Here is a 142,361-nt window from a genome sequence, read left to right as displayed (position 1 = left end):
ATGCTATTAATTCAGCCACCCTATGTAAACATAGCAATCAGCCCAAATGCAAAAAATTTCTAACCAAACCTTTAACCAGCTTATATTACAGGATTACCAACCCCTCTCCAAAGACGATGATCCTTATTGAACCTGGAAAATGCCATCGCCACTGCAGACCAAGGGCTCATCTGAGGACCACCCCCCATCAATACAAAAATGAACTTCATCGCCCCTAATCAGCAGGAAGCAGTTACTGAAGACTTACTTTCACCCCTTGCCAAATCCTCTACCACTTATAAAACAGAGAAGGGAGGAATGTAAGAATATAGTAATTTATCCTCCATTTGCCCCATGGTCCCAAGCACATAAGCCGGTGAGAATTATGCCTGGGCTTGCCGGGCTTCCCCCCTCTTATCTCTATAAACATCCCGACCCTCCCCCAAGGCAACAGGCCGAGCGGTTCCACAATAAAAGGCACCACGCTGCTGCCCTCTCTCTCTCTCTGTCTGTCCCCCTGCTCTCCCCCCCCTCTCTCTGCTCTCTCTGTCCCGCTGCTCTGTGTCCCCCCGCTCTCTGTCTCTCTGTCCCTCTCTCTGTCTCTCTCTTTGTCTCTGTCTCTGTCCCCCTGCTCTCTCTCCCTCTCTCTCAGCTCTCTGCTCTCTGTCCCGCTGCTCGCTCGCTCTCCCCACCCCCGTCTGGGGCAGCCACTCTCTCCTGCAGATAATAAAGTCTCTTGCGTGGGCCTGTGTCTGCTGAGTCGTTCTGGGTAAGAAGGGTCGCGGCGAGATACCCTTTCAGAAGCAACCTAAGTGTCCATTGATTATGAATGGTTAAAAAAGATGGTATATATACAATGGAATACTACTCAACCATAAAAATTTTGCCACATGCAACAACATGGATGAACCCACATTGTATTAAGTGAAGTAAGACAGAGAAAGACAAACACCATATGATTTCATTTATAACTGGAATTTAAAAAACAAAGTCAAAAAAACCCAGACTCACAGAACAGAGTGGTGCTTGCCAGAGTGGAAGCAGGAGTGGGGCAAAATGACTGAAAGGAACCAAGATGTACAAACTTCTGGTTATAAAGTAAGTCAGAGGATGCAAAGTACAGCACCGGGAATAAATTCAATATTGTATAAACTTTGTATAGTGACAGATGGTAACTAGACTTGCTATGGTGATCAGTTCACAGTACATATAAATGTTGACTATGTTGTACATGTGAAACTGGTAGAATATTGCATGTCAATTTTATGTCAATAAAAAAGATCAATAAACTGTGCAAATGAACTGAAAAAATAAGTAAAAAGTATACTCATCCATATTTTCTCTTAGTCACTTTAGGATTTTAACTTTTACATTTAAATATCATCATCAAAACATGAACCTAATCTACTTCACCTATACTCATGGTCCTGTCCTTGCTCCTAGAATTATCCCTTTGGCTTACTCCATTCCAGACATAGTCTCTGTTGCTCCAAGAACATACCAGCCATATTCCCACCTCAGGGCCTCTGCACTTAATATTCCCTTTGCCTGGAATACTTCTTCAGTATACCCAACATGCTCTTTCATCTCCTTTGATCTCCACTCAAATATCAGCTTATGTAGTGGCCTTCTCTTATCACTCTGTAGAAAACAACCTCCTCCCCAGCCCCTACCCTGATTTAGTTTCCTCTGTAGCACTTATCACTCCCAGTAGTATGTTAAGCTCTGTGAACACAGGGACTTTTACTTATTGTTATACCCAGCAAGATAAGTGTCTGACACTCAAGTATCTGAATGAATGAACCTGAAACATCATTTCTACCAAAAATAAAATTCCTACTAAGCACACTGAACAGAAAAAACAGATTTACCTCCTCAGACTCCCAACTGTTAATGGAATAGCCACAAAAGTAAAGAAAAGGGAAGGGGGGCGGGGTAAGCATGCCTCTTTAAACAAAACGGTGTCAGCTGAAGCTATCAATACCCATTATATCAGAAGTGACGCGTCTTATCTTTACGCTGTGTCCTAACCTTACACCTGAACCCCAACATTCAAATCAACTGCGTTAACAACCCATTTCACCTGAGCGAGACCAAGAAGCCCCTTCCAACTGACGGGAATCTTCTGGTGTCAACATGCAGGGAATTAAACCAAAACATGAAAATAAACGGGTCTGGCATGTCTTTAAAAAAAGTTTATGCGGAATCTACGTGAAGTATTTTTTTGAAACAGTTTCTGTAAAGATACTCAAGAATCTGGTTCACACGTTGCCTCTGGGGAAGAAAACTGGGCAGCTGTAGGGAGTGAGCAAAAGGATGAGAACTCTTACAGACTATGCACCTTTTGAATAGGAACCATGTCAACATCTTAGCTCCTAGGAAAGTAAACTAAAGAGAGTAGAAAATGGTGCGGTTTTACCCGGATGTCAAGCGGGGAGGGGCGGGCGCCGCGGCCGAAGACGCCAAAATGGATGCCCACCGGGCCAGGGGCAGGCCCCCCAGCTGACCCGCCCGCGCGCGCGCGCGCCTCACCCCCGCTGTCTGCAGCCTCCGGGTCTTGCTCAGCCTTCCGCTTCAGTTTCTGGGAGGAGGGGCTCACCGGGGCGTCTCCCAACAGATACTTGTGCTCCTGGCCCCGCAGGTGCTTGAGGTAGCGGTCCTTCAGGGACTGCCACGAGTGCTGCGTGAGCGAGCTCTTCTCCATCGCCTTCCACAAGGCGTTGCCCGTGACGGAGTTGGACGAGCGGGCATTGTCCTTCACGTAGGTCAGGATGGCCAGATCGTCTGCGTAGCTGAAGGCGATTCGCCCCCGGTCCGGCTGCGGGGTGGGCTGCCCGGCGGCGGCGCCCTCAGTCCGGGAGCCGGGCTTCGTCACTGCGGCCGAGCCCAGCCGATATGCCTCCAGCTCGAGCCTCTCGTTGCGCTCCACGCAGTCTAGGACGTACCGCGTGGAGATGAAGTCGCCCGAAGCCTCGGCCGCCGCCTCCCCCGGCTGGGCCAGCAGCACGGCCCCGGGCTCCTGCACCCGGCACAGGGTGCCGCCGCCGTGCAGGATGAGCGTCGAGAGCCGGCGCTTAGCCGGGCTAGGACGCACGTAGAAGGACATAGAACTGCCATCCTCCCTCACGAACAGAGTCGAGGAATGGGTGGGCCCGTTGGGGTCTTTGCCCAAATCCATCGCCTCCGCCATTGCGGACACCAGGCACAAAAAGAGATGCCCCCTAACGAGGGCCTGGCGCACAGACCACTGCGGCCCAGCTACAGCTCCAGACGCCCGGGCTGCGAAGTCCCCCTCTGCGCCTGCGCGGCAGCAGCGCGCGAAAACTGCCCGCCCCCTCCTCCCGGAAGAGGCGGGGCTTCCGGCTGGGACCTGGAAACTGAGGTTCGACCCTGGTCCATTTTGGGTCGAGCCTTCAGGAAAGATGGCAGCAGTGCAGGAGGCTGAGGTGAAAGTGGACGGCAGCGAGCCGAAACTTAGCAAAAAGTAAGTGTTGCTGCTGGTCATTAATGTTTTGCGGTCGGACAGACCGGCTAGGAATGGCCTGGAGGCTCCGGCCGGGCCGGCTGAACCTGGGGCCCTCCTGCCGGTTCTCGTGGGTACAGACAAGCCGGGAAGTGGCTGCTGGCCCCGAAACTACGCCCCCCAGGATGCCGCGTGCCCGGCGCTGGCGGGGTTCCCCCTGTCGTACTCCTGGAGTAAGAGAATGCAGAGAACTGGGAGGTAACAGAAAAGCGAAACTTACTCCCCCTTCTGGGAAATGGCTTTATTTTATTAGCTGCGCCCCGATAAGGAGGTAGGAGAAATGTTAAATACCCCAGCTTTTCAAAAAAAACCTTAGAGCCGTGGCCATTCTAAGCCTTATTTATTAATGCGGTCATTTGTAAAACTTCGTGCGCCTCTCCATACGGGTTAGGCAAAGATCTGTGAGTAACTGAGCCGAGGACCAGTGTTCAGCGTAGGGACCATCGGTACACCAAGCTGCCCTTTGGAGCGCTGCTAAGTATATCTTTGTTAACCACTCCAAATTCTTGGAGTGTGAAGGTAACTATAAGTAAATCAAGATTAACTAGCGTTTTAACTGCCTATGTCTTATATTCTCAAATATATATTTTCCCTCTCAACCGGGGTTCTTCAGTTGAAGCGCTGAACACAGGCAGTGATTTGAGTGACTGTTCTTCAATACTCCCAAAGATGGTACGTAACTAGTATCATTCCGGAAGCATAGGAGAGAACTTAATTCATTGCAAATACGGCTGCCCTAGTGCATGAGGGCTCAGTTCTGTTGCTGAACCCTCATGAAATTTTTCTAGGCACTCAAACTGGTGAATTGGTGTTCCCTTTTTGTCCCTTTATGCTTCAAATAGACTAGAAAAATGAGGCAGGAAATAGCTAAATTTATGGTTTGATAGCACCCTAATATGTTGTCCTTCTGGGCATATCTGATGGATCTTGATAGATGTATAGAAACTGGTCTTAGACTACTGCCTTTGAAAAATTGGACTTTGATCTGTTACATCAGTAATCGAATTTTAGAATCATAAATCACAGATGCCTCCTAAGCAAGTTATCCAGAGTATGATTTAAAGACAAACTGAGGAAACCAACTAATTCCTTTCTGTCTTTTCTTAAATTAATTACCCATAATCTAAAAGCTACCACTTTTTTAAAGCAACTTTTATGTATCAGGCACTTTGCTAGAACTATACATTCTGTCTAATCTCAATAATCTTGCAAGGGAAGTGTTAGTGCCTATTTTTTTCACATTAGTAAACTGAGGCTCTAGGTAATTACATGCATTGCTTAAAGTGTGCAGACCTAAAAGGTGTAGTCTGTAACTAATCCAAAGCTCTGGAGCGGAGATCTAAAATCCAGTCTGTAACTCCACAGCCCATGCTCTTTATACTGACTGCACCATTTCGCATTGTCTGCAAGAATCTGCTGTTAATTTGTATTCCACTAGTGGCTATGAGCTAAAATAATTTTTTTATGATTAACATGTCCTTCTATTTCTTAATTGTTCTTTGAACTTCCTTTGTCTGAATCTTTAGCGGGCATTTCATGCCAGTTATTTTCTCCAAGTTTAAAAACAGTTGGGCTGCCTGCTAACTGATCATTACCAAATGAAAGGCGAAGTTTATTTAAAATGCAATGAAGAACATAATCCCTGTAATTTTGTTGCCTTCCAGTGTTAGTGTTAATGTATAGATGTAATGTAGTCTAAGACCTAGAGCTCCAAACAAGAACTTTGACTCAGGTGCTTTTGTGTGGCCTGCTTTTAGCTTCAGTTAGTTTGCAGTTAATAGTAACATTTTATATGCTTCCCGTTGCTGTCTCTGTGGCCAGGTATTTCATCTCCTAGAGAGAAACTACATGTCAGGGACTTCAGAAACACTTGCCCCAGGTCCTGTCTTCCATTTTCTAGAATGTTGTGATCATTTCTACCTGTAAACTATTGATTGACTTACTTTTAACTTTTGATCCCAGATAAGCACTTCTTTACCACAGCCAGAACAGAACATTGTCAGAGTTCCAGCACAGTGAATGTTAATAGGGCTGCTGTCAGTTAACAGGGTCTTAAATGGGACACTGAAGGTTGTGTAACCCCCCAACCCATAAGAGTAGGCATGCTGGTTGGGTGTATGTATACTGTCTGTCCCATCTGACACCACATCTCTGTTTCCTGTTAGGTGGTGGTAATCATTAGTTCCAGGGTGTTCTGCCATGTTGATGCAAGCTGCTGTAAGGCTTGTTAGGGGGTCCCTTCGCCAAACCTCCTGGGCACAATGGGGGCAGAGGGAACTGCGACTGTATCAACTTGCTCCTTTCACAGCGCTTCACAAGGACAAGCCACTTTCTGATAAAAGAAGGTTGGTGCCCATTACCTTCTTTGTTGCTCTGGGAGCAAAAATCTTCCCTTTACTCAGGTCCTTATCCTTTATGCCTCTGGCTAAATCTTCGGACTTGTTGCTAAGGAAACAAAGAGCCCTGCTACCAAAACCATAGTCCTTTTTCATTTTCTGTTTAATAAATTGAAATTCTCTCTAGATTCTTGAGATGATGTTTGGGTCTTATTGTAGAACAGTGCTGAGAACAAAGCCTTTGTATGAATAAAAAATTTCTATTGCAGTTTATTTTCTCTTTCCTATCTTTCTGCACTTTGTTTGCTCTTGAGATTAGTTTCCTCTTTAGTCTCAGTTCTATTCGTAGGGCCTTTTTGGATTATCTTTAGGATTGATTTGATTTAAAGAGCAAGACCAAGTTGAATGGACAACAGGTTTATTATGTTAATGCTACAAAGGCTTAGATGCCCACTGACTGAATTACAGCAGATAGCCTAGCACAATATTCTTGGCAAGGTTGTCTTCACAACTGTTACAGATTATTTCGATACAGAGACACCTACTTTGAAGCCCTCAGTTTTCTTACCTAAAACATGATCCTTAAAAATCCCCAATTAAATTTTCTAAATGATTTATTCTAAACTTATATTGAAAATTAAGAGTGTGCTCTAAAGCCAGACAATATCTAAGCAGACTTGGGATCATTTGCCATGGATTATTATGGAATACTTGATTAAAATTGGTGCTTTAAAAGAATGATCGATCCTATTTGAATAAGAGGATATCTCTCGTACACAAATCTATTTTCTGAGTTCAAGCAAGATTTCAGAGCAGAGTGTTTGAACAGTGAAGGATTTGACCAGAAATTTATCCAAATCTGCAAGATTTCTGTCCTAGGTGCAGAGTAGAGAGTTAAGAAGAGCTCACATTTGCATGCCGGCTAAATGCTAGTGACAGGGTCATCTCTTCACACACATTATCTCAAACCTCACAACAACATTTGGGGAGGAGAAAATGGAAATCTGTTATTGCCATTTTACAGATGGGGAGAAGTAAAGTCACTTGAACAAGATCATATAATTGATTGGTAGATACGTGTGTCAGGAGTCCCAAGCAGTCCGACTCCAAACATGGTATAGTATCCCCTACGCTACACTGCTTTGTATACTTTTCAGCCCAGTTTGTCAAATCAAGTTCCAGTGGACAGAGTGAGACCAGTGCTGAGGGAGAGATTGTCAGTGGTGTGTCTCCTTGAATTCTGAAGAGCCACCTCTCTGCCACTCTTTCCCCACCCCAGACTAACCCACTTCTTGGGGTAGAGAGGATGGCAGAGAGAGCTGGAGACATGCACACGGTCTGGTACTCTAGGAACTTCATATTCTACAAAGGATACTGAATAACTAAGATTCAGCCCCTGGCCTCAAGGAGTTCCCTAGCCTACCTACCTTGAGAAAAGCCTATCTTGCTGATTTTCTGGAAAACCTTTTTTCCTATTCCAAATACAAAACTGATGAGGATTTTCTTTGTCCTGGTGTATCTTGATTTTAGTTGGGACCTCAGACTGGAAAACAGACTGAGAAAGATCTTCTACAACTTTATTCAAAGTTTTTTTCTTTCTCTTTCACCTATAGTTTAGTGACTAAGAGACTAGAAGTGGGGGGTGTAGAACTGGGCGAGAGCATTTCCCCAGGCTATTCACATTTTTGATAATTGGCTACGGGGTAGAATACTAGAGGACTCCAAGCAACTCTCCCAGTGAACATTTTCATCTTCCCAACAGTGAGCTGAAGAGACGCCTGAAAGCTGAGAAGAAAGTAGCAGAGAAGGAAGCCAAGCAGAAGGAGCTCAGCGAGAGACAACTAAGCCAGGCCACTGCTGCTGACACCAGCCACACCACTGACAATGGTGTGGGTGCTGAGGAGGAGAGCCTGGACCCAAACGTGAGTCCTCTGGACCACCGCTCTGGCTGGGCACAGGAATCTGCTGATGGCGCTTATGGCACATTCCTTGGGGCCAGGGACTCAGATAAATAGGAACTGGAAGGAGCACCGGGCCTTGGGTCACATGGATGAGGGTGGGCCCACTATTCCTCTGGTTAAAGACACAGGCCCTGAGCATTTTTCTAATCAACTCCCAATAGGCATTTGGGAGAACCTAGTACTTGCGTGTGACTGGTTCATCTCCCTTGGAACTAACTGGGCCTCATAGCAGCCCCAGACCAAATATCTCCCTAAAGATGGGCTAGGGTTTACTTTAGACCAGTGATGAGCAAACTATGTCTGTAAGCCAGATCCACCCTCCACCCCAACTACCTTATCCCTCCTCCCTGGTTTTGAAAATAAAATTGTATTGGAACGCAGCCATGCCTTTTTGTTCACATGTGTCTAAGGCTGCTTTCACACTACAATAGCAGAGTTGACTGGTTGCATCAGAAAAAGTTTGCTGACCCCTGCTGTTAAATATTCCTTTCTTATATCGTCCAGGCCCTGTAGACCTGTCTTGTGGGAAAGTCTGATGTGAACCCAGGGTTGGAAAGAAGATAAGAGATTCGCTGTGCAGATGCACCCACAGAAGTGGTAACCAAAGCCACCTGAGCTCACTAAGCTTTTACTGTTTTAGGCAGACTCCAGTTTTTCTTTTTGTTGAGTCTTGCATTTTGGAATTCTGGCCTTTGTTGCCAACTGTGGGTCTGGCCACCTGCATATTTTAAGTGCAAATCTCACTCCATAATCAAATCCTGTGATTTCAAGGGCATGGAGGGCTCAGTTAAAGAAACCTCAATGTATTGGGGCCACTCCAAAGCAGAATACATTACTCTGCTAGCCTGACCAGGTTCAACTTGTCAAAGACTTTTTTCTTCTCTGTTCTGTTCGTTCGTTTAATAGCAATACTACAAGATCCGCAGTCAAGCAGTTCACCAACTAAAGGTTAATGGGGAGGACCCATACCCACACAAGTTCCCTGTAGACATCTCACTTACTCACTTCATCCAAGAATACAGTCACCTGCAGCCTGGGGACCACTTGACTGACATCTCCTTAAAGGTGGCAGGTAGGAACTAACTCCCTGGCAGTTTGTGGAGCTCCCAATATAGGCAGGCCTCTTCAGTGACACAAAGGAAGATCTGGGTGGTCTTGCTCTCAAATAGCATGTATCTGAAGCTATTGCTTTACCAGGAAAATATATCCACTCAAAGGAAGTAGAGCAGCCCTGAGCTATGAGGTCACACCTCAGATGAGGTGATGCTACAGAGGAGGGAGATGTCTGTGGGGAACTCCCGGCCTGGCGCTGCTCCAGGTTCACAGTCTTGCATGGGGACTTCCTTTACCAGGCTTCTAAGAATCCCAGTATGTGGCTTCAGAATGGTTTGCACTAAAATTGTATTTCTACATTTACTTAGGAGTTAATAGTATCTTGTGTGGGATCTTTTCCTTTAAGATAAGTAAGTCCTATCTTTTTTTGCTCTCCAAAAAATAAAAGTAAAACTATTAATCGTAGAAAATTCAGAACATTCAACAAAGCAAAAAAGTTTCATTACCCATAATCCCACCACCCTGCAAATGCCTAAGCATCCAAAAGTTAAAGTTCAATCATTTTACTAAAACATGTCTTGATGTTAGTCATTCTGGGTCAGTATTCTCAGTTACACAGTATGCCCTTTATGTATATTTTTCAAATCTTTTAGGAAATTTTTCTTGAATATAATTTTTTGTGATCTGTCTCTTGCTTTTTTTCCTTTGGGACTCCTTTTATCCACATGCTTGAACTTGCTTTTCAATATTTGTTGCTTTTGTTAAATTTTATACTTTAATATTGAAAGTTCATCTTCCTTCCCGCTTTCTCTTAAGGTATTATTTGTCCTGTTTATTTACTTTTATTTCCTTCTACTTTAGTCTTCATTTTGGAAATGATTTTTTACTTCTAAATTTTCATGTGTCACCTCTTGTCTTCATTTTTCTAATTCTGATTTGTATTCTTTCATATTTTGTGTCATTTTCTTACTGCCTTTCAGCTCATTGTGAAACAGAAATTTTTCCTGTTTTTTCCTGAGTCTGTCTTGAGTGCTTTCATTGTGGGGATGTTACTCTTATTCTCTCTGTTTTTAAGAAATAATTTTGTATGGCGTTCAGCTGCAGTACTTTTATGTTGCTTATTTTTGTGTGAAGTTAGTTTTCCTGAATGTTAGAAGGAGGCTTGGTTCTGACAGCTTTTCCAACTTCACCAAGCTCCCTCTTCTGTTGTTTTATGAAGTGTACCGAAGTACAGCAGCTTGCTTTCTGAGATTCCTGGCTCTCTGCCCCTTCCTCACTTCTGTTGGACCTTTTCTTTCCTTTGTCTCTGTTTTCCTGGTCTTGTTCAGTTCTCTGGGGGGCTTGTCCTAGAAGGGAGGGGAGCCCCGACGGTGAAAGAGTATTCCTGGGGGCTACACTAAAGGACATCATTCCTTTAAACCTTCGGAGTGCAGCCCACTGTACTCATTCATATGGCAGTGGACAGATCCCCTCCCAGTTTCAGCTGCCATCCTCTAGTTAGCCTGCCGCATTGCCAGGAAATGCCTGTGCCTATAGAGCACATTCCAATTCTCAGACCCTTCAGACACTCCATTGCTCCTCACAGCTTTTTCCTGTAAGGAGATCGTAGGGCTCTCGATGGTCTGCCCCATGGCTTGTATTTGGGGATTCTTGGGACTATCTTCCCACGTAATTTTGTTGTAAATTTTGGCCTCGGCTTTTTGGCCTTGCCTATCTAAGTTGTGCTTTCTCTTTATAAGTGAAGAGTCAGGGAGACCCAAAACCTATGCTCCCACCAACACTACCATCTTCCAGGAATCTAATGACCATCGTTAAAACCAGATCTTCCTGCACATCCTTAACTGGGTTCAGTGGGGGTTGGGGTCATGAAGAAAAAGGTAGGCAGGGCTTAGGCCTCAGTCTAAAGTCTAGGCTTTCTGGTTCTAGCTGGATGTAAAATATACAGAGGGAGCTTTTGGGGTACTAATAATCATGAAATAGCTCCTGGTTCTGTCAGTCAATATTTCTACTGTTCTTTTCTAGGTAGGATTCATGCCAAAAGAGCTTCTGGGGGAAAGCTCATCTTCTATGACCTTCGAGGAGAGGGGATCAAGTTGCAAGTGATGGCCAATTCCAGGTATATAGAAATATCCAATTACAGGCCTTTGCTAGGTTGGCCCAGAGCAGCATGTTTGGGGAGAAAGGCCTATGTAGTCTTTTCCCATTGGTGTTTTAAAGTCAGAAGTGGGATATGGTCAGGTAAGGCTGAAAAAAGAATTAAAAGGCTGTTTGGTCACCTGGAGAATGGCTGCTGTCAGGTGTATAGCAGTTGAAATTACAATACTTTTTTAACAGTTGGCCTTGAATCTGAGATTCTTCTTGGGCTCACATTAACTAGGCACTAACAATTTAATGAGGATTCCAGAGTAAACCAGTGTCAATTTTAATGTAGGATATTGTATACCAAATTACATTTTCCTTTCACTCAGGAATTATAAATCAGAAGAAGAATTTATTCATATCAATAACAAACTGCGACGGGGAGACATAATTGGAGTTGAGGGGAACCCTGGGAAAACCAAGAAGGGTGAGCTGAGTATCATTCCTTACAAGATCACACTGCTGTCTCCTTGCTTGCACATGTTACCTCACCTTCACTTTGGCCTCAAAGATAAGGTGAGCTCTCACGGCCTCTGAATTGTGGCTTATCATACCATTGGATCAGATGTATCAGTAATTTCTATCTGTTGTTTTGGTTTAGGAAACACGATATCGTCAGAGATACTTGGACTTGATCCTGAATGACTTTGTAAGGCAGAAATTTATCATCCGCTCAAAAATCATCACATACATAAGAAGTTTCTTGGATGAGTTGGGATTCCTGGAGGTGATGGAGAGTTCCTTACCTAACATGACGAGCTTGTTTTTTACTATTCCTTCCCTTTCCTTTTCCAAGACATATCCTATGTCAGTATCCTTCATGCTTAATGAAAAGTCTCGTTTCTTGCCAGTGCCTTTGTTCCACTTGTTTATTTGGTGCCCTGATTAGGAAGGCAGGACCTGACTTCCAAGATAACGGACAAAGTGTAGGGCCATCAACACACTGATCATGGATGACATCATTAGCATGTAATCAGCTCATTTTGCTTTTTTGTAGCATAAAAAAAAGTATGAGACAAGTGAGTGCATATTACTGTAAAACAAATTCAAATAAAAAGCAAAACTGAAAGTCCCCTTTCATTTCTCCCACCTAACTTCCTTCCATAAACTTAATGGTATGTTTCCTTCATACCATTTATTATGTATACATACATATATACCTATACATGTTGCAGATGGGGTACACTTGTAAATATTTTGGATGGGTTTTATTTTTTGCTTTAAATATAAATGAGGTCACAGTGTATGTATTATGATGGACTTGCTTGCTTTTTTTTCCCCACTTTTTTTCAGTTAGAGCCCTTTCTGTTTCAGTGTCTGTGTGTGTTTGTGTGTGCATATTCATTTTTAATGCTGCCTAATTTATTTTCCCTATTAATAATTTAGGTTTGTGATTTTCTTTTGTATGCTTTATGAACATCTTTGTGCTTATGTGCAATTGTTTCTCTAGGGTGGATTTCTAGAAGTAGAATAAGTCAAAGGACATGAGCAGTTAACATTTTTAATAAATACTGCAAATTGATATTTGTTTGGTATTAACAGAAATTGAGACATTACCCTAGAAAGTCAAGCTATCTCTACTTTTTTGTCAAGCATTGCACATTATTATTGAACTTAACTTTTACTTGGGGATAACAGGCTTAAGATATATCATATGCAAAGCATGAGCTATCCCCGAGGTCTCTGGTTTAAGGGCCTCTGTCTGAGGACTAAATATTTCTCCCTTTCTTTTAGATTGAAACTCCCATGATGAACATCATCCCAGGCGGAGCTGTGGCCAAGCCTTTCATCACCTACCACAATGAGCTGGACATGAATTTATATATGAGAATAGCTCCGGAACTATACCATAAGGTAATCAGTAAGAAGATGCCCTGTTTCCTTAGAGAAGCAGAAAGCTGGAGAACCATTGGCTAGGTAGGTAGGTACAGGCAGAAATATGAGCAACAGCGAGGATAGCACAGCCAGGAGAGTGTTCTGATTTGTCAGACTTGTGAGTATCACACCTCTAGAGTTTCTCTATAAAATCAGTACAGCAGTGTATGGCAGAGGGCAAAGGGATTGTCATTCCTTGGTATGCAGATCCTACTAACCTATTTTGATTTCCATAACACTTAAGTTTATAGTCCTCCTTGGATTAGATCTGATTTTAGACTTTGTAGAAGAAAGACCTTCACCTCTGTCTGGAAGTTGGAAATATCTTCAAATAACCAGAATAAATATTGAAGACTGTCTCACTCAGGATTCTCAGCTGCAGACAACAGAACCTGTTACGACTAATTTAAGCAAAAGCAAAGTGTATTCAAATAATGTAAATAAGGAAGCTCAGTTTCCAAGAGGATCAGATAATAAGCTTGGAGACCACACAACTAGGAATTGTTCTGAGTCACATCACTGGGCTGTTGCTATGGAGAACCAGTATCTTTTCCACCTTGGACAGTTACCACAGCTCATAACTCCAGCACAGGGCACAGGTCATTTACATTAGGACCCCTGCAGTTACTACCTCTAAAGACTAGGTATCTCTGACTCCCTTCACCAGGAAGAATTCTGTGCAATATTTACATCTTCTTTCAATAGCTTCCATGTTGAAGTCCCACAGGTGTGTGTGAGTGGTGGGGCGCTTGGGTCATGTGCCTGCATCCCAATCCCAAGAGAAGCTTCTTTCTTGGGGGGCTCACACTCACAAGCTGGAGGACACCCCAAAGTATTCCCAGGTCCTGGGCAACCAAGGTGAGTGGACTGTCCACTACAAAGAGCTAAAAAGAAGATATTGAGCCTTTGTTAGAGAAATTGGGCCTGAGCTGTGAAAACCAAGTTACAGCTTTTATAGGCAGAAACTTTCCACAGCCATGGAGACAAGACTGGCCACTGTGACCAGGCCATATTGTTACTAGATGCTGGTGGTTGGTGGCATTGACCGGGTATATGAAATTGGACGTCAGTTCCGGAATGAAGGGATTGATTTGACTCACAATCCTGAGTTCACCACCTGTGAGTTCTACATGGCCTATGCAGACTATCACGATCTCATGGAAATCACAGAGAAGATGATTTCAGGTGACCCCTCCCTTTGTTTTTCACACATGTCTGAAGGGCTGGTGTACTGCTTCTAGGAGGTCTTCCTGTTGGCTGCTTTAAATGATAGATTTCTTTCCCAGGAATGGTGAAGCACATTACAGGCAGTTACAAGGTCACCTACCATCCAGATGGCCCAGAAGGCCAAGCCTACGAGGTTGATTTCACCCCACCATTCCGGAAAATCAGCATGGTAGAGGAGCTTGAGAAAGCCCTGGGGGTGAAGCTGCCAGAATCTAACCTCTTTGAAACTGAAGGTAAAGTGATGCATTTCTCCAGCATATGGCCCTCCTTCCTGTTCAGCGCTGACTTAGATTAGGTCAGGGCTAGAATCTCCCACACTATTCTCTTTACATACTTTTTTACTGGGATAATGGGATGTCTTCTGCACTAACGTGTACATTCATGTTACAGAAACTCGCAAAATTCTTGATGATATCTGTGTGACAAAAGCTGTTGAATGCCCTCCACCTCGAACCACAGCCAGACTGCTTGATAAGGTAAAAGACCATATGCTTTTAGTACCAGCCCTCATCCAGGGGTAACCAGCCCGCTGCTCCCGCTGAAGGTGTACTCCTCTGTGGAGAACTAACTTGTACAGAAGCTTCACAGGAAAGCCCTAAAGAGAGAAATAAGAGAATTAACAAGTTTTGAACTCCTGCTGTACTAAGCTCTGTGCCAAATCATTGTGTGTGTTAACTCATTTAATTCTTACCAGCCATTGGAAAGCTTAGGATAAACCCCTGTAGCGTCAGGTGTGGGTTGGAGATGCGTCCTCTTCCACCAAGACTGTGTCAATCAAACTGCCGTTCGGAAGAGCTCTCTAGCTGTGCTCTGCTTTCTCCTCAAGCTTGTCGGGGAATTCCTGGAAGTGACATGCATCAATCCTACATTCATCTGTGACCACCCACAGATCATGAGCCCTCTGGCCAAATGGTAAGATAAAGCATGGTGTTTCCATTACCTATTGCTATATAACAGTCTCAAAACTTAGTGACATGAAACAGTTTACCAATTCCCAAGATTTTGTGGGTTCAGTGAGTAGTCTTTTAAGTTCTACATAGTGCCGGCTAGGATAACTCAAGTGGCTTTTTCCAAGTGGGAACTCTGCTAGGGCACTTTGCTCCTCGTCCACATGGGATCTCCTCCTCCATAGCCCCTTCATGTGGCCTCTCTCTGGCAGCACAGCCTGGCTTCCTTACATAGTGGCTCAGTTCCAAGTAGAAGCATTCCAAAAGAATCAGCCCCACTGTGCAAACACATATTTAACCTCTGTTAATGTTCCATTGGCCAAAGCAAGTCATATGGGCAGCCCAGAGTTACTGTGACAGAAGGGCATGAATACAGGAGGTATGGTTCAGTGTAACAGTCTACCGCAAAGGTTTCTTGTGGAGGTAACTAAAGCCTCTGTCTCTCTAACCGTCCTCACTGTTGCACCAAACAGTTTGGTGCTGAGAATGTGAACAGGCTTCAGGTCACAATCAATAACACTTCTAAGTTGACTAGAATGTAGGACTCCTGTGTTTGTACCAGATGTTATTAGCAAACTTGTATGTTCAGCCTCCCCTTCGGTCTCCTCTTCCAGGCACCGCTCTAAAGAGGGTCTGACTGAGCGCTTTGAGCTATTTGTCATGAAGAAGGAAATATGCAATGCCTACACCGAGCTGAACGACCCCATGCGACAGCGGCAGCTTTTTGAAGAACAGGCCAAGGTAAGGAAGGAAGAGCAGCAAAGTCCTCTATTTATTCAGTGTCCCCACTCATCAGGAAATACCAGCCTTAGCCCTGGTCTGTGTCATTGGCTACATCTCTTGGTCATTTCAACAGAAATGAAAGAGAAAGACACAGACTTTACTGGAGGAAGTCACATTCCAAGATAAAGATCTTGACTAGTTTTGGCCCTAGAATTTCTCTATAAGAGAATGATTCCTTGTGAGGGGAATGTGACACTTGTCCTAAAAATACATTTGCCTCACAAAAACATAACTCTTCTTAGATGGCATTTTTATTGAGGTGGACAGGTAAAGATGAAAGAAGGCAAAGCCCCCACAGGTCGCCAGCACTGGCACTGCCACTGTTGGGTAGTTTGAGGAAATGGGAAAAAGATTGCTGGGAATCAGAGTCTCTGAAAGTCAGCCTTACTGTCCTCACAGAGCCCAGCAATGAAGGCATTTTCATTTCACAGAGGAATTTGCACATGTTCTGAGGTGGAGTTCATCAGTTCTGACCTCCAGGTCTTTCAGAGAAATGCTCCATCCTGAAATTACTGGGAAACAATTCCCTACAAGTGCTGGGGTCCAGAGCATCCCTCGAATAGTAAGCCCTCTGAACGTTTGAACTTGCTCATGCAGACACTGAGACGGTGCAACCTGAACAGTGTTAGTGTTTTGCTTCTCTCCTAGGCCAAGGCTGCTGGCGATGATGAGGCCATGTTCATAGATGAGAACTTCTGCACCGCCCTAGAATATGGGCTGCCCCCCACAGCTGGCTGGGGCATGGGCATCGACCGCGTCACCATGTTTCTCACAGACTCCAATAACATCAAGGTGCACTGTGGCCCACGGTGGGGAGTGCCTATGCAAGGTGGGGCAGGCAAAGGGGTTAAACGCTGCTCCACAGGACAAGGATCAGAGTGTCTGGCCTTACGTGGTTTGGGTTTCTTCTCCCTGAGGCAGAAAGAATACTAACTGTTTACATTTCTTGAGGATCCAAGGACATACTAAGCCCTCTCTGTGTATTATCACATTTAAGTTAAGTCAGCCCTGTGAGGTGTAGAAACTTATCCCATTTTTATAGATGAGGAAATCATATTTTAAGAGAACCTCTGTGTTTCTTCATTCTTTTTCAACATCATGCCCCAGGCAGTGCTGTCATTTATTTCCATCCTCAGTAATTGAGAGGGACTGAGGTGAAGTAAAAGAACACAGATCTTTGGATTTTAGTGGTATCAGTAACCAGAGGCAAAAGGACTGGGTGGACAGCTGTGAAAAACTAGATTGCTTCTTCACTTCAAAGTGCGTTTTCTTTCCAATAGGAAGTCCTGCTGTTTCCTGCCATGAAACCTGAAGACAAGAAGGAGAGTGTAGCAACGACTGATGCATTGGAAAGCACAGCAGCTGGCACTTCCAGCTAGAAAGGAATAATTAATTGCAAGTTGTGTAACTCAGGTATCTTTGCATTTCTGCAAAAGATCAAGGACTGCAAGGGAATTCTTGGGTATTGCTATCCATTTGACTACCACAGTTCAGCTCAGCCACCAGAGGAGAAGAAGAATTAAGAATTCCTTTTTATTCCTTACTACAAAATAAACCATTTGTCTCTACTCTTGTCTCAGTACTCTCTTTACCTTTGGGGTATCAACTTTCTCTCAGACAGCCGGCCTAATGAATGTTTATAATTACACTACTTCATTCAACAAACATATGAATGTGTGCTCTGTGGCAGGCATTCTTCTAAAGGATTGGGGGACACAGCAGCAAACAGAAGGCAAGTCCCTGCTTTCATGGAACTTAATTTCTTTCTTGAGGGGCAACTACACAAAAAGAAGTAAATACATATTATTTCTGGTAGTAGTACATACTAAAAAGAATGGAGTAGGGAGCAAAGGTGCTGCTTTAGAAAGAGGTGGCTGAGGACAGTGCTGTTAATATGTAATCTGGGAAGGCCTCTCAACTGACATTTGGGTAGAGATCTGGAGACAAGGAAATCTGATCATACTTGAGCAGTAAAGGGTCTGGTCTGGCTGGGAAGAACTAAGCAAAGGTCAACAAGGGGGCAGATCACACAGGCCCCACCGAGCCATGTAGGGGAGTAAGACGGGAAGCCATTGGAGGGTTTTGAGACGTGCTTTTAAAGGTGTTTTAGGTGGAGGGCAAGAGTGAAAGGGAGACCAGTTCAGCTGTTGCAGCAGGCTGGAGAAAGGTGATGGCTGAGACATGGGTGGTTTGAAGTAGTGGAGATAGTTACAAGGCACTGGGCTTTGTGTTCTCCAAGGTTGACAATTAAACAATCAGATGTGGGATGTGAGAAAAAGAGGATGATTTCAAGATCTGGGGCCTGAACAACCAAAAAGTAGTTTAGTTTACTGAAATGCAAAACCAGGACGTACAGGTTTGAGAGGGAAGGTTGAGCATTTGGTTTGGATGCAGTAAATTTGACATGCCTGTTACACATTGGGTGGGAACAGTAAGGTTGCTGAACAGTGAGTCTTCTCACCAGCTCAATTCAAATGGACTACAAACGTGACAAGAGTCTGGCTGAAGGCCTGCTCTTAAAATGGAGCCCCAGCTCCCTGACAGGGAGGCAACTGGAGAAACCTTTTTCCTGATGACTCACACAGCAAAGGACTTATCTTCCAACCTCAGCAGAACCTCTGCAAACATCCCAGTTTGTGAGTTGGCAGTCTGCACTCCCACAAGCAGGTTCCTATTTCTCTAGCAGCTCAAATGATCCAAGCCTGCAGAATTACTCAACTGGGAGCTACATCAGGGAGCATTGAGCATCTTCAACCCTGGCTGGCGTTTAAGCATAAGCTCCAGGAGCACTTGGCAACAGTGGTAGATGAGCAGGTGGTATTTCAGAAGAAACACTTCCTATGGCACATCTTCAGCAAGGTGGTGGTAACTAAAATGAGAACAATCACCTCTAGATCATTCTGGTCACATACCTCAAGGTGTACTGTCAAGGTAAAGGACTGGACTTCAGGCAAAACTGTCCATGGACCACTGGAAAATACAAGTAATGAGGTCACAAATGACCTTTAAAGAGCTGGTTAGTAGTAGGCTGGGGGCAGAAGCCAGTTTCCTGGCCTCAAGGAGGCTAGGGATGGAGATGAACTGAAGCAGCACTAGACAACTTGTTTGTGGAGCCTGACAGGATAAGTGACAAACAGGATGAAAGCTAGAAGAAACAGAAGGATTATTAAGTCCTCATTACCTCAGAGTTGAAGGCTCACAATTCACCAACAGCTGGTACTGGAGTGAGCAGAAAGGCATGGTCCCAAGCTTCATCAGGCTTCTAGACTTGTAAGGAAAAGAGACACTTAATCATTCAGAAAAAACTATAAATGCTTTGAAGGAAAGGACCATGGAGTATTGAGAGACTCTTAACAGACCTAGTTAAAGAAGGTTTCCCTGAAGACCTTAGATCTGAGATCTGAAGGAAGATAGAGCATTAGCTAGTCAAAGAAGAGGAAGGGCTTTCCCTGGTATGGCAACAAGCACAAAGGCCCTGAGACAACAAAGGGCGTGGAGAGGGTCAATAACACTAGATAGAATACAGCTACCCAAAGAAATATGCCACCAGATGAAACAGGATGTGAGCTCTACTATGGGATTTTGTCTGCATTTTAACAATGCTGGGTAGCCACTGAAGTATTTAAGCAGGGGATATACATCACATTTGCATTTTGAAAACATCAGTCCAACCGCTCTGTGAAAAAGAAGTGGAGTTGGGCAAGAAAGGATGGAAGTCCAGAGGTTAGCAGAGCAATCCAAGAGGGAGATGATAGTGGCTTGGACTAGGATATTCCCCTGGAAATGGACAGAAGTGGATGGATTCGAAAGATAGGAAGTAAGACTAACAAGACTAATGGATTATGTTGCGGAGGTTAAGGGAAAGGAAATGACAAGATAGTGACTCACTTTTCAGTTTATGCAACTAGATTGATGGTGGTGCCAATCCCTGAGATAACCCTGGAAGACGATTTCCCCCACCATGATCAGAGCTTTAAAGACAGAAGAGGGAGTCAGTTGCAGGTCAAAGGTTTTGGAGAGAGAGGAAGAGCAGGGTCCTTAGCCTTGGACGAAATCTGTGAACCTTTCCCTCTGAACTAGAGAGAAGGATGGATTAAGTACTTTGCACTTCTTTCTCCTCTAACTTTTTAGGGGTAACGAGAGAAAAAAATGAAACCTCTCATCTTTAGGAATTGAGGTATACAATTGCTGGATTGTACAAGCTCCTGAACCCTATTCCTGGCAATCTGAAGATTTTAGATCCACAGCCACCAGCCAAATGTGGCTACTGAGCATTTGAAATGTGACTGGTCCAAATTGAGATGTACTTACTGTACGTGTAAAGTACACACCAGATTTCTTAAGCTTAGAATGAAAAACAAAACGTAAAATACCTCAATATTTCTTTTAAAATACTGACCACCCGTTGAAATATACTTTGGATATACTGGGTTAAATAAAATATGGGATTAAAATTAATTTCACCATTTTTTTTGACTCTCAGAAAGGTAGCTACTAAAACATTTTAAATTACCTATCTGGCTCGAATGATATTTCTACTGCACCGCTCTGTTTTAGGAATTCAAACTAGCGTTCCAACGTACGACGTCATATTACATCTCACCGGGGCCAGCTTCATTCAGCCCACTTCACGGGTACCTATGCATCGCGCCGCAGGCCGCTGGGCGATAAATACTTGCACCCTACCCCTGGGCTCCGCTCCCGAAGGACTACAAGGGCCAGCGTGCACCGCGCGCCCCTGGGGGCGGGGCTGAAAGCGCAGCTTCCGTGTGACGTTACGTCCTCTGCGCCGCGCGGTTCTGCCGGCTCTCTGCGATGGTGAGCGCTGTAGAGGTGGGAGCGTTGCGTCCGTGAGGAGGTGGGGTCGCAGGTCCGAGCGTGCGCAAGTGAAGGGGGGCCCTGGTGAGCTTCCCGAGCCCAGCTTTCCCGAGCCCACTTTGTGTGGGAAGAGAATGTGAGCACCGTGCCGCTCCGACGCGGGTCTCGTGGGAAAATGCCGTTCCTGCCGTGCAAGTGCCCGTGTCCACTGCGTGGGGAGCGTGTGGCCCGGCAGCAGCTTCCCGCGTAACCGAGGAGGCCGGCGCGCACGCTGTACCAGCTTCACGGGCCTAGAGGCTCTTGCAGCCGGGGCTTTAGAGACGGCCGAGCAGGGGGCCTGCCGCCGCGGGTATGGAGGAAGGAGCCTAGGGGAAGTAGGCTTTCCTTCCGACCCCGGCAGCCAACCGCCTTATCTGTTCTTTGAAAAGGATGTAGATTTTGAAGCTCTTTGCAGCTATTAGAACGTGCGGTCTTGTGGGCAAAGTAATGCCTGTTTAACTGAGCTGTTGTTCCATATGAAGAAGTTATTCAACATCTAGGAGACAGTGGATTTGAATTTTAGTAGGCCAATATAGCAAAAACAGTTAATTCAACTACTGTGGACACTCACCAGACTCAACCACGATGAGGTGATCATACGGTCTGGGCTGCTTCATCTTAGGGAGTCAACGTTTCTTCACGTTCTGTCTTCTTTGGCTATTATGGTTTGTAATGTGCGCCTCTGGCTTAATTACAGGTTGGTGCCAGAGTATTTGCCTTCATAAAATATACCTCCTTGTGATGCCCCCTAGGAATAGGAATGGAAGAGAGAGCCATACTGAGGATTCTAGGCTCTCCCATGCTTTTCCTTTGCTCCAAGAGATACAAAACTTAGGCTAGTTCTCTGACTTAGAAGTTACAATTTACATCAGTGCCTGCCAGGTTCTTCTTTTAAATCTTAGTTGGATTTCCCATGACCATTTATTGCAATAACAGGCCTATACATCGCAACTCTTAAAAGATAAACAGAGCATCTTAAATTTTTAAGATTTTATTTGGTCAAAAATCCATGCTAACTGGGCAACACCGAATCAGAAGTGGTTAGAAGCACTTGGCAGGTTGGAGCTAGGGGAAAGAGAGAGAGAGTGCAAAGGCAAGAAGGGAAATTATTTGATTGGCTATAGCTTAAAGCCTAGTTGGCTATTTGTGATTAGTTATCAGTAGTGCTATGATTTGGTAAACTTCAGGCATTTACAGGCTTAGATCTTGGTTTCCTTAGGCCACCGCAGCCTTAGAGCCACCTCAGTGTAATGGCCTCCTTGTTTAATTAATTTAACACAATGCAAAGTGGGGGGTGGAGGTGGACTCACTGTAGAAATACCCGTTTTCAGAAGCAACATGCATTAGTGCTCAGTAAAGCCTTTTTTTTTTAACATTACCTATGTCCATCATATGATCTCATTTCCTGCTAAGAAGCTTTTCATACATTTGAGTGTAAATGAAGTCATTGAATGAGCATCTGTAGAGCCAAGAGTGGGAGAGTTTCTAGCAAATATTTGTGATGTGTGCCTCTGGCTTAATTTCAGGTTGGTGCCAGAGTATTTGCCTTCATAAAACATACTACCTTGTGATGCCCCCTAGAAATGGGAGGGAGAGCCAAATGGAGGAGTCTAGGCTCTTTCAGGTCTGATCTGCTTAATGGCTTTTTATTCATGGCTTACATGCGATACCCCCTCCCCTAAGGAGCTTCAGGCAGATGATTTAGGAAAATCAAATACACTTTTTTGTGTTTCTAATCACATTGGTATTAATTATGCTCAACACTGTAGCAATTGCTGTTTATAAATGTTTAATCCTTATAGTAACCCCATGAATTAGCTACTATCATTAGCCCTATTTTAACAGATGAAGAAACAGACACACACAGGTTAAGTAATCTACCCAATATCGCAGTTAACTTGTAGCTAAACCAGAATCAGAACCCAGAAAGGTAACCCCAAATCCCACACTCCAGCACAACCCCTATGAGGAAGAGAGCACTAGACACTTGACTGGTGAGAAATTTCTGGACTCCATTACTTCTCCCTTCTGTGTCATAAAACATTATAGAAGAAATTAAAGAGATGCTTTCCTGATGGGGGAACTGGGGAAGATTTACTAGACAGGTAAAGAACCAATCTGCTGTGGGGGAAAGAAAAATAATAATAAAATGACTGAAAAAGAAGATGGAAAAGAACATCTACCCAGAAAGCTAACCTTGTACGTGAGAGCCTGCTCAAAGTTAGCAGAGGTCTGCAGCCCTTCGCATGCTATTTCCAAATGAAAATGAGTAGTGAAGATAACTTCTCTCTTGTGCTTTCATTTTGAGTACTAAGTTCAGATTCATTAGAAACATGTCAGATACCCAACATTAGAAAAAAACACAGCTTAAAGAAATAGGATGTCTTTTGGAGTTGGTAGGATTTTCCCCTAAAAATGAAAAGGGACAGGGAAGTAGTAGAAAATTACTGGAGTTTCATATAGAGAAACCTCAGTAGAAAGTAGTTGGTTACATCTGAAAGCCTATTGAAGCACTGGTGCAAGGTAGTAGCATTTCACGTTGGGTGTAAGGTTCTCTCTGTACTTCTGATAGTTGCGGTTTTTTATCAGGGCCTCTGCACCAGCTCAGACCATGTGGACTGCGAATGAGATTGCAAGGCTGTGTTATGAGCACTATGGGATCAGGCTGCCCAAGCAGGGAAAGCCTGAGCCCAACCGCGAGTGGACTTTATTAGCAGCCGTGGTGAAGATCCAACGCACAGCTGACCGGGTCTGTGACTGCCCTGACAAACCACTGCAAGGTGAGACCTTTTCTCCTTGGAGCGCCTCCTCTCCCTACCGGAGATGATAGAATCTTACATGGCTATGCAGGGACAGTGGTTTCCTGGAGTAAACGGCGATGTTAGGCGTGTCCCCCTGCTCTCCGCCAGGTGGCGCAGTACTGCCGGTGGTGGGAGGTGGCCAGGCCGGAACCGCGGTGCTAGGTCAGCGGTGGGAATGCTCTGGAGGAATGTGCTGACTTAGTGTTCTTTTCCCCTCAGTAACGAGAGAAGTTGTCTCAATGGGAACAGGAACAAAATGCATAGGCCAGTCCAAAATGAGGAAGAACGGTAAGCCCTGGTGTCTAAACAACACCTGTCTAGGGAACTTTGAAAGCTGGTATGTATGTTGGCTTTTGCTCTTCTCTTTTTGAATTCTCAGATTCCCACTGACTGTCACTCCAGTTGGAAGGACGGAACTCATTTAAAAAATGAAAATAAACCGGAAGCAAAGGCCACCAAGAACATGTTTTTTGTTGTTGCTATCAGTGGATTTACATTTTTTTTTAATTGAAGTATAGTTGATATACAATATTATATTGGTTTGAAGTATACAACATAGTGATCCAACAGTTACATACATTATTAAATCCTCACCCCAGCTAATGTAGTTACTGTCATCACAGATGTTCCAGAACCATTGACTATATTCTCTATGCTGTACAACAAAAAACATGTTTTTGAGTGGATTGGAAGTTGGCCAGTACTTTCGTGCTCAAACCAACAGTTCCTGGGGCCTGGCTATTCCACAGTTTCTCTGAAGCCCCAGAAAGCACCTTTAAATTAAATTGAGATTTTGTCACCAAAAAGTATATGGCAGTCCCATAGCCATCTGGCTTTCTTGCCTTCTGCTTCCAGTTAAGCAGTCTTGGTTGAGTTTGCTTCCCCCACTCCCCAGGCCTTGCCTCCTGCATATGAGCAAGCTGTTCTAGGACCACTGTGGGCTGAATTCGACGGAACTGAGCACGAGTATGACACCAGGGCACAAAAGATCTGGACCCCTGTCCCCCTGATAAGGATTTCCCTGTAAATCAGTAGTTCTCAGCTAGGGGAGATTTTACCCCCCAGAGGACATTTGGCAATGTCTGGAGACTTCTAGGGTTGTCACAACTGGTGGGGAGGGAGGGAGCAGGGGCGTATGCTACTGGCTTCTAGTGAGTAGAGGCCAGGAACCCTGGAAAGCTGCTAAACATGCTAAAATGCACAGGACAGACTCCCCCAACAAAGAATTTTCCAACCAAAATGTCAGTAGTGCCGAGTTGAGGAAACCCTGCTGTAAATGCATTGCCATTAATGATGGTGATTCTTTCTGGCAAAGCCCTCCAAGAGCTACATTGCCATCCTGAAGGTTGGGGGAAACTGCTGGGCTTTTCTTCTGGGAGTCAGAGTCTCTCTAGGTTCACGTGTCTTCATTAGTGTCCTGTCTTTGCCACAGGAGACATCCTCAATGACAGCCATGCTGAGGTCATAGCCAGAAGGAGTTTTCAAAGGTAAAGCCACATCCCCAGAGGATCTGACTTAGCCTGGGGTGGGGACCCCAGAGTTTGCCTTTCTAATAGTCTCCCAAGTAGCACTGGTTATTCAGCCTGTGAACTACACTTTGAATAACACTGGTCTAGACAGTTGTTCTCATGCTTGAGTATATATCAGAATCCCCCAGAGGGTTTGTTAGGACTATCAGATTGGTAGGCCCGCTCCCAGTGATTCTGATTCTGCAGGTCCAGAGTAACCTGAGATGTTGCATTTCTAACAAATTCCAGACGATGCTGTACTGGTTCAGGGACCACACTTAGAGAATCTGTGGTGTAGAGCATTCTCATAACAGCAAATCACCTCCATCCCATTGGTCTGCAGGAATTTTTCTTCTTAGTAATCCCCCAACCAGTCTTTCCCTTTCCCGCAGAGATTGGTGGTTCATTCTGGTAAATCCTGCACCCCATTAGGTACCTTCTCCATCAGCTCCACTTGGCGGCCGCCCTGGAGGAGGATAGTATCTTTGTCCCAGGGACTCAGAGAGGACTGTGGAAACTCAGACCAGACCTCTTGTTTGTGTTTTACTCCAGCCATACTCCCTGTAAGTATATTCAAGCCTTTGGATTATTTTTGTATTGTCTGCTTCCTTATGTTTGTCTTACCCATAGATCTGTTTCTCAGGAAAGCACTCCTGCCTGAAATGTAGCTACAAGTGAAGTCAGCGCCTTTTTGTGGACAGACCAGTGTGCCTAATCACTTCCCTAGCAAGGGAAGGCGAGTGAGAAAGGAGCCGCACTAGAACTATTTTTCAGTTCTCAGTTCCCAGTCAGGATTGGGAAGTTTAAAGCTGAAACCCCACAAGGTCTAAAATCAATAATAGGGCTTAGAAGTCCAAATCCCTGAGTTCTATAGTAATTTATCCTGAAACTCGTTTTATTCATTCATTAAGCAAATATTTTCTCCTACTTGTCAGGCACAGTATGCCATACTGAGTATATAACAGTGTGTAAGACTAGCTCCTTGCTTACCCTCGTAGAGTCTTCTAGGGAATGTAGACAGTCATACTTAGTTAAGTTTTGGTGTTATAAGAGATAGTCAGATGCTGTGGTTGGTTAGGCAGGAAGACCAGACCTAGTCTAGGGGTGATTTCTGTCCTGTTTGTTTTTCTGGCTTAAAAGTTGAGAATATTTCTGTGATGACTGCCCTTGTACTGTTCACCATGTAAGAACTTATTCACTATGTAAGAATTTGTTCACCATGTAAGAACTTGTTCGTTATGCTTCAGAAGATTGGAGACTGACGAGAATTAGGCTTGGGGTGGATTAATGATTGTGCATTGAGCATTGAGTCTCCTATACAGAATTCTATTGTTGTTAACAACCATTTGATCAATAAATATGAGAGATGCCCTCTCAAAAAAAAAAATTGAGAATAATTTCTTCCCTTTGTAGACAACAACTTAGGGATGGCTGTAAGTTTTTCTAACCCTAAAATCTTTGAAATAAGGATATAAGATTGTTCTGAGTATCAAACTTTAAAACTAACACTTGTAATTAGAGCAGAGTTAGATAATCACTCTAAAGAGACAGAATAACTGTGAAGACTTGATCATAACTCAGTAATATAATGTAGCATAAGAAAGAGTGAGTCTATTGGAAAAGAGTTGGTTAAGAGTCAAAGGCCAGAAAAATGACATACAGAGGCAGGCAAGGCTTATCTGTGCTCTGTTCTTAACACCGGTACCTTTGTCCAAGCACCAAAGGATGTTTTCTAACTCTGCTTCTCATATGAGTCACCCAGGACGCTTGTTAAAAGACAGCTTTAAATTTGGTGGGTCTGGAGTGGAGCCTGAGGTACTGCATCTCTAACCAGCTCCCTGTATGGCAGTGACGATGGCCTGCGGGCCACACTTGAAGTAGCTGGAGCCTGGTGGATTCCAGTGGCAGGTGTGGCCTTATTGTGGAGACACACATCAGCAGCCAGCCTGACCACCAGTCAGACCCAAATCAGTGGTCCGAGGCTGGCGGTACTCTGGGAGAGTGTACTGGCCTATGGCCAGATGAGAAAAATCAGGACTGTGTAATGAGTTTTTTAAAAAAAGCTAATTTCTTGCCATGTAAAAGTAATGATATTGTTGTCTTTTTTTAATTAAAATGGTAATTAGTATTGTTAAAGCTCTTGATGGAATAAAAAGTGGTGAACCCTCTGTTAATTATAAAATCTTCTGGAAATTTTACTAATCTGTGAAATCAAAATTTGTAACCACTGATATTAACTCCCCTAGTTCATTGGTAGTCTTTTAAAATGCGATGTCCACCCATGGTTTGTCTGCAGGAAGAAAGAACGCTACCTACAGAATGTGACTATTGGCTCCCTGGGCAATTCTTCCTCATTGCTAATTGATCATTCAGTACCTGGGTGAGCTCAGACTCTTACTTGTGAGTTTTATCAGCATAAGTCAGCCTCTCAAGTTCAGCCTTCTTGTCAAGATTAAATCTCCAAGCCTTCAGAGTGGGAGGCAGGTCCCCGTGAGTTCTGGAAAGTCACTGTCACCTTGTGCAGTGTCTGGAAATCAGCCAGCCAACCTTTTTGGCAACATTCCCCTTCTATATCTCTTGCCTTTCCCACTCGTAGGTTATAAAGGATACAGATGTATTATTTACGCACTTTAGAAAAGCAACACTCGCTATCTTAGTGTTTGGAGAAGTAGCTCCCTTCTTAAGGGGAAGCTGTGCTTTTTACTGACCTCTAGTTTTCTTTGATTTTCTGTAAGCCCAGAGTGGGTCAGAAATGTCTAAACCACCAAAGGGAAATACCAGTTGTGGGGTTTACTGCAGAGTCTTTACTGTGAGGATATGCACAGAAATGTCCAATATGGGGTAATTGTGAGCATTGTTTGCCAAACTTAAGCATGAAATCAACCATCCACTTTTGTTCTCCAAGGCATCTTAATGGGATGACATTCCACAAAATGTACTTGGGAAACTGTGTTCATTGTAAACCACTGGTTTCTCAGCTCAGGATGATTTTGCTTCCCAGGGGACATTTGGCAACTGGACATATTATTGATGGTGTCTTGCCTGAGGGTTTCAGCCCCGGGCAAGTTCACTGTGGATTCAGTGAGACTGAGAAATGACAATGGAATGTTCTTGGGGTAAAAGGATTTATACCCGGCTTTATTCTCCTAGTGGTAGGTTGAGCACTAGAATCACATCTGTATCCAGCAGGTCCATAATCCACCTCCATCTCTGCATCTGCCCAGAGTACTGGGCGGAGATCTTTATATAGTGTCTCAGTCAATAATTACTTATTGCGTATGGGTGTGGAAGCAGTAGCCTAGCAGGCCAGTTACATCATCAAGTAGTTTAGGGGCAGGTGGGGATCCTGGCCACAGGAACTTCCATTTTCCCCACAGATGGTCAGAATTGGAGGTGCTGTTGGCATCTGGTAGGTAGAGACCAGGGAGACTGCTCAACACCCTGCAATATACAGGACAGCCCCCATGACAAAGAATTATCTGTCCCCAAAGTGTCAGCAACACGGAGGTTGAGAAAGCCTGGTCTAAACTAGTGTTTTCAAAACTTCCTGTGATAAGATTTACCCAGGATCTTTGTTAATATAATCAGTTTTCCTGACCTGCCAACCCTCACCCCCTCATCACCCCTGAGATTCTAACTCACTGGGTCTAGAATAGGGTCTTCAATAAGAGCCCCAGAGGATTCCCATTAGGGAAATTTGGGCAAATGTTCTTAATTCATCTCAGATCAGTGGAAAAACAGAATTATGCTTTGTTTAAGGCAGTGGTTCTCGAACTGGGGCTTGCGTCAGAATCACCTGGAGAGCTTGTTAACATGGTCTGCTGGGTGCCACCGCCAGTGTTTCTGATTTGTCAGGTCTACTGTGGGTCCCAGGACTTTGCATTTCTAACATGTTCCCAAGGGAGGCTGATGCGACTGGTGTGGGGGCCTGACTCTGAGAACTTAAGGGGTTCCTTCTCCCGCAGGTGGGGATGCTTCCATCATCCCAATGCTTGAGTTTGAAGATCAGCCTTGCTGTCCTGTCAGTAGAGACTGGGCCAGTGACCCATCAGAAGCCAGTGGTAACCTGGAAGCTCCTGAAAACAAAAGGAAATATGAAGACCTGGACAGTACTGTGACCAAAAAGATGAGGTTTGAGCCCGGGGCTCCTGATGGTATGGCTCACCATCAGAGCTTTGGCAGTCAGAGAAGCAGCCCAGTCCCACCACATGTCAGCAGTTCCAATCTCACTGCAGAGGAATTGGCTGCTGTCACCAGAAAGGCCCCCAATGGTGCCAAAGTGGTGGACGTCTACAGAACTGGAGCCAAGTGTGTGCCTGGAGAAGTCGGAGACTCCGGGAGGCCTGGGGCTGCATATCACCAGGTGGGGCTGCTCCGAGTGAAGCCAGGCCGGGGAGACAGGACTCGCTCCATGTCCTGCAGTGATAAGTTGGCGCGGTGGAATGTCCTCGGATGCCAAGGGGCACTGTTGATGCACTTCCTGGAAGAGCCCATCTACCTGTCAGCTGTGGTCATTGGGCAGTGCCCGTACAGCCAGGAGGCCATGCAGAGGGCGCTGACAGGGAGGTGAGCGGGCAGGGAGGGAGGGCTCCACGGCACAGCCTGCTGAGAAGCAGTCTGAGGGATGCCCAGCAAGCCTTAAAAATAGCCATACATTTTGATCCAGTACTTCCATTGCCAGGAATTTGCTCTAAGGAAATAGTTTAAAAAGTGCTCAAAATTCAACTTTGTGTGTGGTCATTTTACAAAAAGAAAAAGAAACCATTCTTTAATGGCCACCAATAAGAAGTGACTTTTCTTAAAACTAATATTGATGCATTTTTAACATAGAAAGATGCTCATAATTTTTAAAGAGCAATTTAGAAGATAGTGTGAGTTCATTTTGGTCTTAAAGTATATATGCACCCAAAAAATGTTGGAGAATATACACCAGGATATTAATACGGTTGGTTACCTTTGAGTGCTGGTATTATGGGCATCTTTTTCTTCTTTGTGATTTCTCTGTTTTCTCATGTTTCCATAGTGTACATATGTTGCTGTCACAATTTTTTAAAACCCTGTTAATTCCTTAAAATAAAAGACAGGATGACCATTCAAGGAAGGTTTCCCTAAGGAAGGACAGCCAAATGCAGTTAATTCTGTAGTAACTGAAGGCAGGATGAAGCCATGGCCAGGGGAAGCCTGTGACCCTGTGTCAAATGTCCCACCCTGAGGCCAGCTCCAGGAAGCAGCCTCAGGATCTGACCACTTATTCCACTCCTGTGTACATACCCAAGAAAAATGAAAACATACATCCACACAAAAACTTGTATATGAATGTTCATAGCAGCATTAGTCACAGTAGCCAAAAAGTCAAACAACCCAAATGTCCATCAGCTGGTGGATGCAAAAACAAAGGGCAATAGATCCAAACAATGGAATATTACTCAGCCACAAAAAGAAGTGAAGCATGAACCTTGAAAACCTTATGCAAAGTGAGAAAAGCCACACAGTGTATGATTTCATGTAGTGAAATACCTAGAATAGGCAAATCCATAGACATAGAAAGTAGATTTGTGGGTGCCAGTGGCTGAAGAAGGGGATAGGGAATGACTGGTAATAGGGGCAGGGTTTCTTATCAGGGTGATGAAAACTTACAGACTTGGATTGTGGTGAGAGTTGCATAATTCTGTGAATATATGTAAAAAGGCATTGAATTAATATACTTCAAATGGGTAGATTTTATAGTATATAAACTACATCCCAAGATGTTAAAAAAAAAATACCCTAAGGCACTGTGCCCAAGATGTTTTCTGTGTTCTATGTGCTTTCCCTACTCTGAGATTTTAAGCTGTTGTCTGCTCAGTTCTAGACCAGTGTCTTGTTGGCATCTAGCTTGGCATCATGTGTGAAAGACATGAGAGAAAAAAATGAAACTTTTATCCTTAAGGGATGATTTTGTTTTCTGGTGTGTTTGAAGGATTCCCCAGGAAGCAGATGCCAACAAGTTAATATTTCTGCTTAAGGTTTTCAGATCTTTGAAAGCCAGTACCAGGAATGGAGTTGGTGTTTCTAAAATCACCAAGGGGTGGTGACTCAATTCATAGTTACCATTCCAGAGTGATGGGAAAGGATCTTTGTCCAGCCATAAGGTTCATATGATCTAGATTCTGTTCTGTCACACCCTCCTGTGCCCCCTGCCCATAAATAAATAAACAAATAAATAAACCCACACATCTAAGGCCTTTGCCTCACACCAAGACTTGTATGGTGATATGGTCCATAAGCCTAGGTACTCTTCTTGAGGAGCACATCTAAACTGAATGCATTTTTCCTCACATTTAGGTGTCAGGACGTCTCACCTTTACCCAAAGGCTTTGGAGTTCAAGAAGTGAAAATACTGCAGTCAGATTTACTATTTGAACAGAGCCGCTGCGCATTGCAGGCAAAAAGGGCTGACAGCCCAGGCCGACTTGTTCCTTGTGGGGCAGGTAAGGGATCCAGGTTCCACTTGCCCTGGGGTAACTTGTCCTCAGACCATGGAGTAGCCTGGGAGGGGCTGCATCCTCCCAGCCTGGGGAGGCAGTTTGCCACCTGAGTCAATAGTGTGGACTTGGGGGACACCAACACTGGGTCAAGTTCATCCTCTGTATGACCCTGGGCAACTGACTAATCCTCTCTTAGCCTCAGTTTCTTCATCTTCAGACAAGAATATCATTTATTTATCAGTTGTAAAGAGGATTAAATTAGTAAATAATTCCATTTCATACATTTACTGTGTCCAGCATATAATAAATGCTCAACTATTGTTACCTACTTTAATGCTGCTGCTGATGAATCATGAGCTACTTTATACTGTTGTTCTCTGGAGGCCAAGCCTCAGAGTGGCAGACATTGTCTTGGACGCCACATCCAGCTCTCACGGGTCTGCAGAGGCAGGCAAATCGTTTTATTAAAACACCTTTGACATTTATAGAAAACTGAACAGTCTTATCTCTTCACAGCCATCAGCTGGAGCGCAGTTCCTGAGCAGCCATTGGACGTCACTGCCAACGGCTTTCCACAGGGAACAACGAAGAAAGGAATCGGACACCTTCAGGCCAGGTACACGTACTGGGGCAGAAAGCGGTGGTGTCCGTGCACTCGCACTTTACCACTCTCTAACTCCAGAACGTTTTCATCACCCCATAAACAAACCCCACTCCCATTAGCAGTCTCCCCATCCCCTTCTTCAGCCCCTGGCATCCACAAATCTACTTTCTGTCTCTGGATTTGCCTATTCTGGACATTTCACTACATGAAATCATACAATATGTGACTTCTTTCACTTAGCATGACGATTTCAAGGTTCCTCTGTGTTTTAGCATGTATCAGTACTTCACCTCTGTATACCTACATTTATATACCAGCTTTTGTTTATCCATTCTTCCATTGATGGACATTTGGGTTATTTCATTTTTGGCTGTTGTAAATACTGCTGCTGTGAGCATTTATATACAAGCTTTTGAGCAGACATATGTTTTCCTATCTCTCATATACCCAAGAGTGAAATTGCTGGGTCATATGATAAACTTTTATTTTTTGAGGAACTGCCACACTGTTTTCCATATCAGCAGCACCATTTTAAACTCCCACCAGCAATGTATGTGAGTTTCAATTATCCTACATCCTTTATAATACTTGTTGTCTGTCTTTTTTATTGTAGCCATTCTAATGGGTGTGAAGTGCTATCTCATTGTGCTTTTGATGTGCATTTCCTTAATAACTGTTAGAACATGTACTTATTTGCTGTTTATACTTCTTACATCTATTCTGAATCCTTTGTCCACTTTTTAAAAATTGTTTTACTTACCTTTTTATTATTGAGTTACAAGATATTTTTATTCTGGGTACTTTATCAGATACATATTTGCAGATATTTTCTCCAATTCTGTGTGCTGTCCCTTCACTTTTTGAATGTGTCCTTTAAAACACAGAAGTTTTAAATTTTGATGAAGTCTATTTTATCTGGATTTTAAAACCACCAAAGGTGCTTTTAGTATCATCATATGTAAGAAACCATTGCCTAATCCAAAGTCACAAAAAATTTATTTTCTTCTCATAGTTTTAGCTCTTATGTTTAGGACTTGGACCCATTTTGAGTTAATTTTTCTATAAGGTGTGAGGTAGAGGTCCAACTTCATTGGACCCATGTGGATACCCAGTTCTCCTAACACCATTTTTTTTAAAGACTCTTCTTTCCACTGGAAGATTTTGGAAAGAACACTTTCTTGGCCTTTACCTCCAAGTATTCTGGTTTAGTAGGTCAAAGTTGGAACCTGGTTTGGCAGGTCAGAAATCATTTATGAAGCTCCACAGTGATTGGATTGGCAAAAAGGGCACTGTGGAAACAGGACTTTGTATCTGCAAACTGGCTTTTACTGAAATGCAGAGCAAGTGATCTGCTGGACATGAGACTCCGATCTTATCCTTCTGCGTTTGGAGGTGCATGCACCTGCCTTACTGGTTCTTCTCTTGCCAACTGCTCAGCCAGTCTCACCCTCCCTGCTCCCCCTCCCAGGGAGCCGCAGGTGGTCTGTAGCAGCCTCGGGGTGGAGGGGCTGTGGAAGAGTGCCCTCCCGCCAGAGGCATTTCCATCCCAGGTAGACGGAGCTGCCGCTGAGGGACCATGTAGGCCTCCCGTCCTTTACGGGTAGTCTCTCTTCACTCTAAGCTGCCTTTCCATTTTATGCCCTTATATAAAGCTGTCTCGTAATTAAAGTTCATAGGTATTTCTTTTCTTTGTGTCGTTTGTTTTTCACAGCCACTCACCAGGGTTCAGACAGCCTAGACAGCCCTAGACCACAAACCCAGCCTGTCTCCTGATGGCCTAGGTTGTTGAACTGAGTAATATTTACAAAACTGTTGAGGGGGTGGAGATCTTTGGACCAGTTTTTCCCCTGGGCCTCCTGGCTTTGGGACACTGTTTGTGTTTGTTATGGGACCGGATCTTAGCACAGGCCAGGATGTGTGATCAAAGCAGGTCGCGAAGCACAGAGACCACATTTCCTGCTGAGCTCTGTTTGTGCTGTCAGTGACAGGCTGACAGCAACTCTTACACTGGCCCCACCCACCTGATGTGGCTTCGGTTCACTGCTGCGCTTTGGTCTAAATGCTCTTCTTCACTGTGCATCTACAGCCCTCTTTTACCTCACAAGCTCAGCTACCACTGCCTTCTGGCTCACACTTACCATCTTTTCCAGTCCCTGCAGCACTGTTGTCCAGCTTGCCATTGACTGGGAGTGCCTCGTGTTCTCACCCTCGCTCAGTCTCCAGATAACCGGGCGACTGGGAACAAGTCCAGTTGCTCTCTGAGCCTAAGTGTGTTTATATCTGTAAAACTAGGATATTGGAGATATTGGAGTAAGTGATCTGAGGTCTCTGACGTGCTGTGGATATCACTCCTTTTAGAAGGCAGACTCTATACAGGGATAGAGTGTGTGGTGGGAAAAGTAGAAGCTTTGCAGTTCAAGAGATGGATATTTAATTCCTGGCTCCTTTCCTCCCCAGTTGGTGAACTTGGGCAAATTACTTTATCTCTCTGAGCCTCCTTTCCCCAATGATAAATCAAGGGTAACTAAGAGTGTCTGTCACACAGGACTGTCGTAAGAAGTAAGTGAGAGAAAGTGCCTCTATCATGGTACAGAACTGGCAGTGGACATCTGTTAAGGTTGATTCCCCCCGCAGTCGCCAAATGAAGCTGCTTCATATTATATGTGAAAGAGTCAGAGGTACTTTTATTCAAAAGACTAGTTGCTGCTGGGGAGAAAGCAGGTTTTCTCACTGCTCATACCTGAGTGCTGGCATCCTGGGACCACCTTTTTAGAACTATGGGGAATGTGAACTCAGACTGATGGCAGAGACATTTAATGTACTTGGTGCAGCACTAGAAGGAAGTATTTTATTTAAATCTTTATATTTTCTATAGAAAATGTGATAATAACAGGAACCAGATAAAGGATCCTTATTTCCAAGAAGCTTAATTTTCCTCTTTGCCCTAAAGTGGCAAATTCTTTTTAAATTCTCCTTGCCCTAAAGAGACAAGTTCTCTTTCCCATCCCAGGGGAAATACCAAAGCATTCTGGAGAGATCTCATTACATGGCTCATTGGTTTATAAAATAAAAGGGTGAGGGGTCTTTAAAAAAAATCTATGTGTCTTAGCATGTTAAAGATAGGGTTAGTTTGAAAATAACAATGCGAATGTGTAATCTTTAAACAATTATCTATGTGGAGCTTCCTAGCTCTTTGAAGCACCAAGCAGCAGTTAACCAACTCCCCAGGAAGAATCCAGTATTAAGAATGTAATCCTCACCGCTAAAAGGAAGCAGGGCTCCCTGGAGAGCAGCAGAGGGCAGCACCAGGGAGACTGCTGTGCTCCGCAGGGGCGGCGCTGTTTAGTGGTGGGTCTCTGACAGAGGAATCACTAGTATGATCACCTTTCCGCTGTTGAGAAGATCTTGAAAAAGATCTTACCCCTCTGGAGGGAGCTCTTCTCCAGCTGAGGAGAGGTTTCCAGCATTCCCAGCCTGTCTTTATAGATATAATAATGCCTTAACACTACTTATGAGGTGACTTAGACCAAAAACATTCTTAGAGAAAGTGCCAGTTGGTCCTCCAGAGGGAAGAATATTGAAAACATTGACAGATCTGATCTCAAGAAGCTGCGAAGCTCTCTAGCACTGATGGCTGCTGTCAGTGACACTGGAGGCCTTGACATTTCACCACAATACTGGTGGTAAATAGAGTCCAGTCGGGCTCGTTCCAGTTAGTTTGAGTGGTGTGTTTCTTTAATGAGCTTTTCTTCAGGCTACAGACCATTGCACGGTTGATTTGCTAAGGCTTCTTTGTCTTGTGAATGAAACACCTTGACATACTTCATTAACGCTCTGTAATAATATAGCCAAATGTTCTCTTAGTTGTACATTGGTGGCCACTGGGTTATAACAAAAGTCTTATGGACTCAATATTTCAAAGGGAAATATGATAATCTGGGGCAGTATATTAGTTTATTTTCTGCCTTTGCTGATTCACAGAGCTGTGGGCAGTAGAAATGTTAACTCTGTAAAACTCTCTAGACTTCCTGTACAATAAGCATATGGTCCCGTCACCAAAATTGGCTGCAAAGTCCCAAATCTGGAGATGAACTCTTTGATTCTAGTTCATGGTGAACATGACACCTAGCATTCTCATCTACCTGAAAACCTACATACAGTAAAAAAATGACATATTTCAGTATTAGGTCTTCCAAACTAGGAATATGGTATATGGTATATCTCCCTCTCTCTAATGTTGATGCCAGGTTGGCAGTTGTGTCCCAAATTTATAACAAGCAATTTTAAGTTTTCACTTATTTGGGTCTTCTTACATATATTTTAATAAAGTTTTATTATTTTCTTCATATAAATCTTTAACATCTTTTATTAAATTTATTCCTTGAATGTTGTTCTTTAACAAATTTGTCTTTCCCTCTTCTAAGACTTAAAACAACAATTAACGTCTATAATTTCACATAGTCTCTGTGGGTCAGGAATTTGGTTGGAGTTTAGCCAGGTCATTCTGACTCAGGGACTCCTGAGGATGCAGTTCATTATGTCAGACATTCATCTGAAGGCTTGACTGGGGCTGGAGGATCTGACTCCGAAGTAGCATGCTCACAGCTGACCGGTCGGTGATGGCTGTTGGCAGGAGGCCTCAGTTCCTCACAGCTTGGATCTCTCCCCAAGTCGACGAGTATTCATCATCACAATACAGTGGCTGCCTTCCCCAAACAAGTGATCCCAGAAAGCAAGGCAGAAGTCAGTTGTCTTTACGAGCTGGTTCCAAAAGTCATGCAGCATCTGTGATCTCCTGATGATTACATGGGTCTGCCCTATGCAGCATGGCAGGGGATTACACAGGAGCATGAATTCCAGAAGGCAAGAATCACCATCTTGGAGGTCGGCTACCATAGATGCTATTTAAGTAATTTCCTTTTATTTCACTTTCTGGTCATTGCTGTTGCAATCAATTTTTTGTTTCTCTGTGTTGCAATTAATGCTTATATCCAGCAATCCTCTAATTCTTGTTATTCTACTAATTTACCTGGGAATTCTTTTGCATTTTTTTAATGTAGACAGTCTTTGAAAATAATATTTTCTCTCCAATCCCTCATTGCTTTTGCTTTTTCTTGACTTACTGTCAATATCAGTTAGAACTGACAATATCACAATCAGCTGCAAATAATGACTTTTGGTTTTTGCTTTTCACTCCTGATTCCTTTTATTTCTTGTCTTATTGGCCAGAACCTTCCGTCTAACATTGGATAAAAGCAGTGGTGGCAAAACACTTGTCTTAGCCCTGATTTTAAGGATATATATTTGCTATCCTTTTGAATTTAAGTACTATCTTTCCTAGTCCTAGTTTGCTAAAAGTTTTTAAATCATTTAGTAGATGTTGAATTCTAACAAATGCTTATCTGCATACTTTTTCCTCGTAATTATATCACTTTCCTCCTTTAATCTGTTAATGAGTTCCTTTAGTTTTTGGCTTTGGACTTTTTGTTCTTTAGTTCTTTGGCTTTGGGTGTTTGTTAGTTTAATGTTAAAGCAGCCTTATATTCCTGAGTGCCAGCAGCCACTCTAGCACATTGAAGTTCCAGGGAGAGTGGCATGTGAGGGCTCAGGGTCCCCTTTTAAGCAGTGATTTCTGCAGGTTGTAGGTCCCAGCCTAGGTAAGGGCGCTTTGGGCACACTGTACAATCTCCACCTCATATACACCAGTAACGACCACAGTGTCTGAGCTGATGGTACAATTGGTGAAGACGCAGTGTGTAAAGATGGGACTGCACATTGCTGGCACACACAACAGTTTCCAACCTCTGGTCAGCTCATGAGCTGCATATATGAAGGAAAGGAAGGAGGCGCATGCAATCTAGATCACAGTGTATGGATGGGCAAAACCAAGAAGGCCCAGGTGGGCTGGTAAGAAACTCACTTCTTTCACTACTCCAGACTCTGGCCTCCATGTTGGTGTTAGAAGCAAAGGACTGACCTCCAAAGCATCCCATTGTCCATAGGGACTGTGTTCACGCTCAGGAAAGACCTGAGAAAGCCCTAAGCCCTCACTTCTGGCTAACTTTGAGGCTCTGCAGAAGCAGGAAGTGAAGACTGAGGCAGGGTTGCAAACTTCCTGGTTAAGTGTTGAAGGCATGCCCTAACACACAAACAAAACCCTGCTGCAAAGGTCTGGTTTGGTTCTAGGCTTTGAAGGAAATCTCTATCCATAGTCTGGAGATTCTGCCTCTTTAACACTCAAGTCTCTGCAACAAAGCTTTCATGTCCCGTAAGTGATATTCCCACAGGGGCCATCTCTCCTGAAAGGAGGTAGCCAAACATTGCTGATAGGTGTCCTGGGTGGAGGTGGGGGTTAGTAATTCCACCTCTGACTTTACCCCATAAAGCCTGTCACCTTGATGATTTCACTGATGATATTAAAGATGAGGTTCCTTTTTGCACTTAACCCTAATCAGACACTGAAATCTAGTTTTTTCTTCTTGACAAGTACAGGTGAAAATGGGGGATATGGCACATTCAAAACTAAAAAGATACCATATCTTTTTATACCAAGATACACAAAGATACCAAGCCTGGTATCTTTGATAGGAGCCTGGTACATAGTAAACAGTTAATAAATTCTCTTTGTCTTCTTTTTCCAAACAGATCTCGAATCAGCAAAGTGGAACTCTTTAGATCATTCCAGAAGCTGCTAAGCAGTATTTCAGAAGACAAATGGCCAGACACACTCAGGTGACACCATTGACCCATGTCATTTCATATTTAGGAAGACCTGTGAGTTAATTCTGGCTTAGGAATGGTAGGAAACTTTGGCAGGAGTGGTGGTTCCCTAGGCCAGTGGGCCTTCATTACTGACTCCACACTTTGTATTCCCATGGCCCTGATCACAGATACGTCTGTGAGGTGTGGAGGGAGGTAGTTTGGTGGTAGAGCCACGAGAGACTAAGGGCAGAATTGGGTCTTGGCCCATTCTCGGCCCTCCCTCATTCCACCTCTACATGGAGAGTGTGGGAAATATGGGTGCTTGAAGAGCAATATATTTTGTTTCTCTCTGCTCTTTTTCCTTTGTTCACATGGGTGGTTGTGAACTGCAGCTCTACAATCTAAATCACTCTCCAAACAGGAACATAGAAAACTAAAAAACTACTTCAGAGGTAGGTGTGAGTGCAGTTCAGACACTGGCTACCCAGAATTAGGCAAACTTCACAGATTGAGAGCACAGAGTTCCTACAAACTGCCCCACTTCAGACACTAGCCGCAGTCAGAGACCTGCAAGCTTCTCACAGTTCTGACCAGCTGACTACAAACTTGGGGATTCCCACGAGCCCCTCAGGTTAGATAATTCAATAGAACAACTCAGAGAATTCAAGAAAGCACTATGCTCACAATAACCTTTTATCGTAAAGGATACAAATCAGGAAGCAGCTAAAAGAAGGGACCCAGAGCGAAGTCTGTGAGGATCCCAAACACAGTGCCATTGCCATTCCTGTACGTCACTGTGGTCACCAACCGGGAAGCCCACCGGGGCTTCCCCATCGGAGCTTTACTGGGGCTTCATTACCTAAGTGCGAGGGAATCGTTGATCACGTGGTGTGATTGAACTCAGTCTCTGTGCCCCCCAGGAGGTCAGACTGACATCAGGTAGCTCAAAGCCCCAACCCTCTAATCTTGGAGTTAGTCTTGCTGTCAAGACCAGCCCCATCCTGAAACTATCCAGGGCCCCCCTCATTAGGCATCTCATTAAGCATAAACTCGGGTGTGACCTGAGTGGTGCACTATGAATAACAAAGCCATTCCTATCACTTGGAAAGTTGTAAGTTTAGAGCTCCCCTCCCAGGAACTGGCAACAAAGACCAGCCACATCCTTTCACTTGCAACAGTGGGGAAGCTAAGGAGTAGGAGAAGCCTCCCAGCCGAGGGAGCTAGCCCCCCTGCACACCGCAGGCATGTCGATGCCCTCCAGGCATCTGTGCTCCCTTTGCTTGCTTCTTGTCTGGAAAAATGAATCAAACTGACAGATGGATTTCCATATATTCTCTGTGTCTATAAAATAAGTCTGGCCTTAGGTCAGGAGAGATTGTATTCAAAAGGATTATTGTGATAAGGGAAGGGAGCTGTTGCAATAGAGGAGGAGGACTAATGTGAAGCGAGAATGCTCCAGTCCTAAAATCTGTAAGCCTCTCAAACGGCAGGTAGAAAGGAATTTTCCTTTATAGGGAGCGGTGTACAAGGCTGGAAAGAACCAGGAACAGGTGCGCAGGTGGTATGATGGGGACAAGTGAGAAGGAATGCCTTTCCTTGTGGCCAGTGGACTCTCAGGAGGCTGTCCAGAAGGGATCATTACACACTGATGCTGGCTCAGGCTTAGGGGGGGGTCAGAGTTCAGGGACCTGGGGGAAGGAGAGAAGCATAACTAATTTTGGTGAAGGTAGCAGGGATTCGGTGGAGATTGTGTGGATACAGGCAGCTCAAGTCATCATTATGAGACAATGGGAGTTTGGAGGGTCCGTCTGGCCTTGTCATAGGTAAACCAGAGGGTCATCCATGAGTCTTATCTAAGTCTTATAGGGAAGAGACCTCTTTGCAGTAAGCTATTTCCCAGAACACAAGGGTGGGCGGGAGATTTCTTAACCATACTGTTTTCTAGGAATATGGAGCTCAGATAAAGCTTAGCCTTGTCTTGTGTGTGGATCTCACACATTAACCCATAAAAAGCTATAGAAATTGATCAACAACTGAAACCAGTGTTTGCTACAACAAGCAGCTTTGCTCTGTGCTCAAGTGAGCTAAGAAACAATGTGTGTCTCCTCAGATCTTGGCCAAAAATGAAAGAGTAGAAGCAGGACAAAACTGAATCAATAAGACATGATTATCAGTCTCCTCGATTATAAGATGGCAAGGACAGGGCTAAAGGTCAGGGCAGAGACGCAAAGATAGCTCAGAGGAGCCAGACCCAAGTTTGATCAAAGGAAAGAATCTTCATCAGAAAAAAATCTTTTAACTGGGAATAAGTATTAAAATATTGCTCAGCATGTCAGCCATTCTTCAGCAGTCCAAGACCATGGAGGGATTCAGAAAGGGGTGTTGGCTGGCACTACACAGGAGGATATGCATAATGGAAAGTGGTTTGGGAATATGCACCCAAGAAATTTCTAATGGCTAGATCCTCAGGTGGAAGTTATAGATGCTGAGAAAACTGTAAACCAAACAGTAGACAGTTACTCTTGTTTTATCTGATTCCACCAGGACCAGACAAAAGTAGCATTCTGTTTATCCTTACCTGCTGTTATCCATGTTGCTGTCTAGTGAATATCCTACAAGGAGACCAAGTTGCTCTAAGAAAGCAGAGCAGATTCCTCCCATTCCTAAGTCTCCTGGTATAAATCTGTTCAGTTGATCGCTCAGGTATCTTGTTGGCCATAGGGTTGAGCTGTCCGGTGAAAACCCATGTGCCTGATGGTGTGTGTATGTTAGGCTGCAGAAGCTGGAGACATACCAGGAGTACAAGGAGGCTGCATCTGCTTACCAGGAGGCCTGGAACATACTCCGGAAGCAGGCCTTTGGATCCTGGATCAGAAATCCACCAGAATATCACCAGTTTAAATGAGAAGGGAAGACTTGTGAAGAGCTTACTGTAGCGGAGTTTCCCAGCCATTCATACTGGACTGCTGCTTCCTTTGTGCTGGACAAAGCTTAGCTTTCCTTCCAGCTGAGTCAGGAAAAAAGTTCGCCATCTACCAGAGAGACACATCTCTTCTGTGTAATATGAACGGAATTCTGGAACATGGGACATCTGTACTTAAAGAAGCTCTATGCTAAAATGGCATCTTGCTGATGACCTTGCTATCTGTCCTAACTTGTGTTTTATTGCTATTCTAAAACATGGAATAAGAATTTGGAATATGATGCCTTAAAAGCACTCTGTAGTAGCTCCATCTTGTGTGGGCCTATGATGATTCAGCTAGTATTTATTGGGCTGAGATGGTGTTTGAATCCACAGGTTTCAGAGCTTCACCTGGCAGCATGGACATACCATTTTATATGCCCAGGCTTTCTTCCTGTGGAGAGCTCCCCTTTCCTGCCCTATCCATGGGACTTGGATAAAGCAAACCTTACTCCATGGAATGTGAACCAGCCCTGCAGCTATTGGCAGAGGCAGCAGGAAAGATCGTCTCTCCCTGTGTATCAGGAGCTGACTCTTGGGACTGCCAGGGGCTGCCTTTGTCACCACAGAGACAGCCCGCTTGAGAATGAAGGCAGGAAGGAAGGAAACCGCCAAGGGAATCGGACCTCTAGCAACCTTGCTTGGATTTCTGAAGCCTCTGGCCCACCCTGGACTTCAATATGTGAGATAAGTTCGTATTGGTGTTTCAAGCACGCCTGTTTGAGTAGGTTTTCTATGACTTTCAACTGAAAGAGTTCTGTCCAAAAGTCGCTACATCCTAACAGCAACAGACCTAACAACCAACCTGTTTTAACAGACATCTAATATTTAACTGCCAACCTCTTCACACCTCAAATTATGGACTGAAAGTGGAAATTCTCCATGCTGGGATTACTCAAGGTCCTTTTGGCTCTTGAGAATTTTTGTATAACTTTAAATATATTTTAATAGCAGTTTTATTGAGATATGGGTCACATAACCATAAAATATACCCACTTAAAATGTACGATTTAGTGGTTTTTTAGTATGTCAACAGAGTTGTGCAACCATCACAGATCAATTTTAGAATATTTTTTGTTCTAAATGGGGGGAACACTATTCAACCCAGTATGGTACCATTAGCCCCCACTTGCAGTTCCCCTCAACCCTCCTGGTTCTAGGGCAACCAAAAATCTACTTTCTGCCTCTATGGATTTGCCTATTCTGAACAATTCATATAAATGGAATAGGTGGTGTTCCTGGCTTCTTTCTGTGACTGGCTTCTTTCACTTAGCATGTTTTTAAGATTCTTGATGTCATAGCATGAATTAGTACTTTATTCCTTTTATGGAATAAAAACAAATCAATTTATGGATGTATTATGTCTTGTTTAATCATCAGTTGATGGACATTTAGGTTGATTTTTTGGCTACTGCAGATAGTGCTACTCTGAACATGTGTGTACAAGTTTGTGTGTGAACATGCGTTCTTAAATTGTTTTTGTTTACAGAAGTAATACATGTTTGTCCTAAAAAATTATTCTTGAATTTTTTTCCATCAGAAATCCTTTTAGATAGCAGGAAAGCAAGGAAGGCAAAAACACCACTACCCAAAGGCCAGGCTCTCCCGTATGTTGCTTTGACCAGAGGGAGTCTTTTGTGTGACCCCAAATCCCATGTTTGTGCAGGAGCTTTTATCTACAGAAGACTATAGATCTCTGTCTCATGATATTCTATTTTAAAGGATACAGATTCATATGAGACTGTAAGGGGGTAATGTCTTTTTATTCCTAAATTTTATGGCAAATTTATCAAATTTGCACCAAAAAAAAAAAAAAGAAAAATCCTAAATTTAGATTTCAGAACAGACTGGGAAAACCTGGAAGGCCAGAGATGAGAGGCAGCCTCACCTTAAGCTTCTGCCTGTTCCCTTAAGAGCTAAACATGGTGCTTAGACATTCTACCTAAATCTCTTAAATTCTTATAATTTCACCTATGCCTCAAAGTCACATCTCTGAAATATTGGCAGGTTCTCAAATTTCATACATTTAATTAGATCACGTGTTTTACTACATTTTCTTCACCCATATTTGGCTAGTAACTCCTAATTTTTAAACACATTTTCTTTTATTTTTTAACTTGTTGCAGAAATTTTCAAATAGACACAAAAATAAAATAGCACAGTGGACGCCCATGAACCCAGACTTAACGACCATCAGCTTTATGCTGTTATCCAATCTATTCCCCCTCCCTCCAATTTCTTTTCCCTTGGAGCATATTCTAAAGCAAGTCCTAACCAGCATATGTCACCAAACAACATTAATAACTCCTTAATGTCTATTATGCAGTCTGTGTTTGGGTTTCCCCTGTTGTCTCAACAATGTCTTTGACTACTGATTTGTTCCGTTAGGATCCAAAGTCTACACAATGCATTTGATTGGTTTGGCTTCGTCTCTCTTTTGTCTCACTGAATCTGTAACAGCCCACCTGCCTTTTTTATGTGTTTAACAAATGGGTCATTTGGCCGGTAGAATACCCCAATTCTGGATTTTGCCGCTTATTCCCTCCCACTGTTGATAACAGGTTCCTCTATCCCCCCCCCATTTCCTACAACTTTTCAGCCACATGAAGAGGCTTGATTAGATTTAGGTTCAATTCCTTTGACTCAAATACTTCTTGGGTGACTACATATACTTCTGTTGCATAATATCAAGAGGAACATAACATCTGGTTCTCCTACTTTGAGTGACTGAGTGATGGGTTCATTGGTATCAGCCCAATCTAACCCATTATGATTTTCACCATTACCCTTTCACCTGGTGATAAAAAGCTGGCTCAGACCATCCTCAGGTTTGATGATTCACTGGACAGACTCAGAACTCAGAAAATCTGTTATTTTCATAGTTATAGTTTATTACAGTGAAAAGATGCAGTCAGCAAAGGAAAAGCCCATGGGCAAAGTCCAGGAGAAAACAGGTGCAAGCTACTAGTTGTCCTTTCTGTTTTAACCATGTGCCTCTAATGCTTTGACATCTGGGGCCTTGCTGACTTGGAGAGACTGCTCCCCACCCAGCGCTCGCCAGCTCCTGGAGTGAGTAAAAGGCTCTTCAGTCAGTGCACCTTTTATACATACACCAACCAGACCTGTACTCCCACCACTCTCTCGATGGGGCTCTCACACCCTGGGCCACTATCCGCCTGCCCGAATCACCCCAGGGCCAAGAACCAGAAAATTAGGGATGGCCCCACGTGCCTCAGAGCCCACTGAAATTAGTTAAACTAGCCAATCCCATGCCTGTCTACCCTGCCCCGCACCTTCACCCCACTTCATAGTAATGGCTCTTGCCCACGTGGCATCCTTGCTTCCTCTGCCTCCTGACCAACCCTGGCTTCTCCATGTGGCTCCTTGGGGCATGGCACCCTCCCTCCTACATTTTAAAACACTCTCCCAGTGGAGTCGGACACCCAGTACTTAATTCCCCCAGCATGATGTGTGACAATACTTGCAAAGCATTGCCAGTCAGGGAAACTCACCTGAGCCTTGGCTGTTGCTAACATCCTACAGGACAACCCCTCATAACAAAGAAGGTCAGGTCCAAAATGTCAATAGTGCTGAGGTTGAGAAACCTTGTCTAGGGATCATGAGTGTTTTAAAGTCACTTGAAAATAGTTCCTCTCTTGTTATGGATTCAAATCTATACACAGTTAATTTTGTTTCATTTTACTTTTAATCTTTAGGGGGACTTTTGAAGAAGTTATGTAAAATATTTATATGGTTACAAAGTTAAAATTACTTTGAAAAAAAAAAGGTACATTCAGAGAGGTCTTCCTCTTCCCCTCCTGTTTTCCCCATTCCCAGTGGGAACCATTTTTATCAGTTGTTGGTGGATGCTTCCTTCTTTCCTTCTGAAATACTCTGTAAATAGCCAATATACAATATTTTGTTTTTGCCTATGGAGCTTTTGCATAGATTCTTAAAACTGGAAATTGCTGAGTCAAAGGGTAAATGAACATAGTTTTTCTTTATTGAAATACATTTTCAACATTCTGTTTTTAAATACAATGAGTGCAGAAAAACAAAATATAAGAGAACATTGTAGCATTCTGTTTCTATAAAAAATAAGGGTGAAAGGTATATATCTACTTTTTTTGTAAATGCTAAACTAGATACACAAGAAACCAGTAACACAGGGCTTACAGGGAGGGAGAGGGATGCCTAGGGCCCAGGAGTAGGAGAGTGGCTTTTCACTGAATAGCCTTTATAATTTTTATTTTTAAAATTTTGAACCATATTGGAGATTGGATTAAAGATGGCAGTGTGATATGTGAGACAGGGGCTTCCTCCTTAAACTGCATATAATACAAAAATATAATTAATACAACTAATCCTGAAAGAGCAACAGGAAAGAGGGCTGCGCCACACTGCATACACCTGGAGAACAGAATAAATCTCATGAAACGGCACCAACACCACTCCCCTGTGACCCCCGACATTGCTCCAGGGGCTGAGCAGCTCCAAAGAGTAGAGCTTCTGGGCACTAGAGGGCACCACATACAAATATGAAACATCAAAGGAACCTGGTTCAAAGCAAAATTATAAATACACCAGAGAAAAATTAAAATGAGATCCACCTCATGAATCTTCCAGAAAGAGATTTCAAAATAAAAATCATTAATATGCTCATGGAGGTACAGAAAAATATTCAAGAACACAGGAATGAATTCTTGTCAGAGATCCCGTCATTACGGAACACAGTATCAGAAATGAAACATACAATGGAACGTTTTAAAAGTAGATCAGATGTGGTGGAGGAGACGATAAATGAAATAGAAATTAGAGAAGGGGAATATAAAGAAGCTGAGGCACAGAGAGAAAAAAGAATCTCTAAGAATGAAGAATATTGAGAGAACTGTGTGACCAATCCAAACGGAAAAATATTCACATTATAGGGATACCAGAATAAGAATAGAGAGAAAAAGGGATAGAAAGTGTCTTTCAGGAGGTAATTGCTGTAAACTTCCCCAATCTGGGAAAGGAAATAGTCTCTCAGGCCATGGAGGTGCACAGATCTCCCAACACAAGGGACCCAAGGAAGACAACACCAAGACATATAATAATTAAGATGGCAAAGATCAAGGACAAGGACAGAGTATTAAAAGAAGCCAGAGATCAGAAGATTGGAGACTGTTGAGAATTAAGCTTGGGGTTGATTAATGATTGTGCATTGAGACCCCTATACAGAATTTTATTGTTGTTAACAACCATTTGATCAATAAAAATGAGAGATGCCCTCTCAAAAAATAAATAAATAAAAATAAAAGAAGCCAGAGATAGAAAAAAGATCATATACAAAGGAAAACCCATCAGGCTATCTTCACACATCTCAGCAGAAACTTTACAGGCCAGAAGGGAGTGGCATGATATACACAATGCAATGAAATACAAGGGCCTCGAACCAAGAATACTCTACCTGGCAAGATTATCATTTAAATTTGAAGGAGGGATTAAACAATTTCCAGATAAGCAAAAGCTGAGAGAATTTGCCTCCCACAAACCATCTCTACAGTGTATTTTGGAGGGACTGCTATAGGTGGAACTGTTCCTAAGGCTAAATAGCTGTCAACAGAGGTAATAAAACCACAGTAAAGAAAGTAGAACAGCTAATTACTAAGCAAATGCAAAATTAAATCAACTAACCCCAAAGTCAATCAAGGGATAGACAAAGACTACAGAATATGGTGCCTAGTACATAAAGAATGGAGGAGGAAGAAAAAGGAGGAGAAAAAAAGAACCTTTAGATTGTGTTTGTAATAGCATACTAAGTGAGTTAAGTTAGGCTCTTAGATAGTAAGGAAGCTAACCTTGAACCTTTGGTAACCACGAATCTAAAGCCTGAAATGGCAATAAGTACATACCTATCAATAATCACCCTAAATGTAAATAGTCTGAAAGCACCAATCAAAAGATATAGAGTCACTGAATGAATAAAAAAAAACAAGACCCATCTATATGCTGCCTACAAGAGTCTCACTTCAAACCCAAAGACATACACAGACTAAAAGTGAAGGGATGGAAAAAGATATTTCATACAAATAATGGAGAGAAAAAAGCAGGTGTTACAGTACTTGTATCAGACAAAATAGACTTCAAAACAAAGAAGGTCACAATAGACAAAGAAGGACATTACATAATGATAAAAGGAGTCAATCCAACAAGAAGATATAACCATTATGAATATCTATTTGTGCCCAACAAAGGAGCACCTACATATGTGAAACAAATACTAACAGAAATAAAAGGGGAAACAGAATGCAATGCATTCATTCTAGGAGACTTCAACACTCCACTCACTCTGAAGGACAGATCAACCAGACAGAAAATAAGTAAGGAGACAGAGACAACACATTAGAACAGATGGACCTAACAGACATCTACAGAACTCTACACCCAAAAGTAACAAGATACACATTCTTCTCAAGTGCACATGGAACATTTTCAAGAATAGATCATATACTAGGCCACAAAAAGAGCCTCGGTAAATTCGGTAAGATTGAAATTGTCCCAACAAGTTTCTCAGACCACAAAGGTATGAAACTAGAAATAAATTAGGCCAAGAAAATTTAAAATCCCACAAAAACATGGAGGCTTCACAACATGCTCTTAAATAACCAATAGATTAATAACCAAATAAAAACAGAGATCAAGCAATATATGGAGACAAATGACAACAATAATGCAACAACGCAAAAATCTGTGGGACTCAGTGAAGGCCACGCTAAGAGGAAAGAATATTGCAATACAGGCCTACCTCAGGAAAGAAGAACAATCCAGTATGAGCAGTCTGAACTCACAATTAATGAAACTAGAAAAAGAAGAACAAATGAGGCCCAAAGTCAGTAGAGGGAGGAACATAATAAAGATTGGAGCAGAAATAAATAAAATTGAGAAGAATAAAACAATAGAAAAGAATCAGTGAAACCAAGAGCTGGTTCTTCAAGAAAATACACAAAATAAATAAACCCCTAGCCAGACTTATCAAGAAAAAAAGAGAGTCTACACACATAAACAGAATCAGAAATGAGAAAGGAAAAATCACTACAGACACCACAGAAATGCAAAGAATTATTAGAGAGTACTATGAAAAATTACATGGTAACAAACTGGATAACCTAGAAGAAATTGACAACTTTCTAGAAAAATACAACCTTCTAAGCCTGACCCAGAAACAAACAGAAAATCTGAACAGACCAATTACCAGCAACGAAATTGAATTCATAATCAAAAAACTACCTAAGAACAAAACTCCTGGACCAGATGGCTTCACTGCTGAATTTTATCAAACATTTAGTGAAGACCAAATACCCATCCTCCTTAAAGTTTTCCAAAAAGTAGAAGAGGGAATAATCCCAAACTCATTCTATGAGGCCAGTATCACTCTAATACCAAAACTAGGCAAAGACACCAGAAAAAAAGAAAATTACAGACCAATATCCCTGATGAACATATATGCAAAAATACTCAACAAAATATTAGCAAACTGAATCCAAAAATACATCAAAAAGATCATCCATCATGATCAAGTAGGATTTATTCCAGGGATGCAAGGATGGTACAACATTTGAAAATCCATCAACATCATCCACCACATCAACAAAAAGGACAAAAACCACATGAATATCTCCATAGATGCTGAAAAAGCATTTGACAAAATTCAACATCCATTCATGATAAAAACTCTCAAGAAAATGGGTATAGAGGGCAAGTACCTCAACATAATAAAGGCTGTATATGACAAACCCATAGCCAACATTATACTTAACAGCAAGAAGCTGAAAGCTTCTCCCCTAAGATCGGGAACAAGATAGGGATGCCCACTCTCCCCGCTTTTATTCAACATAGTTCTGGAGGTCCTTGCCATGGCAACCAGATCGACAAGGAAGAAGTTAAAATGTCCCTGTTTGGAGATGACATGATATTGTACATGAAAAACCCTAATGAATCCACTCCAAAACTACTAGAACTAATATCTGAATTCAGTAAATTTGCAGGATACAAAATCAACACACAGAAATCTGTTGCATTCTTATATACTAATGATGAACTAGCAGAAAGAGAGATCAGGAAAAAACAATTCCATTCACAATTTCATCAAAAAGAATAAAATACCTAGGAATAAACCAAACCAAGGAGGTGAAAGACCTATACTCTGAAAATTAGATGACACTCATGAGAGAAATTAAAGAAGACACCAATAAATGGAAATACATCCCATGCTCATGGATAGGAAGAATTAATATTGTCAAAATGGCCATCCTGCCTAAAGCAATCTACAGAGTTAATGCAATTCCTATCAAAATGCCAACAGCATTCTGCAATGAACTAGAGCAAATCATTCTAAAATTCATATGGAATGACAAAAGATTCCGAATAGCCAAAGCAATCCTGAGAAGGAAGAATAAAGCTGGGGGGATTATGCTCCCCAACTTCAAGCTCTACTACAAAGCCACAGTAATCAAGAGAATTTGGTACCGGCACAAGAACAGAACCATAGACCAATGGAACAGATGAGAGAGCCCAGATATTAACCCAACCATATATGGTCAATTAATGTACAATAAAGGAGCCGTGGATATACAATGGAGAAATGACAGCCTTTTTGGCAGCTGATGTTGGCGAAACTGGACAGTTACGTGTAACAGAATGAAACTGGATTACTGTCTAACTCCATACACAAAGGTAAACTCAAAACGGATCAAAGACCTAAATGTAAGTCATGAAACCATAAAACTCTTAGAAGACAACATAGGCAAAAATCTCCTGAATATAAACATGAGCAACTTTTTCCTGAACACATCTCCTCAAGCAAGAGAAACAAAAGCAAAAATGAACACATGAGACTACATTAAACTAAAAAGTTTCTGTATGGCGAAGGACACTATCAACAGAACAAAAAGGCATCCTACAGTATGGGAGAATGTATCTGTAAACAACATATCCAACAAGGGGTTAACATCAAAAATATATAAATAACTCACATGCCTCAACACCCAAAAAGCAAATAACCCAGTTTAAAAATGGGCAGAGGATATGAAGAGACAGTTCTCCAAAGAAGAAATTCAGATGGCCAATGGACACATGAAAAGATGCTCCACATCACTAATTATCAGGGAAATGCAAATGAAAACCACAATGAGCTATCACCTCACACCAGTAAGGATGGCTAGTATCAAAAAGACTAAGAACAAATAATGCTGGCAAGAATGTGGAGAAAGGGGAGCCCTCCTACACTGCTGGTGGGAATGTAAGCTAGTTCAACCATTGTGGAAAGCAATATGGAGGTTCCTCAAAAAACTAAAAATAGAAATACCATTTGACCCAGGCATCCCACTCCTTGGAATTTACACAAAGAATACAAGTTCTCAGATTCAAAAAGACATATGCACCCCTATGTTTATCGCAGCACTATTTACAATAGCCAAGATATGGAAGCAAGCTAAGTGTCCATAAGTAGATGAATGGATAAAGAAGAAGTGGTACATATACACAATGGAATATTATTCAGCCATAATAAAGAAACAAATCCTACCATTTGCAACAACATGGATGGAGCTGGAGGATATTATGCTCAGTGAAATAAGCCAGGCAGAGAAAGACAAGTGCCAAATGATTTCCCTCATTTGTGGAGTATAACAATGAAGCAAAACTGAAGGAACAAAACAGCAGCAGTCTCACTCCAAGAAGGGACTAGTGTTTCCCAAACGGGAGGGGTGTGGGAGGGCAGGTCGGGAGGGAGAGAGACGGGGATTGAGGGGTATTATGTTTAGTACACATGGTGTGGGGGATCACGGGGAGAACAGTGTAGCACAGAGAAGGCACATAGTGGATCTGTGGCATCTTACTACACTGATGGAGAGTGATGCATTGGGGTATGGGTGGGAACTTGATACTATGGGTAAATGTAGTAACCACATTGTTTTTTCATGTGAAACCTTCATAAGAGTGTATATCAATAATACCTTAATAAAAATTTTTAAAAAATTTTTGAACCGTATTAATGTAAGTACCTAAAATAAATTTTAGAAATTTTCAAGCTGTACAAACACCAGAAAATACTCATAAATGATATGGCATAGGGAAGAGGGACTCCCCCATCATGCTTTAGACAGCTCTGCTAATAATTTCATGGGATTCTCTCTTTATTAACAAAAAGTCTTGTGGAATTTGGCTCTTTTTCAGGGAAGTTTACACTTCCAACATAGCTTCTTTGTTCTGTGTTCACAGGTGGGTTCTAATATTATGATTACGTGTGCATAATTTTTATTCTTTTTCTTTAAATTTTAACAACTTGGCTTGATTTAAATAATTTTGTGTATATATTGCATGTAGTCATTTCTGCCAGAAAACATGGGGTTAAATGCCTTATTTTATGGAGTTTTCCAATGCCAAACATTAGTTCACTGTCTCGGGAGACGAAGCTGCTGTGGCGCAAATGACCCGCCCTGGCTGCCAGCACTCAGGTTGGCAGAGAAGCAGGCCTGTCTGATTTGGTTGGGCCTGTGGCTGGTGGAAAGCTGCCTCCACCTGGACCTTGGCAACATTTTTTGGCTTTAAGACAATGTTCCAAATGAGCCTGAGCCCAGTTTTCCAGTTTCTAAAACTCAGTTCCCTTGCTGGCTAAATAGCTTAGGACAATGCTACGTTTTCAACCCCACTGTCCTTTGATGATGTCTGGGGAAGTCAGATGAGCTGTGAAGAGGAGTCCTAGTGCAGCAGGAAGGTTATCAAAACTAGCAAACTGCGTATGTTGCTGCTTTTCAAGGGCGCAAGCAGTTCTCTCCATGGAAGCAAGGTAGCTCTCCTGGAGGAGTGGTGAGGCACAAGGGGAGGCAAGAAGGCAGATATTTTGGAGAAAGCAACTTTCTTTTCCAGAAAGAAGGGTTCTTCTTATACTGCTCATTGACGAATCATAGGTAGCCTTCACATCTTGTAAGTGTGAATCCCTTTAAACCTAATTATGCCTCACTGAGGCTGAGACTCACTTCCTGGAAGGCTGTTCAGATGGGTCCAAAACAAATCTCAAGTATGACTAGTGATCCAGAAGGGCCGGAGGTGAGGAGTTCTGCAGAGACACTTCAGGGCTGCAGGCCAAGTGCATTTTTATTTCTTAAAATTGGGGGCCCAAAACTAATCAAAGGGGATACACATGAGAACAGTGGTTGTCGTCGTCTGGCAGGAAGATGGGATAGAAGTTGAGTGGGAAAAGGCCCAAGGGGACTTTCTAGGACAATGGACACACAGTTTTGATTGGAGTGTTGATTACATGCATGTAAAAATTTTATTAAGCTCTACACTTAAGATCTGTGCATTTTATTTATATAATTATACCTCAATATTTTAAATGTTTAAAAAAACCCTACTCCTTATTAATTACTTGGTATATTAGAATAAAATCTGGATATTCAAGTAATTATGATCTACTACCAACCCTGCCACTACTTCCTGTGTGGATTTGGGGGAAGTATTTAATCTCTGACTTCTAACCTGTTGCCTGTTGTACAAAATGAAGATTAGGATGCTTAATTTTTTTTAACTGAGGTAGGATTTCTCATAAAAATTCTTAACTGCAAACTTAGATGCAAAGAGAAATTTTCTCTAGGAAACTGAGCTCCCTGGCACTTTGAGATACATATGGCCTTAGTCATTTTGGTAACAAGGGAGGGGTGGAAATCATTCTTGTCTTAGTCTAGTAACCTGGGTTCCAAATTTGGGTATGGAATTTTTGTCCCTCAACCCAATGAACCAGGAGGATCAGGAACTAGCTTTGAGACCTAAGCGTGTTCAGCACTGCTTTGCAATCTCCAAACTCAGGGAAGTGTCTTGATGGGAAAAAGGCAAAGGTGGAAAGTCACGCCAAGTGGGGACCCAGGCTGCCAAATGGTGGTTTCAAGCACATGTTCCCTGAACTCGGGCTTGGCTCCAAAAGGAGAAGAGCTCACAGTGGAAACAGTGATGGCTGTTTGCTCAGGCGGCCAAGAGAATGAAAAGCACATTGAAACCCAGCAGTGTCTCCATGGGGAGGGGTACGGTGGGCCCCTTGGTGGTGAAACCAACCTGACAACAGAGCAGGATAACAGAGCCTGTTCCCAGCATCTTTCTTCAGTTCAACAACAAGACCTTTATATGCAACCTCTCAGGAAATCTCAGAAATTAAACTGCAGACAACCTAAGCTTTGCCCAACAAAAGATGCACACTCAATCTACCTTCACCCCTATTTTCTTCGTTCATTTAGATTCTGTTGAGAGAAGGAAGAGAGCTCTTCTCAGTGTACATTCGCAGCCCACTCCCACCCACCCCCGACATTTTACCAGTTTGGACGGTTTTGACATCTGCTGAGTGCCTTTTCAGCCTGTATTTTCATGCTGTACTTCTTGTTCCTCATTTATCCAGAGCCACTGTGAAAGTCCTTCTCTCCCAGCACGTCAGGAACTGGTAGTGGGAGAAACAAGGCTTCGGGGTGATGGAGGAGCGGCAGTGCACCTCAAGCAGCTCCAAACGGCAGTGTTCACTCACCTGTACTGACGTAGGCAGACTGGGCAACCCAACCTTTTGCCTCTTTTGTGAAAGATGAGGACCGACATGGGTTAGTATTTTTCTTGCATATACTTTAGAAGAATTCTGTTCAAAAGTAAAAGATTGTACAAAAGTTTACAAAAGTAAACTATGGTACAAAGGTTGCAAACCCAGCATTTCCAGGAGTAGGAAACTTAAAGCAGGTGGAATGAACTGAGAAATGTATTCCTTGCCCAATGAGGGGCCATTAGTTTGTTCCAGCTGATTGTTGTCAGATCTTCAGAATTTTTTCAGCAAAAACAAGAAAGTTTCTTACGTACATGTGTAGGGGCCACATACAGACACAGGCCTTCATTCGTAAACTCTGCTCTAGCAGAACAAGGGTGGCTTTGGGCTGTAGACCGGAGTTTGAACTGTGGCTCCAAGTTGTACCGGTGGTGATGATCTTGGGTAGGTAAGTAATACATTGTCAGAGTGTTAGTGTCCTCACTTTTGAAAGGAGAACACCACCACACCCCCCACCTCCGGCACTGAGGTCTGGGGAAGATGACATGACGTGTCACACAGCTATGAGGAGGGCTGCCTACCTCAGGTACAGTGCCTGGCTTACGGGGAACACCAGCCTTGTTCCGCCACTTCAGCTCACAAATGACTCTCTCCAGTTTGCTAACCCCAATCTCCAGGGCTTTTGCTAATATACCTAAGAGGTTGTCTTAGAAGCCTACTGGGCAAATGTTTGTGGAGCCTCTTGCGCATACAGGCATCTGCACATTTGCTAGCATGCGCCTCTCCATTCCACATGTGGAAGCAACAGCTGCCTCCCAGCAGCCAAGGAGGCGAGGAAGAGGAGCTGTTGATGACGGAGGTATTTATAGATTCTCCTACCTAACTCCTGTGGCTTTGCCTCACCCATGTCAACCATCAGGTTTGTTGTTTGCTCACTAAGGAAATAAAGATGAAAAGGGGAACCAACTGCACTTTTTAAAACATACCAACATTCAGTCTAATGAAGAGAGTCTTTTGAGAAGAAAATTTATATTGCCTTCTTCCAAATTCTGCTTGAAGAAGATCCTCCGGCTGCCTTTGGAATTGGTGCCCAGGTGCACAAACCTGCCCCATTCCCTCAATGTGGTCACACTGTATTTCAGTCACTGCTGCAACATTGAGATGCATTAGCACTTGTTAAGTAGGCTCTCAGCTCCAGGTAGACCAGGCATATGCCTTCTGAACACCAGCATTATGCTGGCATTGTGCCATGCCCCTGAGGCACAAGGATAGAGGATAACCCTCGTGTCACTGCTTGACCAGTTGGGAAGATGAGCAAGTTCCTTCGCCATGCGACGGCAGAGTGTGAGGATGGCTATAATAGAGGTCTGATACCCTGGGAGAGGGCACAGGAAGATCTCATAGGCCCAGGAACCTGAGCAGAGAAGTAAAGGAAGAAAGATTAGGGGTTAGCAAGCCAAGAGGAACAGTGGTATGGGGACAGTGAGGAGAGAAAGGTATTGGAGGTAGAGAATCACTATATGCAGAGGTCAGAGACGAGAGCAGCACCACGTGACTGGACCCGAGGAGTGCAGGAGGGGCTGGAGAGGCACTTGGGACATGTCAGCCGAGGGGTTCTTGTACATCCTGTGGAGGAAAACACCGTTATCCTGATGACTCAGCACTTCAGGGATTTTGAAGAAAAGGGTGTTGGGATGGAAGGTGCATTTTTAGAAACATTGCTCTCCTCTGTAGCAAGGAGGATGGATTGGCAGGGGCAGGGATGGTGGCAGGGACCCCACAGTTGGGGATTAACATAATTAGAAGAGAAATGTAAGGCCCACACAATAACAGTTTTAGGAGCCATGGGGCAGTGAGAGGGCTAACAAGAAATACCCAGAGAGGCTGGTGAGGCTGAGGCTGACTGGCTGACTTCAAATAGGGGACAAGGATGGGACAGTAATGAGGATAACTCCCAGGTTACCATGAGTGTGCCAGGATGGCACGTGGTTCCATGTATCAGGAAAAAGGATCCAGGGAGAGGAGCTGGTCTTGGGGGAACGGGGTAGTACAGGAGATGCAGGCAGGGGCCAGTGAGCTCAGTTGCAGAGTTCAGGATTTCTGTGATACCATGGGTAGGGACCTAGAGTGGGCATTTGGAGGGACTGGTTTGGGGTTTAGGAAAACAATAGGCTGGAGATGGGGATTTTGGCCTCTTTTGTTTATTGAAAGGCTTTGAAGACATGGGTTAGGGTAAAATCATCCAGAAAGTATGTATATATAGGAGAAAGAGGACCCCAGACTGACCCCCAGGAACATAAACACTTTGCTGTATTTGCTTTGGGTTTTACTTTCTGAGGAAATAAACCACATCTAGTCATACTGAAAACCTGCACTTCCCTCCCTGATACTGTTCCCTCCTCCGTTAGGTAACCACTGTTCTGAATTGCATGGTTTATGCTTTCATTATGTAAGTTTGTATCTGTAAGCAGTACATACAATTGTTTTGCATACAGAAATGATATCATGCTTACAATATTCTGCATCTTGCTATTTTCATTTATCAGCACTGTTTTCGAGGTTTATTTACATCAACATATGTAGCTCTGGTGCATTCATTTTAACTCCATGGTATTCCTTTACATGAATACACCACGTTCTCTCTTCATTCTCCTGTTGATGGACACTTAGCAACTTCTTGCTCATACAAACAAGACTGCCGTGTTGATTCTTGTACATGTCTCTTGTACATGGTGGGATATTTCTACGATATATATCTAGACAGAGAATGCACTATGGGTTTTCTGCATCTTCAACTTTACTGGATATTGTCAAATTGCTTTTCAATGTGATGGTGCCAGTTTACACAGTAGCAGTTTATGAGAATTCCAGATGCTTCAAATCCTCCCTAACATTTTATATGTTTAAACTTTAATTTGGCGAGTTTGCTTAGTGTGAAATGTCAGTCCATAGTTTACATTTCCTTTCCATTTTCACAGAGCCATCAACCATACAGTGTAAGTTTGTATCTTTTAGTGTAGAGTTTGTGCACTGCACAACTCAAGGGGGCACTGTTCACAGTATAGTCTCTGTGAAAGGCACACTCTAGAATTGATGCAAGTATGGCATACATATACAATGGCCCTGAGTGGAGTTAAGGACGTTTTGTTATCTTTTGCCCCTTGTTCTCTTGGGTTGTCTGTCTTCATTGGAAGAGTTCTTTATTCTGAATATTAATTTCTTAAATTTATGTCTTTTACAAACGTTTTCACCCAATCAGTGGCCTCTATTAATTTTGCTTATAGTACCTTTTTTCTTGTATAGAAGTTTTCATCTTTTTAATTAAAAAGTTTTTATTTTCATGGTTTTAAATTAATCAGTCTTTTCCTTATTGTTTGTATTTTTGTATCTTGTCTAAAAACTCCCTTCCTAATCCAGGCATATTCTATTTTTTTTAGATTTTTTTAAAGTTTTACTCTACTACATTTTTTTTATTATTAAGGTATTATTGATATACACTCTTATGAAGGTTTCACATGAAAAAACAATGTGGTTACTACATTTACCCATATTATCAAGTCCCCACCCATACCCCAGTGCAGCCACTGTCCATCAGTGTAGTAAGATGCCACAGATTCACTATTTGCCTTCTCTGTGCTACACTGTTTTCCCTGTGATCCCCCACACCATGGGTACCAAACATAATACCCCTCAATCCCCTTCTCCCTCCCTCCCCACCCGCCCTCTCCCACAGCCCTCCCCTTTGGTACTGGCTCCTTCTTGGAGTCTGTGAGTCTGCTGCTATTTTGTTCCTTCAGTTTTGCTTCATTGTTATACTCTACAAATGAGGGAAATCATTTGGCATTTGTCTTTCTCCACCTGGCTTATTTCACTGAGCATAATATCCTCCAGCTCCATCCATGTTGTTGCAAATGGTAGGATTTGTTTATTATGGCTGAATAGTATTCCATTGTGTATATATACTACTTCTTCTTTATCCATTCATCTACTGATGGACACTTAGGTTGCTTCCATATCTTGGCTATTGTAAAAAGTGCTGCGATAAACATAGGGGTGCATATGTCTTTTTGAATCTGAGAACTTGTATTCTTTGTGTAAATTCCAAGGAGTGGGATGCCTGGGTCAAATGGTATTTCTATTTTTAGTTTTTTGAGGAACCTCCATATTGCTTTCCACAATGGTTGAACTAGCTTACATTCCCACCAGCAGTGTAGGAGGGTTCCCCTTTCTCCACATTCTTGCCAGCATTATTTGTTCTTAAGTCTTTTTGATGCTGGCCATCCTTACTGGTGTGAGGTGATAGCTCATTGTGGTTTTCATTTGCATTTCCCTGATGATTAGTGATGTGGAGCATCTTTTCATGGGTCTGTTGGCCATCTGGATTTCTTCTTTGGAGACGAATTCATATCCTCTGCCCATTTTTAAATTGGGTTATTTGCTTTTTGGGTGTTGAGGCATCTTTATATATTTTGGGTGTTAATCCCTTGTCAGATATGTCATTTACAAATATATTCTCCCATACTGTAGGATGCCTTTTTGTTCTGTTGATGGTGTCCTTTGCCATACAGAAACTTTTTAGTTTGATATAGTCCCATGAGTTCATTTTTGCTTTTGTTTTTCTTACTCGAGGAGATGTGTTCAGGAAGAGGTTGCTCATGCTTATATTCAGGAGATTTTTGCCTATGTTGTCTTATAAGAGTTTTATGGTTTCATGACTTACATTCAGGTCTTTGATCCATTTTGAGTTTACTTTTGTGTATGGGGTTAGACAATAATACAGTTTCATTCCCTTGCATGTAGCTGTCCAGTTTTGCCAACACCAGCTGTTGAAGAGGCTGTCATTTCCCCACTGTATGTCCATGGCTCCTTTATCATATATTAATTGACCATATATGGTTGGGTTAATATCAGGACTCTGTAGTCTGCTCCATTAGTCTATTGGTCTGTTCTTATGCCAGTACCAAATTGTCTTAATTACTATGGCTTTTTAGTAGTTGCTCTACTACATTTAGATATTCAATTCATCTTGAATTTATTTTATTCATGATGTAATATAGGAATCTATTTTCATACATACAACCACTTACAGAACCATGGATTAACTAGTTCGTCATTTCCCCTTTTATTTTCATGCCATCATTGTTGTACTTTAAACATGAGTCTGTTTCTGGATTTCTGTTGTGTTCCCTAGATTATTTGTCTGTCCATATGCCATATGGCACAGTCTTAATTACTGCTAAGACAAGTTTCTTGAGCTTGTTTTTCTTAACACTTCTTGGTTATTCTTGGCCTTTGCTCTTCTAGATGGATTTTAGCATCAATTGTCAGATTCAAAGAAAAACAAACAAAAAAATGTGATTGGTAATTCTGTGGAATTATATTTAATTAAACTCAGATTAATCTGGGGCAATATGCTTTTCAAGTGTTGAGTATTCTCATCCTTGTATGGTATGTTAGTGTATCTCTCTTCTTATTTAGGTCTTTTATGTCCTTCAATGATGTTTTGCCATTTTTTCCATGAAGGTCTTAGGTATCTTAAATTTAATCCTATATGCTTATAGATTTTGCTCCTGTTAAGAATGAGGCCTTTGGCAGAGGGGCGGAAGATGGCGGCGTGAGTAGAGCAGCGGAAATCTCCTCCCAAAACAACATATATCTATGAAAATATAACAAAGACAACCCTTCCTAGAATAAAGACCAGAGGACACAGGACAATATACAGACCACATCCGCACCTGAGAGAACCCAGCAACTCGCAAAGGGGGTAAGATACAAGCCCCGGCCCCGCGGGAGCCGAGCGCCCCTCCCCCCAGCTCCCGGCGGGAGAAGAGCAGGCAGAGCGGGAGGGAGACGGAGCCCAGGGCTGCCGAGCACCCAGCCCCCGCCATCCGGGCCAGAGTGCAGGGCCCTCGATACTGGGAAAACAGGGCAGCAAGAACAGTGAGCAGGCACTGGAGGCTGGGCGACAGAGGACATAAGAAAAGCGCGCGACCATTTTTTTTTTTTTGCTTTTTTGCTGCTTTGTTTTGGCGAGCGCTTTTTGGAAGTCTTAAAGGGACAGGGACCCCAATACTAGGGAAACAGGGCAGAAAGACCGGTGAGCAGAGGCCTGAGGCTGGCACTGGAGAATAAAGAAAAACGAACGACCACCTTTTTTTTTTAATTAAAAAAATTTTCTTTTTTTCTTTTTCTTGTTTTTTTTGTGGTCGTTGCTTTGTTTTGGCTGGTGCTTTTTGGAAGTCTTAAAGGGGCAGGGCGGGTCACTTAATCCAGAGGTAGGGAATCCGGGATCTCTGGGCACCCTAACCCCTGGGCTGCAGGGAGCAGGGAGGCCCCTTACGGAGATAAATAGCCTCCCAGCAGCTCCTGCTCCAACGCGACTCCACCATTTTGGAGCAGCTGCCTGAGCCAGGCCACGCCCACAGCAATAGCGGAGATTAACTCCATAGCTGCCGGGCAGGAAGCAGAAACCCTGTCTGCGCGCAGTTGCGCAGCACAAGCCACTAGAGGCCGCTGTTCTCCCAGGAGAGGAGGGCCACAAACCAACAAGAAAGGAAGTCCTTCCAGCCGTCACTCGTCCCAGTTCTGCAGACTATTCCTATCACCATGAAAAGGCAAAGCTACAGGCAGACAAAGATTACAGAGACAACACCAGAGAAGGAGACAGACCTAACCAGTCTTCCTGACAAAGAATTCAAAATAAGAATCATAAACATGCTGACAGAGATGCAGAGAAATACGCAAGAAAAATGGGATGAAGTCCGGAAAGAGATCACAGATGCCAGAAAGGAGATCGCAGAAATGAAACAAACTCTGGAAGGGTTTATAAGCAGAATGGATAGAATGCAAGAGGCCATTGATGGAATTGAAATCAGAGAACAGGAACGCATAGAAGCTGACATAGAGAGAGACAAAAGGATCTCCAGGAATGAAACAATATTAAGAGAACTGTGTGACAATCTAAAAGGAACAATATCCGTATTATAGGGGTCCCAGAAGAAGAAGAGAGAGGAAAAGAGATGGAAAGTATCTTAGAAGAAATAATTGCTGAAAACTTCCCCACACTGGGGGAGGAAGTAATCAAACAGACCACAGAAATACACAGAACCCCCAACAGAAAGGATCCAAGAAGGGCAACACCAAGACACATAATAATTAAAATGGCAAAGATCAAGGACAAGGAAAGAGTGTTAAAGGCAGCTAGAGAGAAAAAGGTCACCTATAAAGGGAAACCCATCAGGCTAACGTCAGATTTCTCAACAGAAACCCTACAGGCCAGAAGAGAATGGCATGATATATTTAATACAATGAAACAGAAGGGCCTTGAACCAAGGATACTGTATCCAGCACGACTATCATTCAAATATGACGGTGGGATTAAACAATTCCCAGACAAACAAAAGCTGAGGGAATTTGCTTTCCACAAACCACCTCTACAGAACATCTTACAGGGACTGCTCTAGATGGGAGCACTCCTAGAAGGAGCACAGCACAAAACACCCAACATATGAAGAATCGAGGAGGAGGAACAAGAAGGGAGAGAAGAAAAGAATCTCCAGACAGTGTATATAACAGCTCAATAAGCGAGCTAAGTTAGGCAGTAAGATACTAAAGAGGCTAACCTTGAACCTTTGGTAACCACAAATTTAAAGCCTGCAATGGCAATAAGTACATATCTTTCAATAGTCACCCTAAATGTTAATGGGTTGAATGCACCAATCAAAAGACACAGAGTAACAGAATGGATAAAAAAGCAAGACCCATCTATATGCTGCTTACAAGAAACTCACCTCAAACCCAAAGACATGTACAGACTAAAAGTCAAGGGATGGAAAAACATATTTCAAGCAAACAACAGTGAGAAGAAAGCAGGGGTTGCAGTACTAATATCAGACAAAATAGACTTCAAAACAAAGAAAGTAACAAGAGATAAAGAAGGACACTACATAATGATAAAGGGCTCAGTCAAACAAGAGGATATAACCATTCTAAATATATATGCACCCAACACAGGAGCACCAGCATATGTGAAACAAATACTAACAGAACTAAAGGGGGATATAGACTGCAATGCATTCATTCTAGGAGACTTCAACACACCACTCACCCCAAAGGATAGATCCACTGGGCAGAAAATAAGTAAGGACACGGAAGCACTGAACAACACAGTAGAGCAGATGGACCTAATAGACATCTATAGAACTACATCCAAAAGCAGCGGGATATACATTCTTCTCAAGTGCACATGGAACATTCTCCAGAATAGACCACATACTAGGCCACAAAAAGAGCCTCAGAAAATTCCAAAAGATTGAAATCCTACCAACCAACTTTTCAGACCACAAAGGCATAAAACTAGAAATAAACTGTACAAAGAAAGCAAAGAGGCTCACAAACACATGGAGGCTTAACAACACGCTCCTAAATAATCAATGGATCAATGACCAAATCAAAATGGAGATCCAGCAATATATGGAAACAAATGACAACAACAACACTAAGCCCCAGCTTCTGTGGGACACAGCAAAAGCAGTCTTAAGAGGAAAGTATATAGCAATCCAAGCATATTTAAAAAAGGAAGAGCAATCCCAAATGAATGGTCTAATGTCACAATTATCGAAATTGGAAAAAGAAGAACAGATGAGGCCTAAGGTCAGCAGAAGGAGGGACATAATAAAGATCAGAGAAGAAATAAATAAAATTGAGAAGAATAAAACAATAGCAAAAATCAATGAAACCAAGAGCTGGTTCTTCGAGAAAATAAACAAAATAGATAAGCCTCTAGCCAGACTTATTAAGAAGAAAAGAGAGTCAACACAAATCAACAGTATCAGAAACGAGAAAGGAAAAATCACGACGGACCCCACGGAAATGCAAAGAATTATTGGAGAATACTATGAAAACCTATATGCTAACAAGCTGGGAAACCTAGGAGAAATGGACAACTTCCTAGAAAAATATAACCTTCCAAGATTGACCCAGGAAGAAACAGAAAATCTAAACAGACCAATTACCAGCAACGAAATTGAAGAGGTAATCAAAAAACTACCAAAGAACAAAACCCCCGGGCCAGATGGATTTACCTCGGAATTTTATCAGACATACAGGGAAGACATAATACCCATTCTCTTTAAAGTTTTCCAAAAAATAGAGGAGGAGGGGATACTCCCAAACTCATTCTATGAAGCTAACATCACCCTAATACCAAAACCAGGCAAAGACCCCACCAAAAAAGAAAACTACAGACCAATATCCCTGATTAACGTAGATGCAAAAATACTCAACAAAATATTAGCAAACCGAATTCAAAAATACATCAAAAGGATCATACACCATGACCAAGTGGGATTCATTCCAGGGATGCAAGGATGGTACAACATTCGAAAGTCCATCAACATCATCCACCACATCAACAAAAAGAAAGACAAAAACCACATGATCATCTCCATAGATGCTGAAAAAGCATTTGACAAAGTTCAACATCCATTCATGTTAAAAACTCTCAGCAAAATGGGAATAGAGGGCAAGTACCTCAACATAATAAAGGCCATCTATGGTAAACCCACAGCCAACATTATATTGAACAGCGAGAAGCTGAAAGCATTTCCTCTGAGATCAGGAACTAGACAGGGATGCCCACTCTCCCCACTGTTATTTAACATAGTACTGGAGGTCCTAGCCACGGCAATCAGACAAAATAAAGAAATACAAGGAATCCAGATTGGTAAAGAAGAAGTTAAACTGTCACTATTTGCAGATGACATGATACTGTACATAAAAAACCCTAAAGACTCCACCCCAAAACTACTAGAACTGATATCGGAATACAGCAAAGTTGCAGGATACAAAATCAACACACAGAAATCTGTGGCTTTCCTATATACTAACAATGAACCAACAGAAAGAGAAATCAGGAAAACAACTCCATTCACAATTGCATCAAAAAAAATAAAATACCTAGGAATAAACCTAACCAAAGAAGTGAAAGACTTATACACTGAAAACTACAAGTCACTCTTAAGAGAAATTAAAGGGGACACTAACAGATGGAAACTCATCCCATGCTCGTGGCTAGGAAGAATTAATATCGTCAAAATGGCCATCCTGCCCAAAGCAATATACAGATTTGATGCAATCCCTATGAAACTACCAGCAACATTCTTCAATGAACTGGAACAAATAATTCAAAAATTCATATGGAAACACCAAAGACCCCGAATAGCCAAAGCAATCCTGAGAAAGAAGAATAAAGTAGGGGGGATCTCACTCCCCAACTTCAAGCTCTACTATAAAGCCATAGTAATCAAGACAATTTGGTACTGGCACAAGAGCAGAGCCACAGACCAATGGAACAGACTAGAGAATCCAGACATTAACCCAGACATATATGGTCAATTAATATTTGATAAAGGAGCCATGGACATACAATGGCGAAATGACAGTCTCTTCAACAGGTGGTGCTGGCAAAACTGGACAGCTACATGTAGGAGAATGAAACTGGACCATTGTCTAACCCCATATACAAAAGTAAACTCAAAATGGATCAAAGACTTGAATGTAAGTCATGAAACCATTAAACTCTTGGAAGAAAACATAGGCAAAAACCTCTTAGACATAAACATGAGTGACCTCTTCTTGAACATATCTCCCCGGGCAAGGAAAACAACAGCAAAAATGAGTAAGTGGGACTATATTAAGCTGAAAAGCTTCTGTACAGCAAAAGACACCATCAATAGAACAAGAAGGATCCCTACAGTATGGGAGAATATATTTGAAAATGACACATCCGATAAAGGCTTGACGTCCAGAATATATAAGGAGCTCTCATGCCTCAACAAACAAAAAACAAATAACCCAATTAAAAAATGGGCAGAGGAACTGAAGAGACAGTTCTCCAAAAAAGAAATACAGATGGCCAACAGACACATGAAAAGATGCTCCACATCGCTAATTATCAGAGAAATGCAAATTAAAACTACAATGAGGTATCACCTCACACCAGTAAGGATGGCTGCCATCCAAAAGACAAACAACAACAAATGTTGGCGAGGCTGTGGAGAAAGGGGAACCCTCCTACACTGCTGGTGGGAATGTAAGTTAGTTCAACCATTGTGGAAAGCAGTATGGAGGTACATCAAAATGCTCAAAACAGACTTACCATTTGACCCAGGAATTCCACTCCTAGGAATCTACCCTAAGAACGCAGCAATCAAGTTTGAGAAAGACAGATGCACCCCTATGTTTATTGCAGCACTATTTACAATAGCCAAGAATTGGAAGCAACCTAAATGTCCATCAATAGATGAATGGATAAAGAAGATGTGGTACATATACACAATGGAATACTACTCAGCCATAAGAAAAGGGGAAATCCAATCATTTGCAGCAACATGGATGGAGCTGGAGGGTATTATGCTCAGTGAAACAAGCCAAGCGGAGAAAGAGAAATACCAAATGATTTCACTTATCTGTGGAATATAAGAACAAAGGAAAAACTGAAGGAACAAAACAGCAGCAGAATCACAGAACTCAAGAATGGACTAACAGGTACCAAAGGGAAAGGGACTGGGGAGGATGGGTGGGTAGGGAGGGATAAGGGGGGGAGGAGTAGGGGGGTATTAAGATTAACATGCATGGGGGGGTAGGAGAAAAGGGAGGGCTGTACAACACAGAGAAGGCAAGTAGTGATTCTACAACATTTTGCTATGCTGATGGACAGTGACTGTAAAGGGGTTTATAGGGGAGACCTGGTATAGGGGAGAGCCTAGTAAGCATAATATTCGTCATGTAAGTGTAGATTAGTGATAGCAAAAAAAAAAAAAAAAAAAAAAAAAAAAAAAAAAAGGGCAGTTCCTGTGTGGTAACCTCCAACGAGTTCTACACAAGGGTATAAAGAGCATATAAAAGTGTAGGCAAAGGGTCTGTTTGTGTTTATACAGAGGATCAAAGCCTAATTGGGCTACCCCGAAAATGAACTAAGATACGATATGAAAAAGAACTTCCAACATCAGCACTCTGGGGAAGACTCATGGCAGAAGATGATCATCAAAAAACCCCAACAAAGATCCACGCACTGCTACAGCTGTAGATGCACTCATCCCATCAGTTCCTGGACTTGCCATGGGAATGAAGGAGATATCTAAGCTGGCCTGTGCATACAGTAAAACAACAAAATTGGACTGGATCGATACTGTTGGAACTCAACCAAGAATTTGGTGAAGTGCAAATTGTAGCGCTCCAAAGTCTTACAACTACAAACTATTTACTGTTAAAAGAACATATGGCATGTGAACAGTCCCCAGGAATGGGTTGTTTTAATTTGTCTGATTTCTCTCAGACTGTTCAAGTTCAGTTGGACAATATCCACCACATCATAGATAAGTTTTCACAAATGCCTAAGGTGCCTAACTGGTTTTCTTGGTTTCACTGCAGATGGCTGGTAATTACAGATATGCTTTGGTTATGTAACTATACTCCTATTATGTTAATGTGTGTGTGCAATTTAAGTAGTAGCTTAAAACCTATACATGCTGAAGTTACTCTACAAGAAGATATGTCAAAGAAATAATCAATCTTCCCATGTTTTCTTCCGCCTGCTACTTCTATAGCTTTTCTTCTTCCTTCCTAATTACAACCCTTAAATAGAATTCGTGCCTCATATCAAATTTACCGAGTATCATAATTCTTCCAAGTGGTAAAGATACCTCAAGACAAATGCTGGGCATAGAAGCCACAGGGCATAAATATGCAAAGAAGTAAAAAGCTAACTTTTTCAAACAATAAGGCTTCTCTCTCACTTACCAACTTCACATTTCCCTGTATGGCCCCGGAAGATGACTGGTTAGCCAGAGACGGGTAAGATTCCTCAAGGGAGGAACAACCTAAGACAGGCACAGTCGCAGGGGGGCCATCAGGTGAGAAATTGGGGATCAACAGAGGTGAGGCTTAGAACCTCACCCCCCCGTTCTGAGAGAAATCTTCTGCATACGTGGATGTTTTATTGCCCTGGTCTAGCTTGGATTAACACATAGTCTACAGGCACACACCTGATCGATCATCTACATTTGCTCTCTTACAACACTAAACTATGTTTTCTACCTTTATCTTGTATCTACCTACCACTTCAGCATTTTATTAAAAATAATAATAATAAAGAGAGAAATGTGGTATCCACATATAAATCAAGTATAAAAACCAAATCAGTATTCATATTTGAACTGACTGTTTATAGTTCATAATGTATGAGCAAAACCGAAAGTTTCTGTGATGACTGCCCTTGTACTGTTCACTATGTAACTTATTCATTATGTAAGAATTTGTTCTACATGTAAAAACTTGTTTGTTATGCCTCAGAAGATTGGAGACTGACAAAAATTAGGCTTGGGGTGGAATAATGATTGTGCATTGAGCATTGACTCCCCTATACAGAATTTTATTGTCGTTAACAACCATTTGATCAATAAATAAGAGAGATGCCCTCACAAAAAAAAAAAAAAAAGGACAGACTTCCAATGGTAAAATAAATTAGTAACCGGGATGTAATGTATAGCATAAGGAATATAGTCAAGATATTGTAACAGCCTGGTAGGGTGATAGCTGGAACCTAGAATTATGTATATAAATGTTCTACCACTGTGTTGTACACTTGAAACTCATGTAATGTAATACTGTGTGTCAACTACCCTTCAATAAAAAATAATAATTAAAAAAAAAAAAAAAAAAAAGAATGAGGCCTTTTTTCCTATTATATTTCCTAATTAGCTATAACTGGCATGTAGAAACATCGGTATTTTTAACTGATCTGGTATCCAGCAATCATGCTGAACTTTCTTGTGTTCTAATTTCCATAGATTCTCTTGCATCTTTCAGTGTAGATCATATCACTGTCTGGACATAAGAACAGTTTAGTCTTCCTGATTCTTTTACCTCTCATTTACTTTTCCTCTCACTGTATTGGTTTTATGTCAGAACAATGTTGAATAAAAGCAGTGATAATGGACACACATTCCATAAAGTTCACCCTTCACACTTTTTCAGTTCCTGTTTTTAATGGGGAAGCCTCTAAAATCTTACCACATTAAGTGACCAATTGTCACAGTAACATTTATGTTTGTTGACTGGTTCATCATTTCCCTATTGATTTGTCATGCCACCTCTGACGTGTTTCATACACAAATCTTTCTGGGTTCTGTTCCATTAGCATATTCATCTATCCCAATGTCAGTACCACACTGCCTTATTTTCCATAGCTTTATATACTATGTACATATTGGTTGTAGATTTTTTATGAGTTCTCTTTATCAAGCTAAAGTACCCTTCTACTCTTAATTTGCTAAGAGGTTTTTAAAAAATATTTTGAATAGGTTTTGAGTTGTTTCAGGTGCTTTTTCTTCATCTAGGAGATTAATATAGTTTTTTTTATTTAAGTTTTGATATAAAATCTTATACTGGTTTCAAGTATATAACACAGTGGTTCAACAGTTACCTATATTCTTCAATCCTCAGCCCCACTAGTGTGGTTAACTATCTGTCAACATAGGAAGTTTTTTTCCTTTAATTATTAATTTGGTATATTTTATTAGTAGACATGATTAACTATATATAGAGTATCTTGGGCTCAGCTCTATGTGGTCATGATTGTTTTAGTACACTGCTGAATTTTATTTACTACTATTTTACTTGGGATTTTTCTATGTTAATCAATGATACCAATCTAATTTTTCTCTTCTAAAGTTTTGGCATTTTAAGTCTCAACATTAATTTGTGATTATTCCCTTTTTCTAATCTCTGAAAGCTTGGAAAGAGTTAAGGTTTCCTTATATAGTTTGATAAAACTCATCTTTAAAATCTTGCTAGTGTCTTTTAAGGACTAGGGTTGGGGGAAGACTAGATGCTAGACTAGAAGCTGAAACATTCATTCCTATGCTGTACTTTAAAGGCAAGACCAATAAATCCATTTTTATTAGTTGATATAACAAATAAGGCTGCTTTCTTCAGTAGTTCTACAGGGAATCGCTATCCCTCCTCTGGTCCAACAATACTTTCTAATATAGAGCATACAACACTGCTTTGTAATTATTTTATTTATGTTTTTTATACCAACAGTCTGTAAGCCCCTGGAGGGTAGGGTAATGTCTTATTCATATTTGTCCAGCATCACGTGAGGCACATTATAAATAGAAAAAACAAATATTATGAAATAGTTCATATTGCCAACTATGTCTTTCCTCTTAAATCTCAAGTTTGGTGTCTCAGTTCTGCCACCTGGTAGCAGTGTGCCTATGAGAATTAAAGTACCCATCTTGGGATTTTTGAAGACTACTGTGGTAAGGCACATAAATCACCTGGTATCCACTGAGTGCTCAGTAAAAGCTAAACTGTATATTACTTTTAAAGGAAAGAAAACAGTTGGCTTAGGTGACACTTGCCTTTTGTTTTTGTTTTTTCCCCTATTAGTCTCAGTTGCATTTGTGGGTTTGGGACTGTGAAAGAGAAACGGAGCAAAATCCTTTGTAAAGTTATCTTCCTCCAGCATCAAGCAGGGGGCTGCTTGGTCGTTCAAGCAAGGCAGAGTCCTCCAAGGGGCTTTTAGCATTGCCCCCAGAAGGAAGCTTCCTTCTATTGCACTTGCTAAGCTGATGGAGCCATCTTCTTTCACAAGGGAGGAATCTGCCTGAGAATGAAGTCAACACAGAGGGAAACAAAACCACAATGGAGTTTTGATGTTACCATTTGATCTCTAGTTTGAGCTATGCCTGAGGCTATGAACCTTCCCTATACAATTGAAATAATTAGCTTTCTAGACCTTAAGCCAGGATGAGTTAGACAGTCACTGCAAACAAGATTCCTTATAACAGAACTTGCTCCTTCCCTTTAACTTGCTCACTCAGAGGAGTTTCTGCCTGCTTCTGGTTGAAATTACCAGAAAAGACCACAGGTTTTCCTGGGTCGGGTTTGAGAAAGACCAACATGACGCTTATGACAAGAATGTTTCTTCTGATCCCAGTTGGGAAGCTGAAAACATTGAGAATGTTGAGAGATTCCTTATATAACCTGGTAAAGATAAAGCTAAAGATCTTTGTTTCTTCCCCAGTAAAGTCTGATAGTCATTTTAACTGTACGTTCCTTGATTTCTTTATTCTGATGATCTATGAGGAGCTCTAGTCTCCAACACATTCCATCTGAGGAAGATTTGGGGAAGTAACTAAGCTTTGCCTCTTAGGTGCATTTGGGTCCTGGCAAGCCTACACATTTACACTGATTTGTGAGAAATTATGAAACTCATGGGCCTAGAAAAATCTGATCTTAATTTTTAGGAGGAAGGGATGGAAGACTGCACTTTGGAGAGTGCAGGTACATATAAAAGGCTGTGTGAGCCACAGGGCATAAATATGCAAAGAAGTAAAAAGCTAACCTTTTCAAACAATAAGGCTTCCCTCTCACTTACCAACTTCACATTTCCCTGTATGGCCCCGGAAGATGACTGGTTAGCCAGAGACGGGTAAGATTCCTCAAGGGAGGAACAACCTAAGACAGGCACAGTCGCAGGGGGCCATCTGGTGAGAAAATGGGGAGCAGCAGAGGTGAGGCTTAGAACCTCCCCCCTCATGTTCTGAGAGAAATCTTCTGCATACATGGATGTTTATTGCCCTTGTCTAGCTCGGATTAACACATAGTCTACAGGCACACACCTGATCATCTACATTTGCTCTCTTACAACACTAAACTGTTTTCTACCTTTATCTTGTATCTACCTACCTACTTCAGCATTTTATTAAAAATAATAATAATAAAGAGAGAAATGTGGTATCCACATATAAATCAAGTATAAAAACCAAATGAGTATTCATATTTGAACTGACTGTTTAGAGTTCATAATGCAGGAGCAAAACCGAAAGTTTCTGTGATGACTGCCCTTGTACTGTTCACTATGTAACTTATTCATTATGTAAGAATTTGTTCTCCATGTAGGAACTTGTTTGTTATGCCTCAGAAGATTGGAGACTGATGAAAATTAGGCTTGGGGTGGATTAATGATTGTGCATTGAGCATTGACTCCCCTATACAGAATTTTATTGTCGTTAACAACCATTTGATCAATAAATATGAGAGATGCCCTCACAAAAAAAAAAAAAAAAAAAAAGGGACAGACTTCCAATGGTAAAATAAATAAGTAACCGGGATGTAATGTATAGCATAAGGAATATAGTCAAGATATTGTAACAGCTTGGTAGGGTGATAGCTGGAACCTAGAATTATGTATATAAATGTTCTACCACTGTGTTGTACACTTGAAACTAATGTAATGTAATACTGTGCGTCAACTACCCTTCAATAAAAAATAATTATTTAAAAAAAAAAAAAAAAAAAAGGCTGTGTGCATGTGACTATTACTCCAACACTATATGTAACTGTAAAAGATTGCAAACAACCCAAATGCCATTAATAGGTACTAGGTAAGTAATGATGATATATCCACACAGTGGAATCCTATTTGGCTATAAACATGAATGAAAAGGCTCTCTATGAACTGATATGGAAAGGTCACCAGGAGATAGTGTTAATGAAAAAAGCAATGTACTTAAGTATATTTCTTATTTTATATAAGAAAAAGAAGAAAATAAGAATATTCATATTTAATTGTAGTTCCAAAATTAAATACTAAAACAATCTAGTAAAAGTAGTTTCCCTTAAGATAGAGAGAGGGTAGTCAGAAATAGTGGTGGGAGCAGGTCTTCTCAGTGTCTACTTTTCAGAGTCTTGATATCTGTGAATATATTAGCCATTCAAAAAAAAAGTCCCTCTTTATGACACGGACCACTCCCTCCTGTCCCAGGCAGTGCTGGGACACAAACCCTCCTCCTGGTCCAGCAGACGCAGGAGCTACTTCTGACCCATCTAAAAGAAGGTGAATAAAGGACATGGTCACACAGCAATGCCTTTACAAGAGGAAGTTTTATTGTTAATTATTTAAGAGTTTCAGAAAGAGGAACAGATTAGCTCAGTCCAACATGACTGGCAGTCAGCAAAATCTACTGAAGCAAGTGTTCTGATTGCTAAGGATTTAATTTGGATGCCTTTAATACTTAGCCATCTAACGCTTCAAACATAATCCAGAATAAATGCATCATCTCCCTCCCTTTCACTTTAATACCCCACCTACCTCACTTCAATAATGGAAATATCTTCATTAAATATGATTCCCAGAGGAACAAGTTCCCTAAAGTGTACAGCCATGAGGACAGGGCACAAAAAAAACTCAAAATAAAACTCTGTATGATAATTTACTAGTCTAAGAAAACAAATCCTTCCAATATATTAAGAAATAAATCCAGTTACAAATGCACTAACAGATCTGTGGGAAGAGGTTCTGGTATAATAATTGAAAATGGCCGGCTATTTACAAGATACACAAGCAGGAACGGTGCACCCAGCCCAGCACTGGCCCTCAGAAGCCAAAAGTGTTCTCTCCACTGTAGGCCACATACAAGAATCCATCTTCATCTTTTTCCTTTTCGTAAAGCTGTCCCATAGTTAGGCTTGAAAGAGAGAAAAAACAACATTGAGAATTTGGGTTTGGTCACTGAGTCCAGGTTTTACGAGAAAGATGGCTTGAGGATAAGGCATCTGACTACCTAAGCCAGCTACTCCCCATGGCTCCTTCCATAGTAGGTGATAAAAAGTAATTCAGGTCTAAGTACCTGCTGTGCACCTAGAAGGGAAAGGGAGCCACAAAAAATTACCTGAATACTTTCCAAATGTCACAAACGAGAAAAAAAACAAGCAAAATTAAAAGCCTCAGAGGCCCAGCCCTGTGTGGGTGGAAGGCCAAGTTAAGGAAGAGTACCTGGGGCTTTGTTCTCCTTCAGGCCAGTTTATTTGAAGATTGTAATTTGTACCTAACACAGTAAGTATAAGCGGGCTCATTCTCGTGAAAGCTCCCCCACCAAAAACCCTGTGCCCCGGAGATCTATAGCAGTATCATCTAAGAGAAGTTCTTATCCTCACATGTAATGCAGAAAGCTCTCAGATTGCTCCTGGACCCAAAGAACCCTGACCAACCTTCCTAGGAACCCTCCAGAAACAGATACTGCTCAAACTAAACATGTGGGTGGGAAGGCTGGTCTGCCCTAAGGTGTAAAGCAGACTGCAGTAGAGGAGACCTACTCTAGTTCTCTGCCATGAAATTGAGCTTTATGGCTCCAGAGGAGGACAACACTGGAACCCCGGGCAAGCTCTGGCCACATGAGGTGCAGACGTGTGCTAACCATCAGTGGGTCCTTGGCTGGTGGGGGTCGCCAGACCCAGCTGTAAGACAGTGTGAGAGCCAGCTCAAGACACCAGAGGTCAGCAGCCTCAATCGGTCACAGTAATGCTTAAATGCAGGACTCTGTAAAGTGGAGGCTGGTGGGGTAAAGGGGTCCACAGCCTCAAGCTGGTGAAGCAATGCCGCTTTGCTCCTGGTGGGCTGTGTGGGACCCTCCTGTAAACAGGGACACAGGCCACATTTACAAAGGGGTAGTTTTTCCCTCTTTTACTCTTCCTACTCATTTGCAAGCTTAGCTGGGTTGGTGTTGGCAGATGAGAATTATTAAGTAACAATGTAGGAGCTGCATGAGTATGAATACAAAATGGCCTGTCATCAGCATCTGGTAAAATAAAAGTGTTCCCTATGAGGACCCTTTACCTGGAATTTATAAAATAAGGACTCCCTGGAATAGCACTGTCCACTAAATTTCTGCTATGATAGAAATGTTCCATATTTTTTGCTGTCCAATACAGTAGCCAATATAGCTACTTGGCTCATCCAAACTGAGATGTGCTGTTAAGTGTAAAATATAAACAAGATTTAAAAGATTTAGTATGAAAAAAAGAGACAAAGTATCTCAATTTTGATTGTATGTTAAAATGATGACATTTTGGATATACCAGATTAATTTCACCTTTTTTTTTTAATATGGTTACTAGGACATTTTAAATTACATATGTGGCTCGTGTGCCATTTCTATTGACAGCACTGCCCTGAATGTGTGATGACTTGGGGTAGAGGGTAGAGGGAAGAACCCCTGCTCTTGAGAGCCCCTGGAGTGGTGAGTCTCACCTCAGCTGCACAACAGAATCACTGAGGGGATGTTTAAAAACATCTCCGTACCCAAGCCCTAACCCAGACCAATCAAATCAGAATTTCTTGAGGTAGGACTGGCGCATCAGTATGTTTTTAAGTGCTCAAGATGATTCTAGGTACAGTCAGTTTGAGAAACAGCGACTCTACTTTTTTTTTTTGAGATGTTCATCTTTAGGAGCCATCTGATCAGGAAGCAGAGTGATTGAATAGACAGCACTTGGAGTGAGGAGCTAGCAACTAGCAAAGGGCTTGCACATGTAACTGAGTCTTTTCAAGCCCTTTTCCCTGGTGGCTGGGAATGCCCAAAGAACCCTGCTTTTCTCTGAGACTGCTCAGAATGAGGCCACAAAGAAAACAGTGAAAGCTGTCGCCACAACTCACTCTGTCCGGCTTGGTCCAAGCACTCAAGGTGACCTTGGTAGGCACGGACCTGCCATTCTCCCTACTTCCATTACCAAAGGGATTCAGATGCACAACGAACAAACATGGTACAATCAAAGGAAGCCACCCCTTGGTACCTATGTCAAGTTTGCTTCCATCTGACAGGTTAAGTTCTGCTCTTTTCCTAACAAGTTAGAAGCCCTAGTCCAGGAACTCTAAATCCCACTGCTGAATCAGAAATACCCGAGGCGCTTTATAACACCAGTGGCCCACCCCAGACTTTTTGTATGCTGCCCACAGTGAACAGTCACCTTTGGAACCATTACTGTCTAAGGCAGGCTCCAAGATTCCAAGAGCAGAGGCCCATAATCATGTTGCTTTCATTCTTTTCTGTCTTTAGATTCCACTGCCTTTTAAGTAAAGCTCGGGTTTATAAATTTGTTTAACCAGTGCTCCAGCAGCTATACAGAGTGATCATAAAAATCCTAATTATAACAGCACTTATGTGCCAAGCACTGTTCTAAATGTGTTACACATATGAACTCTTTTTAGCCTCACAACAATCTTATGAGACAGGTGCTATCATAATCCACAGTGAGGCACAGAGAGGTTAAATAATTCACCCCAGGTCACAAAGCTAAGGACATTCTCACCATCAAGCAGAGATGCCTCCGAGTGAATAAATGGCTAGACCTATTCTGACCTAATGTCGGCATCCTGTGCCTTCCACAGACATCTCCCTTAGAACAGCACTTGAATGCGCGCACAGAATCACCTGCATATCTTGTTAAAGTGCCTTTTGGATTCAGTAGGTCAAGGCCTGAGATTCCACAATTCCAACAAGTTCCCGGGGAAGGCCACGGCTGCCAGCCTCTGCATCGCACGCGGAGCAGCCAGATCTTAGCGCTCTCTCCTTCAGAGCCTGTCATCTGAAGAGATGGCTGTGCCTACTAAGTGTCCTCTCACTGTTTGTCATGCAGCCTTGTGCAAAAACTTTAGATGGCCCCAAACTGTGTCCTTATACTCAGGACCCCCTGGGGCTGAAACCTGAGAACTGACAATACTCAATGCTGGGAGCTAAATACCCCATTCAGCAGCCTGTGACTGCATGCCTGACTTGGAGGCTTCACCCGGCGCCATGAAAGATGACTTCACATCTGTACAACATGATTTAAACAGCATGTATGGAATCAGGCCACAAACACACAGTCAGAATCATTTGGCCTGGAGCCAGAAAGAGCTGGGCCACAGGTAAAGGTTAAAAAAAATGTAAGTCCCATTAAAAGAACAGTCAAATAGAAGTGCTGGGGGAACAAACTGTGACCCTAGTCAGCAGGCAGTCCACAGTGCATCGGTGCATGCAGGACAAGGTCCATAAGCCTGAAAAGATGAGCTTCCCTTTGAACATGCAGGCACCCAAGCCCCACAGCACAGGGCGGCAACCATGACATCCGCGGGTGCTGGAGCATGAGGCGGCTCTATGGCAACTGTCAGCCATGCCACAAAGGCTCGCCGGTCAGCCTGTTAACTCGGGAGCCACACTGCAGTGCCTAAGTTCCTGACTACAGAAGACACCCAAAGATCACTTCCAGTCCCTAACAGTAATGCACACCACTGTGGCTTCAAGGATTACATGCACTCATCCCAGAAGGATGCTGCTGAGCACAGGGGCACTGCCACCTTCCAAGCGCTGGGTCTGACGAGGAAAGAAGTGGGAAAAGCCAATGGCAGAATCAAGCCATGGGGCCAATCTGAGGTGTAGTGGGACCCTGAAGTACTGAATGAAATGACTGACCCTACTACTCTGACCCCCACCCCTCCATTCAGAGTTGCACAGATTCAGACAAACTAACCAACAATAAAGGCACCTTTCAGAAGGATCCACATCCAGAATGGCCATGCTGCTGAGGACAAACATTAGTTTTAAGTTACTCAAAGGCCTATAAATCGGACAGGCTGACCCAGAACCATGTGGATGCCCAATCCCTGCAGAACCTCCCCTTGGCCCTCAGCTGACCGAGGTTAGGTCACGCAGCCTGACTCATGAGTTGGCTGGACTGACAGACACACCTGGCCACCCATCTGCTTTGGAGCCCACATGCTTCCACTGGACCTGGATTTCTCTCTCTCCAGTAGGGGAGGTTAGTGGGGTGAGATGGGAGGGCAGTGACCACTGCTATGGATCCTGGAAAGGCACTGGCCTCAAATCGAAAGTTAATAGGGCCTTGAAGGTTCCCTGAGATTCTAAAAAATGAAAATTAACTACTGGTTATTACTTTTATCGGATTTTTCTCTAATATAAATAAACCTTGTTATGGGGTATTTACCCAGAAATGGTCAAAAAGTGCATAATTTAAGCACATTCCTAAATAAAGGATGAATGCACTGTAATGCACCACAGCTTCCTTTTACTGAGTACCTCTTTAAAATCCAAAATTGACAAACACCATAATCTTAACATCACAGGTTTTCCAATTTAACATTCCCAAATTGTAACATCTTAGAGATATTTCATTTAATAATTTAAACACGCTTTAACAAGACTCCTACCTGTGTTCTAAACAAAGACCAACGTTGCCAGGTCTGGGTTTCCCTTTCATACCACGCTGGGGAAGCTTGTACACGGACGTTCTTTCTCAAGTTCTGTTTGCACCAAGGCAGTTTTCCTTTCGATTTTAGCCTGATTCTGGATGCAGCCATCTACATTTCAACTTTCTAATACTAAATGGAAAAAGGCAATTTTGATTCCACCCACCCTTTTTAAAAAACAGAACTCAAAGAATTTAGGAAGTAGAACTCTTAGGGACTTACCTGTCTCTATTCTAAATAATTACATTTTAAGTGGTGATCACCTGTGTTCTAGAAAACTTTCCCAAAGAGATAGGAATGACTGAAGTTACTTCTACTCAGCCCCAGGCATAAGCCATCCTTGTGTGAATCTCTCTGTTACGGGACAGAGAAGGGACAGAGAATGTGTGAAGTTATGGTGTTTGTCAATTTTGGATCTTAAAGAGGTACTAAGTAAAGGGAAGCTGTGATACATTACAGTGAATTCATCCTTTATTTAGGCCTGGATTCATCCCTTCTCAGCTCTGATCTCCCCAGCCACAGTCTGAAGGCTACAAGCACTGGCTGCAGGTTAAGAGAGGCCCCACTTTCCCAGGAAGGCTGGAAAGCGCCGAGAAAAAGGCTGTAAAGGCCTCGGGGAGGAGATGGTGAGGCTGAGTCCACCCCAGCTTTAGGAAGGAGACCCCGTGGCAATGTTGTCATCAGGTGATAAGCATTTACATAAAACCGAAAGATGTCACATGCCTTTTGTTTATAAACAAATTTCTTTTTCAGAATAAACCCCCCAAACAAACAAACAAAGGACATTAAGTGTGGGCCAGGAAATCATTAACTGGGCCAAAGGCACAGAGAGGGCCTGAGCAGGGGGAACCTGGTTAGTGACTCTAAAATCCTGACTTGGGTCACTGGTCTAATCTGCTTTAGGACGGATTCTTACCAAGTAGGAAAGGCAAATGGGACTTAGAAAATGGCCCTGAAGCAGCCTCTGCTGCCCTGAGAATCACTTTCCATTTCTAACTCTATTTATATCTCAGGAATAATGGGGGGAGGGGGCAGCTGCTAAAAATCTGCAGCCATTTTAACTGCTCGATTAATGTGGAGCCATTAGAGTAATCTAAATGTCTCCAGAAGTTTGCTTCATTTCCATAAGTAGTTTTGGAGGATCAGAATCGGGAAAATAAACTCAATGCCATAGGTCCTAGTCACCTACCTCCTCCCACTAAGAACCCACCTCCAGGAAGGAGGAATCACAGGGTTATTACCAAGGTCTGCAGAAGCTGCAGGTGGTATGAATGAAGATTTACTCCCCCACCACGTTCAGGGCAGCCACAGACGCACAGGGCTTCCTCCCCTGGTGGAGGGTTTCCCTGGCTGCATGCCTCCTAGAGGCCTGGGAAGGTGCCTTGCCAGCACGGCAGCTTCCAAGCTACAGTTGTAGCAGAGCAGGGGCACCCCACACGCAGGGCCTGGCGGGTCTCCTCAGGCAGGATATGGCCTTAAAGAAGAACCTTCCATTTCTCCCCTATCCTGCTTCTCAAACACCAGGAAGTGCAGACCAGGAAAGAAAATCAGACTAAAAACTAGGCAGAGCTATCTTACACAGGGAAAGGACTGGAATTTGGCTTAGGTTTCTTCTGTAGTTTTCAAGGATTTTCAAAAGGAACATATTTGACCATCCTGGGGTAGTTTTCAAGGCTTCTGAAAGCCTTAGCTTGTAGAAATACGGCTTTTAGGGGATAACAAGTGAAACTTACTCTGGGTCTCCAAGATGAGAGAGAGTAGTCAGGAACTCACACTCAGGGGATAGGGGCCAGCATCTGGCTCAGGGCTTAGACGTGCTCACTCAGAAACACAGAAGGACTGACCAGGGATTTAGACTGAGCGAGTCCACTTTCAACTTTCCACAGGGGACTAAAGCTGGGCTATCAACTGCACTGAAGACAGGAATTGTAATGCCTCTGCCTAGATTCAGGCCCAAAATTATCCCAGAGATTGCTTCTAGGCAGCACAACAGCTAGTGCAAAGGGATGGTTACTCCTGACAGAGCAGGTAGTACCAAGGGAGGGATACATCTGTAAAGAGACCTCAAAGCCCTTTACTGGACAGGAGCCATTTTAGCATACCCAGGATCAGGCAGCCAGACTCCAACAGTGGTGAAGAACTGACTGAGTTTGGAGAGCAAACAGGGTGATTAACTGAAGCTGAACCTCCACAGGGCTCACAAGCTCCTGGTGGAGATCAACAGTACTTATCATGGATCATTTGAAGAAAACCTCACTTCAGGTTTCAGTCTGCAAGTGGCTTAACCCAAGTAAGTCTTCAACTATTTTAAAGAATTCTTAGGAGTCCAAGGCTGGATTTCATCATTTTTTTTGTAAAGTCCAGACTCTGTGCTATTTTCTTAACCCAAAGTACACTCCTTGCATTGCAGCCCTTTCTTATTTTCCTTGAGCTCCTGATATCAGGGAGCAGAAAATCCAGATTTCTGGTCAGGAACTTTAAGTTTTCAGAGCTCCAAAGTTTTGAGTTCTATAAGCAGTCAAGCATATGGTCAGTACCCACAAACACCTCTCACCTGGACTGTGGGACTGTCTTATCCACAAACAGGAAAATTGCCTTTTCAGAAGGAAGCTGAATCCTTTTCCTGATGATCCACATGAACTGAGCCACAGTAATGTCAGATGGAACCAGATACTTCCGTTTGTCAATGTCTACAATCTGAGAGCCTGAAACTTTTTCCACAATCACCTGGGAAAGCAAAGAGAGGTCAGGATTTCTAATGTGAGGCCCTGGCCTTGTATTGTCAGGGAGCTGATGACTAGTATGGGCAAGGAGGTGGGTGGGAAACTGCATCACATGCGAAAATATGCCCCTGACTTAATAAACCACACACTCTTGAGATTAAATAAGAGCTGATACAAATGTGTTATAGGGAAATTATAAGTGCTTCTCTGTGGTCAGTTATTGTATTTCTCATCCCTGATCTCAGCGTGCGTAAGAGAAACACAGCTCTTGCTACAAAGCTTTTCAACATTTTGTCTGGGCAGACCCGAGAGTATCTGCAGAGGGTTTCATCTGCAGCCTGCTATTCCAGGACCCCAGAATGGATCTGCCTTCACACTACAGGAAAATTAAGATCCTAAGGAACACAGGAAATGAAAATGGATGGACTAATGGGAATGACTGGCAATACCAGCCAACCAAGAACCAAGCTGTTCTTTTGGCCTGTTGCTTCTCTCTGAACTAGGTTTCAAATTTGTCCCTCCTGCTGCCTCTCCAGAGGAAGTGATCACAAACAATGAGCTACAGTAACAAGCCTGATGTCCTTTAAAAACCAGTAAGGATTACAGAAACTATCTCCCTACCATAGAAGACATATAGGATATTTCTTATTTCTTAATCATATGTATTACTGATTAGGGGGAAATCGAAGAGAGAAGGGGTTTTCAGCGGCTTTTCAGGTTTTTTTGGTCAGGAAAGGATGACAAGGTCAGGGTGAGGGAACGGAGCCAGAAGTCAGATAAAGATGAAGGCTCAAAGTTAACGACGGACACCCTGAGACTAAAGTACCACTTGCAAGACCAAAGTGAGAGACTCCCTCCACCAACCGTTCCCAAAAGTGGCAGTGACCTGTTGCCCTGTCCTAGAACATCGTTCCTTATATAATTGGCGAGGGAGCCCAGAGGCTGCAGACAGCTCACTGGCCTAGATCGCGATATTCAACACTGAGGCACCCTGAAAAGTACTAGCTCAAGCCCCTCAGGCCTCGGCCCGGGACGGCCCCTTATCCAGTCCGGCCTGTCTGCTACTATAACTGGGTCTGGAACCTCAACTCGTTAACTGTTGAATGGCCTAGGGCCCTATCACGGCTGCTAGAAGACGGGGGTACCAGCGAGGTGAAGGGGCGGGGAGTCCACTCACCGGAACCCGATCGGGATATTTCGCTCGGATCTTCGCCGATTCCACGCATCTGTGTTCTATGGGAGAAACCCACAGGGCTGACAGTCGCGCCTGCCCGCCAAGGGATGCCCGGGCCCCCCGACCCTCCTCCCTCGGCGACCTGCGCACGCCCCGGACCCTCGTTCCGGCTCCCCGGGGCCTCGGTTCTCGATCCCCAGGCTCCCGGCAGTGCCCGCGGACGGCAGCACGGGATCCATGGGCAGCCGCCCAGGGCGCCGGGATCTCGGCGACCCGAGCCCGGAGCGCAGCATCCGCCCCGCCGGGCCCAGCCCAGGGCGGCCCGAGTGGGGGAGGGGGCCTACCCGCCACCCCCGTCCCCAGGGCCCGGCCAGAGGCCAAGCGCTTACCCAGCGAGTGGTCCTCCTTGAACATCCACTTCATGGCGGCGGTGGGGAAGGGACGCGGCCGGCTCACGGAGCCGCGAAGCTCAGCGTACCAAGCACAACAACAACGGCGGCGGCGGCGGCGGCGACTACACGGCAGGCGGGACTTCCGGCTGCTGGAGCCTAGCAACCGGCTGGGGGCGGAGCTTCCGGCGCCTCTTACTGGGTGCCCTGCTGGGGGCGGGGCCACACAAAAAGGGGTGGGGCAGGAAGGAGCACAGTGAGGGGCTGTGCGATAATGACGTTGGCGACAGGGGCGTCTGCTAGGTTATTGGTGACTGGGGCGAGGATGGCGGGAGCTGATAACAGGAATGGAGTCTCGGTGGCGTTGGTAACGGGAAAGGAAGTTTCGGGGTCTGGCTGGCGGAATAGTACTCTTATAGAGAGCTGTTCCTGAGGGAAGAAGTATGACTGGGGCGTTGGTGACGAGGGGGATTTGGGAGGTATGAGTGACAGAAGAGGGGTCTCTGGTGGTTGGTGATGCGAGGAGGTCTGTTTAGGGCATTGACTGGGAAGTATTGTTTGGAGTGGTAACATGTTGGGGGCTCAATACGGGGAGTGTGAGTAGCTTGAGCAGACTGTGTGGGGAGGGGTACTGATGACAATCCGTGGGTTCAGTATTGGGGACAGCCATAAAAGGTTGCCTTGGACCTCGACATCGAATTTAAACAAATCCTATTTCCTTCTTTTTTTAATGAGTAAATGTTTGAATAAACGTTTAAGAAAGATACCACAAATACACATTTGAGGAATGTAGCATCACACTGATCACAGAGACCCCATAATCCTAACTAGCAGAGGAGTTAGAGGTGATTACCAGGCTCAGAGAATTCCCTTGAGAACTGGTCATGAGACGAGCTTCTTTGGAAGTCAGCGTGGGATTCAGCAATCACAGCCTGTGTGTGTGTGTCACCTGCCTGAGCATATGCCTTGAGATTCTCCAGTGATGTCATTCCTTTTCTCCCTAGCGGAGTCATCAAAGTAGTCTGTTCTGGGTCATCATCTGTTTATGAGCTGGTGAATATGTAACAAGAATATTCACTTAATTTGGCACATGATCCTCACCACATGATTGTGATTCTGATACATCTGATAGGCCTGAATGTTAGGACATTGTCATTCATCATTTCCTACAGTTGAAGTTCCTGATGGATGCTGTGGAATCTAGGTCCATTCCAAAAGTATTTTTGTTATTTAAAGATCGTGTGTCTGAGCAACCAAAATATGCTTCTGTTTGCTTGCTTGTTTTTAATGGAGTGAAAAATCTTGAATTTCGTACCTAGAAATTATTATTGTTGTATGCAGGAGCTCTGTTCTGGGAGTTGGGGAAAAGCAGTGAATAGAATGTTCAACACCTATGATTTCTTGGAGTTTTCATCCTAGTGGGACAAGACAAAAAATAAATATGTCAGGTAATGATAGGCACTGTTTAGAAAAATAAAGCAGTTAGTGACTAGAAAATGATGGTGTGACAGATTGCTAATTAGATAAAATAGGTAAAGTGCTAATTAGACAAAATATTCTAGGAACAGGAAGGAACCCCTTATGGCTATAGCTAATCACCAAGGGGGAGTATGTTAGGAGATAAAAAAGGTCCAGAACAAAACCCTTGAGCTTTGAATTCCATGTGAATAACTTTGGATTTTGTTTAGAATGAGATGAGAAGTCACTAGAGGGTTCTAAGCAGAGGTGTGACATGATATAACTTTCCTTTTTAAGTGATCTAGCTAGCTTCTGTGAAGACAGTAACCTATGGGAAGTTGAGCATGGAAACATGGGGAACAGTTAAGAGGCTGTTGTGATAATCTGGGTGGAAGATGTAGGCTTAGACTAAGATGGTGTCTATGGAGGTGGGGGGAGACAGTTGCATTCTATATATATTTTGAAGGTAGAGCTGATATCCAATTTGCTAATAGATTGGATATTAGGGGTGAGGGACAAGTCAAAGTCAAGGTTTTTTGAAGGATGAAATTACCATTTACTGAAAGAGTGGAGCCAGTGTGGGGTTGAAATCAAAAGTTTGGTTATGGATATATTAAATATGAGATGCCCAAGAGACACACTAAGTGAAGATGTAGAATAGGTAGATGGACCTATGAGTGTCAAACTTAGAAGTATTTAAAGCTATTGAACTGGATGAGGTCCACTAGAGAGTGAGTGAAAAAATGAAAATACCTATTTTGCAAATAGAACTGAGCACTGAGGAATGAAGATGGTTGTTCACTATCTGATAATGAATCAGTGAACTAGTTAGAAACTGAAGACCCTACTTCCCTTTACAGAGCTGGTCATTGTGTCCTAGTCCAAGGCAAGTATACACCACTTTGCACCTGGAAGAGCTTAGTACACTTCTCGGGAAAGGTACTGCTCACCAACTTATAGACATGTAACCTGATGGTCTCAGTAATATGCAGTGTCTTTCTGTTTTGTATCTTTAGCTACTTTCTTGACTTCTTTTTCCAGTTTCCCATTCTAATTGGCTTCTCTGATCTGTCTTGATAACATGTCACCTTTTTTTTTTACCTATCGGATCATTATCTTTAGCTTAATGAATGCTTTGAGGACACTGGATACCTTCCTTGACAGACTAATTAGTTGAAGAGGTGAGTCAAGAGAGGAAATAAGGCAGTGATTACATATGTAATTGCACATTATCAGATTTATACAACATGCAGAATAAATTGCAGATGTTGGGGGAGGTATGTGATCATGGAGGCTGCAGGATGGCTGGGACAGTGGGAGCCACCATGAGGCCAATGACACTTATCAAGAAAGACTTCACAGAGAATGTGAATCTTATGTTAGATTCACCTTTAGAGAGAAAGGTACATTTTCCAAAGGATAAACTTTCCAAAACAGGTAGAAACAAAGGCCGGAGGTGAAAAGGGAAACTGGGAAGCCAAAGGTTCGGTGACACAGATAAATCTCAACATGAAAGAGGTATTAGAAAGCCTTGAATCAAACATTCAGGAGTTCTAAACTGGTTCAAGACACCCAGAATGGGAATGTCCAGAAAGTGGAACATGATTAAAATGTGTTGTTTTAAGAGAACAACTCTCTTTGTCCTTAGCGGTAAATTGTATGATACATGAGAAAATTATGGAAATGGAAACTGAGTAGTTCTCAAATCATGAATGTATGAAAAAAACACGGTATATACATATCTTTAGCATTTTATAAAAAACGAAATTCTCTTTTTAAAGAATTGAAACAAAATGTCAAAGACTAGCTTCTTCAAATAATGGAAGCAAAGAGTAAAATATTGGTATCCATTATTAGTAAATGCTTTTGCAAGGCTCATAGCATTAGCTAACGTGTTTCCTTCTGTTGAAGGAAAACTTCCTCAGAACAGAGAAGTCACCCTCAAAAGGTGACACTAGAACCAGCTATTCTAGAACCTTATTTTAATGTTATTTAAATAAATGAAAGCCATCCACCTAAAATATAGATGTAGTGTAATGTCAGAATCATAACATCTATTTAAACCTAACAATTGCTGTATTTAAGAGCTGAGCTGTGTTGCCACCCCAGAAAAGCTTCAAAGAAAGAATAAGTAGGACTGGACTGGATACAGAAAAAAGCAGCTTTTGGCTGATGACATTGTCACCTTGGACTGTGGTAAGGACCCTGGATAGCTGGGCAGGCCTTTTTTTTTTTTCAAGTTTCAAGTGGCAGGAGTTCATTAAGCAAAGTGAAAACACCTCTCCATAAGGCAGGAGAGCAGGCTGTCTGGAAACCAGAAGCAGGCCCAAATGGGCAGGTCTTGACCTCCCAGTGTCTGTGTTGTTAGGATCTCAGCTGTTCTCTTCATCTAAAAGCCACTTCTAGGTTGCTTCCAAAATAGGGGCATCAACTACTGGACTCCACACTGAGCACAGAGTAGTTAAAATAAATCTTTCTGCCATGTTCAAAATATGGTTTGGGGGTGGTGGTGAAAGCATTCAATTGAATGGAAGCATTCAAGTGATAAGCCAATGTTATCTGTGGGGAGGACCATAGCTTCTCTTACAACCGGTTGCCAGACTTATACCCAATATAAAGTAAATATAGCAGAGAGGTATGTAGTTATCATTTATCCCTCGAAGAGCCAGATTTGTGTCCTGTTTCCGAGTCTGTCCTGCTGTGGAGTATTGTGAAAACAACAACGTTTGGAAATAAAGGGACCTGGCTTTGGTCTTACGCCAGGACCAGACCCAGGACCACTGCCAGTTCTGTGCATTATCCTCCAGGGTACAGTGTGCCATGAATGGCTGGACTTTTAAGTATGAACCACATTGAAGATTAACAGATGGCACACAGCAAGTATTTTAGTTGACTTTTTATGAAAATCTTACTTTACACAAATGTTAACGCGGAGGACGACTACGACCTCAATGCACAGAAACACCCTACTAACGCTCAGCCCTCTGGGAAAGCGTGCGAAACGCGTCCAGCGAGATCAACAGTCAACCAGTGGTCTCCGCGCCCTGTTAGCCCCACCCCTACCATGCCCCGCGTCCTTTCTATTGGTTCCTTTGCCTGCGTTCTGTTGCCGTGGAGACCAGGGCTATGGCAACCAGGAGAAGCCAAACTTGGTCCTTCCTCTGGAACCGCGGAGGGATCCTTGCTGGCGGCGGGATTCGTCACGGCGCTCATGGCGCTGTACGAGCTGTTCTCTCACCCTATCGAGCGCGGTTACCGCGCAGGGCTCTGCTCCAAGGCCGCGGTGTTCCTGCTGCTGGCCGCCGCGCTCACGTACATCCCGCCGCTGCTGGTGGCCTTCCGCAGCCATGGTGAGCCTGTCCCGTCCGGTGCGCGACACAGCTCCCCGCCGCGGCCTTCCTGACCTCCCCGCCGCCTTCCTGTCCTCTTTACCTCAGGGTTTTGGCTGAAGCGGAGCAGCTACGAGGAGCAGCCCACCGTGCGCTTCCAGCATCAGGTACTGCTCGTCGTCCTGCTGGGCCCCGAGCGCGGCGGGTTCCTGGCCTGGAGCACGTTCCCCGCCTTCAACCGGCTGCAGCGGGATCACCTGCGCGTCCCGCTCGTTTCGGTGCGTGGTTCCCGGCTGGGCCTAGCCTCCCACCCGGACTCGGACGGGAGTGGGAGGGAAGAAGGGGGCGAGCTTAGAACCCACGGAAGCAGCGTACACAAATTCGTTAGCTTGAGCATATATTTAATTTCCTGGAAATTAAATCGCATGTTTCGTTCGACTTCTCCAAGCCGTCCCCAACCCCAAGAAACTGCTGCCAGCGTATGAGTGTCCTACCGAGTCCAGAAGCCTGGGGAAAGCATGTCTCTGACCGCCCCCTGTCACTCCCTTGGGTCTGGCCGTCGGAAATGGGCATATATTTTTATGCAGACTCTACTCGTGGAAGCCAAGACGCTGATTGGTTAATCGACCTGCCCAGAAAGTGCTGCTGGTCCAGTCCCTCCTCCCTGGGCTTGTCTCATTAGATGCTGTTTCAGCAGCTGTCCGGATGACAAGGAAGCATTTCACTCTCTATAATGTATATTTGATTCAGAAAGAGTGCTTCCTGGACAATCACTGCCCTTCTGCTTATTTTCTGAAAACATTTTCCTTTAGAAATATGAAGATTATGGTTTTCCTCTCTCCAAAGTTGAATCTCTTTAGAATAGCTCTGAGATGAGCGTCCTACAAGTCAAATCTGTGTAGCTGAGAAAACAAAAATTCATACTTATTCCAGCAAGTAAGTAAAATGAAAGTTTTAAATCTGGTCATATGAATAACAACAACAAAATTTATTTCAGATTACTTTTTTCTGATTACTTTAAATTTTCTTGTATTCTAGTTTTAAAAATGCGTGCTCATTGTAGATTATTGAAGAGCTACAGGTATATATAATGACAAAATTAAAGGCTCAGTTTGGTTAATCAAGGATGTTCTTAACAGCTGCAAAGTATTTCATGCTATGGAATAACTAATGTATTTAACCAGTTCCTTACTGATGGATATTTGATTTGCTCTTTTTTTTTTTTTCACTATTAGAATGTTGCAGTGAACAAGATTTTGAGTAAATCTTACACCTCTAAACATCAAATTTCAGGGAACTGGAAAACAAGCTGTTGAAATTGTATAAGTATATAGAAAACTAAGCAAGCAAATAAAATAATTATTCACTTCCGAGAAGTAAGAGAAAAGTGAGAAAGGCAAAGTAATCAGAGTTGTGAATAGGGTTTACCTATTACTTAGATAACCAGAAGGAGAGTTTAACTTTTTGTGGGTGGGTGGAATGGGGAGAAGGTATCTGGGGATGGGAGGGCTGGCAAGAGGAAGGGCAAGAAAATTAATCTTCATCTCTCTTTGTGGGAAATCAGTAGAGAATTCTCAAAAGTGAGAAATGAGAAATGCCAATGCAAATGTTACTTGAAGGTATGGAAATACGTTTCTAAATAATCAGGTAAATGAGATGAAAATATTTGCCATGGGGTGGAAATCTGCTGGTTTTGTAGCACACATTGCTGAACATTTTGATTCCTTAAATTATCAGGTCTGTTAAATTGATTGTAAAAGAACTGGGAACAAAAAAATAGAGTAGGAGACAAATTTCTTTCAGTAGCTCCTCACTAATCATGACATGTTGCCTGTTTTTATTCTTTTTTGAGATTCTAATACCCCTGGAGAAGGGTGACTGGATGAGAGGCCAGTGTTGAGGTCCACTTACTTTTATATACCCACTGGACTTGCAGGAGTCCCTGTTTCCTTTCCAAATGTGGAGGCAAAGGTTTTTTTATTTTTTTATTCCAAACAAAAAATTAACTTGTTAGTTTTACTTTAGGTTATCATTTCCTGTCTTTTAAATCTTTGGTAGAATTTTTTTCTTCACATTTGTATATTCCTCTCTGTCGTACTTTTCTGGCTACTTGAGTATAAGAAATAACCATGAAAATTTTAAATAATCATGAAAACAAGGTATAGCATTAGGTTTCACTCATTTGTTCTTTTCACTTGGTCTTCCACCACAATTTCTTGGCTCCCCACCTGGAATGCTAGTTAGCTTCTTATCTCTGTAACCAGAAACTACTCCCTTGAGGGCACTGCCCATATTCCTCCGACTGCTGGTGCGTGTGTGTTCTGATTTTAAATCTGTGAAACCAAGATTACCTCTCACTTTTCTGGTGCCCATAACTACTAATTCTCTTTAATACTGGGTTATTTTACACTATAAAACACAGAAACAAAGCTCCTCTTTCTTGGTTTTTTTCCCCCCTCCATTCTAAGCCAGTGTCTATAAGTAATTTATGATTTTATCATCTACGGTATTTCTCAGTAAATTATTTGCTTCCTCTCTGGCTGACTATGTGGTTTGAGAGTAGTTTGAAATCATAAATGAGTTAAAAAATATAATGGAAGTACAGATCTCAACAGCAACACAAAAGAAAAACTAGTTAGGAATAAACTTAAGAAATGTACAAGAGTTTTGAAGTTCCATATGAATAAAACTTCAAAAGACTGTTCAACAACACAAAAGAGAGAAAAAATGGCAATTCAGGTCATGTTCCTAAATAGGAAAATTCAGCATCATAAAGATGTCTGTTCTCCTTATGTTAATCTATAATTTTGATGCACTCTCAATGAAAATTGTGGGGTTGAAACAGACATATGGAAACATAAGCAAAAAATCTAGGAGAAAAAAGAAGTAAATACAAGGAGAATAGCTCTACCAGATATTAAACTATACTTTAAAACTTATTGATAAGAAGCACTAAGGTTTGAGGATTTGTATAAAAAGCATGGAAATGAACCCAACTAGGACAAAGGTGTCATTTTAAGACAGCAAGGAAAGGTGACTTATGCAGTGAAATGGTATTGAAATAACTGGGAAGCTATCTAGAAAAAGTATAGTTGGAGCCAGTCCTCAGACTGTACACCAGAAATAAAGTCCAGATAAATTAAAATTAGATTTAAATTATGAAATCATAATAGTACTAAATCAAATGAATGAAAGCTTTTGCATCGGAGGGTAGGAAAGGTCATTCTAAGGATGACATAAGATCTGCAGGACATGAACATTTTTGGTAAATGCAGCTATATAAAAAATAATTTTTTAAATTACTGGCATGGTAAAAACCGTAAGCAAAGTCAAAACATAAATGACAACTAAGAAAATTGTTTTACCATTGTATTACTTGTAAAGGGCTAATTTTCCTAACAGTGCCTGCGGATCTGTAACTTAAGACCAACTATCTAATAGAAAAATGGGCCAAAAAAATGAACAGTTTATAGGGAAAGAAGCACACATAACTCTTACACATGTGAAAGTACACTCATAATTAGAGAAATGCACATTTAAAAAGCATTTATATCACTTTTTATCCATCAAAGGCAAAAATTGTAGTTTGATAACACTGGGCAAGATGTAGGGAAACACGCAAGCATTCCTGTATATCACTGGTAGGAGTGTAGGTTGGTACAGTCTCTTTGAAGGACTGTTTGTCCATCTGAACATACTGTATTTGTCAAAATTACAAATGCATGTGCCTGCTTCTACTTATAGTAGTTGTCTTAAAGTTTGTGCACATACATGAAATGACACATGTAAAAAGTTGCCCATTGAAGCATCATTTGTAATGGGAAAAGATGGTAAACAACCTATGTAGCAATAGAAATCTCACGGAAGAAATTGTGGTTCATCTACCCAGCAGAATGTTACATAGCTTTTGTTTTTAGTGAAGTGGTTCTATATATACTGATGTACAGTAATAACCTCCAAGAGAAATAAGTACAAAAAAACAAAAATTGTATGTCTCCATTTATACAAAAATAATAGAAAAAATTAAAAGAATATGCATGTGTGTATGTATATATGTATCTTATATATACACACCCACACGCATAAATGAATGCTACCTGGAAGGATATGTGTGTGTGTGTGTGTGTGTATGTGTATACATCTATGCATATTCACACATACATATATGCATGTATGCTTTTGCTATCTCTGAAAGGATTCAAAAGAAACAGCATTGATTGCTCTGGGAAAGTAACTAGATGACTGAAGTTACAGTGAGAGAGACTTTTTTACTACATAGTCTTTGTACCTTTTTAATTTTGTACCATGGGAATGTAATACATATTCAAGATTTTTAAATTATAATGATAGTTTTTAAAGGAAAAGTTTAAAAGTGCCCATATAAGACAAAAACAAATCTAAACAAAAATTTTAAAACAGATAAGTATATAAAATGGTGCAGCAACTTTGGAAAATAGTTTTCAGTTTCTTAAAAAGTCCAGCTTACAAGTTACCATATGTTCCAGCATTTCCACTCCTAGGTAGATGTGTACCCAAGAGAACTGAAGACATAAATCTACACAAAAACCTGTGCACAGTTGTTCATAGCAGCCTTATGCATGATACCAAAGAAATGGAAACAACTCAAATGTCCGTCAATGAATAAATGGATAAACAAAATGTGTTACATCCATGCAATGGAGTATCATTCGGCCACAAAAAAGAGTGGACTCATAATACATGCTACAACATGGATGAAACTTAAAAACGTTATGCTAAGTGAAAGGATCTAACTACAAAACACATATGATTCCATGTATATGAAATCCCCAAATAGCTCTGTAGAGATAGGAGATTAGGGGTTCCAGGGGCTTGAGGAATTGCAGGATGGGGGAAACGAGTAGTGACCTGCTAACTGTGGTTTCTTTTCACGATGAAAATGTTTTGAAATTGGAATTCGTGATGACAGTCGCACAACTTTGTGAATATACTAAAATGTACTGATTTGTATATTTTTACATGGTGAAAGCTAGGGTATATGAATTATGTCTCAATTCTTTTAAAAAGCAGGTGAAGTGATACCCTACAAACCATAGTCATAAAATTAACATTGATTTACTATGCCTCAGGCATATGTTAAGCCTTTTATCCTTAGACAACACATTTAAAGTCCTTCACATCCTTCGTGGCCTGTAGTAATCACTTAGTGTTAGTTATAATTTTTTTTTACCTACATTATCTCTTTAATCTTAACAGTAACCTTGTGAGGTAGAGGTTATAACCCCATTTTACAGATGAAACCGAGACTCAGAGAGGTGACTTAATTTGCCCTAGCTCTCAAGTGAAGTCAAGACTACGAGTCAACGATGTATTCGGTATCTCATACTCTTAACCCGTGTGGCAACAAAATACTTTTCTAACTCTGAACATAAAGCTATACTAACTACAGGCTGTCGAAGAAACTGCCCAGGAAGCCAAGGAAGCAGTGGTTTTAGGTTAAAGTATGACTGAATGCTGGGAGTGGCCTTGTGCTTGCTGACATGGGGAAATGGCTCCAAAGTCAGAATGGCCTGCCTTCTGGTTTGGACAGCATCTCTAAAATTCTTACACTTTTAATGCTTTAAAGGTTGAGTTTCTTGTTTCTAACAAGATGGGAAAAGTACAGAGTGACCTTTGCCTTCAGTGAGCCTGACTTGACTCTTCAAGGTATCTGTGGACCCAGAGAATATGACTGAAAGCTATAGGAGGCTGCAGGGAAAGGAATGGAAAATGCCGTGTGTCTGAGACCCCCTTTTTTTTTACATCTTTGAAATCAGTGCATCTTCTGTTTGTGGTACATTACAAAAGCCATTGGAACCCTCCTACACTATTGGTGGGAATGTAAATTAGTTCAACCATTGTGGAAAGCAATATGGAGGTGCCTCAAAAACCTAAAAACAGAAATACCATTTGACCCAGGAATTCCACTTCTAGGAATTTACCCTAAGAATGCAGCAGCCCAGTTTGAAAAAGACAGATGCACCCCTATGTTTATCGCAGCACTATTTACAATAGCCAAGAAATGGAAGCAAGCTAAGTGTCCATCAGTAGATGAATGGATAAAGAAGATGTGGTACATATACACAATGGAATATTATTCAGCCATAAGAAGAAAACAAATCCTACCATTTGCAACAACATGGATGGAGCTAGAGGGTATTATGCTCAGTGAAATAAGCCAGGCGGAGAAAGACAAGTACCAAATGATTTCACTCATCTGTGGAGCATAAGAACAAAGAAAAACTGAAGGAACTAAACAGTAGCAGAATCACAGAACCCAAGAATGGATTAACAGTTACCAAAGGGAAAGGGACTGGGGAGGATGGGTGGGAAAGGAGGGATATGGGTGGGGGAAAAAGAAAGCGGGCATTATGATTAGCATGTATAATGTGGCGGGAGGCACTGGGAGGGCTGTACAACACAGAGAAGACAAGTAGTGATACTACAGACTCTTACTACGCTGATGGACAGTGACTAATGGGGTTTGTGGAGAGGACTTGGTGAAGAGGGGAGCGTAGTAAACATAATGTTCTTCATGTAATTGTAGATTAATACCAAAATAAAAAATAAAAAGCAATTGGCCAGAAGACAGGGTTGGCATAGTCCTCATTGCCTACAATGTGCAAACCTCAAAAATTCCAGCATCAAAACTTGCAGAAGAGGCATCAGCAACTTGAAAGAAAACCCCAGAGACAAAAATAAAACATTATTTTAGCACTAGAACCAAATGATATGCAGGTAAGGGAATGTTCAAGAAGTACTTAAGAAGAGGCTTGCTCTACATAATTTTAAAGCTTGCTTAACAGCCCAGACCAATGAATTTTAGTTCCTTTTATGAATGTTTTTTAAAATGCAGTATCACCAATGTGCTTGATGGCACAAAGGGTAAAATTGCATAGAAAAGTGTAGCTATTATTGAGTCAAAAAGTGATTCAAAATTATCATGGTATAAAGTTTTAAGAATCCCCAGATTAATGTATTTTTTTACAGTTTTCTGTGTATGTAGATATGATATCTGATATAAATATGCCTAAGTCTAAAGCTTTTTCAATAAGTATAAAATCTCTAAGTAATTAGAAGGCATTGTGTCATAGTTTAATTGGAAATATTTTTGCTTTCTCACTGGTGTGTAAAATAATGATGCATTTTATAACTGATGGTATTTGAGATTCATTAAAATACAAGTAGCAAGGATCTGATGAGTGTAGGAGCCATGTGGGTGCAGCCCCTACTTTGCTGGAGACCCAAAGGGTATTTTCAGCATAAAAAGGAAACAATGGAATACCCAGTGATGACAAGTATATGGTAAAATGAATGCTGGTATAAACTAGGAAATTAACCTTTAATAAAAGAACATGGCTCAAAAGAACAAAAGGAGCCAAACAGAATTCCAACAAACCAACAAATAATGTAGAATCGCTGGGTGGGAAAAATGTAACAAGTCTGGACACTCTGGAGACAGTGCAGTTCGTAGTCAGATGCTGTGTGGTCACTGGGTCTTGTCTTGACCCCCTGTCCTTTTCTTGGTGATGCTCTTGCTGATGCTGAAAACCACAGTTTCCTTTGCCCTCCACCTCCCTACTAGGTCCTGCCAGTAGGAGGCATGAGGAGCCTTATTTTGGGAGGAGGAGGAAACCGGAAACTGCAACCAGGGTGAAGCACATCACTGGGTGATGCAAGCAGGGAGGAAGGTATTTCTCCAGCCTTGTGGACCGCCCTAGGGGTTCCTCCTCCAAGCACTGGAGGTGCCAGCACCAGCTGGCCAGCATTCCCTCCTTGAAGTCACATCCCAGCTCCTTGAGGTCACCGTCCCAGCTCTTTGAGGTCACAGCCGCCCCCACCCCTCCTTCTCCAGCCCTAGGCACAGGGGCCGCTTCCTGCAGTGATGTCTGTGTCACTGCATTATCTCCTCATTGCCTTTTTTGTCCTCTAATACCTGTTACTAATTAGCCTCTATATAAATTCCCTCTCTTAAAGTAACTATTTCGGTTTGTCTTTCTGATTGGACCCTGGTTGACATAGGTAGACTGTTGGGCACTGACTAAATGCAACAATGCCTGTATTTGTCCTATCTAGTATATTAGTGCTGGTTTCACCTGTATCTGTAAAGGGGGTATCCCGCTTTAACCACCAGGAATCTTTGAAATTAGGGTTCTCATGGGATATTATAGAAAAAGCACTGAATCTGGGGTCAGTAAACCTGAATCCTAGCCCCAGTTTTTCATTGGGCCACATGCCTTCTCTTAGCCTCGTTGTAACCACATAAAGAGCATGATGGTACCGACCTCTCTAATTATTGCTAGTTATTACTATTATTAGTAATACCTCTCTCCTGGGATAAGAAGAAGGATAAGATAGTATAATCAATGGATACAAAAATTGCCTCAAAGTTCACCTGCAACTTATAAAAATAAGGTGATGGTGTAATTTATGAGTTCTCTTAACTGAACATACCAATTGGGTTTTAAATACTAACCTTGAACTTGTGTTAAAGCAATTTTAGCTTTTTGAATGCCTGCTTTTAGAGCTGTTGCATATGTGTTAAGCATGACTTGAAAGAAGTGGAATTAAATAGTTGATTTCATCAGTGGTCTCGGTGATGGCATAGGAGTGTAGCCCACCTTGCCAGCCCTGTGGGAGTGAGGGTCTGGCCTGGTGAGGGGGCGTTTGTGGGAGACGCACTGTCTGCATCATCACTCGTTCCCTCGGCTCCGTCTCAGCCACACTGGCCTCGCCGCAATCGCTTAAACCCCAACCTGTTCTAACGCAGGGCATGTGCACCTTGTTAGCCCGGCTCACTCTTCCCCCAGGTATTTCCAGGCTTCATCACTTCACTTCATTCTGGTCTCTGACAGTCAGGTCTTCCTGGATGTTTGCTGTAAAAATCTCTGGTAAATTCTACGCTGGTCAGTCTCTAACTTTAACCTCCTGCTTTGTTTCTCTGTGGCCCTTGTCACTACCTGAGAGTGGTACATATGTATTTGTTTATTCATTTATTTTCTGCTTCCTTGGCTAGAAATGTAAACTCTGTAAAGGTGGGGACTTTGTCTGTTTTGTTTTCTCGAATATTCCCAGCACCAGAAACAGTGTCTGGCACATAGTAGACCTTCAAAAAAATACTTGACAGATTAGTGAGTGAGTTAATGACTAGACACTGGTGCTGTGCCAGATTTCTGTCCTCTGTGAACTTGGAGTAAAAGTATGCACAAACAAGTATATAGACTTACACTCATCCTTTTGATGCTGTCTTCTTGCAAAAATATCTGTCCTACCCAACATCTCCTTGAGTTGGTTAGCTAGTTAGTTAATTAGTTTGAAGTCTGGACATTTTAGTTCTGGAAAGAGTATGAGATTTGAAATCAGATGTGGTTTCAGATTGTGTCTTTACCATTATTAGCTGCCCAATACATCCCCTAACTACCCTAAGCCTTAATTTTCTCATCCAAACAATGGGGAGAATGCCTGCTCTGCTTACCTTAGTCTTACTGTAAAGATCAAATGAAACGCATTTCTCTCCCTCCCACACCGTGTTGGGAGTCTGGATTCTTCCATCAGTCCCCTCCCAGCCATTATCCTCTCTTGCAAGTCTGAGATATTTGATCTTTGTCTACCCGTCCAACCCTAAAGATCCAGGAGGCGTGGATCCACTGCAAAGTCAACCTGATTTTGCCTTCCAAGTCTTCCCAGATACAAACTGAAGACAATTCACATGAAGACAAGGCAGCCTCTTTTCCATCCTACTCATAATTGCTAATATATAATTGCCTCGGCAACTTGATCGTCTGCCCTGGTAACAGATATCCCTTCTCTACACTTGCAAAGCTGTTGGAACAGGACAGAGAAAACAGTATCCAACAGAAGAGAGAGCAGAGGTTTCTCTATAACAAGGCCTAGGATAAGGACATTATTGTCCAGAAGGAAAGAAATGGTTGAAAGTTTCTGAAAACAGATAGCTCCATCTCAAACGGCCTTATTAGCCTGAAAAAGAACAAAGAAAGAATCTCTCCCTTGCATAATGGTAATGGTGGAAACAAGATGAATCACTAGATGGGGAATTCAGATGGGAATGTTGATATACCATAGTAGAATCCTTCTGGGAATGGATGGTGGAAGAGGATCAGTTGTAGCAACAAGATCCAGAGTTGCACCAAGGAATCATGTCAGTAACTGTCTTCCCTGCAGGTCATCTTAGGACCACAGGGAGGCAAAACTGGATAGTGACGCTGGATTCTGATGTTTTTTTACAAGCTGTAATTTGTCTTGTTTCCCTCCTTGGATCTGTTTCCTGCACTTTCTTGTCCATAATTTATAAAATATCTGTATAGTTGTAATGCCTTACTGATTTTACTTAGCTTCCTTTTTCATTGTATTGATTGGTACTAAAAGATGTGCCAGGCCTTAAAGTCCTGACCTCAGTGATGAGGTGAGGTCCGGTCCAACATCGATAATCTGAAGCAAAGACACTTGTGGTTAAAGAATGTATAAATAGCACTTGGTGTTTTTCTGCTGAGTCGGTCCAGGGAGTGCATGATGATGAGGATTCATTTCTCTTCTCTCTTAAAAAGTTGACTTCTAGAGAAGTAGAAGTCAATTCTGATGCTGATGTGCCAGTTAAATTTTCCATACAAATTCAGGCATGTTTCTGAAAAAGTAAATACCAGCAACAAAACAAACCAAAAAAGATCAAATGAGACAACTGAAAAAGAAAAATGCCATCTGGATGTTTACTGTTGTTATTCCTACTTCAAGTTCCCATTCAGTTTGGCGCCTGAATGTTTGAGAAACTTGAGTATGATGTTCAGGGACCATATGCATTGTGTCTCTTTCCCCAGTACTGATCAACTTATACCTATTTATTTTTCTCATTTTCCTTCAGTGAGGGCGATAATGCCTGTGTATTGCAGAATAGTGGATCATTGCCTAGGTACAACAATGTACAGTGTGGGTTCTTCTCAGACTTGTTAAGGACAAAGGCCGCTGGCCCTCTTTGGGTTTCCTAGACTAGAGAAGAAGACAGGAACCAGGACGGGAAAATGGACGTGTTACATTTTAAACTGGAGCTTCCCCTGCAGTCCACGGAGCACGTTCTTGGTGTGCAGCTCCTCTTGACTTTCTCCTACCAGTTGCACGTAAGTCAATTCCTTAGGGAAGCCCATCCTTTCCCTTTTGTTTTTGAATTGAAAAGATCCTTCTTTCTTATTTCTAGGAAAACCTACACTGCAGATGGCTCTTTTCTGAGTGTAGTTTGGGATTAATTTAGGCAAATGGAATGTTTTTCATTGGGGTCATATTGATTGTACAAGCTACTGATAGATCAAAGGGCTCTGGGAAGAGGGCTTCCTGCATGGCTAATCCAGGTATGTTAGGCTTCAGCTGCCGACAAGTGATACTTAGAACCCAGAGCCCTTCAAATCTGATCTGGATTGGGAATGCCTCTTCTAATGATTTCAGAGGATGTCGACATTGGTGATGCAGAGCATGGCGTTTCTCCAGTCCTCCTTTGCTGTTCCGGGGTCCCAGTTATATGTGAATGGAGACCTGAGGCTGCAGCAGAGGCAGCCCCTAAGCTACTGTGGCCTGGATATTCGCTACAACGTAAGGATGCTTCTTACTGGCATCTCCTCTGTTTCTCTATGTTACTGGTTATCAAGTTCTTTGAAGATGAAGAAATGAAAGTTGGAAATAGCATATCTCTGTGGGTGGCACAGAAGAGGATTTCTGAGGAATTCTTTCAAAATATGGAGGTAGATACACGTGTGTTTACATCTCCAAAGAGAGAAAAAAATCTGTCTTCGTCTTTAAATTGTTGTTTTCAGGTACATGCGTGCGCACACACAGCATATTCCAAGTGATCTTTTTCAGTTCACATAAAACATTTGAAAAATAATACTAACCACCATTTATTAAGCATAGAGCATATGCCATCCCTGGGTTAAGAGATTTAAATATATCATCTCATTTAATCCTCACAGCAACCTTATGGGATGCTTACTCCTGTCACTTCCCAGCCCTCCAGCCACTTGTCTTTGTCCCTTTGCTCCTTTCTGGCCACCCGGGCCTTTTCGCCATTCCTCAGACCCAAGAAGCAGCTCCTGCCTCTGGGTTTTTGTACTTCCTTTCCCTCTCTGTCAAGTACCCACTTTGGTAGCTTATTCCAACAAAACTATAAAACCTGTAAAAGGTAGATTTTGGCCTCTTATTTCCGTCCTGCAAATGAAAAGACTGAGAGTAAATGACTTAATGTTGAGAGAGAGTTCGTTCATCCTTGACGAGAAGATTACTGATACTGGAATAGGCCATCGGAAACAAGGGGGTGGTCTCTGAGATGAGCCTGTTGCGGGGGCAGGAGGCAGAAAGATGAGAGGAGAAGTCACTCAGGCGCTCACCCCACGTCCTCCTGCGGTGTCCCAGGTGTCTGTCATCAACGGGACCAGCCCCTTTGCCCGGGACTACGACCTCACCCACATCGTTGCTGCCTACCAGGAGAGGAATGGTGAGTCGTGGGCAGGTGCCCCTGAAGGACTTTCCAGGTTGGTGGGCGCTTTGGAGAGAAACAGAATCAGGGCCCTTGTCATGATGAAAATGTCAAAACGAGTGAATGTTCAGAAGTGGGAGGCTGAGAGGCTACCCAGGACTTGTCCTTTTTCTCCTGACCTAGAGACCCGCGCCCTACCCCTTCCCTCCCCTCCTCCTGTGGTCCCACGGGGTAGTGCTGATTCATTGCGGTATTTATCTGCCACTGGCTCCATAGGTTTCCTTTTGTATAGATAAGCCTGTTGAGTTGTTCCCCACACCACACCTATGAAAGAAGCCAGAGACAAATTGCTGTCTGTGGTCAGATGAAAATAGGGAATGTGGGTAACTCACCCCATATGAGCATTTGAAGGAGAACAAAGCCCCCCAGGTTCTGGCTCGAAGGTAGTGTTCAGAAAGACAGGCCCAACATGGGGTCACTTCTGCTAGGCCAGGTCACACGATCGGAGCTTAATACCTAATTTAATTGCAGTTTCAACCTCTCCCAGAAATGCAGTCAATCAGGAATTTTCTGATCAGCACTGATAGGATAATCTGTCACACTGTCCTCTCCATCCCCCAAAGGAATCCACCTAATAAGACCCTTTTGTTCCCAAATGAAGGTGACCTCACCCAGATTAATCTTTTTTCTTTTTATGACTTCCTTGTCCTGCCCTTAAAACTCTCTCCCTTTCTTTCATCTCCAGAGCATCTCTTTACTTGCTGCAGGGGATGCTGCCCAATGCATGGTCATTCAATAAAACCAATTAGGTCTTCAAATTTACTTGGATGAATTTTGTTTCTTACCAACCAAGTGTGTCGGTCCCTTACAGACGCAAGGTCTCAGGTCATCCCCTGGGTGTGACTCAGTACACTTGGCTGATTGTTGGTCTGAGGTTTTCTCCAAAGACAGCTATCCATCATGGACAGTATATGTAGACATTTACCAAGAAGGTGGCCGCATTTCCACCAGCAGCATTATTCCAAAAATGAAGCGATTTTAAAACAAAAACATTTTTCTACAAATCGGTGTTTTTTCTTTATTCCTTCTGGTCTTTGTCCATGTGCAAATTTTTAAATATAGCTTCTATTCATAGTTAGAGACACTTTAATGCCTAAACAGTTATTTTTTATACTTTGTAATACGAATATTTCTCCACACAGCTACAACATTTTAATTGGTATTTGGTGGTATCGTAGGATTCCTTTGCTTAGCCATTCAACAACTGTAGAACACACAGACTGCTTCCAAATTTTTTTAACATATTAACATAATATGTGAGCAATTTTGCACATTCATTTTCTCTTTCCTTTTGAATTATGTATTTGGGAGAAGTTCTGAAGTGCAGTATTTGCCTGAGAGGTCAAAGAGTATTTTTTTTTTTTAGCCTTCAGTATTTTATTGCCAAAGAGAGCTTTCATGGAGTAACTCCTGATTGTATTGCAGTAACCACCATTCTGACTGACCCCAATCCCATCTGGCTGGTGGGAAGGGCGGCTGAAGCTCCATTTGTGATTAATGCTGTCATCAGATACCCCGTGGAAGTCATTTCATATCCTTTCTGTTAAAGAGCCGACAGCTGCTCAGTTTTGAAGAAGAAGAGGACTCCTCCGTTGTGGAAAGCCTTAGATTGGAAATTGCTATAGTGTTGTAGCTCCATAGAAATGACTCTGCTTTTCTGCTGTTCATACAGAAAAAAAAAAAGTCATTTCCTGTTCATATTTCTCTCTGAGCAATTCTTCTAAGTCAGAATCATCCATATTTATGTCTTAATAATCTCTTCTTTATCCTTTTATCTTAAGGGTATTTGAAATATTTTTGCCATTTCCTGTCTAAACTTTGTTTTAACATTTACTTAGAAAATGTCACCTGTGACTCCTTAACTGGCTGCACTTATCTACCAGGATTCTGGGAAATGATAAAGTTTGCCTGGATCCAGTATGTCAGTATCCTGCTTATCTTCCTCTGGTTGTTTGAAAGAATCAAAAGATTTGTGTTTCAAAATCAGGTGGTGATCACAATCCCTGTAACAGCAGTGCCCCGGGGAGAACTGTATAAGGAGCACTTCTCCTAAAAGACGACTTCTGAAAACTCTGTGCAGGACCCTGGCTGCCTCACTGTGGGCTTCTGAGAACTGCCCTTTCATGAACTTTCTGCAAAGAGCCCCTGGACACGGGCGGGCATCTGTGCTTTCCCATCAGAGACAAAGAACATTCCTTTCTAAACCTTTTCTACACTAATTCCCTATCTTCTAAGCATCTGCAGAATCACCAGTGACCAGTTTGTGGAAACATCTGGGTGTTCTCCAAGGCTGTGATTTGCTCTTCTTTTTTTTTTTTGTCTTAGACTTGAGTTTCAGGAGAAAACTACAGTCAGTTCAGACACCTTGGAAAGAGTCCTATCTCTGGCCGAGCTAAGACTTTTCCTCTCTTGAACTGAGGAACATGCTCTGCATTTCTTTCCCTGTTGTGAACCACTTTTTACTCTTTTCAGGGCTCTCTCTGTGATAGATATGCAAATCACTAGCACTTTCCCCTCCTGGGCATCTACATTTCCCATTCAGAGCTTTGATTTCCAGAACTGAGAGGCCTCTAACTGGAGAACTGGAGAGAAAGGGAGCGCTCAAGAGTGGATGTATGCACGTGTGGGAGGGTGGGCGACACGAGGATACCGGGACCATCCACCTGCCCTCCGTCTAACAGACAGTCGCCTGTCATCGACTCATCTGAGCAGCCCTTTATCCCTGCCCTGCTGTGGCTGGCTGGCTGCCCTGCCTTTTGCCCTCTGTACGCCTGGAATACCAGTCTGCAGTCAGAAGCGCTGTGTCACGCACAGCCCCCTCTGTAACAGTGTGGGACATAAGGATCCTCACAACAGGTTCTTTCTCTCTGGCCCTCAACCAACATCCTGGACACTTGCCACTCCTCCGCCTTGACAGCCCTCCCCCTTCTTGAAAAGGACATGGGTGACAGAGGAGCTGTTGTTGGTACTGGCACCCCTGCCCAACAACCAGTTTATTTGGAGATCTAAGAGGAAGCCCAGTTTCTTGCATTTCACTTGACTAAGGAACGGCGCCCATCAGAGTGGACAGCTTTGGGGAGGGCACACAAGGAGTGGTGAGGGATAAAGAGGATGCCAGCCTGGGCAGCCCAATCCAGCCTGGCCATTAGGGTGACAAGCAGTGCAGTCAGATTATCCTCACCACTGGGTGAGTGTCTGCCGAAGAGGCTGCTGGAAGGGGCCTGTGCCGCCTGTGGAAGACCCACTCTCTGTTCTCACCCTGAGGAAACTACACTGCCTCAAGGGATCCCGAGATGTCAGTGGCACTGGAAGGACATGCCCGCTGTGATCCCTGCTTCACGCCCACTTACAAACACTCCTCTGTATCTGCCTCCATTTACCTTGGAGATTCAGTTATTCCAAGGCACCTTTTCTTTCAGGCCAACCAAAATTAGAGTTTTGGAAACAAAGCCATTTTGAAGTATTGAAGCACAAAAATATCTTAACACTGGCCCCTCTGCCTTTTTTTTTTTAATATTTAGTGCTGTTAATATGCCTAAAAATGTTTTCCTGAGATTTAAATGAAAAATGGTTTCTGGTGTGAATCACAAAAAGATGATGAGATGGGAAGCTAGCTAGAGATGTATATAAATACTGCTGGCTATTTTATTAAATTATTTTATTGCAATGTTTTAATAAAGAACCATGATGTTTTGTAACTTTCTAATTAAAATGTTTAAAATGGAAGGTTGCATGTGGCTTTTTAAAGGAGAAAGGTTTGGAAGCAGGGAGGAAGAGAGGGTGGAGGTTGCGCACACTTCTCCGAGTTACTCACCAGCAGTCCAGCTGTGCCAGGGCTCTGCCCAAAGACCTTGGGGCTTTTGTTAGCTCTCTGGCACACGTCACCTGGTCCAGCCCCAAGTAAATGTGAGTTTTTGGTGGAATCCACATGGCTGTGGAAACCACTGGCTGGAAAATTACAACTGCGTCTGGCGAATATCAAATTGTTTATGGATCAGATGTTGGTAGCTTCTGAACCTGAACCATACAGTGTAGCTGCAAGAGAGAAAAAGGTGAGAAATATACAGGATTTCATCAACTGAGCTGTAACCCATAGCTAAGGGCTGCAGACAGGTACTCAGTATTTGGACTGGGGAAAGACCCTAATTTTGCCAAATTATTTCCCAGTTTTTGTTTGAATTAAGTGAAGTCCCTTTAGCTCCACTTAGGTCTCATCATCTAAGGTTAATAAAGCAATTGTCTGCCTACTGCTTGCTTACTTTCCCTTCATGCTTCTTAAAGTTTTTTTTTTCAGGCAGAAGAATTTTTTATTTTGGTCTCCATATCAAATAGTCTGCTTGTAACAATTTTTACCAAACGTTTTGGGATGGGAGACAGAAGAACTGTATCCTAGTGGCGTTGAGGGTCCTCTGGACCTTGAATGGGCATTTGGCTTTGCCTCTTCCTTGTCACGGGGTGGAGGAACTCTCTTGGAGCCCCCAAGTTTTCATCTGGAAAATGTGCATAACAGTACCAACTTCATGATGCTACTAAATTTTGTTGCTTTCTGACCAGATAAATTCTAAATACCTTTTGGGGAAACAGGTAATTACAGAAACCTAAGGAAAACAAGTTGTTCGTAAGTACACTTCTTGGGGCCAAGAGCAGGCTGGCCCAAGATGCGACATTGTGACGTGCAGGTTATTTCAGGGTTGAGAACAACCAAGTCCCAAAAGACTCAGAAAGAAACTTCGACCTCCCACCTCCCTGTTTCATAAAGAGAAGTTGGAGGAACTGCTCCAGAAAAGAGCCAAGGAGGGATGTGGCTCAGTTTGTTTAAATTCCTCCCTGTACCCCGTTGTTTCTGTGTGGCCCAGCAAACGTTTGTTTAACAAGCATTCACTCTTTCACACCCCCTTTGAATTGCTCCCCTTTTCCTTTGAGGTCTTAGACCCCTACCCCTTGGTTCAGGATGACCTATATACCTCATTCTCCCTGATTGTCTTTGGAAGCCCTGTCTCTGGCTTCCCTGTATATACATAATGAAACTTTTTTTTCTCTTGTTATTCTGTCTCATATCAATTTGATTGTTAAACCAGGTAGAAGAACCCCCAGGGCTAGAGGCAATTTCTTCCTCCCAGCAAGCTGCCTATAAGTTATCACTGTGGACATTCTGGTACACATAATTCTGCTCTTTTGCATCGTTTTTCATTTTTTTGCTATCATAAATAACGCTTCTATGAACCTTGTGTCTAAATCCTTATTGCTAGTTTATTTCCTTAAGATAGATCCTAGGAAGGAATTCCTAATTCAAAAAGCTTATGGCCATTCTTAAGGGTTTTAGCTCACCTTGCCAAACCACAGCCTGGAAAATATGCACTAATTTATACCCCCAGCATCATCGGGTTCTTTCAGATCTCACCACGGATTCCAAGAGGTCAACATTCTCTATCTTTTTGAGATACCTCTCTTACAGGGAGGGGGGTGGAATCTGCTTTATTTATTGAAACATATTCCGTATTATTCCGGACCTACTGTCAAGCTTGCGTCTCTTGACAGGGAGAGGACGGGCGGAGGGGGACAGCCAGCTGCGGGCCTGGCTCATGAGGACCCCCAGGTGTCTCGGCTACCGCGCTGAGAGGCCGCGTGGATCCGCCTGACGTCAAAGTGCCTGGGACGTGGTTCGGGGCTGCGACTGGGGGCTTGGGAAGCTGTTTGGATTCATAGTCACCCCGCTTCAAGGATGAGGAGGGGCGAGATGAAGATTCGATTTCCTTCACAAGAGCCTTTTGTACTCCCAAAGCTTCCTTCTCTGGGGACTGGAGAGGGTCACATATTTGGTCAATCAGTGAGATGAGAGGTGACTTTGCGGGCGCCCTGCGCAGCCCTCGGGGCCCTGCGCGCCCGCCCGGGGCCGCGGCCCCTCCCGCGGGCTGGGGGGCGGCGCGGGAGCCGGGGGCTAGCCCGCCCCCTCCTGCCCCGTCCCCCGCCCGCCGGCTACGTCTGAAAGCGCCCCATTGTGCGCGCTCGGCTCGGACCGGGGCGCGGGAAGGGCGCGCCGGGGCTCAGGGGCAGGAGCGCCGCTGCCCGGTCCCGCCGTCGCCGTGGGGCCGCCTCCTCCGCCCTGTCCTCGCGACGCCGCTTTCCCAGGGGACCCGCGCCCTGTGGCCCGGTGTCTCCGCTCTCGGAGTCCTCGGCCCCAGTCCCTGCGTCTTAGCGCCCCCTCCCCGGCGCCAGTGGAGCCGCCGGACGGCCTCGGGACCCCACGGGACAAACCAGCCCTGCGGACTCCCCCAGGCAGGAGGCGGGGCCGGCGGGACGCTGAGGCTTGGGAGAGACGACGGCCGGGAGCCCCTGCTGAGCCCCGGGAGGGAGGCGCAGGCTTTGGGTACGTTGGTTCGCCCTCCTCCCGTGCGGGACGCCCCACCCTGGGCGGGCTTGGGCGGGGGGAGCGCGGATCTTGCGCCCGGGGGTCGGGCCTGTGGGAGGAGCTCAGGGTGGTCAGTGTCTCCGAAGGCATCGCCGGCCCAGGTGCAGGTTCCTAAGTGTCTTCCTGGGGCGTCAGCTGCTCCCGAGATCACTGCTGGGGATTCCCTTTTCTCCTGAAACTTGAGTTTCAAAGGTACGGCTTTATTCTGGAAAGCTCTCCAGGGCCTTTTGCATGAGCTCTTGAGGAAAAGCAGCTTGGGTCTGTCATCCCCTGCTTCTGGCTGCTGGATCTTGGGCAACGATAGAGACCTCTCTTGGCCTCAGCATAGGTGCCCAGCAAACGTTAACTCTGCTCTTACCATTTGTACCAGAAGCATGAGGATGGGAAAAGTGAGGCCTAAAGAGCAGAAAGGACTTAGCTGTCCTGAGTGAGCACCAGAGCGGGAGGACCTGTATGCTGCTCCCTGAGCTCTGGCCATACTCAGGGTTTTACGGTTCCGTTTACTCCTCTCCAGCTCATGTGGTAGGCGCTGTGTGACCTTTACAAAGGAGTCACCTGAAGCGAGAGAGGTTAGCAGTCACTTGCTCAAAGTCACACACCTCACTGGTGGTAGAGGCAGGATTTGAACTAGGTCTGGCTTCAGAAGCCGTTAGGCACAGTTTTCCGCTTTGCAGGTACATGTTTCTGCCCCTTCCTGGTCTCCTCACTTTCTGAGCCAGATTAAGCTATTGTCCTTGAGTTTTCTTATAGATTCATAGAATATAGAATAAAGAAAAAGCTTTCTTATAGATTCATAGAATATAGCTGTAACTCAGAATTTGGCAGATTCCTGAACAAATACTGATGTGTACTGTGTGCCAGACATTGTACAAAGTGCTTTATAAATATTAACGCATTTCATATCCAAATCAAGCCCATGACTTGGGTTGTATTATTTTCTCCATTTTATAGATGAAAAAAAAACCAGGTACAGAGAGGCAACTTGAAACAGAGCCCTTCTAATCTAGTAAGGGGAGATAGGTACAGAAATGCATGAATAAGAGTATTCTTAGTGGCAATAATAGCATTAACAATCATTTCTCAATATCACTTAATACTCAGTCATATGAAAATTTCTGATTACCGCAGAGATATCTTCTTACAGTTGGTTTGTTCAAATCAGACTCCAAAGTCCATGGGTTGCATTGGCTGTTAGGTGTTTTTGAGTTTTCTTCTAAAACAGTCGCCCTTTTTCTTGTTATGTCATTGACTTGTAGGAATGATCTACTTTTTTAAAATAATGATTTAATCAAAATAAAAAGTTGGAAGAATAAACGAGAAAACATTCAGATTTCCCTGTAATTAGAGGTCTCAGTCAGCACCTGGGGGCACACGGGACTGTGCTAAATGTGTACTCCCTACCCCCATGCCCCGCATGTGCTACTGCCGAGAAGAGGTGGGAGGCCCCAGACTTTGGAGCCCTCCCGCTAAGTGATCGGTTCTAAGATCTAAGCCTCAAGTTGGGTACTGTGCAAGTGCACTTTCAGCATCCCCGAAGTTCAAAGCCAGGGAAAGGGGCTCCTAGGTTATCTGCTCATCTCTCTGAAATGCCCCCGGGGTGGTTCTGAGCCAGGGAGACCTGAGGCTCCTTTCCCAGACTAATTTGATTTCATTTCCCAATAGATTTATTGAGGCAAATCTGTTTCGGTTCTCAGCACCTGGGCTGCATGGCTCCAGGCTTCCTGCCTCTGGCTTATGCCAGGCAGCTGCTTATCAGGGCTGCCAGAGAGATAGCACAGGTGGCCACGGCTTGGGGCAAAGCCTGTTTCTGTCACACCCTGGCTCAGCCCACAGCCCTGAAGCAGAGGGTGGGCTTGGGGGCCTTGACACCTTTGACTACCTTGAAGGTAAGTCTGCATCCGTGCTCCTGTCCTTCTTTGGCCAGCTGAGGACTCAGGTCAGTTGGGAGATGGATTTGCAAGCACCGCTCTCCTGGCAATGAAAGCTGGAGCAGGCAAACACTATCCATTCTTCCTTTAACCTGTTCCGTGGTTTTATGATTACCAAAGTAATACAAGTCATTGTAGACTATCTGGAAAATGCAACAGTGCACTAACAGCAAGAAGTGACCTGTAATCTGGCTGTGGAAGGATAACCACTAATATTCAGTGTGCATCCTCCCAGATTTCTTTCTAAACATATTTGTATATTTTTTAAATAACAGTTTTGTTGAGATATAATTCACATATCTTAAGTTCACCCTTTTAAAATGTACAGTTCACTGGTTTACAATATATTCATGTCATGTCTTAATCATGTCAAGGTTCATCCATGTGGTACCATGTATCAGTGCTTAATTCCTTTTTATTGCCAGATAATATTTAATCACATGGATATACCACATGTTGTTTATCCATTCTTCAGTTGATGGACATTTGGGTTGTTTCCACGTTTTCGCTATTGTGAATAATGCTGCTAAGAAAGTTCATGAGTGAGGTTTTATGTGGACATATGTTTTCAGTTTTCTTGGTTATATATTTTGCAGTGGACTTGCTACATCATGTGATAATTCTATGTTAACATTTTGAGGAACTACCCATTTCCCACAACAACTGCACCATTTTACATTCCTTCCAGCAGTGTACACGGTTCCAATTTCACCACATTCTCACTCACACTTGTTATTATGTCTTTTTCATTATAGCCATCCCGGTGGATGGGGCATTGTGGTTTTGACTTGCTTCTCCCTAATGACTAAAAATGTTTAGCATCTTTTCATGTGCTTATAGGCCATTTGTTTATCTTCTTGGAGAAATATCTACTCAAACCTTTTGCCTATTTTAAAATCAGATTGCTTGTCTTTGATTGTTGGGTTGTAAGAGCTCTTCATATATTCCGTGTGCAAGTCCCTTGCTATATATATATGGTTTGAAAGTATTTTCTCCCATCTCTGGGGGTCCTTTCACTTTCTTGATGGTGTCCTTTGATACTCATGTATTTTTAACACAATTGTATGTTTTGTTACTTGTGGTTTTTCCTCCTGACTGTGTAGCCCCAAAGTTAGATGGTTAGGGTTCAAATTCTGACTCAGCTGCTGTGTGGGTCCTTTAGGCAAGGAAAACTGAATCTAAGCCTCAGTTTTCCCCATCTGTAGAATAGGGATGAGCATCAGGTCCACATCATAGGGTTGTTGTGAGGATTAAATCAGAAGATGGACAGAGAAGGACTGGCACATAGGAAGCCCTCAATAGATAGTATTTACTGGTGTTCTGTGTTTCTCACCTACTATTAACATTCACCCTCCGCCTCCTCTCTCTCCTTTCCTCCCTCCCTGCTGTTTCCTTTTCTCTCATTTTCTTTTCTCTTCACCCCTTCTTTACTCCTCTCTCTTTTCCTCCTTTTCAGCCATCTCTCTAGCAGATGTCCTGGGGCTCCATTACAGCTGGCTTGCCCCAAGAGGTGGCCCTTAATGCTTACAGTCCATTGATACCTCATCCAGAACCCACTCTCTCTAGCCTTTGGGAGTCCTGAACGGGGATGGCCTTCAGCTGACGCCAAACAAAGAAATCTGAGCCAGGGATTTGTACCTAGTGTTACATTTCACTCCCTTAGAGGTTTGTGCCAGGGCTGGGAGAGGCTGGTGACAGAAGAGCTGCAGGGTGGGAGGCAGGCTGAGCGGGGCTGCCAGGGAGGGCCTCCCGGAGAACTGGATTCCTGGGCTCAAGCTCCCCTGTGGCAAGCCATCCCCTGCCCTTTAGCTCAGCTTTCCCACCTGCAAACCAGGGAGAACCTATGTCTCAGGCCAAGAAACAGTTGGAGATGTTTAGAAGAGATCGGAATTGTAAGATGCTCAGCAGAAACAAATGTGGGACAAGTGAAGAATTACTCCCTTTGGATCTGGCTTGCAGAGTATCTGATTTCAATTCAGCAAGTATTTATCAGTATCGCCCTCTCATTCAGTCTTCAGCACATTCCCTGACATGACCCTTACTGTCTTACTCAGTAAAGATTCTTCACTTTTTATTGAAGTATACATAAGGAAAAGAGCGCAGGTCGTACAAATAGAGCTTGATGACTTCTCACCAGTCAAGCACACTCATGGAATAAGCCCCTCATCATGAAACAGTATGACCAGCCCCCAGAAGCTCTGGCCACACTCCCTGACAGTTCTGCCCCACCTACCCTCCCCCCAACCAAGGGGACCCACTGTCTAATCAGAATGCTTGGTTGTAAGTGACAGAACTCAGCTCATGCTGGATTAACTAAAAATGTATTCTCCCCAACTGAGAAGTCCATTGGCTGAATTTTGCCAGACTGGCAAGATTTCAGATGCTGCCTGCTTGCACTGTCTGCTCTGCTCAGTTCTCTTCTATGTTGGCTTTATACCCAAGCAATTTCCCTTTCCCCCACAGATCTACAAAAACCCTGGGATTGGACTTGGGGCAGATGTTCATTCCAAAGCCCATCACTGGTAGGGGGATAGTGTGTAGAATATATAGGTGAACCTGATTTGGGACACGAGACCCCCTAAAACCCAGGGGTGGTGGGTCAGCCCCATTCAAACCACATGCACCTCTAGATGCAGTTGTTGGAAGGGGGAACAGGTACTGGGTGAACGCAATCAACCTACACAGGGCCAAGCCCCACACTGGATGCCTGAGAACTGATGCTCACTTGTGAAAAACCACAGTCTCAACCCTTAAATTCCTCACAAGCAAAAAGGGGAGGTGTGTCACACAGACTAGCATAGTGGTGCCTTGTGAGAGGGACGCTGAGATGACTGCAGGGGAGTGTGGTCAGGGCTGGTTACTCACAGTGCAGGCGTAGGGAAGCATGGAGCTTGTTTGAGCAACAGTGATGATTCCGGACTGTCTGAAATACAGGATGCTGGATGAGAATTATGGGAAGTGAGGTTGGGAAGCTGAAGGTTGCTGAGTAGGAGAAAGGCGTGATCAAATGAGTGCTATAGGCAGCTCTGGTGGCCCTGTGCAATATGGAGGGAGACCAGGTGGAGGATTTTTCCAGAATCCAGGAGAGAAATATGCATGCTAAAACTTGACCCTCCTGTGGGCTGGATGTCTCAGAGCACCATCTGGTCCCTTGACTATCTCATAGATGGTGTCTTTAATGTTCCCTATTAGATTGTCAACTCCACCAAAATAGGGGCACTGGGTATTGGACCTCCTGGATTGGTCCTATGACTTTCTGATCTTTTCTATATCTTCCATATTTTATCCATCATTGGTCTTTTTTGTTCTACTTTCTCCATTTCCTCGGTTTTATCTTTTAGCCCTTCTATTACAGTGTTAATCTCTAAGGCAATTTAACTCCAAGGAAAACAAAGGGTTATACAATCAAGGAAAATGTACTTTTAATGCATTCATGTGCTTTGGCTGTGAGCAAATTTTTTATTGAAGTATTGTTGATATACTCTAATATTCGTTTCAAGTATATAACACAGTGATTCAACAGTTACACACATTATAAATCCTCACCCACACTAATACAGTTACTATCTGCCAATATAGGAAAATGTCGCAGAACCATTGGCTATATTCTCCATTGTGAGCTGTTTTATAAAGTCATATAATGTAAATTTAAATATTGACTTAACCAAAACTTGTTTTAGGGGGAGAAGACAATTATGTATTACCTTTCTTTGTGTGTGTGTGTATAGGGAAGATAAATCCTTATCTTTCATTGTAATAAGTCACTAGAAAATGCCACAAATTTTAACAGTCACAACTTTTTTTCTCTTTTTAAGAAACAGGAAAATAATTGGCAGAAGAATCAGCTAATGAAGTTGAAAGCAGTTACCTCTGATTAAGTAGAATTCTAGAACTAGAGAATGACTCATGATAACTATTTGACTTTTCAAACTATGTATATTTAAAATGATTTTAATTTAGTTATTTTTCAGTACATAATATATTGATATGGATAATAATTTAAACGATACAAAAAAGGATTTATTGTGAAATGTACTGTGACATGTCTTTTCCCCAGCTCTTTAATTCCCCTCCCAGGGGAAACTCACATGGTCACTTTTCTGTAGAAACTTCCAGCGATACCTTACTCCCTTTTCCCAAGCCTTTCCCAAGTGTTTGTGGCAGCAGTCCTCGCCACAACCCTAAGAGGTTAAATGTGATCCTCCTCATTTCACGGAGGAGGAAACTGAGCCTGGGAGAAGTCCCCTTATTTGCCCCAGGTCCCCTAGCTCTGAAACGACCTGGAGGGCTCAAAGCAGGAGAAGCACCCAGCAGCAGAGACTGCTAGTTCCCACCCTTTTGGAAAAATGTATCCAGCCTCTGGTCTGTGCCCAGCTCCAGCCAGGAGCAGAGCAGCTCCCCTCCCACCCGTGGAGAACTTAACTCAGCCCAGTGCATGGGGCTGTTCCCTCTGTGGGACTCTGACCGGCCCCCTCCTGCTTTCTCAGGCCCTGAAAAACCTCCACACCTCTCCCATGGGTTTGTGATCGAGGTGGCAGCTCTCCCAGCAGCCCTGGACCACAGTGAGTATCATCAGCAAGGGGCAAGCAGCGGCCGAGAGACTGGCTGCTCTTGTCTTCGCCCTTCTCTGGCTCCATCCTACCTCTCCCTTAACTGGGTTCTTCTGCAAACTCACACAGCTTCAGAAGGATACCCTCCCTGGGGTCCATGCATCCTGAAACACTTCACTCCCATGGGTGCTGGCATAGTTGGTGTTCTTTGTTTTATTTATTTTTAATAACAAGTTCTAGTTTCTTGTTTTAAAAAAAGTCAATCCAGAAGGACACAATGTAGAAAGTGCAAATTATCAGTTATGGGAGTTACCATATGCCTCCCCCAGTCCCCACTCTAATACTCCAGTACCAGTATTAATCCCTTTTACAGATGGGGAAGCTGAGTCACAGAGATAGATGGTTCCAGGATCACAGGCTACCAGCCAAGATTCAACTGGAGGGAGTGAAATCACCCATCCAGCTGTTTAGCTAAACAAAAATTATCTCCCTAAAAGAAATTCTTATGCAAAAGATGGGAATTCTGTTTTTAAAATATTTTCCTCCTCAGGAAGAAATAAAGAAAGGGGGTGAGGGAGAAGAGGAAGGAAGGAAGGAAGGAAGAAACGTACAATCCCCACAGTATCCTGCCCCTGGCCTTTTGCTCTGCATAGACAGATCATGGCTTTTTTTTTTTTTTGTAGATAATTATTTTTTATTGAAGGGTAGTTGACACACAGTATTACATTAGTTTCAGGTGTACAACATGGCTTATTTTTTAACGTCACATTCCCGGATTAGTGTCCAGTGGAGACGGTGGTGTGGTCTTGGGGGGTCAGCTGGTCAGGAGCTGGCTGTGGGGTGGGCGCCGGCTGCAGCCCGAACTGCTGCCCTCTCCTCCCGTAGGATCCCCGCCGGCGGCATGTGGCTACCTCGCGTTTCCAGCACTGCGGTGACCGCGCTCCTTCTGGCCCAGACCGTGCTCCTGTTCTTCCTGTTCTCCCAGCCCAAGTCGCCATCCCCATCGGCCGGGGAGGAGCGGGTGCACGTGCTGGTGCTGTCCTCGTGGCGCTCGGGCTCGTCCTTCGTAGGCCAGCTCTTCAACCAGCATCCCAAAGTCTTCTACCTGATGGAGCCTGCGTGGCACGTGTGGGCCACCCTGTCACAAGGCAGCGCGTCGGCGCTGCACATGGCTGTGCGTGACCTGGTGCGTTCCATCTTCCTGTGCGACATGGATGTGTTCGACGCCTACATACCCTGGCGTCGCAACCTGTCAGACCTCTTCCAGTGGATGGTGAGCCGCGCGCTGTGCTCGCCACCGGCTTGCAGTGCCTTACCGCGCGGTGCCATCAGCAGCGAGGCCGTGTGCAAGCCGCTGTGCGCCCGGCAGCCCTTCGGCCTGGTGCAGGAGGCCTGCCGCTCCTACAGCCACGTGGTGCTCAAGGAGGTGCGTTTCTTCAACCTGCAGGTGCTCTACCCACTGCTTAGCGACCCTGCACTCAACCTGCGCATCGTACACCTGGTGCGCGACCCAAGGGCGGTGCTGCGTTCTCGGGAGCGAACGGCCAAAGCGCTGGCACGTGACAATGGCATCGTGCTGGGCACCAACGGCACGCGGGTGGAGGCTGACCCAGGCCTGCACGTGGTGCGTGAGGTGTGCCGCAGCCACGTGCGCATTGCCGAGGCTGCCACGCGCAAGCCACCACCCTTCCTGCGTGGCCGCTACTTGCTGGTGCGCTTTGAGGACCTGGCGCGCTCGCCGCTGTCGGAGATCCGTGCGCTCTACGCCTTCGCAGGCCTGAGCATCACACCGCAGCTCGAGGCCTGGATCCACAACATCACCCACGGGGCTGGAACGGGAGCGCGCCGCGAGGCCTTCAAGACCTCGTCCAGGGACGCTGTCAATGTCTCCCAGGCCTGGCGCCACTCACTGCCCTTCTCCAAGATCCGCCGCGTGCAGGAGCTGTGCGCCGGTGCACTGCAGCTGCTGGGCTACCGGGCGGTGTTTTCCGAGGCCGAGCAGCGTGACCTCGCCCTGGACCTGGTGCTGCCGCGCAGCCCGAGCAGCTTCAGCTGGGTGTCATCCACCGCCAATCACTCCGGGCCTTAGTAGGGGTCCCCAGTTGTGGTGGCACTTGTGTGTAGTGTGGAGGGAGAGGGGATGTGGGCACAGGCTGTTGCTGAAAGAGTCAGGAGTTTGGGAGTCCTGGCCTGTAGTAGGGAAGGACTGAGTCCCCAATCTCCATGTTTCTTTCTTCCCACATCTACATTTTCCTTCAGGTCATGGTAACCAAAACGAGGTCCCCACTTCCTCTGGGCCCGAGGAATAAGTTCAGTCCACTTGGCTCCTTTTCAAATGTTTTCTTTCCCTTAAGTCTCTCCTCCCTTCGGATGCACCAAGCAGCTGAGAAGGGGGTCCCAGCCCTTCCTGGGAGTCGAGGGGCACTGGGGCAAGATGGCCCCTGAAGAATCGTGTACCTCTCCCCCCATACACACCCCAGACGCTGTTCCCCGTGCCCCTGGCACCACAGTCCTTCAAAGCTGGTGGCATTTATGTTCACCTGTATCCAGCAGGAAATCAGACGAGATGTCTCTTAGCTTGTGATCTCCCTTAGCCCACCTACCAGCAGCCCACACACCCCCATCACCTGCAGGTACGGTGAACCTTTGATTTGTCCTGACAGGAAAAATCCTACCTACAGAAATAAATGTAATAACTAACCTGCATGATAAAGTTTCAACTTTATAGCCTATAAAGTCTGACAAGCAAAAATGCAAAAGTTAAGGGACTTATCCAAGGTCATATGATGAGAGGGAGGATATGGGGAGGAGGGGCTTTTGCTCTGGGGCTGCAGTGGGGAGGAGAGGTGAATCCTCTTATATGAACAAGATGAACAAGGTCAGATTTTCCCATCTTATTTCCTTAGGAAAGAGCAACCTGGCACGCCTGGGGCCCCTAGGTCGTGAGCTCTAGGCCCAGAGTGCAGAGTCTGGGGAGCCTTCTGGGTTTGCCTGGAGGGAGGCAGTGAGGAGGAAAGGTGGAAGGGGAAAAGGCTGGGGAAGCCAGGGCAGCCACCCAGGCAGGGTATGTGGCAGAGCAAGAGGTTGGCACCAGCATCAGTACCTGGAGGGTGATGGGATGAATGTAACTAGATGAAGCTTGGAAGGAAAAGGACTCTGGGGTGGTTGTCTTCTCTGGACCTTCAGGGCCAGGCCGTGGAGGAGAGTAGAGTAGGGCCACACCTGACTCTGCAGCAGAGTCTTCTTAAAGGGTTGCTGGGTGTGTAGGGAGCTTCGTCTTGAGCTCAGGAAATGAGGGCCAGCAAGTGCTCAGTAAATATTTAAAAGAAAAATGCTCACAGAACCTCTAGGAAGGGCAGGGAAGCAGACTGAATGCACACAAATAGAGGACCCCAGATTGCCCTGGGGCAGAGTTGGTCTGGAGACTGACAGTTGCCCCCAGAACTTCTGTGCCAGAGGAAATGATGGAGCTGCTCTCACTGTTGCCATCAGTTGCCAGATGGGATTCTGGGGGTTGCAAACTTACGATTCTCAGCGCAGGTGTGGCCTTCGGTTGGTGGAACCTGGATTATGGACCCGTGTCCTTGCTGCCAAAGCAGGCAGGGCAAGGGGGATCTGGCCTTTTCTGCCTTTCTTGCAAGGAGCAGAGGTATATTGACCTTGAAGCTGAAGTTTTGGGATACTTCATTCGAGGATCCATCAAGCTGTAGAAGCTTCAGGCCCCATAGAACTTCCGTTTGCCCATGCTCACAATGCCAGGAAGAAGGTATTTAAATCCCAAATTTATTAATGGGGACCCTGATGCTTAGAAAGGCTTGGGTCACATAGCTCAATATATGGCCTAGGACTCAAGTTACATCTTTTACTTCAGTGCTTATAATTCCAACAGATAAACTGAAGTGGAGATGCAGCATAGAACCCCAAATGCTTAGAAACCGGATTATTTCCTCCTGGCAATGACATGGGCCTCTGGGGGTTCTGCCATTTGGCTGCAAACATCTCAAGGACCAGAACATCAAAGGCTATGGTTGGGTATGAAATTGGTATGGAACACTGGGGCCCCTGCCGCCAGCCCCCTTCCTCTCTTTATGTCCCTCCCTGTTCCTCCACCCTGTGATCATCCCTGGGGATAAAGGCAGCCCACTGGTCCGGCCTGGAGGGAGTGCCCTGTGGAGTGGTGGGGTCAGCCTCGGAACAGCCCTGGGCCATGTGGTATGTTCAAGCAAGAAGGATGAGCAAGAGGCGCACCTTGGCAGAGGCTAAGAATGGGAGGGAGTTCGGAGGCTAGTCTCAGTGTCATCTGATAGTGTCATCTCAGCTTGCGTCACAGATTGTATTGATGGCACAATGAATGGCCTTTGCTATGTGATTCATCCATTCTGGCCTGACTCCCGAGGCCCCAGAATGGGGGAGACTGGCTGCAAGACTGCTCCCTGAATAGGGGGCACTCTGGGCAAGCTTCTGGATGAGTTCCCTGACACATCAACTTCCAGGCAAGTCTCAGGGTGAACCCAGATCAGGTTTCAAGAAAAGACAGGCAATACCCAGTTCCAGGGCCTGGGGACATAGTGGGGGACAAAGTAGTCACAGCCCTTCCTCTTTGGGGGAGTGCAGACTCTAAATAAATAGTCCCAAGATAAACACGCAGCCATAAATGTTGATTATGCTCTAAGAAGAAACAATAAGAAGAGGGAGACTGCCCTAGCTTGAGTCAGGAAGACGTCTTTCAAGAGGAAACACATAGTTTGAATAAATGAAGGATGACTAGGAGTTAATCAAGCACAGGATGAAGAAATGGAGGCCAAGGGAGACTCAGGGATTGGTCTCCTTGGAATCAAGGCTCCCTGACAAGAGACTCACTCCTGGGAATTCAGGCTCATGGATTAGGAGAAGCCCACACTGAGTTTGTTGTTCTCTAGTAAAGATTCCTAGAAATAGAACTGCTGGATCAGGGAGCATTCGTGTTTTAACTATGAAACTGTCAAATTACTCTAAAAATGGAGTAGCAACCTACATGTACTCTCTGGAACAGTGTCAAGAATGCCCCATGACCCTCTCTTACCAACCACCCACACCCTACCCCCATCACCTGTACAAGGTTACCAACCATTTTCATTTTTACCTACCCATGGGGCTATTATTAAATGCTAAAAAGAAACAAGCTACCAAGCCATGAGAAGACATGGAGGAAACTTAAGGAAGCCAATCTGAAGATGCTCCACACTGTATGTTTCCAACTATATGGCTTTCTGGAAAAGGAAAATTACAAAGGCAGTAAAAAGGTTGGTGGTTGCCAGGGAGTTGGGTTTGGGGGAGGGATGTATAGGTGGAGCACAGAGAATTTTTAGGGTAGTGAAAATACCCTGCTTGATATTACAATGATGGGTGTATGTCGTTCTACATTTGTCCAAACCCATTGAAGGTTCAACACCAGAAGTGAACCCTAAGGTAAGCTATGGACTTGGCGTGAGTATGATGTATTGCTGTCGGTTCATCCTTGGTAATAAATGTACCACTCTGATGAGTGATGATAATGGGGGTGGGGAGGCTGCACATGAGCGAGGGCAAGAAATGTATGGGAAATTTCTGGACCTCCCTCTCAATTTCAGTGTAATCCTAAAACTTCTCTCAAAAAAATTAAGTCTTTGAAAAAAAATTAGAGCAAAAGCCTTGGTAGCCTCAGGAGGGCTTGGCAGGGCTGCTAAACTGGGAGGGGTTGGCCAACCACACACAGACAGAGGCAACTGCCACAGGCTGGACTTGGAATTTTCCTGGGTGGCGAGTCCTTCAGCCAATTGAGTATTTTCTCCTTTGGTAAGACTGGTTGGCCATGCGATTCTACTGCTGTTCTGATCCTAGTCTTCAAGTCCTCTACACATTCATTCATTCAAGCACCAACAAGTGCTATGGGCAAAAGTAGGAAAGGATCCTGAGAATTAGGGATGTATATGTGTAAGGGTGTGAGTTGCAGTTTTTAATGGGGTGATCAGGGTAGGTCTCGATGAGAAAAGTGACATTTAAACAAAGTCACAAAGGAGGTGAGGCAGTTCATTAAGGGGTAACTGGGTAGCGGGTCCTAGAGGAGGAAATAGCTAATACAAAACTCCAAAGGAAGGAATGTATCTGGCATATTGGAAGAACAGCAAGGGGCAGTGGGTCTGCTGTAGTGGGCCAAAGGAAGGCTGCTAGGAGATGAGAGGGTAAGGGGTCAGGTCATGGAGGACCTTGTGGGCCTTGATGAGGACTTTGGCTTTTACTTGGAGTGAGATGGAGGGTGTCCAAGGCCGCTCTTGCTCTATGGCCCACCCTCCTTAGTCAAATGCCTTTAATAAGGTATTAAAATAATAATGGAACAAGTGCCCAGTTAAATATCTCATTATCATTTTTTTTGTTATTAAAACTTGGTGTTTCATTATCATTTTAATGCCTATGTTAATACACTGAATTTGTTTTGCAAGTTTTTTTTTAATTGAAGTATCATTGATACACAATCTTATGTTGGTTTCAAATATACAACACAATGGTTCCACAGTTACCCATATTATTAAATCCTCAACCCTTCTAATGCAGTTACTATCTATCAATGTCGAAAGATGTTACAGAATCACTGACTATATTCTCCATGCTGTACTACTGTCCCTGTGACCAACTTATATTGTGATTGCAAATTATCATGCCCCTTGATCCTCTTCACCCTCCCCCCCACACCCACCCCAACCCCTTCCCCTTGATAACAACTAGTCCCTTCTCAGTGTTTATGAGTCTACTTCACTTTGCAAGTTTTTGAACTGCATTTAAATTGAATTTCACTGGCCTTCTGCAACTTAGATGTTCCCTTCAACTTTATATTCCCATGATTTGTCATGTTTCTTGCAGCTTTAGGTCATTTATTTCCACAACTGAATAGTGCCTTATTGAAAATTATACCACAACTTTATTTATCCATTCTTTTCTTGGTGGACACTTGGCTTGTTTTCAGTTACTTATTGTTACAATACTACTAGGAACAATCATGTATGTGTCTCCTGGCACAAATGCTATAGGATATTCACCTGGGAGAGAAATTGCTGAATGGTGAGCATCTTCATTCAACATTATTTCAAAATAGTTATATCAGTTTACACCTACAGAATACAGGTCGCTCTACCACCTCACCAACAAAAGGCATTCTCAGATTTTTTTGATTTCTGGCTATTGGGTGGTTGACCAATGATACCTCATTGTGATTTCATTTTGTGTTTCACTGATTAATAATGAGGTTAAACATCTTTTTTTATTTTTGTTGGCAATCTGTTATTTTCTATTTGATTAAATTCCTATTTGGGTCTTTTGTCTCTGTTGTCATTTTCTAACTGTAAGTAGTGCTTTATATATTCTTGATACTATTCCTTTGTCAGTTAAATGTATTGCAAATATCTTCTCCCAGTTTGTGCCTTGTCTTTTTGTAACAGATTGAAAAAGCTTGGCATCTCTGCCCTTAAATTTTATCTGTCTCTTTTGATGCCTTAATCTTTGGGTCAAAAAGCTCTTTCTCAGTTCTGTGGCCCTGCATGTAGGCTTGTTAATCAACAAAAGGAATTTTGTTCATGACTTAAGACAGATGCAAACATCTCCTTACCTAAAACACACTTCCCCCAAGAGGATAAGAAGTATGTACAAAAATGTCAACTGGATTTTCAAGGACTTATAGAAATATCATGTCAGTGAAATGACTGGAATCAACTAACCAAGGATAAGGAGTTTCACAACTTTATGTCTGCAGCTGACCATCACCTTCTTTCCTCAGTCCTCTCCTGCTCCTCCCTGCCTTCCTTAGCATAAAGGAAGTCTGAAATCAACCCTGAGTTAAGATGGCCTTCTAGGACATTAGTCCACCATCTTGGTCTGCTGGCTTTCTGAATAAAGTCAATTTCCTTGCCTCAACACCTTGTCTCTCAACTTACTGACATGTTTGTTGTGAGGCAAGTGGCATGAACTTGAACTTGGTAACATTTTTACTCTCTTTATGGTAACTCTTGAATAACACAAGTTCTTAATTTAAAGTAGTTAAATTTACCAATCCTTTCCTATATGATCTTTGCAATTTCTATCTAGTTTAAGAGCTCCTTCACTATCCTGAGGTCATAAAGATATTCAACATTGTCTTCTGAAAATTTTATAATTATGCATCACACTAGAAGTGAAACAAGTGAGGAAGGGCTAGATTTGTAATTAAAAAATCTAGATTTTTTTGCTTTATATTTGCTTCATAATTTTCTGTCAGTTTTGTGTTTTTTTCCTGGATTTTGTACTGCCTTTCAGTTTTTCCCATTGAGAGAAGAAATAGGTACCTTCTTTACCCTGTCATTAAAATTTTGAGCTTAACCATTTGTCTATAGCTTGAAATCTATCCCACTGTTCTTCCTGAGGACACTTCTTTCTAATCTGGTGAGATGACTGCTAGGACAGTTGCACAGAAGTCATTCTAACAGTCCTGGTTAAACTCACCACTTTAGTCTTGCATATCTTTTTCTTGGGTATCACTTTTTTAGGTTTGGTGGAGTACATTCTCAGTTTCCTTAGAAAGAGCGCATGAAACATCCATTTTGAGTCCCACAAGTCTAAATGCCTTTTTTTTTTAACCTCCCAATTTGGAATTCAGGGATAGAATTCTAAATTCGAAATAATGTTTCTTAATGTGAGACAAGGTTGATTGTTATATAACCCTAAAATAATTGGTTTCTTCCATTTCTTATATACTCTGCTAGTCTGGGAGATGTGTCAAAAGACAGCATTAAATATTTCATGATTTTTTTTAATACCTACAATTTTTTATTTTAGTTAAGTTTCTTGGTTGATGCAAAATCGTAGTTGTAGTGTCAAGAAACTGGCATTAGAAAGCTTCCAGGTGGAGGAAAAGACAGCAGAGTAGGAAGACAAGGTGCAAATGTCCTCCCAAAAACATAAAAAAGAAGAAATACAGCAAGTACAACTAAACGTGAAAATGAGGTGGAGACTGCAGAACAGACCAGCTACACCTGGGGAAGAAGAGAAGACCATACAGAAAAGGGTAAAGTGGCAGAGATGCAATTTAATGGGACCCAAGCCCTCCCTCACCCCAGCCCATGGGAGGAAGAAAGAGGAACAGAGTGGAGAGCCCAGGAAAGGAGCCCAGGAACACTGCACACCTGGCCCTGGAGATCTGCTTTGGGAGCATGAGTCCACATTACAGTGGGTTCTGGTGGTTACTGGGGCTGAATACCAGGAACAGTTGGAACACTCTGGGAGGCTGAGACTGTAGCCCCTTGTGGAGCACAGGCCTGCTCCACTCATCGTGAGACTCACAGCAGAGGTGGCAGTTAAAAGATTTGCCAGCAGTGGGATGGGTGCAAGAGGGGTGAGGGTTGGATGGAGCTCTCCCCCCAGGAAAAGGGGTAGGTGGATGATACCTCCCCATCCCTCCCTCAGGAGCCTCAAATGCTCCATCCCCCTTGCTGGCAACTCAGCCCCAAGCCATCTCCCTGTGCACACTGCCAGTGAGTCAACACACTGGGCCCAGCAGCAGTGTCAGACTTTGTTGCCTGGCAGGCAGAGGGAGACTCCAGCTTTTTTGGCTCTATTTCAGCCCGATAGGAGAGGTGCCTGCAGCAGCCAGCCCCAGAGCTCCTTCCTCCTGCAGGTGTCCAAGCCTGATGCTATGCATCCTGCCCTGCCCCAGAGCCACACAAAGGTCTGGCATATCCCATTAAGCCCTGCAGCCCTGCCATCAATCACTACAAGATAGGTAGAGGGTGGTCCCACCCACAGCAATCCCACAGAGGCTTCTGCTCCAATCACAAAGGTGGCTCAGGCAAACTGCAGACTCAGACCACTACTGATAGGCAGAAAGGTGGCCCCACCCACTGCACACCAACAAAAGCTGGGGCTCCAGCAAAATAGAACCAGGCACTGAAGAGTACAGTCTTGGGTTTCTGGGCACCATAGGACACCTCCTTAATAAAGCTATTACTCTATAGGCCAGGAAGCATAGCAGATCCAGCTAATACAAAGGAAGAAACACAGAAACCCTGACAAAATGAGAGGCAGAGGAATATGTTCCAAACAAAATTATAGGACAAGACACCAGAAAAAGGGCTAAATGAAACAGCACCAAACTTCTTGGTAAAGGCGCCAAAGTAAAAGTCATAAACATGCCCACTGATTTACAGAAAAAGATTCAAGTTCTGAGGGAAGACTTAAACAAAGAGACAGAAGACCTGAAAAAGAGCCACTTGGAGATGAAGAATACAGTAACTGAAATGAAACATACAATGGAGGGATTGAACAGTAGATTCCTGCAAGTAGAAAAGACAGTCAATGAAATGGAAATTACAGAACAGGAACAAAATGAAACTGAGGAACAGAGGGAAAAAAAAAGATCTTTAGGAATGAAAGAATGATAAGAGCAGTGTGACCAGTCCAAACACAATAATATTCACCTAATAGGGATAGCAGAAGGAGAAGAGAGAGACAAAGGGATAGAAAGTCTCTTTGAGGAAATAATTGTTGAAAACTGCCCTGGTCTGGGGAAGGAAATAACATGCAGGTCATGGAAGTACAGAAAGTCCCTAACAAAAGGAACCCCAGGAAGACAACAACAAGACATATAATTTAAATGGCAAAGATCAAGGATAAGGAGAGAGTATTGAAAGCAGGCAGAGAGAGAAAAAATATTACTTATTAAGAGACCCCATCAGGCTGTCATCAGACTTCTTAGCAGACACTTTACAGGACAGAAGGGAATGGCATGAAATATTTAATGTACTGAATCAGAAGGACCTGCAACTAAGAATCTTCTCTCTACCGAGCAAGATTATCATTTAAATTTGAAGCAGGAATTAAACAATTTCCAGGTAAACAGAACTTGAAGGAATTCACCACCACTAAGCCAGCCTTACAGGATGTGTTAAAGAGACTGCTGCATATGGAAATGTTCCTAAGGCTAAATAGCTTCCACCATTGAAAATAAATCCACAGTAAAGGTAGCAGACCAATTAAGTACCAAGGAAGTATGAAATTAAAACAAAATAAGCAAAGTCAATTATAACACAAAATCAGTCAAGGGATACACAAAAAGTGCAGATCAGATTATGATATCTAATACATAAAGTGTGGAGGAGGAAGAAGGAGAAAAGGACCTTTAGATGGTGTTTGAAATAGAGTATTCAGCAACTCAATACACTTATATAGTAAGGAAGCTATCCTTGTATCTTTGGTAACCACAGAACTAAAGCCTACAATAATACACAAAAAAATTACAAAAGAGAAACTTAGTCCCAAAACTAAAGAAAACCATCATATAACAAGAGAGGAAGAAAGGAACAGAGAAGAGCTATAAAAACAACCAGAAAACAATAAAATGGCAATAAGTACATACGTATTAATAATTACCATGAATGTAAATGGACTGAATGCACCAATCAAAAGACATAGAATGGCAGAATGCATAAAGAAACAAGACCCATCTATATGCTGCCTATAAGAGATTCACTTCAAACACAAAGATGTACTCAGACTAAAAGTGAAGGGATGCAAAAGATATTTCATGCTAATAATAGGGAGCAAAAATACTAGAGTTGCAGTACTTATATCACACAAAATAGACTCCAAAACAAAGAAAGTAACAAGAGACAAAGAAGGACATTACATAATGATAAAGGGGTAAGTCTGACAAGAGGATATAACCATTTTAAATATATATGCACCCAATATAGGAGCACCTAAATATGTAAAACAAATACTAACAGAATTAAAGGGGGAAATAGACTAGAACACATTCACTTTAAGAGACTTCAACACACCACTCACACCAATAGACAGATGAATCAGACAGAAAATAAGGAGAGAGAGGCATTGACTAATACATTAGATCAGATGGACTTAACAGATATCTACAGAACATTCTACCCAAAAGCAGCAGGATACACATTCTTCTCAAGTGTACATGGAATGTTTCCCAGAATAGATCACCTGTAGGCCACAAAGAAAGCCTCAGTAAATTTAAAAAGATTGAAGTTATATCAAGCAGCTCCCAGACCACAGTGGTATGAAATGAAATAAATTACCCAAAGTAAACAAAAAAGCCTACAAACATATGGAGGCTAAACAGCATACTTCTAAATAATCAATGGCTCAATGAACAAATTAAACGGAAATCAAGCATTACATGGAGACAAATGAAAACAAGAATTCAACAGCCCAAAATCTGTGGAACGCTGAGAAGGCAGTTCTAAGAGGGAAATACATAGTAATGCAGTCCTACCACAAGAAACAAGAACATTCCCAAATAAACAGTCTAAACTCACAGTTTAAAAAACTAAGAAAAAAAGAACAAATGAATCCCAAAGTTTTAGAAGGAGGGACATAACAAAGATCAGAGCAGAAAAAAATAAAATAGAGAAGAATGAAACAAAAGAAAAAAATCAATGAAACCAGGAGCTGTTTTTTTTGAGAAAATAAACAAAACAACCTCCAGCCAGACTTAGCAAGAAAAAAGAGAAAGTACGCACACAAAATCAGAAATAAAGAAGGAATGATCACAGCAGATACCACAGAAATACAATAAATTATTAGAGAACACTATGAAAAATTATATGCCAATAAGTTGGAAAACCTAGAAGAAATGGATAACTTCCTTGAAAAATACAACCTTCCAAGACTGACCCAGGAAGAAACAGAAAATCTGAACAGACCAATTACCAACAATGAAATCGAATTGGTAATAAAAATTCCCATCAAACAAAAGTCCAGGACTGATTCACAGCTGAATTCTACCAACACATTTAAAGAAGAGCTAATACCCTCCTTCTTAAAGTAGTCCAAAGAGTAGAAGAGGAGGGAGTACTTCCAAAGTCATTCTATGAGGCCAGCATCACTATTCTAATACCAAAACCAGACAAAGACACCACAAAAAAAGAAAATTATAGACCAATATCCCTGATGAACAGATGCAAAATTCCTCAACAAAATATTAGCAAACCTAATTTAAAAATACATCAAAAAGATCATCCATCATGACCAAGTGGGATTTATGCCAGGGACGCAAGGATGGTACAATATTCACAAATCAATCAACATCATACATCACATTAACAAAAAGAAGGATAAAACCCATGTGATCATCTCAATAGATGCTGAAAAAGCATTTGACAAAATTCAACATCCATTCATGATAAAAATTTTTAATAAAATGGGTATAGAGGATACATATTTCAGCATAGTAAAGGCCATATGTGACAAAACCACAGCCAACATCATAATAGCAAAAAACGGAAAGCTTTTCCTATAAAATCAGGAACAAGACAAGGATGTCCACTCTCACCACTTTTTTCCACATAGTACTGGAGAACTTAGCCACTAGCAATCAGACAACACAAAGACATGAAAGGTATCCAAATTGGTAAGGAAGAAGTTAAACTGTCACTGTTTGCAGATGACATGATATTACACATAGAAAATCCTAAAGACTCCAACAAAAAACTATTAGAGCTAAAAATTGGATTCAACAATGTTACAGGATATGAAATTAATACACAGAAATCTGTCACATTCCTATACAGTAACAATGAACTAGCAGAAAAAGAAATCAGGAAAACAATTGCATTTATAATTACATCAAAAAGAATAAAATACCTAGGAATAAACCCAAGCAAGAAACAGAAAGACCTATATTCTGAAAACTATAAGACACTCATGAAAGACATTAAAGAAGACATAAGTAGTGGAAATATATTCCTGCACACAGATAGGAAGAATTAATATTGTCAGAATGACCATCTTACCTAAAGCAATTTACAGACTACTACAGCATTTTTCAACAGACTACAACAAATAGTTCTAAAATTCATTCAAGTCACAAAAGACCTTGAATAGACAAAACAATCCTGAGAAAGAACAAAGCTGGGGAGATTACACTCCTTGACTTCAAGTTCTACTACAAAGCTATAGTAATCAAAATAGTTTGGTGCTGGCACAAGAACCGATCCATAAATCAATGGAACAGAATAGAGAGCCCAGATATAAACCCACACATATATGGTCAATTAATATACAGTAAAGGAGCCATGAATATACAATGGGAAAAAGACAGCCTCTTCAACAACTGGTGTTGGCAAAACTGGACAGCACCATGTAAGAGAACTAAACTGGATTATTGTCTAACCCCATACACAAAAGTAAACTCGAAATGGATCAAAGACCTGAATGTAAGTCACAAAACCATAAAACTCTTAGAAGAAAACATAGGCAAAAATCTCTTGAATATAAACATGAGCAATGTTTTCCTGAACACATCTCTTCGGGTAAGGGAAACAAAAGCAAAAATGAACAAATGGACTACTTCAATCTAAAAAGCTTCTGTACAGCAAAGGACACCATCAGCATAACAAAAAGGCATCCTACAGTATGTTAGAATATATTCATAAATGATTTATCCAATAAGGGTTTAACACCTGAAATATATAAAGAAATCATATGACTCAACACCCGCCCCCTAAAAAAAACAAACCAGCAACAACCCACAAATAACCCAATTGAAAAATGGACAGAGGACCTGAACAGACATTTTTCCAAAGAAGAAATACAAACGGTCAGCAGGCACATGAAAAGATGCTCCACATCACTAATCATAAGTTAAATGCAAATCAAAACCACAATGAGATATCTTCTCACCCCAGTTGGAATGGCCACTATTCAAGAGACAAGAAATAACAAATGTTTTCAAGGATGTGGAGAAATAAGGATCTTCCTACAATGTTGGTGTGAATGTCAATTGGTGCGCCACTGTGGAAAGCAGTATTGAGGTTCCCAAAATACTAAAAATAGAAACACCATTCAATCCAGTAACTCCACTTCTATGAATTTACCCAAAGAAAACAAAATCCCTGTTTCAAAAAGACATATGCACCCCTATTTTTATCATAGCTCTATTTGCAATAGCCAAGACATGGGAAAAAGCAACCTAAGTGTCCATCAACAGATGAGTGGATAAAGAAAAGGTGGTACATACACACAGTGGAATATTATTCTGCAATAAAAGGAAAAGAAATCCTGCCATTTGCAACAACACAGATGGATCTGCAGGATATTATTCTCAGTGAAATAAGCCAGGCAGAGAAGGACAAATACCATATGATTTCACTTATTTCTGGAATGTGAATACAAAGCAAAACTTAAGGATCAAAACAGCAGTAGACCTACATACACTGACTGAGAAGTGACTAGCGGTTACCAAGGGGGAGGGGTTGGGACAGGTCAGGGCAGAGGGTGAGGGGGATAAAGGGGCACAATAATTTGCAATCACAATATAAGTTGGTCATGGGGAGGGTAGTGCAGCATGGAGAACATAGTTGGTGATTCTGTAATATCTTTCTAAGTTGATAGATAGTAACCGCACTAGAGGGGGTGAGGATCTAATAGTATGGGTACATTTTGAACCACTGTGTTGTACATCTGAAACCAATATAAGATTGTAATTCAACCATAATTCAATAAAAAAGAAAAAGTGTATTAGGAAAATAAAGCTTCCCAAACAAAGGCTTCAATAGGGAATTCTAATAAACAATCTTACTCTTCTTAAATTAGTAATATGTAAAATGTTATGAATTTTGCACACAATGTTTTGTAATTTAAAGTTAGTTAAGCTTTTCAAAAAAATCCTTTTCCCTCCAAATACTGAGGCTGTATTGTCTTCCAGCCTCCTGAACTTGGCTGCTGAGCCATCTGATTCTCATTGTCAGATGGGCTTTACATCTACATCTCTGGTCTGGTGGGATGCATGCAATTCCCCCACTTCCTTATAGGTGGCACTGCAGAGAAGGACAGAGCAGAGCGCCTTCTACCGGAGAAGGGGAGACAGCGCATGGGTGCGGGATCTCGGTGAGCCGTACAGAACGTCAGGGGCGTGACAACTCTCACCCCGCCCCTGCCATCCGCGGCGCCCTGTGATTGGAGGGAGGAACTATCACTTGGCAGCGCCGTTGGGTTGTAGAGGAAGAGGGCCCCAGCGAAGTGACGCTAAGGTGGTGGAGCCGTGGAGAGTAGAGCGGGCTGGGAGTGAGAGCAACAGTCCGAACGCCCCGCCCGTCTCTCTGCGGTGAATGGCGGCGGGATGGAGCACGAGGGGAGCGGCGGCAGCGGGGGGTCGGCCGGGCTCCTGCAGCAGATCCTCAGCCTGAAGCTTGTGCCGCGGGTGGGCAACGGGACCCTGTGCCCCAACTCCACTTCTCTCTGCTCCTTCCCAGGTACCGGCCCCGCCCCGCGCTGCGCCTGCGCACTGCGTGCCCCGCCCCCTCCGCCGAGACGCGGGCGCCCCTTTCTCTTGCAGCCTGGCCTGTTGGGGGCTGTGTTCCCTCCGGAAGGAGGTGTTCTCTCCCTCGGCGGGGAGATGGGGATATAACTCCTTCCCCCGTCGCTCTCTTCCCGGCGCGTCGGCCGCGCCAGCCCGACCCTGCGCTGGGGACGAGGTCGGAGGCGGCGGCCGCAGGGGGAGCCGCCGGCGAAGGGAGCTGGTCGCCCCCGCGAACTCATCTTGCTCTTTGGAGTTTCCAGACGCCCCGGGTTCGGACTTGAGCTCGACAGAGCGCTGGAGGCGGTCGTCCCATGTTCGTTTGGGGCGCTGGATGCTCCTGGCCCCTGTAGTGCTCACCGGCCGCTGGGCTTCCGCAGCCCGGACGGACCGATAGCCCAGGCCAGGCCGAGGAGCGGCCAGAACCCGCACCCCCTCGGTTCTGGTCTCGCCCAACCCCTCTGCTCCAGTAAGTCGTCAGCTCATCGCTCGCTCCTCCGTCCAAATCCACCCACTCCACCAGTTTCTCTTCCTAGGAATCACTTTTCGATACCTATTCCCGAGTCTTCCACTCAGGAGCTCGGGGCATTTGATCCAGCTTCTTTTGAACTTTTCTTACCCCACGGCAGCCTGCTGGGCTGATAGGAGGGCTTCTCAAAATCATAGTACAAGATAGAAAGCTGTCCGTGCTCAGAAGGTCTCGAGCTCCTAGAGTGCTAACAGTGAATTTCATTCATTAACCTGAATCTGGAATGGTTTCTATTTTGGCCCCACAGAACAGGTTACCTGCATTTATGCCAAGTCAGTATGGCAGAATCATTGCTCTGAAATATTCATTGGTTTGTCACTGTCAGGAAGCTTTGAATTGATTTTTTTATAACCTGCATTTGCAATTTAGCCATTTAGATTTCTGCCTGACCCTCCTTAGTTCTCTAAGTTCAAGTTTCTTTTGTTGCTGTCATCATTTTTAACAAGTCTGAATGCCAGGAAAGGCAGATCTTTTCTTTGTGTCAGGTAGGACATTGACTCTCTGAAGATATGCATGTCATTAAAATCAATGTCAGAGTGTATTTTGTAATAGTTAAACTAAAACCCACTAATGTTTTGGTTGTGCTGTGGCTAGAATTGAGATCGGACCACACTTGGACCACTTATTTTTTTCATTCACTCAACAAATATTGACTGTCGTATGCCTACTGTTTTATCGGCACCAAGTAAAGGTGTAGTAGCGAACAAAACAAAGGAATTTTCATTTTAATGGGGAGAGAAAGAAAATACACAAAATTGAGAAGTATGGAAAGAAACGCCACCCTAGCCTGCCTCACCCCAGTGGTCTCTCAGTCCTAGCCTGGCTAGTTCTTGTCCGCCCTAATCTGGCCTTCCACCTGTTCTCCACAGAAAGCCAGATGGTCAGTGATAATGGGTACAAGGTTTCTTGTTCACGTGATGAAAATATTCTAAAGCTGCTCATGTTGATGGCTGCACATTAAGCCAATGTACTAAAAGTCACTGAATTGCACACTTGAAAAATAAGTAAGTCAAACCCCTCCCATACCGCCCTCGGGATTTGACCTTCCCTCCTCACCACACTCTTCCACCTGCCGCGCTGGCCTCCTCTGTTTCTTAAGCAATGAACCTGCTGCCCCCTCATCCAGAACGCTTTTCTCCCAACAGTTGTATGGCTTGTTTCTTCTTCCTTCAGAGTTTAGCCACCTCACGAGAATAAAAGATGCTCCTGGAAATTCAAGGGATTTAGGGGCTCTGTGTCAGGAACCAGGGTCAGAGACCAAATATTCAAACAGAAGATCTTCCTAGCACCACTCTTTGCACGGGTTTTAGGAGCTCTGTGTCAGGAACTGGGGGCAGAGATCAACATGCATGTATTTTTTGGTATTTCGCAAGGGAACTGATGGATTCCCTGGCAGGTAGGTGGAGTCTGGTAAGAGAAGGGTCTCCCAGTGGGCAGTGTAGAGAGATGCAGGCTGGCAGCAATTAGTATCAAGGCAGAACGTGGTAGGACCATTGTTCCCAGGAGTCTGATGTGGTCTGCTTAGAACCTCGGCTTCAGAGGCACTGGTTGTGTTCACACAGTTGTTTGACCTGGAACATAAGGCAGAGGGGGGCTAGCTGAGAGGATGACTGAGTGCTGAGTCTCCCGCTGCTCACTTGGCCTAGGCTTCTACTCCTGCTGATTGGGGCTTGGTTAGTCTTAAAACCTTACTTGGAAGTTTGGTGACTCAGCTGTGGAGGTTAGCCGGCCAAACCCTCTTGTTAATACAGAACTGCCTAGAAGATTCTGCAGTATGTGTGGTTTTTAACTGAAATGTCTGTTTGGAAAATATTCTTAAATATAATAAGCTCCTTGTGGGTAGGATACTTGTCTTCTGTTTTGTTTTTCACTTAAGTGCCTGGCATATGGAATGGGCTCAGTAAATATTTGATTGTTGAATGAATAAACTTTTAGTGCTTGTATTGGCTTGCTATTGCCATTGTAACAATTTACCACAAATTTAGTGGCCTAAAACAACACAGAATAATGATTTTACCATGGAGGTTGGAAGTCCAAAATCGGTCAGCAATGCTTCATTCCTTCTGAAGGCTCTAGGAACAATTGGTTTTCTTGCCTTTTCTGGCTTCTAGAGGTCACCTGCATTCCTTGGCCCCTGGCCCCTTCCTCCATCTGGAAAGCCAGTAACATTGCATCCTCACCTCTCTCTGACTCTGACCCTCCTGCCCCCTTTCACAAGGACCCTTGTGATTGCATTAGGCCCACAAGGAAAATCCAGGATAATCTCCCCTTCCAAAATCCTTAATCTAATCACACCTGCAAATTCCCGTTTGCCGCATATTCGCTCTGAGGATGAAGTATATGGACATCTTTGGGACCCATTCTGTCACCAGTGCTTAATCTAATTTCCCCTTATAATCTTTTACTTCAGATGAATTGTCGTTTATACTTCAGCATTGAGAAGTGAGGTGACTTAAGCCACCAAAATAAAGCTAAAGGAAGATAATGCACTTAATTTGAAACAGTGAACAAGGAAATACACTGTAAGATACATAAACAGATTTTTGACAGTGTGTTGAGCCAGGGAAATGGAAAGTACTATATGATGATCAATAAACAGCTATTAAGTAGATAGCAAATTAAGATGCAGTAGATTAAAGGGATATCACTTAATTTTTTATTTCTGAAAGTGTTTTATTGATCGGGGTTTGCCTCTGCTATTATATCTGAAAAGTGTCTTATAAACAATGTAGTACTCATCTAATATAATAAAGCCATTTTTTCTACTTAAAGTGACTTAAGTGATGCTATGTAAAATATGTGGGCACTGAGGCAGCTAATGGAGGTCGCTCAAGGATGTAGGAGGGTGCAGTGTGCTTCCCCTTCTCAGAAACTCAGGAAAGTGCTGACCTGAGCTGCCACGCCTTGTGTGCAAATGGGCCTCGCAGCTTTTAGGAAAATTGAGATGTGGGTTGATAGCCTAGCGGCCTCCTTGGGCAGGTGCTGTGCTCCAGAAGTGGGGACAGGCCAGTGTTGGTGTTCACAGTCTTCTCGGGCTGCTAAAACAAAATACCAGAGACTGAGTGGTTTAAATAACAGAAATTTACTTTCACGGTTTCTGAGACTGGGAAGTCTAAGATCAGGGTGCCCGCTTGGTTGTGTGGTGGTGAGGGCCCTCTGGGGCCACCTTCTTGCTATGTCCACACGTGGTGGGGAGAGAAAGAGAGAATGAGAGACAGAGATCTCTCTTCCTCTGCTTATAAAGCCACAGTCCTATTGGATTAGAGCTTCAACGTAGGAATTTTGGTGGAACACAGTTTAGTCTATAGCACTTGGGTAGCACTCCTGAGTGTCTGGACCCACTTTTCTCGATGTGACCAATTTAGTGTGCCTCTGGCAGATCAAGGACTCACCTTCCAGTTTACTGCCCAGATGGTTCTATGGCAGCCAGCAAGCAGCCTGGCTCCGCAGGGCCTGGAGTTGCTGCAAAAAGTGGGTGCTTATCTGAAACTTGGGGCGCTCCAGCTAAAGAGTGGTGTCAGGTCAGTGGTGGGGCCCCAAGTCAGTGGTGGCAGATAGCCAGCAGGATGGCAGCTGCTCTGAGTTCTTGGAGACAGGTCTGCATCGCATTTGTCTGCCCCAGGCAGTGGCATCCCTGGTGCCATCGTAGAACTTTATCTGCACCCTGGGTGGCATCATGGAGGTCAGAGTCCCTTGAGTGATCTGGGGGGTCGCTGGTAAGGACTGAGGGCCAGGCTGCCCTCCCTGAGCCAGGGTGTGACTGCAGCTGCCCCGGCAGGAGGGATATGTGGGCCAGAGCTCAGGTGAGTCACATTTACTGGGGAGGAGCAGTACCTGGGCACCACCCAGTGCAGCCTCTGGAGCTGCTGCCAAGAAAGGAGGGCAGTGCTGCAAGAACAGCTCCCGACCCGAGGCTGGGGGGAGGCTGAACGAGGAAAGGTTTGTTTCCCAAGAGGATGGGGCCTCAGACGCTGAGAATCCTGCCCACAAGTTCTGATCCAGTCTGTTGATTGGAAGGGTGGTTTTTCTTCGGTGGAAAAACGGCAGTAGTTCATTAGTAAATATATATTTTTTATGTACTTAATTTTTAAGTTTGGGACATTACTATTTAATCACTTTGTACTCCGTATTACATGACTTAACTGTTTTAGCAGACATCCTTCAAATGTCAAACAAAATATTACCAGTTTCAACAGTATTGTAAGATCACTCTGGGATATATCTTGTCCAGTAGAAAAAAAAAATCTCACAAATGGTTTGAAACTATAACAATCTAATGATTTTTTAGCAGAACAAAAGTTCCAGAACACCTGCAGTCATTTGTTATTTTTAGTAAGCTTTGAGCTCTAGATAGGGCATCACTGATGCTTTCACACAGAGCCTCTCCCCCAGAACAGCAGCTAGCGCCCTCATTTAGGTGTATGTAGAACATGGTACTAATTGAAGCTTTATTTGACTAAAAATGAGCAAAGAATTAGCACAGTCATCAGTGACAACACAGAGGGTGGCTTGGGAGATTTGCCCCCACCTCTGATCTCCATTAGTCCCTTTAGTCACCCCTTTCCTCCCAAGAAGGATAAGAAATTGACCTGGGGAAAAAACACACACACAACAGCATGCTTACAACTCCAAACAGCTTCCAGAAAGCCCCTGGTCCTCCCCTGTCCTGCTGTCCACTCTCCCCAGGCTGATTGATGCTCCTCACTGGACTCTCAACTATTCATTCCAGGCATCCTGAACAGTTTAATTTAAAAGGAAAGCTTTTTTTTTTTAAATCAAAATAAAAGTGAATTATCATCATGTAACCATAGTGTTGTTCATGTAATTATATATTAATGATACCAAAAAAAAGAAGTGAATTATCATCAGTGCTCCCCCTGCCCCATCCCATTCCCCAGAAATATCAGTTACCTATTGCTTAATATCTACAAAGAGGTGGCACAGAAGATGAGGACATGGCTCCCAGAATCAGGGTCAAACACGGCTGCCTAACGCCAGCAGTGTGGGCTCAGGCAAGTTTCTTTACCTCCCTCTGCTTCCATTTCCTCATCCAAGAGCCAGGGATATTAGTAATTTGTGCCTCATGGAGCTGTTCAGAGGATTAGATGAGTTAGTGTTCATAAAGCACTAGAACAGCACCTGTGCATATTGTAAGTATTTATTAAATAAACATATGTCCAGACTTTTCTCCCAGTACAAAGGAGTAATACATGAACATATTTTTTTCATTTGTTTTATTTTACAAACACAAGATCTTATGTTACATACCATTCAGCAACTTCTTTGACTTCGCAGTGTGGCTTGTGCATCTTATCCCATCCTTACATAAAGGTCTCATATTTTTATGTGATTGTATAAAGTTCCATTGTATGGATGCCCTAAAACATGTTTCACAAGCCCTACATTGATAGACATGCAGTTGGGATCTAGCTTTTGCCTAAGACAGTGCTGGGGGGACCTCTCGTTACCCTGTCCCTGCCTGCGTGTGTGTTCCCATATGAGATGATCCTGGAAGTAAATTCGCTGTGGCAGAGGGTGTGCACATTTGATCTTTTTGGATACACACTTCCAAATTACCCTCCGGAAAGGTTTTCTGGTTTATATTCCAGTGGGACCTGTGAAGTCATGTCCTGGCAGTCTTTAACTGCACTTGCTGGCTTTCGCTTTGGAGTCCTTTGTGTGCCCTTCAAAGCCCACCATGGCATGGCCCCATCTGTCTCACAGTCTTGTAAACCCTCTGCTTCAGTCAGGGCAGTGGTTTTTAATCAGGGCAGTTTTGCCCCCACGGGATGTTTGGCCATGGCCGGAGGTATTTTGGGTTGTCACAGCTGGTGAGAGAGCGCTACTAGCACCTAGTGGGAGAGGCCAGGGGCGCTGCCCCACGTCCTGCAATGCACAGGACTGCCCCCAGCACAAAAACTTGACTGGGCCACATGGCAATAGCGAGGTGGTCCAGAAAACCTGACTTTAGCTATTGAGTGACCTCTAAAACTGCGTTTACTTACCTGCTTCAAGGATGGAGAATGGATTTAATTAATGTGACACCTTCATCATATCCATGTGGAGAGCTAAAGAGCTATCTTGAGAATTCCAAAGCCTCACCTGGGCCCATTGGGGAAATGCTGTGCCAGCCATTTATCAAGTTGTAAAGTCTTGAGGGCAGGATAGTATCTCCCCCTTTTTTGTATTTTTCAAAGTGTGTCATGTATAGGTTTTTATACATAGTGATCAATTATTTTAATGTTGCCTGAGTTACAGTCATCCTAAGAGCTATTAGAGGTTCTCTCTAAGAACCTGCCCTTGCTTACTTGCCATTTGTCTTTAAACCAAACGTTTATATTTTCTGGTATTTATGTCATATCTTAAAGATCTCTGATGTTCTAATGGTGATGGCTTGATATTTAATGAATTGTCTTGAAAATGATTGTTGAATGAATAAAAGTTGCACATTTTCTGTTTTAGAAGACTGAATAATCCAAACGTCAGGGAAGATCAAAAGGCATTGATTGCATGATACCCTGTCAGTGGTACTATACTTGTACTTCTTATGTGAGGGAAATGATTTAGGACAATTTTCAAATCTATTTTTGGGGATAGGGGCTGGTCAACTTTTCCTGTAAAGGGCCAGATAGGTTTTGCAGGCAACGCGGTCTGTGTCCCTGTTTTAGGTCTGCTCTCGTAGTTTCAAAGCAGCCACAGACAAGGCTGAAAGGAATGGCCATGGCTGTTCCAGTGATACTTTGTGTACAAAACCAGGTGGTGGCCTGCTGGCTGTAGTTTGCTGTTGCCTCTAAAACCATCAATTTTTGGATATATGACCGATGAACCTACATTGCGACTGAGTGGTTTTCAAAATGAAGTAACAAGGTACGACGACTGCCCCTTTGTAAGGATTGCCCTGGGAAAGTCCGTGATTTGCACCTTTCTTTGCTTTCCCTTGTAGAGATGTGGTATGGCGTGTTCCTGTGGGCCCTGGTGTCCTCTCTCTTCTTTCATGTCCCTGCTGGATTACTGGCCCTCTTCACCCTCAGGCGTCACAAATACGGCAGGTTCATGTCTGTGAGCATCCTGCTGATGGGCATCGTGGGACCAGTTACCGCTGGCATCTTGACAAGTATGTTAGACATTGAAATACCCATCAAAATCTTTCATATGACTAGTTAGTTAATTTCGAGACCAGTTTTAGAAACACGTCTGAGTGAGATAAGGAAAAGAGCGACTTTTAACCACTGGTCCTGGTTTTTAATGTATTGTTTTTATCTCATCCCCGAGCCCCCATTATTTGGCGAACATCTTTGACTTTCTGAGTCATATTGTCTCTCACTTGCTTCAGGGAATCTGTGCTGAACCTTGTGAAATACATCTTGTGAGATGGGTCACTACTGAAAGAAAGATATTTATCATTTTGGAAGCTTGCTTGCTTGCTTTTTTTTTTAAGTAGAGTTGATGTGCAGAATTGTACTGGTTGCTCCTTTCTTGTCAGCCACCACTTGCCCAGTGGCACCGCCAGATGGGTGATGAATTACTTCCACTCTTTCAGCTGTGGTTACTTTAAGGAAGGAAGAATAATTCTGCTGACAAGAATTCTTGTTTAGAAAAGCACCTGATTTTTCCTCTGGTTATTTTTTTTCCTCTTTTGACTTTCTGAATAAGAATCAGAGCACCATTCATATTATAGATTATTTTTACCCTTTGCTTTATGTCACGGGACTGAGAAGGATACGTTTCAATCACTTTTGAACTCCTAATTAAATATAAATGTCATGTATCGTTTGTATAAATTAAAAATTATAAGAAAGCAAAAATAAAACCCCTCCATTATTACATCCCTAAGTGATAACCACAGTTGCATTTTGGTGTATGCTTTCAGACTTTTTTTAATGGTATACATGCGAACAATATATTCTTAGAAACATTGCATTCCTGATAATTTGTAACTTCATTTTTTTCATTGTGAACTTAAACCTAGAGGTCTAAAAAGAAATCTCCCTCAGTCTCCTCTTTCATTTGAGTTTATTTGGGGACAGCGTGGCCTCATTTCTCTGTGTTCTGTAGATGATGAAACCTTTGTGATCAAGGGAGAAGGCCAATTTCCTCCTGTCTGCGTGGAGGAGTTTCCAACTGGCCTTGTACAGTCTTGTTACCTGTGTCACTTGTTGCTGCTCTTTAGAGACCCTCTGCTCCAGTTTCCTTACTGGCTGACTGGCTCCTAGGATCTGTCTCAGACTTCTCATCAGTAAAATAGGGATAATACTACCTGCCTCACATGCTGTGTGAATATTATGTGAAATAGTGTGTTTTTAAAGTGCTTACTGTAATACCTAACACATGGGGATTGTGCAGTAAATGCCATGTTCGTTCCACAAATGAGTCTGTTTCCTTCCCATTTTGCTATTCCTTCTTCCCTTTTTCATCATCCAGATCCCACTTTGGGGCCCAATTCAAGTTCCTTAAGCTTCCTTCTTCTACCCAACCCACTTTTCGTAGAGGTAAATTACAAAACAGCCCAATAAGCAGGTACCTTTTAGGTGTTAGCAACTCGTGTATGCATGGCCACTGGAAGTGGGCATTTCAAAGTCACAAATGTTCCAGGCGACCAATACAGATATTGATTAATATTGTTCTTTCTTCTTCTTAAAATATGTTAATATACTTAAACTGTATAGACATTTGATTGAGACACTATATAATGTCTTGCATTATTCAAAATCTGTTTCATGCCTGTACTTCCTGTCTTGTGTCCCCAGCGAGATTCTGAGCACTATAATAATAGGGATCACACCTTATTAAAAAAAACAGAAGTAAATATATATTTGAGTGAGTTAACACACTGCAACCTGGGAGAATTGTTTAGAACATTTTTTGAGGGAGGGTCATATGCAAACTTTAGATCTATTCTTTTCAAACTAAGGAAATCTTGACTTTCTTAGTACAATGCGGAGTCCCTGTAGCAACTGAGATGGGTGTCTAGACAGATGGAGATGTTTGTGTTTTTGTTTGCTGTGTCTAGGACGTTATGGTGACTAACACGATAGAAACCGTTAATGATACGGGGAACAGAGACAAATACCTGAGTAGCTCTCCTCTCGTGCCCTTTGAATTAATAACACTTCCTAGGCTTAGAGTCCCCAGTCCTCTTTTCCTTTGCCACGCTTTACTCCCTCCTCCGCCCATTTCTTGAAGGGAACTCTGATTATAATAGCAGGTGGAGCAGGGATTCCCTGTGGCTTCTCATGAAATATTTCTTGCTCAGTCTCACACAAAAGTTTCTTTGTCATTTATTGCCAAGATTTTACTAGGTACCTGCTTGTTAAATGCTAAGCATGGAAAATAAGACTTGTTTTTGAGTTTGCAATCAGGTCACATGGAAATTGCCATCTTTGTGATTTTGGTTATGACTTCCAGATGATTTTATTTAAGAAACCTAGAAGACTCAGTTTTAAGGAATCACTTTTCAATCGAAAAGTACATGTCAGTGATTTATAAACCAAATAATGAATACTTAAAACCTAGAGTGGGCAGCAAAAAGAATAGGGAAAATGAAAATTTCTATAATATTAAAATTTTTAATGTAAAAAATCTGGAACATTTTACTTAGAGTAGAATGTTTGGTACTGTATTTTCCTGATTTAATATTAACCTTGATTTTTTTTTTTAACACTCCTGAATTTTTTAATAGGTGCAGCAATTGCTGGAGTGTACCGAGCAGCGGGAAAGGAAATGATACCATTTGAAGCCCTCACCTTGGGCACCGGACAGACATTTTGTGTAGTGGTGGTCTCCTTTTTAAGGGTCTTGGCTACTCTATAGCATATACCCTTATGCTATGATGTCGAACCTAAGTTATATAGAATCCTCAAAAAGAAGACATGGAGTGTAGTGTTTTCCTCTTCAATGAAAGCAACTTGAATGAAAATGCATGTGAAGAATAGTATCTCAGCCCTCTCTTCAATTTGAAGCTCCAAGAATTGAAGGTCTTTTTGGACTTCTGTTGTTCTCAACCAAAAAAAATCAAATTTCTTATCTTTTTTTTTTTTTTTTCGGTAGCTATTGAATTTAAGCAATTTAAAGGTGCACTTTTCCCAATCATGTCAATAGTTCTTCTGGGTTGGCATCTTTGCACTGAAATTTATAATATTCTGTGACAAAATGCAGTGTTGCACATTTCAGAGCAACTATGGGAAATACTGGTTTATTTCTGAGCAGAATATACTAAAATCTTATTTAAGCTGATCTCAATGAGAATTTAGTAGACTCTTCTTTTGCTACATCTTCGTGACAGTAAGTGCCGACTAGGTTTTAACTGAGTTTATAGTTTTGAGAACAAATTTGGTGAAATAGAAGAGGAAAAAAATCTGTAACAAGTAGTGGCATCAATTCCACTGTTTAAAGGAGATGATGTGACGTGGATAACTAGCTCTGATTACTTAATATATTTTAAGAGATGTGAATTTGTTGTTTTGTACATTTTATCAAAATAAGCTAGCTAATTGAGGCTTTTTTCCCCCCAGAATTCCTGTACTACCTTTTCCTATCATTCTTATTCTATTAATTGTATTTAGTTTAATTGGCAGCACACCCTGTTAAATAGTTTGAGCTGAAAATTTTAAGCCATATTGGTTAGGATGCTCTTTGGACATTGAGGGCACCACAAAAAAGGGAGGTTAAATTTTCTGTTAGAGTTTTTCTTAGTGACTGGTTTTTAAATGACTCCTGAGAAATTGTCGAAGTGCAGCTTAAACTAAAGTTAGCAAATACTGATTTCTTCGTCTTATCGTGCTTACCTCGTAGAGGGTCTTCAGCCCATTTTCACAGTTTTGGGTACCACTCCCAAGAAGTGGCTGTAGTTTAATTTTCAGTTATGCCTCTAGTGTGCCCTTTCCATTTTCTTTCAAGAGAATTAAATACCAAATGGTTTTTAAACCCAACTTTAGCTATTTCAATTTTTTATCCTACTGCCTAATTTTCTTTTTCATTAAAAGGCCTGAAAACTGTGACCTTTAAAAGATAAAGGATTGCAAAAATTAAGTATCTAACTTGATCCTTACCACCTGAACCATTTTGTATGGAATACAATCATCATTATCTAATTAAAATAGCCCAGAGGACCAGTGTACCATAGAAAAAAAATTACAGAGGGACTACAAAAATTAACTGGACATTTTTTTTTCTAACCTAATAGGCTATTAGACAACTTCTCAAATTATACTGACATATACTCAGACTATGTCGAAAGTACAAGTAGAGTCACAGTGCTGGCACTTGTCCTTAGAAATACCCCAAGATGATTCTCCGATGCTCAAATCTTCCTTTTAAGTAAATTTAAAGTCTTTAAAGACTCTATTTTTCAGTTCAAAGAGCTGTGATTTTGAGAAGTAGCCATTCAGTTTAAGAAATTTGAGGATGTTGCATCCATTATTGTAGAAAATGATTTTAATCCTTTCTATTGAAAGATGCCTCTCTATTAGAGTTTTCACCTAAAACATTCTTTTGGATAGAATTTTACAAATTGAATATGTGGGCCAGTAGTTGGTGAGCCTGCCCCCAAACACTGACTCATAAACATACTGATCCATGATTTAAAAGTGTTTGGTTATTTTTCTTTTAGAGCCAAGACACAAAAATTAATGTATTTTGAAAGGTGGTTTTTGTTTCCATCTGTTTCTCATTTGCTATACTTTGATTATCTACTCTTTAAAAACTTCAAATATAAAATGTATCCTTAAATTATTGAATGTTTTATCTGTCCTACTATGTGAACATTCTCCTGTGAATTAATGTAAATAGACTACATAGATTGAACTTTGTAGCTTCAAATATTTTCAGGGAGAAACTATTTGAATAGTAAAGAATGTCTATTCCCCTTGGGGTTTTTTTTTTTTGTTGTTGTTCTATTTGTTTTTTAAAATTTCTCATCTCAAATACATAATTATTTGGAGGTGGTTGCTCAAGTGGAAAAATGTTGGCATTTGTGTTGAACATTTTATTTTACTGTATGTAGTTTTTTGAGAATTTTTGCCAAAAACTGGCTTTCTTAGAGACATAGACAGCCACCCCTCCTTCAGCTGTACATCCAGTTTTCCTTTTTTTATGTGGGGGAAGGAGGCAGTCCCCATCCATAAAAGCTGATTTCTGGATTCTTTAATATGGGGACTTTGGGTGAAGGCATTTCATGAAGATTTCAGTCCACATACAAATGTGTAATGAATATTCCAGGAGAAAATACATCTCTTTCTGCTGTTAACTCATTTTTTTAACAGCAAAACATTTCTTCTTAGGAAATGTTTAAACTAGTGAGAAAAAGTTCATGCAAATTATTGCCTTTGAACCTTCCTTGTGTTTAAAATTTCTAAATTGTATGTTAGCTTTTGATTCCAATGTCCTTTCTGACTGTTCTGGTTCGAGTTAAGTTCTTATCACAGCGGCAGAGCATATCAACCTCCCCTAAGAAACCATTTCCTGGAATGTGAAGTCCGGGTGCCATTAGCTATCTACTTGCAGAAAGTTTTGTGTTCCTGCATTTCTTTTTTATGCACTCTGTTGGGTTGGTTGTGACTAAAATCAGCTTAACTTTTTGTATTAGATATATTGCTAAACTGCTACAGTCAAAATGATCAAATCTTTATACAATAGAAAATTACTTAAATTTTATTTTTCTACTGACATTTCTAATTCTGATGTAAATGTTTATCAATAAAGAATTTCTTTGAATTCTGTAAACTGGAACTATTATTTCTTTTTTCAGCTGCCAGTGAGTTTTAATCTTTTGCCATAATGTTGTCTGACTTAAGTTTTTCGTTTTTTTTTTTAAATAAATTAGTACTTAGCATGTGTTTAAATTTATTTCTTTTATGTTCAACTTCTTACTAATTTATGGTAAAATTCTTCTTCAGAGATGTGATTAAATTGTACTTACATGTGAATTTGAGTCTTTTTAACTCCACTTTGAGGGCTATATCTTACCATTAAGAAGCTTTTGTATGAGTCCATATTAGAGTGGCAGAAAGCTGATACAGTGTATTAAAAAATTGATTTTTTAATAGTAAGTCCACATGAAGAGTGGCTCCAAAGTTGTTTTAGTATGTTCAGTGACATTGTCTTTCTCTGCTCTACCATTTTTAGCAAATTGGATTATCGAGTTTGGATAGTTTACCTCATGGTCACAAGATGACTGCTGCAGTTCCAGGAATTACAGATAGATATACAATGTCTGGTAGGAGACTGCTTATCCATTCTAACTTTTTTTTATTGGGGTATAATATACAGTAAAGTGCACAAATCTTAAATGCAAAGCTCGATGAATTTTCATGTATTCATATATTTGTGTGACTCAGATCAAGGTACAGGATATTTCTAGGCCCCAGGGGGATATGTGCAGAGTTTGGCCAGAAGCCCCCAAAATTGTTATGTATCCAGGGCCCAAAAGAGGAGGAAATTCCAGTTTTCAAAAAGGTGATAATGTGATATTGGACAATAGAAAGAAAGTATGGAAGATGAGGGGCTAAATGTGCTGAGTTTGGCAGAGAACCCCACAAATGATTACCGAGACAATGCAGTATAATAGTGAACCAGGAATCTTCTAGGGAGTTGGGGGGATTTGTACTCTAGCCAATTGGAGAACCTGTCTAAAGGGGCCAGTCA

General features: G+C 42.9%; 7 protein-coding genes and 1 long non-coding RNA gene across 23 annotated transcripts in view; 5 read left to right on the top strand and 3 right to left on the bottom strand.

The window, feature by feature from the left end:
• Positions 1 to 3,285, bottom strand: part of TERF2IP (TERF2 interacting protein) — a 12,381-nt gene extending 9,096 nt beyond the window's left edge. Inside the window, exon 1 of the mRNA XM_036909315.2 lies at positions 2,512 to 3,285. Coding sequence (XP_036765210.1) covers positions 2,512 to 3,169 — 658 coding nt within the window. The 5' untranslated portion in view covers positions 3,170 to 3,285. The remainder of the gene's footprint in view (positions 1 to 2,511) is intronic.
• Positions 3,286 to 3,310: 25 nt separating this feature from the next.
• Positions 3,311 to 17,391, top strand: KARS1 (lysyl-tRNA synthetase 1). 3 transcript variants are annotated; one of them, XM_036909302.2, is made up of 15 exons: positions 3,342 to 3,463; positions 5,668 to 5,847; positions 7,601 to 7,760; positions 8,706 to 8,871; positions 10,875 to 10,968; positions 11,321 to 11,507; positions 11,593 to 11,718; positions 12,726 to 12,845; positions 13,889 to 14,051; positions 14,153 to 14,326; positions 14,484 to 14,569; positions 14,920 to 15,005; positions 15,655 to 15,781; positions 16,472 to 16,615; positions 17,104 to 17,391. In XM_036909302.2, exons 2-15 carry the CDS (start codon positions 5,702 to 5,704, stop codon positions 17,200 to 17,202), a joined length of 1,878 nt encoding a protein of 625 aa, XP_036765197.2. In that variant the 5' UTR covers positions 3,342 to 3,463; positions 5,668 to 5,701; the 3' UTR covers positions 17,203 to 17,391. The 3 variants fall into 3 exon arrangements, with proteins under 3 accessions (XP_036765200.2, XP_036765197.2, XP_036765199.2); XM_036909304.2 differs by lacking the exon at positions 3,342 to 3,463 and adding an exon at positions 4,116 to 4,174; XM_036909305.2 differs by lacking the exon at positions 5,668 to 5,847 and having other exon boundaries at positions 3,311 to 3,463.
• Positions 17,392 to 17,504: 113 nt separating this feature from the next.
• LOC118924476 (uncharacterized) lies at positions 17,505 to 20,626 on the bottom strand. Of its 2 annotated transcripts, none has more exons than XR_005029615.2 (3): positions 20,499 to 20,626; positions 19,005 to 19,085; positions 17,505 to 18,692 (listed from the first exon to the last, which is right to left on the bottom strand). It is a non-coding gene; the product is annotated as an uncharacterized LOC118924476 (long non-coding RNA). The 2 variants fall into 2 exon arrangements; XR_008994124.1 differs by lacking the exon at positions 20,499 to 20,626 and adding an exon at positions 19,712 to 19,811.
• Positions 20,585 to 56,781, top strand: ADAT1 (adenosine deaminase tRNA specific 1). 10 transcript variants are annotated; one of them, XM_036909310.2, is made up of 10 exons: positions 20,585 to 20,641; positions 23,270 to 23,460; positions 23,701 to 23,769; positions 24,914 to 24,968; positions 25,422 to 25,552; positions 28,955 to 29,555; positions 31,314 to 31,459; positions 31,973 to 32,072; positions 38,706 to 38,792; positions 41,535 to 45,232. In XM_036909310.2, exons 2-10 carry the CDS (start codon positions 23,292 to 23,294, stop codon positions 41,665 to 41,667), a joined length of 1,491 nt encoding a protein of 496 aa, XP_036765205.2. In that variant the 5' UTR covers positions 20,585 to 20,641; positions 23,270 to 23,291; the 3' UTR covers positions 41,668 to 45,232. The 10 variants fall into 10 exon arrangements, with proteins under 10 accessions (XP_036765205.2, XP_036765206.2, XP_057349170.1 ...); XM_036909311.2 differs by having other exon boundaries at positions 20,616 to 20,725; XM_057493187.1 differs by having other exon boundaries at positions 20,634 to 20,656.
• A 15,435-nt stretch (positions 56,782 to 72,216) lies between these two features.
• On the bottom strand, positions 72,217 to 81,819 carry GABARAPL2 (GABA type A receptor associated protein like 2). Its single transcript, XM_036909301.2, has 4 exons — positions 81,662 to 81,819; positions 81,276 to 81,331; positions 79,930 to 80,102; positions 72,217 to 72,819 (listed from the first exon to the last, which is right to left on the bottom strand). Exons 1-4 carry the CDS (start codon positions 81,693 to 81,695, stop codon positions 72,729 to 72,731), a joined length of 354 nt encoding a protein of 117 aa, XP_036765196.1. The 5' UTR covers positions 81,696 to 81,819; the 3' UTR covers positions 72,217 to 72,728.
• Positions 81,820 to 84,916: 3,097 nt separating this feature from the next.
• TMEM231 (transmembrane protein 231) lies at positions 84,917 to 102,727 on the top strand. The gene is made up of 7 exons (XM_036909296.2): positions 84,917 to 86,469; positions 86,557 to 86,726; positions 97,467 to 97,595; positions 97,918 to 98,061; positions 98,878 to 98,959; positions 100,427 to 100,532; positions 100,874 to 102,727. The coding sequence occupies exons 1-7, from the start codon at positions 86,019 to 86,021 to the stop codon at positions 101,052 to 101,054; spliced, it is 1,263 nt and encodes a 420-aa protein (XP_036765191.2). The 5' UTR covers positions 84,917 to 86,018; the 3' UTR covers positions 101,055 to 102,727.
• LOC118924470 (carbohydrate sulfotransferase 6) lies at positions 86,386 to 114,588 on the top strand. Of its 4 annotated transcripts, none has more exons than XM_036909300.2 (3): positions 86,386 to 86,615; positions 111,826 to 111,900; positions 112,774 to 114,588. In XM_036909300.2, the coding sequence occupies exon 3, from the start codon at positions 112,790 to 112,792 to the stop codon at positions 113,975 to 113,977; it is 1,188 nt and encodes a 395-aa protein (XP_036765195.2). In that variant the 5' UTR covers positions 86,386 to 86,615; positions 111,826 to 111,900; positions 112,774 to 112,789; the 3' UTR covers positions 113,978 to 114,588. The 4 variants fall into 4 exon arrangements, with proteins under 4 accessions (XP_036765195.2, XP_036765194.2, XP_036765192.2 ...); XM_036909299.2 differs by lacking the exon at positions 86,386 to 86,615 and adding an exon at positions 86,667 to 86,726; XM_036909297.2 differs by lacking the exon at positions 86,386 to 86,615 and adding an exon at positions 104,543 to 105,368.
• A 13,152-nt stretch (positions 114,589 to 127,740) lies between these two features.
• Positions 127,741 to 141,999, top strand: TMEM170A (transmembrane protein 170A). The gene is made up of 3 exons (XM_036909295.2): positions 127,741 to 128,147; positions 135,664 to 135,834; positions 138,400 to 141,999. Exons 1-3 carry the CDS (start codon positions 128,015 to 128,017, stop codon positions 138,528 to 138,530), a joined length of 435 nt encoding a protein of 144 aa, XP_036765190.1. The 5' UTR covers positions 127,741 to 128,014; the 3' UTR covers positions 138,531 to 141,999.
• The last annotated feature ends 362 nt before the right edge of the window (positions 142,000 to 142,361 follow it).

Source organism: Manis pentadactyla, chromosome 15 (assembly GCF_030020395.1).
Source record: "Manis pentadactyla isolate mManPen7 chromosome 15, mManPen7.hap1, whole genome shotgun sequence".
Lineage (NCBI taxonomy): Eukaryota > Metazoa > Chordata > Mammalia > Pholidota > Manidae > Manis > Manis pentadactyla.
Note: the sequence above shows the minus strand (reverse complement) of the source record. Positions and strands in the feature narration are given on the sequence as shown.

Coding starts and splice junctions, on each gene's coding strand:
- KARS1 (XM_036909302.2), top strand. CDS start 5,702: ATGTTGATGCAAGCTGCTGTAAGGCTTGTTAGGGGGTCCCTTCGCCAA. Junction 11,508..11,592: donor ACTTTGGCCTCAAAGATAAG/GTGAGCTCTCAC, acceptor GTTTTGGTTTAG/GAAACACGATATCGTCAGAG. Junction 14,052..14,152: donor CACAGAGAAGATGATTTCAG/GTGACCCCTCCC, acceptor TTTCTTTCCCAG/GAATGGTGAAGCACATTACA.
- ADAT1 (XM_036909306.2), top strand. CDS start 21,343: ATGGTTTGTAATGTGCGCCTCTGGCTTAATTACAG. Junction 23,461..23,700: donor CCCTGACAAACCACTGCAAG/GTGAGACCTTTT, acceptor TTTTCCCCTCAG/TAACGAGAGAAGTTGTCTCA. Junction 31,460..31,972: donor ACTTGTTCCTTGTGGGGCAG/GTAAGGGATCCA, acceptor ATCTCTTCACAG/CCATCAGCTGGAGCGCAGTT.
- GABARAPL2 (XM_036909301.2), bottom strand. CDS start 81,695: ATGAAGTGGATGTTCAAGGAGGACCACTCGCTGG. Junction 81,332..81,661: donor CAAGGAGGACCACTCGCTGG/GTAAGCGCTTGG, acceptor TTTCTCCCATAG/AACACAGATGCGTGGAATCG. Junction 80,103..81,275: donor AATATCCCGATCGGGTTCCG/GTGAGTGGACTC, acceptor TTGCTTTCCCAG/GTGATTGTGGAAAAAGTTTC.
- TMEM231 (XM_036909296.2), top strand. CDS start 86,019: ATGAAAATCTTACTTTACACAAATGTTAACGCGGAGGACGACTACGAC. Junction 86,470..86,556: donor GGTGGCCTTCCGCAGCCATG/GTGAGCCTGTCC, acceptor TCTTTACCTCAG/GGTTTTGGCTGAAGCGGAGC. Junction 98,062..98,877: donor GCCTGGATATTCGCTACAAC/GTAAGGATGCTT, acceptor GCGGTGTCCCAG/GTGTCTGTCATCAACGGGAC.
- LOC118924470 (XM_036909300.2), top strand. CDS start 112,790: ATGTGGCTACCTCGCGTTTCCAGCACTGCGGTGACCGCGCTCCTTCTG.
- TMEM170A (XM_036909295.2), top strand. CDS start 128,015: ATGGAGCACGAGGGGAGCGGCGGCAGCGGGGGGTCGGCCGGGCTCCTG. Junction 128,148..135,663: donor TTCTCTCTGCTCCTTCCCAG/GTACCGGCCCCG, acceptor TTTCCCTTGTAG/AGATGTGGTATGGCGTGTTC. Junction 135,835..138,399: donor TACCGCTGGCATCTTGACAA/GTATGTTAGACA, acceptor ATTTTTTAATAG/GTGCAGCAATTGCTGGAGTG.